This window comes from Armigeres subalbatus, chromosome 3 (genome assembly GCF_024139115.2).
Source record: "Armigeres subalbatus isolate Guangzhou_Male chromosome 3, GZ_Asu_2, whole genome shotgun sequence".
Taxonomy (NCBI): Eukaryota; Metazoa; Arthropoda; class Insecta; order Diptera; family Culicidae; genus Armigeres; species Armigeres subalbatus.
The window spans coordinates 135,543,771-135,687,949 of record NC_085141.1 but is presented as its reverse complement, the minus strand read 5'-3'; the positions used below and the strand labels follow the sequence as shown (position 1 = coordinate 135,687,949).

The window sequence follows — 144,179 nt, the reverse complement described above, 5'->3', positions numbered from 1 at the left end:
CAAACCTTAATAATCGAAACTCCAGATCGTGACCACCATCTCAAACCACATTCAACGATAGATAATGTGACAATATCCTGTGTCGACTACAACATGTCGCATCGAAATTTGCTGAAATTAAGTATTCGATCAACGATAAACACGTTTGCGTAACGCGACACCATTTGCAGAACACTGTTTGTCGATCAGCGTAGCGCGGCGGTATTGATATCAATTCAGTAATTTTCCTTATAATCTCCGTTTTTTTTTTCAGCGATTTCAATTCACAGCCTCATTTTTGTTGATGTATACGAGAAATTCTTAGAATAAATTGAGACTCCAAACCGTATACCGGCTCCTCACGGTATCGCGCTACGCTGAAATGTGTCATATGCGAATTTGTCGACTCAGAATGGGGTTATGTAGTAAGCGTTCATAGGAATATTGTATAACCTAAAGTTTTGAAAACAACTTTACGATTTTGTTCAGCGGCGCAGCCAAAATTTTTGATGATATAAAGTATGGTTTAAGTTTAAATTTGTTTCGAAATTCCGCGGAATTCCGTTAAATTTCGTTAGAAGCTAGTTTTTTCTAGCGAAATTTTTGTAATTTTACGAAACGAAACGAAATCAAGAAATCAGATTTCGTAATGCTCAAATTCCGCGAAATTCCGCGGAATTTCGTTTCGAACCACCTGAAACGAAATTTTTCGAAATACCGCATATGCCTAGGTTTTACACTAATTTGAACATGAACTATTGATTTTTCCTTTTCCACTTCCCGTGGTGTACTTTATCCCACCGAATCCGTTCATTCTTATATTCGAGTTAGGGAAAGATGTTTCTTACAATATGTTTTTGCTACTCATCGTTAGTGTAAATACAGGGGAACTGCTCCTTGGATTCATACTATGTACCCAAATCAATACCATTCGAAAACAAAGAATTGGTGCGCTAATTGTTTTATTTTTTTTTTGTGATTTTTTTTCAGCACGACACAAATTTAGTCTAAATTGACTGTTTTGCGAATGTTATTGATATAGAAGCATGTTATTAATAATGGAACAGATACCCTAGATGAGAAATGAACAGAGCCGTAGCGTGGCTTGAAAATCTATGTAAATTGCCGAAAATTCTGCTTAGATTTTTGATAGTTTGACTATCTACATAATACTTTATGTTAGGAATCTCGCAGAGGAAAAATCAAAACCAAAAATGTTCCTTACCGTTTTTTAAAAAGAACATCACGTAGTACGGAAGGAGAATATTTGAGAAGCGTATAGATTTATAAAAAAGCGTACAAATTATATAATAAAATGAGATGTTCAAAAGAGGAAGCATGACGAGGAAGGAGATTGAATTTAACATTTTTGGTAGGATGTACTGAATGAATATTTATTTTATTATTTCGAATATTTACTAAGTAGTAAAAATTGCTGGATATCCATAAAATTCTTAGAAAGTTTTGAAAACGTTTCATTTTTTTGGAAAATTCTATTAAAATCGAAAAATGGAGCGATTCAATAGTTTGGTGAATTGTGACACTTCTGGATATGAGAGTTGATCAAAAAATTCCAACCTTGAAGTGGACCGATCGCTGGTTGGAGTTGTCATCGGAAGCAGGGTGTCAAGAATAAAATAAAATTTTGGACCAATTCGGATTTGATTATTATTTTATGAAATACTTTAATAATACTTTCCGTGATGAACACTGACAGTCATTATAGATATTCCATTTGGACAGTCATTATGGATTGTTGTAATGCCCTACAACAAATTTTAACATAACAAATGTTTAGTTGCTTAAATCTTTCAATGCAGATGTTCTTATAAGATATATATTCATCTTATTTATGGTAACCATCATTTTTAATATGACCCTTTGTTTTAGGCTTAAGAGTTAAACTTCGTAACCAGTTTTAGAGACCCATGAAAAACCGGCCACTGGACTGCGAGATTTCTAAGCCAAGCTTGCATTCGTATATTATGAGGGAAGTCGAGAAAATATCCAACCCGAAAATTTCCTGGAGCGGACCCGGAATCAAACCCAGCCACAGCAAGTTGGCATGATTGATGTTCTCCGGGGGAGAGGAAGCGGCAACTTAGAATACTTTTCAATTCAGCATACCCATAGAGGTATCTATTTCGTGCCGATCGGTCGGTCGTTGTCTCAGTTTCAACGATCACATCAGGAATGATTAGACGCTTCATGATCCCGTCCACTTGCTTTCTTGCTATGGAATGCATTGATTTCTCACCCAATAATCAAGAAACATGAGAATAATTATGCTCGGCTCATGTATTTTTTAATTGAAAACAATTGGGTAACTTCAAAAATGAAATTTTCATCACATTATAGAAGTATTTAGCTAAAAAACATCATCACCGCCATGCACCTATTTCAATAACATTCAAAAACAGTTAATCCTATGCCTAATACTGTTTCCAACATAAAATACGCACGCTATTACTTGTGTGTATATGTAACGATATGATTGCAGTGATGCCGAATTGTTTTGTATTTGAGTTTAAATATAATTACAAAATTGCAGTTTTTGTTGCAGTTTTCTATCTTATCAGCTCAATTTTGTGTTTGTCATAATTTATCTTTTGGATATAATTTATTTTACAAACATAAGAGTTGAATTTCACAGTGAAAGTTCATTCAAGAGCTTTGAAATAAAAATCTAGGTCGGCAACCCTTGAGAGTACTGCAAGCCATGTAAACAGTTTGGAATACGGACAAGGATAATTTAAACGTTGTTTGAAATAAACCTATTTCAAACTATAGGAAATCGCGTTGGTTTTTTAAACATAATTATATTCGTAGTGAAAATGTGATGTTCTTTATGTGCTGTGAAGTGAATTTTGAAGGGATAGAATTGTTTTAGCTTGAAATTGTGTGGAAAACAACGGCGTGAAAACAGATGAATCTGCTAGTAGCAATCGAGCAGTGCATCAAACCATCAGTTCAGAGGTAGGAAAATGAAATTAAAAGTGCTTTATAATTTTATCTTTTAATAATTTGATTCTTGTGAATTGAAACATTACTTAAACGAAATCTTGAATAATATTCCAAACATTCAAGAATGTGTTCCATCCATTATTGTGTACATACGATGTGAGAAATTGTAAATAAATTGATTTTTATTTGGTTTATCGACGGTTGAGATTAATATACGGGCTGTTATTAATATGGGAACAGATACCTGGTGATTGTAAAACTGCGCCCAAGGGCGTACCCAGAGGGGGGCAGGGGGGCCGTCGCGACGCGTCGCCCCCTTTTTTTTCGGGCTCAAGAATTCTCCTAGAAATCCTTCTAGAAGCTCCCCTGTGAACTTCTAAATTCCTCCGGAAAGTTATCCACAAATTCCTCTGAAAATCGTTTGAAAATCCTTCTCCTGTTATTGTAATTTCTCCTTATCTAGAAACGCCCAACTATTTTTTTTAGGAAATTTATGTGGAAGTTTCTTGAAGATTTCTTTTCTCGGAAAAAATCTTGGAGAATTCATCTTATAGACAAATCTCATCTAGCTGAAACCTTTGTAGGGGTATGTAGCAGGACCACCATCATCATCAGAGGACCTCCCGGAGAATTCCTTGAAGAGCTCCCAGAGAAATTCTCGGAGGAGCTTCTGGAGGAATTTCTGTATAATTCCCGGAGGAAATTTTGGAGAAATTTCTGGAAGAATTTTCAGAGAGCCCCCGTAGGAACAGCCGATAGAACTACTGGAATAATTCTCGGAGGAAATCCTGGAGGAATTCTTGGAGGATCTGCCGGTTGAACTCCTGGAAGAATTCCTAGAGGAACTCCCGGAGGAATTTTCAAAGAAACACCTGCAGGATGTGCAGTGGAAATCTTGAAGTTTCCACCGGAATTCTTTCTGGATTTCTTTGGGAATTAATCTAGGAACTCCTCCAAAAATTCCATTGTTGATTTTCGGTATAGTTTCTGTATAAATTTTCGGTGGAATTCCTGGAGAAATTCTTTGAAATTTTCAAAAGAAATTATTCGAAACATTCACGGAAAAAAATATGGAATTTACACAGGAAGTTCGAAGATTTTTCGCGAAATTCTCAGGAATGTTTATTGGCAATTCTGCGGAATTTCCACGGAATATTCTTAGGAATTCCACGGTGCAATTTTTCAGATTTTTTTTATGAGAAACAGCACGAAAGAATTATCTGAAGAATTCCCTGCAGAACTTATAAAAGAATTCGTGGAGGATTTCTTGGAGTAAATAATGGTGGAATTTTCGGTCAATTCCCGGCGAAATTGATGGTGGAATTCCTGAAGACATTGCCGAAGAAATTGCTGGAGGCATTCCTGAAGAATCCGGGCGTGAATGCGTCACGTTTATTGGCATTACGTTTTAGTACAAAACGCTGACTTCAACGCTGACGCGCAACGCGCTGTTGAGATTCAGCCTTTACTGTTGGTTGTGGATTTGGTTTCAAAGTGTTTGGAGCTTAGAAGGAAAAAGTACCAAGCACTAATATTCATGTGTTTTTATAAAACTACTATAAAACTACGATTCAGAAGACCTAAAAAATTTGCCCCCCCTCTAATCGAAATCCTGGCTACGCCCATGACTGCGCCCAAAAACTATCCATCATCAAGAATGTTCGGTACCGACGGCTGTCGCGGTACGGCCTTGAGCGACTGAAGCAACCTAATGTCGCATGGGTGAAGCTTCTCGAGGCAACGTTGCCGGAAGAGGGCGAGCTCGATGGGGCCCCTCTTGAGGACTGCAGGAGTACAGTCAAAGCAGCCATTAACGACGCAGTGAAGAAAAACGTCCGGTATGTGGGACGAAGTCGACGGATTAGTTCGACGTAGAGTGCAGACAGATTCTGGAAGAGAAGGACGGCAGAACGGGGAACGCTATTGACAGAATCGGATACAGCAGACCCACCTTGAAGGAAATTGAAGATGCCATTCAACAGCTGAAGATCGACATAGCAGCTGATAAGGATGGTATCGGAACGAAGCTCATCAAGATGGGCTCGGAAAAACTGGCCACTTGCCGCACATTTGCAAAGATGGCAGAACCCTACACCCGCCTGAAGCGTGAAGTAACAAAAGTTGGACTGGTGGTGAGTGTATCGAAGACAAAGTACATGCTTGTGGGCGGAACCGAGCGCGACAGGGCTCGCCTGGGAAGCAGTGTTACGATAGACGAGGATACTTTCGAGGTGGTCGATGAATTCATCTACCTTGTATCCTTACTAATGGATTATAATAATGTTAGTCGTGAACTACGATAGCGCATCATATGTGGAAGTCGGGTCTACTACGGGCTCCAGGAGAAACTGCAATCAAAAAAGATTCACAGCCGCATCAAATGTGTCGTGTACAAAACGCTCATAAGACCGGTAGTCCTCTTACTTGATACTTGATACTTGATGGGCTACAGCTCTTCGATGAACCTACGCCGAATGGAGTATCCTTCTCCACTGGACTCGATCTTGGGCCAATCGCTTCCAGTCGCCCTGAACATTGAGCGCCCTCAGGTCCTCCCCAACAAACAACGACAAGCTACAAATAAGCATCTAGGTTGAATTATTGTTTATTTGTGATCTTTGTAGCTGAATAAAATGAATGCTGAATAATTCGCTAGACAGATTTCATTTCAGCATTTAATCTAACTAATATTCGACATGGTCTATTTATTTGTTTACTACTTTTATTTGAAGTCGAACTTACGTTTTCGTTCTTTCACATTTCAGCACATTGGGGAAGTTTAACAATGTGCTGAACTAATGATTTTTAAAGTTCTCTGTTCGACTATGATGCGATGCTCTGAAAGGGTGGTCGAATTGAGTTTGAATAGTAAGTTAATAAGCAAGCATTAGACATCCTTCTTAACCTTTGTCCTTCTTAACCATTGGATTTCAGATTTATCTGAAGTATCGCACAATGGGAAAAAAAACATTATGCTTTTTCAGTTTGAGAGAAAATCTGGATTTTTGATCTGAAAAATTTGATTTATAGGAAAATAATTATTTGTTTTCAAGACATGCTTTTTATATTCGTGATTTATTAAGCTGTCGGAGATTATAACGAACAAAACTTCTGGAGCAATGAAAAAAAAATCATGCATTCATGCGGAACTGAATTTACTAAAAGCCGGCTTAACGCCGTTGAATAACATCGGAAAATTATTGAATTTTTGGTGTGTGGAATCCCAATATTATCGCATGGATGATGATCTTTATTGCGGCGAAATTGGAATAATCTTAGCATTTGACAATCATATCGCAACCGTTTATCAAGAGATTCTGAGGAAGGTCGAATAAACATTGATTTTATTTTCGTACATTCATAAATATCATTAAGGACGCATTTTATTTTATCGTTTATCGACATTATTTTTACGTATTTTTCCTAGTGTGCGATGGTTATGACTGGCTGAACAATGATTGAAATAAAAATCTTGTACAATTATTAACAAACTGTAGTTTGACATAAGGATATGCGATAACACACTTTTTCTTAACGAAACGAAACGAAACGAAATTTAAAATGTCTATGTTGATTCGGATCGAAACGAAATATAGATTTCTTTCGATACTTCGAAACGATACGAAATCAAGGTTCATTTAATTCAAAATTTTTCGAAACGAAACGAAATTTTGTTTTTTTTCCGCGGAATTTTTATTACATTATGTACGCAATTCTGATTTCACTTTTTCGAAGTCGAATAACTGTTTTGCGACCAAAAGAGTTATAATAACTGAAGAGGCAATCTATGATAAATCGTCACATTCTCGCCGCATATACCATTGGCGATAAGGCAATACCCCAGCATTTGTGCCGCTTTCAAAGGAATTAATCGTGGACCGTGTGCTCCCGAATCTTATTGATCAATTTTATATCAGTTTTATATCAGTAAGTATATAAAAATAAATAAATTGTGCGATTTTTCATATAGGTACGGATTCAAATTTCGTTTAAAACCTTAGTTCACCTAAGAATTATGTAATTATGCTGAAGCATACTTCATATTGTCTTGTCAGCGTGGTTTTACAGTATTGACTTAGTCAACATTTGAAAAAGAATGCTTAGTTTTTTTATTTAGTGGGATACCTAATTATGTATCCACATATGCCAGGCGTATACGCAGATATAGAATTGATATTACTAGATCAACATTTGGAAATGGCGTATATGCCAAAATTTGTTCCTTCTTATTCTTCGTCTACATATACAGGGGTTAGGCAAAATGATTGAGATAGGCTAAATTTGGCCCAAATTCAAATCCTTATAACTTTCGAAAAATTGTTAAAATTGGACAAAACCGGAAGCATTCGACGGCAAGTTTAGTCAAGATTTAGGAACATGCACGGTCACGAATACTGGCCACCGGACACCGAAGATGTTCTGGATTTTCGAGGCCATGTAAAAACACATTTTTCTGCCGCTCGTACTTTTGTGTGGTTTGAAGTTACATCGATAAACACTTTTTCCTAGAAACTAGATCTTATTGAAAATTGAATGCGGGCTGTTGCGCTAAGATCCGTTGAAAAATATCCGAGATATGGCCATTTCAGTGAACCTGGTTCCGGATACTATGGTCAATTATGTATATCCTTCCAATCACGTATATATTATCCGGTACCATATCAATATTGATATCAAACTTCAAGATTTTTCATGGAGATGCTTCAGGAAGCATATGCAGGACGATCAGTTGCCCTGACCACTCTGTGGTAGGTTCCAGGTGCCCCGGGGGAAGTGGCCAATTTGAAAAACGTTCAGAACCCTATCAATATGGGTATCAAACTTCAAGATTTTTTATGGAGATGCTTTAGGAAGCATATTCAGGATGGTCAGTTGCTCTGACCACTCTGTAGTAGGTTCCAGGTGCCCCGGGGGAAGTGGCCAATTTGAAAAACGTTCAGAACCCTATCAATATGGGTGTCAAACTTCAAGATTTTTCATGGAGATGCTTCAGGAAGCATATTCAGGACGATCAGTTGCCCTGACCACTCTGTGATAGGTTCCAGGTGCCCTGGGAAGTGGCCAATTTGAAAACGTTCAGAACCCTAACAATATGGGTATCAAATTTCAAGATTTTTCATGAAAATGCTTCAGGAAGCATATTCAGGACGATCAGTTGCCCTGACCACTCTGTAGTAGGTTCCAGGTGACCCGGGGGAAGTGGCCAATTTGAAAAACGTTCAGCACCCTATCAATATGGGTATCAAACTTCAAGATTTTTCATGGAGATGCTTCAGGAAGCATATTCAGGACGATCAGTTGCTCTGACCACTCTGTAGTAGGTTCCAGGTGCCCCGGGGGAAGTGGCCAATTTGAAAAACGTTCAGAACCCTATCAATATGGGTATCGAACTTCAAGATTTTTCATGGAGATGCTTCAGGAAGCATATTCAGGACGATCAGTTGCCCTGACGGCTCAATTATGTATATCTCGGATATTTTTCAACGGATCTTAGCGCAACAGCCCGCATTCAATTTTCAATAAGATCTAGTTTCTAGGAAAATAGTGTTTATCGATGTAACTTCAAACCACACAAAAATACGAGCGGCAAAAAAAATGTGTTTTTGACATGGCCTCCGAAAATCCGGAACATCTCCGGTGTCCGGTGGCCAGTATTCGTGACCGCACATGTTCCTAAATCTTGACTAAATTTGCCGTCGAATGCTTCCGGTTTTGTCTAATTTCATCAATTTTTCAAAAAGTTATAAGGATTTGAATTTGGGCCAAATTTTGCCTATCTCAATCATTTTGCCTAACCCCTGTATAGCATACATTTGCTCACAAGAAGAATCCTGTGCACCTTTCTAAAATGCACAAAGATATGTATTTCAGATTGAATTTCACAGACCCATACTGGGTAGGAGCGACCTACACAGCTCTGGTCCTCACAAGTTCCAATCTCACGCTTCCACGGGTCTTTCGATGACAATCGACCGCCAGCTAAGGGTTTTGTACTTAGCTTTTGTACTTAATAGTGCAGCCTGGGCACTGTTGTCCTTCTGACATCAGCTAGAGTGAGGGGGTGCGACCAAAGGGACCATCGTCCCTAACCCGAATTTCGAATCCCAAGGTGTTAAGCGACCCTTGCCGAGGGGATGCATGGCCAGGGGGGTGAAATAATGAGCTAGGCCTCTAACGGAGCCTATGGGGTACCTGGGCACCCTCCACAGTAATTGTCCCTTACCGCGTCATGCTGGGCTCTGGCGTGGTGGACCTCTTTTCCCGAGCAACTCGTGGGACCAAAATGGAAAACCAAGTCAATTCTTCAATTAGTGGAAGTAGTGTATGCGACAACCCCTTCGCGAAAGGTGGGTTGTTCAGGTCTCCGCCTAGGAGGCCAGAGGCAATAGTCGGCAGCTCAGTGCGCAGCGCCAGCGTGGGTCACTCAACCTTCCTCTCGGCTAGAAAAACGCCGGTAGGTGTTATCGACGGCCCATGGCTTGTGGAGGCGATGAACCGCAAACGCGATGGGCTTTCGGCCTTCGAGGTGGCGACGGAACAGCTGGACGCCATCATCGAAGCATAATATCAGTAAGAACCTCAAGAGGAGCTTGCTGAAGTTGGAGTTGGAGTTCAGCGGCGCAGCCAAAATTTTTTATAATGTAAAGTATGGATTCGTTTAAATTTTTTTCGAAATCCCGCGGAATTCCGTTAAATTTCGTTAGAAGCAAGCTTTTTCTAGCGAAATTTTTGTAATTTTACGAAACGAAACGAAATCAAGAAATCAGATTTCGCCATGCTCAAATTCCGCGAAATTCCGCGGAATTTCGTTTCGAACCACCTGAAACGAAATTTTTCGAAATACCGCATATGCTTAGTTTGACAGATCGACTTTATTGAATAAGAGTCCAATTATGATTCATATTCAGTAATAAGATTATTTATGTTATGCATTGAGTGGGAGAACATACCGTTCTCCTGTTTACCGCCGAGTATTGTCCGCAGCACCCTACGCTCAAACACTCCGAGGGCTCTCCGATCAGCCTCCTTTAACGGACGTCTCATGGCCGTATAAAGCCACCGAAAGAATCAGAGTAGTATACAGCGCGAGTTTTGTTTTCGTTTGCAGACTACGGGACTTAAGCTAATTACGAAGTCCGTAATAAGCCCTATTTTCAGCTGCAATACGCCTTTTCACCTCGAGGGTAACATCATTATCGCACGTAACTAATGTTCCAAGATACACAAATTCTTCTACCACTTCAAATTTTTCACCATCCAGCACCATTTCGCTACCACCACCACTAATGAACCCACGTTGATTGCCAGCGACCATGTACTTCGTTTTGCTGGTATTGATTGTGAGTCCAATCCTCGCTCTCTCCCTCTTAAAAGGCACAAAAGCCTCTTCCACGGCACCGCGATCAATTCCGATAATATCGATATCGTCCGCAAATCCCAGGAGCATATGCGATTTTGTGATAATGGTACCGCTTCTTTGCACACCAGCTCTCCTAATCGCTCCCTCGAGCGCTATATTGAACAGTAGATTCGAGAGTGCATTGTCTCAGGGTAAACTTTTGATACGTCGTTGATCGGCCCTCACAAAAACCTGCTTGGTATTCGCCGACAAAGGACTCTTCAAGCGGTCTCAATCTGTTGAACAGAATACGGGACTTAATTTTGTACGCCGAATTAAGGAGGAATTATTCCTCGGTAATTGGCGCACTCCAGTCTGTGCCCTTTCTTAAAGAGAGGGCAAATGAGGCCGTCCAACCAGCTATCAGGCATTTCCTCGTCTTCCCATATTTTCGACATATGGTGCAGAACTTCATAAAGCTGCTCACTGCCATGTTTGAGAAGCTCAGCCGGGAGCTGGCCCTTCCCCGCAGCCTTATTGTTTTTCAGCTCTTTAACAGCTTTTTTTACCTCATCTAGTGTATGTGACTCCACAGCTTGTCCATCGTCGCTAATATTTATTCTGTTCACCGATGCACCGTCACTTCCTCCATTCAACAAAGTCTCGAAGTGTTGCTTCCACCTGGCAGCCACTTCAGTTTTATCTGTCAGCAAACTCCCTTGTTGGTCGTTGCACATGACGGGAGATGGCGCTGTATTTCTCCGCACGCCATTGACAGACTCATAAAACCTCCGCATATTGTTCTGCTCCATTTTTCCTGCGCCTCACTAATAACTTGTTCTTCGTACTCTTTTTATCTTCCTGCGGTGGGTTCGTTTTTCGGCTGCTCTTGCTTCCTTGTACCGATCTCTATTCGATCGGGTACCCGACATCAACATCCGGCTTCTGGCAACGTTCTTCTCGTCTGTCACTCTCTGACACTCCACATCGAACGAACCTGTCCTGGGTCGCCTCTGTGCAGTGCCTACCACTTCTCGTGCTGTTGTGCTCACCGCTTCATGGATCGACTCCCATAGATCGTTGATGTTGTCGCTAACGTTGATTGCACTTATCCGTTCGTCGAGCTTCTGGCGGTACTCAGCCGATACTCCTTCCGCCGACAATCGCTGGATATTGTAACGCATCGTTCGCTGTGATCTTTCGTTCGATACAGTTGACAACCGTGATCGAATTCTACTGACAACGAGGTAGTGATCAGAGTTAATGTTCGGACCTCTGAATGTCCGCACAATGATAACATCCGAGAAATGGCGCCCATCCACCAGAACATGGTCTATCTGGTTGCAAGTTTCACCATTTAGGTATCTCCAGGTGTACTTTCGGATGTTCTTTCGTGCAAAGTAGGTGCTACTGATGGCCATCCATCTTGCAGCAGCAAAATTTACTAGCCGTAGGCCGTTGTCATTGGTAGCGGAGTGAAGGCTCTCCCTACCGATTATGGGACGGAAAAAGTCCTCTCTACCGACCTGAGCGTTAGCGTCTCCGATAACAATTTCACGTCATGCTTTGGGCACTCTCCATAGGCTTTATCAAGACATTCATAAAACGTGTCCTTCACGTCGTCGGATTTATCGTTTGTCGGTGCGTAAACGTTGATTAGGCTGTAATTGAAGAATTTGAACTCAACACACAGATTCGTCCGCTAATGGGTTTCCACCGCATCACTCGCTTCATCTGCTTGCCCATCACTACGAAACCAACTCCATGCTCTGCTTTTTCACCGCCGCTGTGATAGATGTTATACTTGAATGCAGTATTGGTCGTGGGGTCCACGGCTCGGAATTCACGTTCTCCGGATCTAGGCCATCGGACTTCTTGAATAGTAGCCACGTTCACTCCAACCTTCTGCAGTTCACGAGCCAGAAGGCTCACTCGTCCAGGTTCATTTAGGGTCCTGACATTCCAGGTACCGAGTTTCCAATCATAGTCCTTATTTCGTTGCCGGGTCGGTTGCCAAAAATAACGTTCTCTTTTTCTTCTATCTCCATTTTTCATGGTATTTGAGAGGCTTAAGTAAGCTACCTTACCGGGGTCGCGTTACCTACATCGCGATGATGGGGCTACCACCTTAGATATAGCTAACGCGATACAGCATTTCATTTTCCAGCCACTGGGTACCAGGCAGACGCTGTTTGAGCCGCACGTCCTGGTGAACAGACGCTCGAGGCGCACCTTCTCACTCTAGCTGATGTCAGAAGGACAACAGTGCCCAGGCTGCACTACCAGCTGAGTACACAACCCTTAGCTGGCGGTCTTTTGTCATCGGACGACCCGTGGAAGCGTGAGATATGGACTTGTAGGGACCAGAGCTATGTTGGGCGCTCCTTCCTTGAGGTCAACCCACCATTTTGCAGCCCACCGGTAGTCCTCTACGGACATGAAACTTGAACCATACGGCGAACTCAGCATCCAAAAGGTAGCTAAAGGTAGTTGAGAGGGTACGATGGGCAAGGCATGTTGCAAGAATGCCGGACAGCAACCCTGAAAGATGGTTTTCGCTTCCGATCCGGCTAGTGTAAGACAGCGTGGAGCGCAGCGAGCGAGGGGGGCTGACCAGGTACAGAACGACTTGGCGAGCGTGAGCCGCATTCTAGTATGGATAGATGCGGCATCGAACCGTGTATTGCGGCGTCAAATTGTTGATTCAGTAATATTTGTTCAGATGTAAGCTAAATAAATAAAAAATAGGTGGGGAAGGAGTCTAAGATATTTTGAGAAAAAATGAGACGGGGTGGTCTACAAATCTAAAAAGTAATGGAAGACATATTTGAATCGCCCCTTAGCAAAGTCACTCCATACGATTCAACAACCATCACCTAATAATGTAAACAGAGTGATTGGCACAAGATGTCTCCGTTCTATGGCTTAATTGTGAAATAAAGGGATGGATTCTCACAGGTATTTTTAACAACGCTGCACAGTAGGCCTGGCCGATTTTATGTTTGAATAACATTTATGTTGTGCTTCAAACATAAATATTTACTTGAAAAGTGATAGATGTACTTGAGTCTATCCATTTCCAGGATTCACGAACTGGCTGTATAGTGTAGACTAGTCTAAACTAGAAATGAAGAAACTCTACTTTGAACTTCATCTCACCCCTTTCCACTTATACCGAAATGAAAGTTTGTAGTCCTATACAAAGACTATGCAGCGCCTAAGGACAATGCATGATTCATTAGCAAACAGAAAGTTGCAATTCTACTTTGACATTGAAGTTTTTGTCAAGATCACGAATGTAGCCTAAATCAGTGCAACCACCTGAAGGGAACAGGTTTCTTTTAAACAAACCCTTACTTTTAGCTATTGAAGTTCGGAAGCGTATGTTCTTCCATTTGCCAATCCATTTTAACTAAACCATAAAAAACTGTCCTCTTTCTCAATCACGCATACACACAATCCCATGAGCCAATCTCCATAATCACATCAATATTGCGCCCCTGAATTTGAGAACCAGACAGATCAATGCAGAACCCGAACTGCATACAAGCGTGGCCAATTGCATTCGCTCGCGATCTATCGAGACTAGTTCAACAACATTGGCGGACACCTAGCGACATGTACCGGACCAGTTCAATATTGAAGCCGGCCCTCCGCGGCATGGAACGGGCAGACACTCTCTTTGGATGTCGATCGCGTGTTGTTGAACTAATTTATATTTATCTTGTCGCGCACGACGAGGACGACGACGACGGACGGGCGGCATGACCACGCCATAACGAAGTACTTTTGTGCGATGCCGAATTGCGGTCTATAGGAAATCAAATCCCATTTATGTAGGTGAAATGATAATGAATCATATGTTATGTGAAGTAAGGGTACGTCCGAATTAATATAAGCAACATTGTGGTTGTAAAATACCATATTAGAATTCCAAAAACGCACAACCGTTTCCTTCGAGGTATGTACACAAACACGTTTTGCTGTGGTAATATATAATTCAAAATTCACAAATTGAATGAACCACCACACTTTGAGTTCAGTATTGGCCCAGTAATAGCACCAGTTACTAGTTGCAATCAAATCACTTGACGCAGCAAAATCCGGTTTAAAATTAGCAGCATTTTAGCTAGGTAAAGAGACTCATTATAAGTTTCTACTGGGTTGATTCCTGTCATTCAATAACGATTCGTTGTCAGCTGTTATACGCTCGTTCTGTTCTGAAAGTAGACGTTCATGCACATTTTGATTAATTACAGTGTGTTGAAGAAAAATTACATAATATAGATATTTTACGGTATCCCATCTCTAAGATAAAAGCTTAACGGAACATCCGTTTTTATTCAAAAACAACAATAAAAGGACTTTTCCAACCAAATAACGCAATGTTGCCCTGTTGTCGTGGCTCCAGCATCAGCACTGTTCAAACATTATCTGCTTGGTCTTCAGTAAAAAGTCGGGGGTTAAAATTTCTAGCCCTTAGATGATATTTGGCAGAATAGAAATAGAAGTCATATTCTCATGTAGAGTGCACCAAAGATTGGGGAAGATCCATAAAGTACGTCACGCAAAAATCGGAGATTTTTGACCCCCCCTCCCCCCTTTGTCACACTTTTTGTATTAAACCTCTAAAATTTTTGCATGAGTCGTCACGCTGCTCGGAACCCCCCCCCCCCTAGGAGCGTGACGTACTTTGTGGATGGCCTCTTGTATATTTACTATGTAATTACTTACTTACTTATGGGTTCTGTACACCTCCGGTGGTGCAAAGGGCCGGCTTGAAAGATCTCCATCCTGACCGATGTCCATCTATCGCTTAAACCTGATGCCAGGTTGGATTTTGGTCAACTCCTTTTATTTCTTTCTTGAGGCTTCGCCGCCATGAGCCTCTGGGTCTGCCTCTGCTGCGATGTCCCGCTGGGTTCCAGTCTGATGCTTGTTTACAGATTTCGTTCCCGCCCCTATGTAAGATGTGGCCGACCCAGCCCCTCTTCAGACCAACAATTTCAGTTGCTTTCGGCCTCTGTCGACACTGATGACGGAGCTCATTGTTTTAGATCCAGTTGTGAGGCCACGAGGCCCGAATTATGTACCGCAGGCATCTGTTGATGAACACTTGCAGCCGTTGAGTGTTCTCCACTGATACACATCATGTTTTGCTTGCGTATAACAGCACAGATGCTGTTCCGGTTTCCGGTTTACTCATTAGTGGTTCGTAATAGCCGATTAAATTCGGCGATTATGAAAGTAGCCTTACACCCGGGATCTTGTTCATAGATTTTTCTTCGTGTATCAAAGCGGTGAAAATCACTGAACTTCGTCACGAAAAGTAGGAAGAATCCCGCCCATTTCGAAATACACATTGACCAAAATCCTTTGGGAAATTTTCCCGAGGTATGAGGGTCATTTGGCCGAATGCCGTTAGGCCGAATGTCGTTTGACCAAATGCCATTTGGTCGAAAAGGTCATTTGGCCGAATGCCGTTTGGCCGAATAGTTGAAATACGTTTCCTTATGAAGGGAGAAAGAAGAAAGACGAAAGAAGAAGAAAGAAGGACGAAGGAGGAAGGAACAAGGGTGAAGGAAGAAGGAAGAAAGAGAAGGGATAAGGAAGAAGAAAGTAGGAAGAAATAAGAAGGAAGAAGGCATAAGGAAGAAGGCAGAAGGAAGAAAGAACAAGGAAGAAGGAAAAAGGAAGAAAGGAGAAGGACGAATGAAGAAGGAAGAAAGAGAAGGGATAAGGAAGAAAAAAGAAGGAAGAGGGAATAAGGAAGAAGGAAGAATGAAGAATGAAGAAGAAAGAAGGAAGAAGGAAGAAGGAACAAGGAAGAAAGAAGAAGGAAGAATGAAGAAGGAAGAATGAAGAGGGAAGAAGGAAGATGGGTGAAGAAAGAAGGTGAAAAGAAGAAGGAAGAAGAAAGAAAGAGAAGGGACCAGGAAGAAGAAAGAAGGAAGAAGGAAGAGGGAAGAAGGAAGTAGGAAGAAGGAAGGAGGAAGAAGGAAGAAGGAAGGAGGAAAAAGGAAGAAGGAAGAATAAAGTATGAAGAATGAAGAATGAAGAATGAAGAATGAAGAATGAAGAAGGAAGAAGAAAGAATGAAGAAGGAAGCGGGAGGAAGAAGGAAGAAAGAAGATAGAGGATGGAAAAAAAGATAGAGGATGGAAAAAAGAAGATAGAGGATGGAAAAAAGAAGAAAGAAAAAAGAAGGAAAGAGGAGAAAGGAAAAAAGAGGAAGGAAGAAGGAAGAAAGAAGAAGAAAGAAAAAGGAAGTAAAGAAGGACTAATCGTAAACTGAGGTCAATTTTTTTTAACTATTCGGCCAAACGGCATTCGGCCAAACGACTCGTTCGGCCAAATGGCGTTCGGCCAAACGGAATTCGGCCAAATGGCGTTCGGCAAAACGGCATTCGGCCAAATGGCCTAACACCGTATGCGGCTACCTTAACACTCGAGCACACACGCTGTCGTATTTTGCATGACACTAACGATAAAAATCACCCGCGATACAAAGCAAAAACGGGTCTGCATAGCGTTCCAGGACCCCGCGCATGATGAGCATCGCGCTTTGAAAGATAATTCTATTATCTTGCCAGACGTTAAGATAGACCGTAGGCGGTTACCTCGTGGGAGGGGTTTTTGTAAAAACAGGCTACAAAAAACAGTGATTTTTCATGCTTCTTCTTCTTCTTCTTATTGGCATTACATCCCCCACTGGAACATTGCCGCCTCGCTGCTTACTGTTTCGCAAGAAAAAATATATATATATAGCTCTTTTAGTGGAATGTATTCAACCGTCTAAGACGAATTAAGTACTGTCCATTTAATTCCACCAGTTAATTTTCGTTATCTTTGCAGATACGTATTTCGACCTGGCTGTTATTAAAACTGTGTGGTCGTCTTCAGCGAAATCGAGTCAAGCAATTTAAGACGCAGAGGCGACCACACAGTTGTGATCAAATACGTATCTTCAAAGATAACGAAAATTAACTGGTGGAATTAAATGGACAGTACTTAATTCGTCTTAGACGGTTGTTTCGCGAGGTTTCTGTGGCAAGCTACTATTTTTGCATTCGTATATCATGAGGCTAACACGATGATACTTTTATGCCCAGGGAAGTCGAGATAGTTTCTAAACCGAAAATTGCATAGACTGGCACCGGAAATCGAACCCAGCCACCCTCAGCATGGTCTTGCTTTATAGCCGCACATCTTACCGCTAGGCTAAGGAGGGATTTTTCATGCTTATGTTACTTATATCCTGTTCGGGAACGAGCTAAGAACGCACGATACTCGTTAGCGTAGTGCTTTAAGCTGCAATATATTTAGGATATATGTAGTAGGGCAGTTCAAATTTCAATTTTTTTCGAAAATTCCAACTCCCATATGTCTATTAGCATCATTTTGATAATATAGGAGTCCTGGCAAAATTTCAGGCAATTTGGTGGCCATTTAGGGGTGGCGCGAAGTCAATTTATGTTTATATGGAAATTTGTATGGGAAAAACTTAAAATTTATTCAAGTCTCCCTACTACTGTCAAATCGTGATAAATTAAAATAAATATTCCCAACCTTCCTTTTTGGAATCTATATAAATGAGACCTCCGGATAACATATTAGTAATGAGTGGATTGAACGGTTCTATTGACAGTGTGAGTATGGGATAAATGTCTAAAGTGGTGTAATAAGCCTCAACGTAGCAGTGGAAATATAAATCAAAATTAATGAGTTACCCACTGGTTGAGCTCAAATAGATTCCAAAAATGGAGGTTGGGGATGTGTATTTGAATTCATCACGATTTAAGAGTTGTAGGGGGATTTGAATAAGTTTTAAGTTTTTCCCATACAAATTTCCATATAAACATAAATTGACTTCGCGCCACCCCTAAATGGCCACCGAATTGCCTGAAATTTTGCCAGGACTCCTATATTATCAAAATGATGCTAATAGACATATGGGAGTTGAAATTTTTGAACATTTTTAAAATATGAACTGCCCTAAATGTAGTAATAAGTTTGCTTAGATTTTAATTTAGAGATTGCTTACAAATTCAGTGGCTTAGTAGTTTTTTGATTCCACGAACAATTAGGTTATAAATTTACCATTTTTGTGCTATAAGATAATTCTCAATAATGTTGAGCCTTTTATAAATAAGTTGTTATTTCTCACCTCTAACGCATTTTTGAATTTAATTCAATGTAGGACTGTAGAAATTAATAAAATAAACTAAATTATTGAAATAGACAATCGCTTTGTGCATGAATAACAAACGCATGTGATGTTTTGACATTAATGCTATCTGATGAGATGACAGGGCTGTGCTATCGCAGCAGACTTCAGTTCGTTGACTACGGAATGGTTGCCAGCCTGAACATCCCCCTCCTCGTAAAGATGGGTATCTGCCTCAGCTATATCACTGCTTTACCTCAAGAATGGCCAGTTTGGACACTGGTCTTCGAAACACTCCATCAGAAGTCTGGACTACAGCCTGTCTCACTCTACCATCTTTTCCAGGATTCACCTCCAATATCTTCCCTCGCATCCATCCATTTCGCTTGACATCATCAATAACTACAACCAAATCACCAACCTGTATCGTTTTTGTTTCACCAAACCACTTGGTTCTCTTTGTTAATGGGGGCAAATATTCTTTGACCCAGCGTCTTCAGAAATGGTCGAGTTTGTACTGTATCAGGTGCCACGTACTACGAATGACATTCCTGGAATCATCCATTTCGATTGCTGGCTGCTTCACACCACTAGATGATCCCAACAAAAAATGGTTTGGGGTCAAGGCTTCCTGTTCTGCTGAATCTAGAGGCAAATAAGTCAGCGGTCGCGTGTTGACGATTGCCTCTGCCTCTACCGCTGTGGTATATAATGCGTCGTCGTCCAATTTGCGCTCCTGTGGTAAACTTGTCATAGCAATTTTGATGGATCGAACTAAACGCTCCCATGAGCCTCCCATGTGCGGAGCATAAGGTGCTATAAATACCCATTTGGTACGAGCGTTTGTAAAAGTTACTGCTGCGTCCTCATAGATACGTGTAACTTGCTCCTTTAAAGCGCGTTCAGCACCAACAAAATTTCTCCCGTTATCGGAATGTATTTCGATTGGGGATCCCCTTCGAGCGACGAACCTTCGAATACAAGCAATGCAACTGTGCGTAGACAAATCGAAGGCTACTTCTATGTGCACAGCGCGAATCGTTAGGCACGTAAATAGTGCAATCCATCGTTTAGCATTTGAGCGGCCAACCTTTACAATTATCGGACCAAAATAGTCTAATCCAACATAGCTGAAGGGCCTAATCGCTGCAGGCAAAGGTCCCATTCTTGGGAGAGCCGGCCTAGCTCTCTTAACTTTACATTTTTGACAACGATTGGCAACCATTTTAACAAGCACACGTAACCGTGGCACGTAAAATCGTTGTCGCACTTCATTAACTATTGTCTCCGAGTTGGCACGGAGATACTTGCGGTGGTAGTTGTCGATAACTAAAAAGGTCACACGATGGTTCCTATGAAGAATAATAGGGTACTGTTGCTACTACTTCAAGAGAACCGATACGGCCATCAACACGAAGAACACCTTGATCGTCCAACATCGGTGTAAGTTTGTACAGAACACTGTTTTTGTCCAGCGTAATTTGTTGCTCGATATGCAACCTTCCGTTCTTTCTTATGATAGCCAGCTCTTCTGAATATCCGTCCGACTGTACGATTCTCCATAACACAGTCTCAGCATCTTCTAATTCTGCTTGCGTTAGGATATCTCCAACAAGGTGTCTCTGCAAATTTCGCCTGCATGCGTTTACAAAACGTTTCACGTAAACTACGGTCCGCAGCAACCGATTCCAATTGAAGAAACGATCTATCTGTAGTAGCGGTGCAGTGCATATACCATGAATATAGCATTGACGTAGTTCCTCTTCAGTAGTAGTAATTCGCTCAACAGGTTGTGGCCAACATTGATCAGGCTCATACAAAAACTCTGGCCCTTTATACCAGCGACTGGAAGCGTCAAAGCAGGGGCCTTTGCCCCATTTTGTGGCTTCATCTGCTACGTTGAGTTTACTTGGCACCCAACTCCACTCGCTTGCATCCGTCGATGACAGTATTTCACCAATTCTGCATGCCACAAACTGCCTATAGCGTCGGTGTTCAGACCCAATCCACGCCAACGCAGTTTTTGAGTCAGACCAGAACACCTTTCGTTTGATTGGGAATGAATGGCCGTCGCCTACGAATGTTGCCAGTCGTACTCCTAATACACAAGCCATCAACTCTAATCTGGGGATAGTAACGTGCTGAATAGGCGCCACTTTTGATTTCGCTGACACTAATGCGCAATGAACAATTCCATTATCGTCCTCTACTCGAAAATAAGCCACGGCAGAGTATGCGTCCTCGCTTGCGTCAACAAAGATGTGCAGCTGAAGTGTCGAGTACAATCTAGTGCTTGCGTTGTGAAAATAGCAACGGGGTACTTGAAGTTCTCCAATGGTGTCGAATAAAGCAATCCATTTCTTCCAGCGTCCGAAGACATAATCGTTCACGCGTTCATCCCACTGAATTTTTGTCCTCCAGACCTCCTGCATCATGATCTTGCCGTGTACCAAAAACGAAGCTAGCAAGCCAAGCGGGTCAAATAAACTCATGACACATTTTAGGATCTGTCTTTTAGTTGCCCTGGTTCCTTTTATCGATCAGTTGAACGATTTCGTTGCGAAACGTTGTTGAAAAGTGCAATTCGTCTGATTCTGACTGCCAAAGCATTCCTAGCACCGCTCTGCGTTGTCGTTTCCTTTCGAAATCAACTCTTTAACTCCTTCCGCCTGTGTTCCACCCAGATGGTCTAAAACAGCAGCACTGTTTGATCCCCAGTTTCGTATCTCAAATCCCCCTTTCGAATGTATAAACTTCACACTTTCAGAAACCTCCTTAGCCTCTTCGACGCTTTCGTAACTACCAAGGTAATCGTCCACATAATGGCACATTACTATGTCATTCGCTGCCTTAGGGTACTGTGTGGCGAATTCTGCAGTCTGCTGCATTTTTATTTTTCACAAATTGCGCAGACGACGGTGAACAAGTTGCGCCGAAAATTGCGACGTCCATCGCAAAGATTTGAGGAGCTTGTTCGGGATTACTGCGCCACAGAAACCGTTGAGAATGACGATCAGCTTCCATGATTTTTATCTGATGAAACATCTCCTTAATGTCGCCGGAGATGGCCACCGGGAATTGTCGAAAGCGAAAAAGGACATGGGGCAAAGGGGTCAGCAAATCAGGCCCAGGCAGTAGCAGATTGTTCAGCGAAATTCCGGATACTTTTGCTGCAGCATCCCATACGAGACGCACTTTACCTGGTTTTTTGGGGTTTGTCACAGCACTTATAGGTAAATACCAGACTCGTTTTGATTCGTTCGATAGTATTTCAGCTTCAGTTAGACGATGAGCGTATCCTTTTTTCTGGTATTCATCAATCTGATTATGTAGGTTTTCCTTCAGGCATTCATCCCGTAGCATTCGCCGTTCCAAGCATTTTAAACGCTGTAGAGCCATCGGAAAACTATCTGGTAGTTCTATTTCGTCGTAGCGCCATATCAAACCAGTCTGGAAGCGATCTCCAACTCTAATCGTTGTTTCTTCTAATATTTTTTGAGCTCGTTTGTTCGTTGTTTCTTCTAATATTTTTTGAGCTCGTTTGTTCTAGTTCTAGTAGACTGCACACATATCCAAGATGTTCATCTGCTACTACACAACTACGCAAAAGGAAATTGAAAATTGAAGATGTTTTTGAATTGCTACTGAAATTTTGATTAAGTACAGCTATGCAGCTGTACCTTTGGTTTAGCATTAGCATTAGGGAACTGTTCCGTTTTCAATCTCACTGAACATATATTCATCTCATCGTGAAACAAAGAAATACGGCACCAATTTCGTCGCTTCTTTTTGCTAACATGCGTGCTCACTGCAGAAAAAAATCACAAAATAATAAACAAATCAAATACCTTTTCATTGCTTTGTTTTTCGTAGGACGAATATCGGAGCTATGAGATGAAGTCCAGGAGCAGTAACCCTATTTGAATATTGCCACATGCGCGGATTGGGTACTAGTTAGTAAACAAATTAATCTAAATTTTGTATTACGGAGTTAGGTGCACACATTAGTGTAAAACAGGAAGCTGCATGATCACGATCACGACGGTGTTTGTAATCGTCGTTTTGCCCAATCCGGAAACTTGCAGTTACACCTGCGAGTACACAACAATGAGGTTGGAGGTTCCAGTGCGAGATCTGCAGTAAGCTCTTTAGGACTTCCAGTAACCTTCATGCGCATAGAAAAACTCACTCAGAGGAACGAAACTTTCTCTGCACGCTGTGTGACCGAGCCTTCCGAACATCTCAGGAACTCAAAAATCACTCGGAGACGCACAACGTCGTCAAAAGTTACATGTGTCAACTTTGCGATGACCATAAAGCCTTCCAAAAGTAGGGGAATTGTGGGTAAAACCGACACTGCGGGTAAAACCGACACCACCTCAAATCTCTGACTTCAAGTGATTATCCGACAGAATTTCAACACACTTTGAATAAACGTTTGATTTCTTGTATTTCTAGTCATTTTGTAACTGGCGGAGACGTGTAAGAGTCATAATAAACAGAAAATTAGCATTGATCACCATTTAAGAGATGAGTCATGTGAAATTTTGTCATCGATGTTTAAGCTTTTTCGACAATAATTTGTTGATTTTCAGTATTTAATCCATCTCTGATCCATAATTGAACATCATTTTGTGTATGTTGTAGAAAAATAGTTTACTTGTCTAATTATAAACATCCACATGTATCTCATCATTATTATGTTATCAGTTGGGGTGAATTCGACACCTGCCATCGAATCACGAAATACCTCTGTTTTATTAGACTCATCATTCGCATACTATAATTCAAGTATAGGAAAACAAGGCGCCGGGAAATATAACTTAATCAAAGACTGATTACATACCATATCATCATTGGGCGTGACAATAGGTCTAGGGGGTAATAATGAGTCGTCAAGGAAAACCTCCAGGTCGGATAATAATAGCACTCAAAGAAGAACCGTATTTTTAGGCTTATTTTGCTGTTAGATATATTCAATCCGTTCTCTAGTGTTGTTCTTTTGAGATCCATTTCACCCCTGTAAACATGTAGCTTGTCAACTACGGAACTAGTTATTTTCATTTATTGTCATAACTGCTCCATACGCATTTATTTTAAATCGCCGTTATAAACAACTTTTTCAAATAAGTGTAATTTAAATGTAGGTCAATATTTGCAGTAGTTGGTAAATTTGTTACTAACATTCTTATACTCTATATATTTTGCCCACTACAGAAACTAAATAAAATATGATATGTGGTGATGATTTTAAACATATAAAATTTTGTTCAACCATTGTTTATGAGTGACCCCTAAACATGAATTCCACACACACATATCAAAATGAATGTTGTTAAACATTTCCAATTATGTTGTAACATCATTTAGAATTGTTCTGATGTTCGATTCCATAACGACTTGATGTGTCGGTTTTACCCTCATGTGGTGTCGATCTTACCCGCACCCCAGCTGGTTGGGCTGGAAGATGGACTATTCGCGTTTTCATCATAAATCAAATTCTATCAAGAAATATTGTCCTGAGACCACATGGACTGATGCATTTAGAGCCAAAGTATGCTTGTATGAAATTTTTAGACCGGAAAATTGCTTCATACATTGGGGAACTGTAAAGTTGCTTAAGGTGTCGGTTTTACCCACTTTTCCCCTAGTCTTATCTGAACAACCATGTTAAAACCGGTCATATTGGGATTAAGCGACATAGTTGTCAGGATTGTGGGAAGGTTTTCTCAAACAGCAATACATACAGCTGCGTGGCGTGTCAAAGACCGGATTCTGTCGACAACTTAGTTGCTTGTGACAAATGTTCTATCTGGTGGCATTATTCTTGTGCCGGCGTCACAGACTCCGTTAAGACAACTAGTTCCATCGCCTCGTCATCTGCATCTCGGAAAGCGCGTTTAGAATTAAACATGCAGCGGCTTGAGGCTCAACGAGATCTTGACAAGAAATTGATGGAGCTAGAGTTGGAAAAAAAGTACGTGAATGAAAAGTATCAGCTTTTGGAGGAATCGCTACAGGAGGAGTTCGAAACTGAAGTGTAAGAAGCCGGATTGACGAGATTGAGTCTCGCGAACAGCAAGTAACACATTGGGTAGAGGCACAAGCTGTGAACACGGTGCCAGCAGGCCATTCTACGGTCCCCGTCCTAGCGAGTATGGTTGCAAAACAGTTTGAGAGCAGTGAAAATCTACTGTTCTGCAGTTCTTAGATATTTTTAGTAATGAATTCGTTAGAGCAGTCGTAACCCGGGAAAAAGACTTAAATTCTTGAAGTTTGTTAGGATGTAAATGTGGCGGGAGAAATGAAGACCTGCTCATACAGAAGCTGCTATTGAGAGGTCTTCATTTCTCCCGACACATTTACACCCTAACATATCCATTGGCGTAACTAAGGAAAAATTCTAGGGAGGCTACTTTTTATAATTTTTCTCGAGTCGACACACAGTGAAGCTACTATTTTTGCTTTGTTGGGCTACCAGATAGCTCTCTCAACCAGTGTATGGAAATGTACATTAATACACTTTGATTATGCGAATATTTACAATTTTATCCAATCAAATTTCATACACGAAACAAGCCGAAACAGTTTTCCAAAAAAAAATTGTTTTGCCGATGAGACAAACTGTTTATTTGCTGCTACGTTAGAGTCGTGCCGGCGTGCGGTCAGCATTTGCATGAGATTTTTTGTTTCGGCTCGTGCGCAGCGCAAACAGTACAGAATCGAGTTTAATTACATGTGGCGCAAAGCCTAGAAGGTGTGACCCGTAGGTACTTATTTATTCGTTCTTACCTCTAAAGTAATGAGCAAGGAGTAATGAAATGAATATTTCCCGCCATAAACGGTTATACGTTGTGAAATTATTTTACGATAACATGAATTGTGGGGAGAGAAAATAGAAAAAACCATGATCTGACTGTCGTCTGCTTAGCGTGGCTCTGGCTGCTGCTGCCGTGGTTTTGTTCTTCTGTTATTGCATGGAAGACAGGGATGCCAGATACAATTTTTAGAAGTCTGTATTAATCTCAGCAAAATGTCTGTATTTGTCTGTATGGAGTTCATAAGGTACAGGAATTAAAAAAATATTTAAAAATCATGCACTTTTGACAACGTAGAATATCGAGGTTTCAAGAATCAAAATGTCGGTGTAGGACTTAGTCGCGTCAAGTATGATACACTAAAGACAAGTAAGGTTGCTGTTGAGGTCGAAATACAGTGAACGTTCGCTAATTGGGTTTTTTCTAGTTGGGGCGCTTTTTAGTTGGGGGTTCGCTAATTGGGGCGAAACCCAATTAAAAAGCAGCTAAACGTCAGAATGTGATGTCAAAAACGCGTTGACGTTTCGTTTCCGTGTTTGGCGGGATCGATATTTTCTGGCGCGTAAAATTTTCCTTTGTTCAATGCAAAAAGTAAACAACATTGACGCTCGTCAAAACGCCCCAATTAGCGAACGGCATTTGCTAGTTGGGGTGAGGTCGTGCCCCAATTAGCGAACGATCACTGTACGTATTTTTGGAAATTACTCTAAAGTTACCATCAAGTGGTGGAATTAAAAGGGATAATACTTTCTTGTCTTATGCTAAGTGAAGATATTCCACTACAAAGCTCTGAATAATGTTCTTATCAATATGTATGCGAATGTAACAAATCGATAATATATACGCAACCTTCTAACTGATAATCCGTTGGGAAATTCAAAAGAGTTCAGCTCGGAGGAGAGGCACAGAAAAAAAAACCGGTTAGAAACCCAAAAAACGGATCTTTTGGGTTTGCAAACAGAGTAAACCTTTGGTCTTTTTGGGCTTCCGAACAGAACTCTTTTTGCGCTTTTGAACAAAATCGTTTTGGCTTCCGAACGTTATCTTTTAAGGCTTCGGAATCCCAAAAGGATATCCCTTTTACTGAAACAGAAAAAATGCATTCAGAAGCCCAAATGGCTCCACTTGGAATTCCAAAAGTATTCTTTTCGAAAGTCCGAGTCCGTTTGAAAGTAAAGTCCAAAATAATTTCGTTGAGAAGCCCAACAAGGTTTCGTTCGGAAATCCAAAAGAATTCTTTTTAGGAAGCCCAAAAGAATTTTGTGTGGCAGCGAAATAGCACTTGCCATTTACTATACAAAACAAATACTAAATTACTTTGAAACCATCGAAGTAGGCTCAATGCGAACCATACCTGACAGTCACATTATTAGCAATCAAAGCAATCGGACAATGTGTCGATAGCCACATGCAGTGAACCATCAAATGGCATAGAGTGTTGGAAGTACACGTGGCTCCCGCTTGCCTACAGTCAGATTACACTGCACAAATTTCTTCCAGAATCCCAAATAATTTCGCTCTGAAACTCAGAGAAACGCCTTGTTTTTGTTTTACAAACCGTGATTTTTTGGTTTTCTGAACGGAGTTCTTTTCGGCTTTTGAAGAGATCTCTTCTAGGTTTTCGAATCGATTCCTTTCGCGCATCCTATCCAAATTATGTTAGAGCTTCGGTAGGAAATCTATAAGTATTCTAATCAGAATCTCTTGCCCAGAAGCAGAAAAAGATTCCGTTCAGAAGCCCAGAACTCTCCCATCGAAAGTCCAAAAGACTCCGTTCGGAAGACCAAAAGTACAGTATACCCCCACTGATCCGACAAATGTATGGCCGGACTATCGGGGTTTCTCTCGTTAATCCGACTGTCAAATCCATACAAATGAACCAAAACAAAATCACAGCACAAATTTGAAAACTGACAGTATAATGTGTTTAAATGGGTGTTGATACTTTTTAATCCGGAAATTTCCGAATTAGCGAGATCCGGACTAACGAGTCGTCGGACTACCGAGGTCCGGATAAGCGGGGGGATACTGTATTCTGTCCAAAAGATTCCGTTCGGAAGACCAAAAGTATTCCGTTCTTAATTCTAGAACGATTTTGTACAGAATCCCATCAATTCCGTTTGGAAGTCCAAAAGGATTTCTTTGGGAAGCCCAGAGTGATTACTTTTAAAAGCCCAAAAGAATTTCGTTCAGAAAATCTAATAGATTCCGTAAGTGAACTCTGAAGGATTACGTTCGGAAGTTCAAATAATTCTGATTGAAAATCCGTACGATCTGATATCTTTAGCGCAACCTAATGGGTTTTTGTGCTTTTGAATGGATTAATTTTGGACTTCTGAATGCAATCTTTTTACGTTCCCGAAAGGAATCGAACAATCTTTCCGTTTGAAATTCTAAAAGGATTCTGTTTGGCACCCAAAATGGATGCCGTTCAAAAGCCTGAAAGGATCCGCTTGGAATTCCAAAATGATACCGTTTGGAAACTGTGTGGCATTGGACAGGCCTATTATCATGAACAGGCCTAGCATGCATGTGTCAAATGACAGATCCTATCAGTCATCGTTAGTATACACATTCGCGGGCAGTTGATCCCACATTCCTCGCGAGTGCAGCAGTGCAAACATGATGGGTGACAAATATGCGCGATGTCGAATTGCACATTTGGCGATCCTGCCAGGAGTGCATAAACATATTTCGCATAAAGTCACCCATCATGTTTATAGAAAAGTGTGAAAAAAAAACAATTTCGGACGCAGCCGAAAAAAGTAAAGGCAGCGGAGCTTTTTGCATTGGTAAGAAGAGTGACGATTATGTTTTAGTTTTTTGTAAACACTCCAATGTCAAACCGAGTTATTTCTGCGGAAAGGGGAACGCAAAAAGATATGCTTGTTTGCCAGTCTCTTTCAATTTGTTAAGAGAAGTAGTTTCTTAGATACGATCTCGCCGATTTGATTTGATTCTTAATGGACTAATCAAGTGTGTGATTGGCGATAAACTTAAATACACCAATAAGAACTTCAGAGTTTTATTTTCAAACCAAGTTCATTTTGAAACTAAATGTTATAATGTTTAAATGTTTTTTTTATTACAATAGTTTGAATTATCAAGAACACGTATTCGTACAGTTCTTTGGATGTGCAATGGATTGGAAAGTGCTACAGAAATTTTCTAATTTGTTGATGGCTAGTGTATGCTACGAGGTTGGCAAAGTTTTGAAAGATCGGGGTACTCTTTGAATGTTTTTCAACTATCCTTTGGGAAAATTTAAGGTGCAATTTGTGATGGGACTTGAAGAGAAAATGTAATGTCATCTGCATTCAGCCAAACGCTACCACGAACTATCAGATGTATCTAGCATCTTGAATACAATATTCTGAATTACTTTTGATTTTCGAAGATTTCTCCCTTTTGAAGAGTATTCAAATATAACAGTGATGCCTGATATTATATAGTTATGAATGTGTTTTACTCCGATATGAAAACCATTGTGAAACATAAAAAAACACTTTCGCGAATTGGAAACACTTATAGCGCTATGAAAAGTCGGTCAACTGTAATAAGAAGAAGAATAAAAGATAAAACTATGAAAAGGAAGAATCGATTTCGCATGCGTTGTCTAGGGGAGCGACAGAGTTCAATAAAGAGAGCTTGATTGGTATAGCTGAAGATGAATCACAGTGTTGCGCGGTGAATGTTTGCATTCAAGTGTTTCTTCCTCTGCGTTGGTGGGACGCCCGCAAGAAGAACGGTGTTATTGTGGATCGGAATGATCACAATTCTGCGTGATGGCACCCCCTTATTCAAGTGTTTCTTCCTCTGCGTTGGTGGGACGCCCGCAAGAAGAACGGTGTTATTGTGGATCGGAATGGTCACAATTCTGCGTGGTGGGACGCCCGCATTCAAAAGTTTCTTCCTCTGCGTTGGTGGGACGCCCGCAAGAAGTACGGTGTTATTGTTGATCGGAGTGATCACAGTTCAGCCAAGCAAGAGTCTCTTGCTTAGCGATGGTCGATGACCTACAAGTAGTTTTGTGTTGTGGATCCGAAATGTCACAGGTACACAAGAGGATTGATTTAACTGATATTAGATATTCTGCCATGATTTGGAGCTGTTCATCGACCTTTTTTTTAGTTACGGTATCTGGTTTTTGTTGCTGGTTGTTTCACAAATGTGAATGCACAGTGCATTGGACGTGTGTTCGAAAAAAGCAGAAGTAGTGGTAGTGATTTGAAGTACACGTGAAATGTTACTTCACGAGTTGTGAGTACAATTGCGAGTCGAGACGCCCACTGCATGGGAGTTCCTTGAGAGTGGTTTCCCATATTTATGTGAGCCATCATTTAAGTGTGTTCCTCGATTATGAAATGAGATGCACGCAATACAATGGAGTGCCGGGAATGATTGTCTGCTGCAAGATGCTTTTGTATCATGATGAGAGCGTAACCGGATGATACATAATATGTCGTAGGTGTTATTTTTTTTTTATGCAGAAGAAAAGGGTTAATGCACTTTTTTTTTTGAAAAGAGGGAAGATGTGTGGCATTGGACAGGCCTATTATCATGAACAGGCCTAGCATGCATGTGTCAAATGACAGATCCTATCAGTCATCGTTAGTATACACATTCGCGGGCAGTTGATCCCACATTCCTCGCGAGTGCAGCAGTGCAAACATGATGGGTGACAAATATGCGCGATGTCGAATTGCACAGAAACCTTATAGAATTTCGTACGAAATCCCTATAACGATTTTATTTGAAAGCCCAAAATAGCCCTTCTTAGCCGTGCGGTAAGACGCGCGGCTACAAAGCAAGACCATGCTGAGGGTGGCTGGGTTCGATTCCCGGTGCCGGTCTAGACAATTTTCGGATTGGAAATTGTTTCGACTTCCCTGGGCATAAAAGTATCATCATGTTAGCTTCATGATATACGAATGCAAAATGGAAACTTGCCTTAGAAACCTCGCGGTTAATAACTGTGGAAGTGCTTAACTAAGCTGCGAGGCGCCTCTGTCCCAGTGTGGGATGTAATGCCAAGAAGAAGAAGAAGAAGTTTTATTGGAAAGCTCAACAGGATTCTGTTTCCAGCCCAAAGTTTTTTTTAAAAACTGAATGTCTGTAAAAGTCTGTAACTTTAATCAAAAGTCTGTATAATGTCTGTAATCTGTATGAAGTCTGTATGCAAGACCAAATGTCTGTATAAATACAGACATGTCTGTATGTCTGGCATCCCTGATGGAAGAATGAATGGTAAAAAGAAATCTCGCTTAACTTTTCAAAAGGACCTAAGTAACATTTTTGCCTTTCTCGTACAACAAAGTTGTACCAGAAGGCTATAATTTCACTCCAAAAGTGTGTATGTGTGTAGCCCATAAATATTTTTTTTTTGTTAAACGCGTTTCATATAGAAGGGCTTGACAGATTCGAGTGCAACTGGTTTCATTCGACGGAGCAAATTTCCTAGTTGGACACTATTGTTTTTGTTTTTTAATAAATCAAGCAGTTTGGATTATATTTTTATTTTTTAATCAACAAAAACACAAATGCACATTGAATCATCAATCATTTTAGCCGTGGCGCAACCCACGGTAACCCACGGTAAGTAATTTTTAAGCAACGTACTAGAATTGCACCAAATCTTTTTACCGCCGAAATGTAGGCAATAAGCACTGTTTTTACAATATTAATTTGAATTCAACATATTGAATCGAGAAAGGCATCATCACCACCGGTGGATAAATTTGGGTTTTCCATGAATTAATTTGAATACTGCAATCAATAGCTTTCATGTTGTTCTGTTGATTGCGCTATTAAAATTAATTCATGAAAAAAAAAATGTTACTTAGGTCCTTTTGAAAAGTTAAGCGAGAAATGTCAACCATTCCCGTCCCTGCTTTCAACACATCTACACTCAAAATATTCCAAACGTCAATGTTACGTGAAAACATAAGTGGCTTTTTTCCATCATACTTTTCACGTAGCAGCTACGTGAATCGTAGGTGACAAATGAACTCGTGAACTCTTATCATGTTACTGGAGTATCACATAATAGCTACGTGACTTTTCCGGTGGCATCAAAGTTATGTTCTGATAAAAAGTAAATGGTGTTTTGGTGATCATTATGGATATTTAATTTGTATTTCAAGGTATTTTTCTTTAGCTATTATTATTCAATTAAAATAAGTCAAGAACTTTGAGGCATAAAATATATTTAATAGACATCAAAAAACGAAACAAATGTGTAGCTTCTCCGTCACTGCCATTTCATCGGTGTTGCTTTTATACATTTTATGGTGTGCTATTTGCCACAAACGGTAGTAATTTTGGATTTCTACAAAAGTATGAGAAAAAATATTTCATTTATGTACATCTGCATTAGTTATGTTGTACATACCTTTGTTCAATTTCTGCAGATTTAAGAAGTTAAGTAGACATGGCTTGTTCTACTAACAATCGATATCGTTGGTTTGCTGTACGAAAACCACTTGTTTTCTATGAATTGTAACAAATTTCTAAGTTAATTTTCGACTTCTTTATTAGAAGTCAATCAGAAATGGCAGCGAACAACAGCACCTAGTGAACTAAAATAGTGAATGAATACTGAGAACATCCACGTGATTTCCACGTAACATACACAGTGCCCCACGATAACAATTACTGGTCTTCAATTTGTTTTCTATCTAAGGTCCAATGATTTTTACCTTCGACAGATGAAGTCAGGAGAAAGTTCATTCTGTCTGATCTACGTGATTTTCCAGGTGGCATTGAAGTGTAGATTATTTTGAGTGATAGACGACTTAAATATTGTGCCGCCCATAAAAAAAATCTACTCCGCTCATTTTTAGTCGCAACGAAAAATACACGCCAGATAGTCGCCTAAGAAAAATATATCTCCAGAAAAAAAATTTAGCCACCACGTGGTGGATTCTGGCGGTGAATGCTTGGATAGCACGTGCTATTTGTACTGCGGATAAATTTTACACATCTATGAGAGCCATGGAAAATGCTAACGAAAGTTGTCATTTTGTTGCAAGGTACAGTATTACAAACTAGGATATTACAATGGTTGTTCAACGACGCTCAGTCCTCTTGACATGAAAAATCTAGAAATGTCGTAAGATTCCCAAAAATAACAGAGCAAAAAAAGTCTGTTGCGTTTTAGAAGTTCTTCCGAAAGAATTCTAAGTTCTCTGTATAATGGTAAGTTATTTCTCCTTGAAATCTCAGTGTTTGCTGAGTTTTTCTCGGATATCAAGAAGCCCAGCGTGTTTACTGGCAATAGGGCACTGCACGGACTGTTTTGTCTCTTTCTCGTTGCAAAGAAATTAGAAAACAACAAGGTCAGTAAACGTCAAAATTTATGAGGAACGAAAGAGAAAGAGATGTTTCCGTGCAGTGCCCTATTCAAAATTTTCGGTAAATAATAGCAAAACCCCTCGACCACTTCCCCAGACAAATCTGCAGAGAAAAAAGCTTTCAATATCTATAAACATACTTTGGAAAAACTTAAAAATCTTGAAGGATTGATCACTTGCTGAGAAAATCAATTGGTGGTCAAATGTGAAAAGTAAATGAGTAAATTTAACATACGATGACTTATTGAAAAGAGTCCTCTAGTCTACAATGCCTCAGGCAACGTCTTGACGAAGAAGTTATGCAAATAAAAGTAATAAAAAATGAACATTAACACTAAACGCCATCGTAACCATTTGCACTGCCGTAGACTTTAACTACCGCCCATCCTAATAAAAAAATTATCTAATCGTTCAAATCGTACAATTACAACACGAGAAAAAGACTCATCTCCGCATCATATCGTTGCAGTGAATGGAAGCTGGTATAGTCACGATAGAATGGTTGGATGTGATATCATGCATGATAATACTCATCGCTATTCTTTAGTGGGCCATACATACATCTCAATAACATACAAAAACCAAGTAAAAAAGGCATATGTGCGGAAACCGATTCGGTGAAAGTGAACGTAAGATTTGAGACCCTGTAGATTTTTTTTCGCGCCATATTCTCCTAGCATGAGCGTTTTCACAGTCACGGCACAGTCCTTGATGAGATTCTGTCCGGTTAGCGTTCTTTTTGAGAATGTTTTAGCTCGGGCCGAAATCTGGTGCAACTTTTACCATGCCTATGCGTTTAAAAAAGTATCTCGTGTGGGACAGTCTTGGGTCTCTGTGCGGTTGGATTAATTTTCTAGTCTTCACAGCGCGCTATGCGCGAATGATTCTTGCTTTGGCACAGACATCTGAACAGACTTCTTAGTTGTGCAAAAAGAAATCTTTTGTATAAATTTGAATTATAAAAATTCAATTCAATACATGAAATATATAAGAAAGTACGTTAAGGGGTCCTTCTTCAGCCGCGCGGTAAGATGTGCGACTACAAAACAAAACCAAACTGTAGGTGGTTGAATACACTGCGCAACACTGGTTCGCGCTTTAAGATGAAACAAAAAATTAACTGAGGTTTAGGGTCTCTATAGTGACCTCTGGTGAAAGAATTCATGAAAAATTAGAGCGTGACTTCAAAATCCAAGACGCAAGTTTGTATGGAAAATTAAGGATGTTCAAGCCAAGAGGAATATCTAACGTTGCTGGTGGCATTGATTGCCTAACTTAAGAGTGTTATCAACCCGGCACTGGCATTCATGTTTCTTCAGTATTTTCTTTGTTTTTCAATTGATTTTTGATTCTGTTTTTACGAGAATTAGACAATTTTAGAAATGTTAACATGCGTGCTACAATAAATATTTCTACAAATGTTCTAGGTTCTTTAAATTATCCTGGAGTTTAGACCATCTGGTCTTCCAGGTAAACTACACCTGATATGGAATAGAAGTTAACTGTTTTTTTTTTTTCATACAGGCTCACAGAGTCCGTGGGTATTATTTACAATTCAGTTTTGGAGTAGTTCAGTTCATTGCGCAGGGAATTGTTCCAAGCACTCCAAATTGTTCTGGAGCTCATACCGTTGGTAGTCATCTACATCTGGTTAAACCGTTAGCATCCCATCATGGCTATGCTGTTCAAATGATATGAATTAAAATACAGATATGCTTGAAAATTATGTTCTAGATCAGTTGCTCCCAGCATGCATACTATCATGGAATACACAGCTACTTTGCACTGTTGAAGCATGCCGCAAAATATTTTGCAGTATTTGGTTCTTATTCTATATTGAATCACTTGTCATAAGTGAGCTAGTGAAGTAATTAAATATAAATTTTCGGTACTTATCATCTTCTTCCAGGCTGATAGTTCCCAGAATTTCATACAAGTTTTGGTTTTTAATTGAAAAGCCGCGCTGGACTAGAGCTTTGCAATCCAAAACCAAAATTTGTATGGAGTCCTGGACTTGTTTAGTCCAGAAGAAATTGAACAATTTAGAAAATCTCATTTTTTTCTTTCCCGGACTGCGCTTCAAGATGTAACCAAAAAATTAACTGAAGTTTGTGGGCCTTTATGGTCGAAGAAGAAGAAATTTTTGGAAAAAATTGGAACACGGCTTTGCAATAGAAAGCACACTTTGTTTGGACTTCTGGAGATGATTAGTCCAGAAGGAAATGGTCGGTTTTGAAAAATCTCTCTCTGGAAGACCAACTGTTTTTCATCCAGTCGAATTCCTTCGACAATTGATTTGGTATTAACGGATTCAAGTCAGCTGTGTGGCCAATTGGTAACTCATGCTGACTTTGACTCTGATCACCTTCCTATAACATTTTAAATCTCGCAAGAAGCCATTTATAATCCAATCAGCTCTACTTTCAATTATCATAGAGCTGATTGGGATTTATATCAAACGTATATCTATAGGAATTTTGATGTTGGTATTCCTCCCGATACTAAAAGTAAAATTGATAATGCTCTCGTATCTTTGACACATTTAATTGTTGAAGCCAGAGGCATTGCAATTCTTAAATGTAAAATAAAACTGACCTCCATTATTAGTGACGACGATCTTCAGCTTAAAAATGTGAGGAGAAGGAAATACCAAAGAACTCGCGATCCCGCTTTGAAAGTTATTTGGCGTTATTGCAAAATGAAATTTAAACGTTTCGCTATTCTGAGAAATACCAACTTTGGGAATAATGTCTCAAAGTTGGATCCCAGTTCGAAACTTGAAGGGGGGAAATAAAATTTTATAAACAAATGGCGAAAAGGCTCAAAAGCTTACTCAGCAGTTTCAGAGTGCTCATAATTTTAGTCTAGGTCTCACTAGTCCAATTGAGGATCAGATCACGCGGAGGCTCGAAGACATCCTCAATCAAGAACTTTCTGAGAGCTTTTTATCCTTTTTGGTTAAATTTGGTTAACAAATGTTTTCAATTGGCATACTTTCCAGATAAATGGAAAAATGCCAAAGTTGTTCCAATTTTGAAGCCGGACAAAAATCCATCTGAAGCTTCTAGTTATCTTCCAATCAGTTTGTTTTCTTCAACAAGCTGATGAACAATTTGGGCATTCAATCTGTTGTTAAGAGTTACGAATTTAATTCGACTCAACAAATCTGAAGGATATTCGACTGGAGTTGCTCTTCTTGATATAGAGGAAGCATTTGACAGTTGTTGACATGAAGGTTTGATTGTAAAATTGATGAATTTCATGTTTCCTCAGTACATTATTAAACCAATAAGGTAAACTTAGGTAAACTATCAGAAACTATCTGCAGGTAAACTATCAGAATTCGAAATCGGATAGATCACTTGTAAGAGCTGGTGTTCTTCAAGGCAACATACTGGGGCCCATATTGCATAACATTTTTACTTCTGACGTACCTGATTTACCACCTGGGTGTCAAAAATCTTTGTTTGCCAATGACACGGGCCTTTCCGCCAAAGGGCGAAGCCTTCGTGGCATTTGTAGTAGATTGCAAAAAGGGTATACCCCGTTAGGCATAAGGACGTTAGGCATAAGTACGTTAGGTATAATATGCGTTAGGCATAACGGACATCAGTTATAAAATGAATCAAAGAACAGCCCATTACATATAGATGGCAAAATTATGCCTAACGTCGATTATGCTTAACACGCTAACTTTCACCTACTCTGCGACTGAGTAAAATTGTATTGCCCTCTTTTTTTCCCTCGGAAATTTTATTCAATTTCCGTCAAAAGCGGGACTACTCAAACATATAAGTATTCCTGCTTTTGATGGAAATTGAGTAAAATTTCCGAGGGAAGAAAAAAAAACGGCAATACAATCTTACTCAGTCACTGAGTAGATGAAAATTAGGGTGAACTTACATTATGTCTAACGTCCGTTATGGTTCATTATGCCTAAAGTACTTATGCCTGACGTAAATAACATTAATGTATCTGTCTAATTCAATCAAGGTAGAGAATGGACTGAGACAACTCCAATCAGATGAGTCGTATTTATTGAAGTCTCCACAACATCAGAAGTGGGATATTCCTGCGAAGTCAGAAGACATAAAATGAGCTGGTTCATTCCGGAGATCATTGTAGTGCTTCCTCTTCCTCCAACCAGAATACTGCCAGTTGAAGTTCGATAGGAATCTGTAGGAATCCTTGCTCAAAGTACTATGAATGCTATAGTTCCGTCGTTACAATCCAGTCAGGCCTATGCACGTGGTAGGTAGGGAACGATAAGGTTAATGAAAAATAGTTAAACCTGGAAAACTGTTACCTCCAAACACGACAGGCACAGTGACGGATTCTTAACAAATTCGTTTCCGGATCGCAATTTATCAATGTAAAATGTACAAAGAAGGTACCGAATGTATCAACATTGGACTAGTACCTTCAATCAATGGTTATCGTCTTGAGGAAGTTGCAGCTTTTTTACCGTTATTTTGGGGATGTGGGAATGAAGATATCAACCTTTTCATTGCGATCGCCGACAATACGAAGCATGCACTTTGGCTGGATAGCCAAACTATGAAGTTAGTAGTCATTAAGCAACTGAAAGGTTCCGCTAGAACTTGGTTACACACTCGAACAGACTTCATGTCGAAATCTTATGAGGAAACTCTGGAAGATCTTCGCCAGACGTTTGGAGTCCCGGTTAATGGGTTTGAATTGCGGAACTTGATCGTTAGTCTTTTGCTGATTATTGTCAATCGAAGGAGCTTACAGCACAAAAGGTCAACATAGAAGAAACAGGACTTGTTGAATACATTGTGGAAGAAATTGGAGACGTAACTTTGGAAAATCAAGCAAGAATTCAAAAGTTTAAGACTGTTACAGACATAATGCAAGCATTCCGGATGGTCAGACTAGGCAATGGGGTACTTCCGAAGAAACCAAACCTGTAGTATGCCTGTAATCAGTCACGTCATTTTGCTGCTATTGGCGGCATTTTTCGGATCAGAAATCTTTATCAACATCAACCTTTCAAGCTACGAAATCAGAAGAAAACCTGCAGCAAACAGGCCCTTTATCAACGCAGTTATGAAAGATGGGCGCTCCTGAGCGATTTTACTGAAGAAGGACATAATGAACTGGTAGGATTTAAATGTGACAACTCTGGCCCCTCCACCAAACCCTTGTCAGTCGCCAGAAGCGCAGTCCGTACTGTGGCGTTTTGGGGAACACGCCTCACCGACACGGCTGCCTGATGACGACTAGCAAAACTGTTCTTCTCGGAGGCATTCCTCCAACGTTCTTCGACTAATGACAATCGAACAAAGCAACAATCACTGGATTTACCACATGGACAAATTAACACAATGGACTATGGACTGGCAACGACAACAATAACGAGTTATGGACATCTAAAAATAGATTCTGTGTGGACTCTGTTCAGCAGAGTACCACAGTAGATCACGGCACAGTAGCGGTGAAGAACACAGAGTGTCTACCAAATAAATATACGAATAAAAAAAATGAACAACGAATGAACAAAGTAGTATCAAACTTTTAAAGCTTTATTTGACACTGGGAGCCCTATTTCACCTATAAGTCGTTGTTCACTAGATAAAGAATGTATTTTTAAAATCATTTAAACGAACGATACCAGGGCATATCTGGGAGAAAACTCAAGACATTGGGCGAATGAATTAAAATTGTAAACATTCAAATAATTTTGTGTGTCATTCTTTGAATTAAGCGTTTTGTATCAAATCTCGCATGCAAACCGATCAAAAAATGCCATACTTGTTATGATAGCTCATTGCATTAGGGTCACTCCTCACAGAATCCAAGTTTCAAAGTGCTCGCGTTTTCGGGGGCACACCACTCGATACGGCGGCGGCGCACAACTGTCATGCGTTAAGGTCACTCCTGACGGAATCCAAGCTTAAAAGTGCTCGCGTTTTCGGGGGCACACCACTCGATACGGAAGCAACGCACAATTGTCATTTTTATCATTTCACGCATGCTGCGACGCAGCAAAGCTAAATCAACAGAAATGACAGTTGTGCGCCGCCTCTCAATCGAGTGGTGTGCCCCCGAAAACGCGAGCACGTTGGAACTTGGATTCCGTCAGGAGTAACCTTAAACAATAAAAATGACAGTTGTGCGTTGCTTCCGTATCGGTCACTCCTAAGTCAATTTACTTATTTTGTTCGGGATGAACCATTGCGTCCATAATATTGAGCTTTTGTAGTATTCTCGTGTCATTTGTTTAGTGCCTGTCTTTCTGCTCCATTTCTGTTCAGAAGAAATGAAGTAGTCGTTTTTTATTCAGACATTTTCTCAATCTTAATGTAAGGCCTCTTTAGATTAAGGTACCGCTATTTATACCCTTCCAGAAACGGCTTATACCAACTCTCAAAGGCGCCCCCCTCAATCAGTTTCGGCTCAACAATAAGTGGGATAATACTGATTTTGGTCATGCATCGGTACTGAAGTTCAAACATATTTTTGCGTCGTCTTATGAGTTCCGGATTCGTTTTTGTACAGAGATCTGATTTCATTGCGTTTGGCATTTCTGAATCTCACTTTTACACAGAGCTCTAATCAGTCAGAGGGTTCAGCAGATCCACCAAATTCGTATCCGCTTCTTTCCTAATTAATCAGCGCGCTGGAGCTTTGATATTCATGTCATCGGCTTTAAAACCAGCCTAAGATTGAGTTGCGTTTTTATAATTTACTCCATTGACTCCATCCAAAAGATGGGTGGCAAAAGATGGGTCATCTAAAAGCAAATTATAGTCGTTCCATTCTCTTCCGACCATCACTCATAAGTGTTAACAAGAATAGTAAGAGCTGGAGCACAGTGTGGTAGATCTTACTCCGTAATGCACTACTAAACAGATGCCTACCCAGCATTACAGGCTCCGTTAAATGACTGACTAATTGTTTCACCCCCCGGTCATTCATCCCTTTGGCCCGGGTCGACTGATACCTTGGGATTCTGGGTTAGAAACCTAATATTGTCTGTCAGGATAAGTGTTGTGCCGATCCTGGCGATATGACCGGATTTACCCCGTTACGCACTACTTCAGAGTATCAAGATCCCAGCGTAACGGGATCCTACCATCTGCAGATAGGGCGCTTGGTCATGTCGATACTATCATTGAACCAGATATCATAATGCATTCAGAAATTCGGACAGTTATTCATCGAAATATTAAAATTAATCAAATCGGCAATTTTAACTCTTAATCCTGAAACCAAACTTAATGACAAGGTAAACATGCAATTAATAAGTAATGTCAACTCAGATGTCCTTGATGTTGTTAAACGAAGTAATTCGGGAAATCACAAAAGATCAGACATCTTTTGTGAAAGTTATTTATATTTTAATAAACTATTAATTCCTGAAACTAAGTAGGTATGAAATGGAGATTATATAAAAAAAGAGATCCCTTTCGTTATAAGCCGTGTAAATTATCTTTCGATCAGAAAAAGAAAGTTGACATTAAAATAAAAGAACTTTTTAGTAACTGAATAATGAAGGGAAGTAATTCACCTTTTGCAAGTCCTATTGTATTAATTCGCAAGACCTATAAAAATGACATTAGAATGTGTGTAGATTATAGCAAACTGAATAAGGATACGGTTTGTGATAATTTTCATCTACCTATTATTCATGATAAATTTGATAGTTTGAGGAACAAAACATACAAATTTTCAATTTTGGATCTTAAATAAGGATTTCATTAAATATAATAATCAGAACAATCAACAAAATTAACATCATTTGTAACTACAAGGCATCTAATTGATAGTGGGAAAATTTAAAGAACACAAGAAAAGAACACAAGCAAATTTTGCAAGAAATATTTGAAATTTTGATTTTTTTTTAGAAACCAATTTCGAAAAATGCAAATTCGTGGTAACACAAATTGAATAATTGGGCAATACGTTAAATAAAACGGCAGAAAGCCAAATAAAGTACATATTGAAAGTATTTCTGAATTTTCAGTGCCAAAAAATGGCAAAGATAGGCTAACGATGGTATTTTGGACATCTGAATATATTTTGGACTATTGCCTATATTTTTTTTACATAAATATGATTGGAAATGTTGATATGAAAGTGACTAAACAGATACATGATTTCAATTTATTTGAATAAAGCTAAGTAAAACACGCAATATATAGCTTAAAGTCTAAAATATATTCAGATGTCCAAAATACATCATTTGCCCTATTCAGCGATTTTTGGGACTTTTAAGTTATTTACGAAAATGTGTACAAAACTTTGCTACAGTCGCACGACAACTTCATAATCTTCTGTAGAATCATTTAAAATGTATATTAAAAGGCATTTAAAGGCATTTTAAACAAAGGTCGATTTCATCTCCAATATTAGTAATCTATAATCCTAATGCAGAGACACAATTACATTGTGATGCGAGTTCTAATGGATTTGGTGCAATATTACTTCAGAAGCAGGGTGATGATAATTTTCATTCAGTCAGATAGTATGATAGGAAGATATGATCAGTATGAGTCTAAACTAAAATGCACAGTTTTTTAGTTTACTAAACATACAAAACATTGTGAAGAAATATCTCCAAAATTGCCTCACATGTATCTTTAATAGCCCGAATAAAAAGAAGGAGGGAGTTTTCAAAATTATCGAAAAAGGTAATCAACTTTTTCTTATAATAATCCAATTCAATTATCCGCATCAAATCCTCATAAATATGTTTTGGTTGTAGTTGATGCTTTTACAAAGTTTACAAAACAATTAATGTTGATGAAGTGATGAAACATGTTAGTAATTATATGAAATATTATAGCAGACCCACAGGAATTATTACTGACAGAGGATCATGTTTTTTCAAGTAGTAAATATGAAACTTTCGTTCAAGCACATTGCATAAATCATATTGAAATAGCTGTTCGAACACCTGAATCCAACGGTCAAGTAGAGTGAATAAAACTATGCCCCTATGCTTACTAAACTATCTCTTTAAACTAGACAAAAATGGGATGAAATCCTAAAAGAGAGTGAAAACTTTGATGTTAAATGTTTTGTTAAAAGTAAGCAATTTAATTTAGAAGAAGAAAACGTATAAGAAATATGACGCAATGCACAACTAAGAAATCGAGAAATACAAGAACATAATAAAAAAAATGGTAGATTAGAAAAGATTAAAATGCCCAGATTACAAGAAAGGGGATTTCATTGTTCTGAAAACTATCGATTCACATGAGTTGTCTGCTAAATTTAAAAGGTCCGCATAAAATAAAACAAGTTTTACCAAATGATCGATTTGTTTTATCTGATATTATAGATGGATTTAAAGTTTCAAGTACTCCTGTCAATGCTATTTGCTCTCCTATTAATATGAGAAAATGGTTGCATAATGCATAATGATTAACCTGTAACCAGTTGAAGATAATATCGATGAGGACATAGGATATGTAAGATTGGCCGAAGTAGTAGTAAATAAGATTAATGTATCTGTCTAATTCAATCAAAGTAGGCAATGGACTGAGAAATTGGACATTGACAATATAAAGACTAATAAAGACAACTTGAATCAGATGAGTCGTATTTATTGAAGTCTAAACAATGCCTAACACCCTTATGCCTAACGTCGCTAACCTTTGCAAACAAGTTTGTATTTTTTTTCCACTTAGGGTAAGAAGGTATAATATGCCACCCCCCCCTAAGGCAACTCCTTGATAACTTTCTACTTTTCAGCACAATGGATTTCATAAAGTACCTGGGCAATACGCCCCACCTTAACCAAAGACGTTTCATAGCCCTTCATTACTATTTTATCAATCCCATAATAAAAAGGTTACAAATCCTTATGTGCTTGACATTAAAAAACCAACATAAGTCCATTTAAGCAGGTTGGAATTACATTTCAATAGTTTCCATATAATTTGGTGGCAACTGCTGCAAGCTCGCAGCGCTTGTGTCCAGTTGGTAAGGGCATATCGTCCTGCATACACTGGGGCGATTTGACCAGTGAAACATATTTTTGAAGATGGAAGCAATTTTATACCATAGTAACATTACATGTGTTACGTTACATTAAGTTCAACACGGGAGAGCCACTGAGAAAAGTTATTTGGTTGCCCAACTGAGTGTTCCAGTGCAAGTTTTGCGGAGAGTATGCAAGCGTTGCTCCAGAATATTGAGCAAACAAACATTGAAAGTTACATCAAAACTGTAACTTTTTGTATTTTTCTATTATTTTTATTACGTAATACAAAAATACTCCCATATTCACATAAGATGATGGTTTCTCAAATATTTATAGGTAGCGAATGACCTTACCCTTAGTTAGTTATAGTTTTCTAGAAATCAAAGTGGAGCGTTTTGACCAGGTGGGGCGCATTATACTGTCTTACCCTACTTGCTAAAATGGAAAATTTCCCCGCGTGCTTCCAAAACTCAGCCTATCATTTTTCCACAGAAGCCGAGAGCTTCTTATTTGTAACCATCTACCTTCTTCTTCTTCAATGGCTCTTCATTCCAACTGGAACTTGGCCTGCTTTTCAAATTAGTATTCTATTCGCATTATTTCCTCAGTTATTAATTCAAAGCTTTTCCTATGCCCACCATGCCCATCATTGAGTATGTATCTTGTGTGGCAAGTACAATGAATAAACTATGCCCAGGGTGCCGAAAAAGTTTCCAACCCGAAAACATCCTAGACCAGACCGAGAATCAAACTCGCCATCTGGTGCGTTCTGGTCTGGTGCTGAAACTAAAACTGATTTATTTCTCTAATCCTAATTACCTCATAACCTACGGTCCCTAGCTAGGTGATGATAGTCTCGCGATCCCACGGTGGTAGCGCACACTCAGCGAAACGTTGGGCCCACGGTTCGATGTTTACCTTGGCGGCACGTCTCCTGGTTCCCTGGTTCCCATAACTCTCGCAAGGCTACTGGAGACCCCCTGAAACCTTCTATATAGCAGACATATTGCCACTATGAATGGGGTTCCAATGAATTAGTCTAGCGGACTCAAATATTGTGGACTTATACTAGCTCAAAAAATTACCTTTCAAAAATCTCATTGAAGGCATTCAAGCCAAAGGTAACAATTTATCTATGTCCACTTAAAAACAGAAAATCAAAAAATTGTCAGAAAAACATTTTTTTTGTATACTAACGAATTTTTAGACCAGCTATGTTGAATGCTAATATCGACTAGTTGCTGCAACAGCAGAAAGAGGATTCAAAATAAAATTTTGAAATTGATTCTGAAGTTGCCTCCCTGGTATAGTACCAAAGAACTTCATAGCATTTCTTATATTGAGACACTGCAACAAATGTCCAATAAAATAATTTCCAATTTTGGACAAAAATCTTTACAATCTTCTATTGCAACGATCAGCTCCTTATATCCTTAGGTTCAATTAAGTCAAGTTTAGTTTAAGTTGTGAATAACATTGAAATTCATACATGGTTCAATTCAACCAGAGAGAAAATATTAACTGCCAGAAGCAATTGATATGTATTAATAATAACTAAAAAATGTATCATAGCAAATAAGGATGATAGTGCTAATCAAACAAGGAACACCTGTATAAGAGATGGATGCATGTAATAGATCATTGGCCATTAAAAACAGTTTAAAAAATGATGACACGAACAAGACTTGCGGAATTCGAGTTGTATACCATTACGTTCTTTCTATAACAATAGAATAAAAACAATCCACTTTATTTAAAGTCCTACAAATATTTACAAATTAATATAATTACACTGACCTAAATTCTCCATCCACTATAAAAGAGAATTATCAAGTCCAGTTCTGTTCCAATCAAGAAAAAAATCAATTTTATCGTTTCTCAGCAATTAGTCTGTGAGTTATCTCTGTGACCCACCCGTACGCCCATAGGTTCAAGCAGGGTGCACACTTAGTGACTCGGTTAATGATGTATTAAAGTCTGTCTCCTCAGAGCCGAACCATCATACATCGAGCAAGTAAATGCGAAAAAGAGTTGAGAAAAACCGGGTTGGATGAAAAAAAAAATGCAATGAAACATAAGCAAAAAAATCAACGCAGTGTAACGACAGTAGACGAAAAAATGATACACTGCTTGACCGTTCTCTCTATTCTAATAAGCAACGGTCACCTGAACTCGTTTAATCAGTTCACTTTTGAACGTGATCCGAGCAAGGCGTATCCGGTGGTTCTTGGGCAACGGTTTTTGTCGATTGGTTTCATACATGTAAACGATCCTTCCGAAGATCACAATGAAGATCGGTGCAGTGGTCTGGTGTGTCGCAATCGTGCTACTAACATTAGCATTAGTTCCGGTGCAATCCGCAAACAAAGGTCGTGAAGTGACTCGTGAAAAAAGAACCATACAATATCTGGTGAACCATTTTGCGCAATTCTTCCGATTGAGTAATGTTGCTAAATCTAACGAAAAACAAGATATTGCCGTTAATCCGTTGAAACATTTGCTGATGTCCTCATCTGCACAGTTTTCTGGAGGCAGTGGATCGAAGAAGCCACCCACAACTCCGAAACCTTTCAGTGGGCAGTTTGAAATTCCTAACCCACCTGAACGACTAGTGCAAGCAGCAAGCACGGCTCCTGGTCCTGATCGATTATCCCTTGAGCAGCCTTCATCTACTGAGGCGTCTACCGAAGCACCTTCTGAACCAGCTACTACCGAAACAACCAGCACCACTTCTGAGGCTCCTCCATCCGAGGAACCTTCATCTGAAGCGCCAGCCACCACTTCATCGCCAGCTGATGATGAGCCCACCAATCAACCAGAACAAACCACCATCGATCCCACAGCCGTGAATGATCTCGCCAACAATGACGCCGAGAAGCGAGATGATAATTCCACCCAAATCGAAGATAATTCCATCCAACCAAAAACGAACGTCGTCAACCAGCAGCAGCATCTCTTTCGTCGACCAGCATGGAATCCTTTCGCGCACGCCGCATACACGCAGCTCCCATATACCACCTACTTCGGTAATAACGTGTTCCTGCCAGCTCCTTTCATCCCCCAGCCTTTCAGTCACTTCGGGGGCTACCAACAGTATCAGGCGGCTAGTCCGGTCGCGGCCGCCTCTACCATATCCCATAGTCGCGTGAAAATGCACGATCAACCGTACGATCTCGTGACCTACCACGGTGACTCGGCCAGCTCGCCGTCCAGTTATCACAATCAAGTGTTTGGAAACCGACTACCGTCAACGTACTGAGGCCCGTGCGCTGTTTGCAAGTTGTGTGTAACAAGTTTTAGTTAAAATTACCTGTTGTAAATACTCGAATTTATTTTCCTCCGTGTAAAGTGCCTGTTTCTGTTACGTAGTTCCTAGGAAAAATTGTAGCAAAATTTTTATTGAAAGTGAATCTCAAAACGTATTGAATGAAGAAATAAATGATGAAATATTGATAAGTAAAGTACTTTTATTTTGGTGTGGACAATTAATGGATCAAACGTTGTAGGATTACTGCTTCTGGATTTCAAATGATGTATCCATATTAACCATCCTTTGCATAAAAAATGTAACACAGATGGTTTGATTTCTTATTTATGTGTTTTTTTCCTGTAGTGACTGAACGCGACTAGTTAATATAATTCAAAAGGAAAAGCATATTGGACAACGATTCTCAAATGATTGCTCTAAATATGCCTATAAATCATTTTTTTTGCTAGAGCTGGAGCAACGATAAAAAAAACTGTGGACAATTAAAATAATTAAAAAATTATAGAAAATTCATAACGTTCAACAGCTGCTACGAAATATGTTTGAGTAACCACTGCAGTGTACTGCTTGATACAAGATCTATTTAAGTGGAACACTGGGGTCACTTATTACGCGATGAGTTTTTGATTTTTACCTGTATTTTGGATTAAGCTTAAGGTCTTAATTAAGTAGACACGACAGAAAAAAAACCACACAAAAAATCAATGAAAAATTTGGTGATATTTTAAAAGTTTTGTAAGTTAAAATCCGCATAAAAAGTGACCACAGTGTACTCTCGTTCTCGTCGGCAATGTTTATTACTCAGCTACAATCCTATCGAAGTATTTGCTTTTTAGTAAAACCGATAAAACCCATGTGGGTTAGTGTCTTTAGATGTATAGTAATATACAATAGAGCCGTACACATTTAAAAAATGTTAGAAAATCTTTTTGACGATCTATCAGTTCTACCAAAAATTCAGGAAATTTGGTGGCGATTTAGGATTGTAATAACGTTACAATTTATGACAAGTAATCATAATTTATTTAAACCCTCATACATCTTCCAAGTTGGGATAAATTCAGTTGTACAGCCCCAACCATATAAACTGAACACAAATCTCATGGTTCTTACAAACGAAAAAGGATTTTTCAAAATTTTCGGTCGGCAACGATTTCTTAGTATAGAAAGTACAATCTATAGGTGAGCGAAGATAAATCCTCTGCATCCAAACAAACTCTCAAACTTGTCTCCAGACGAGCATGCCGTCACGATTTCTATGAATATATTAAAGAGTGTCACCATGCTTTCGCTCATCTATAGATTCTACTATCTATAGTTTCGGCTAACTCAAAAAGCCTCATGATATACGAATGCAAAAATAGTAACTTGGCTTAGAAACCTCGCAGTTAATAACTGTGGAAGTGCTTAGAGAACACTAAGCTGCGTGGGGGATGTAATGCCAATAAGAAGAAGAAGATATCGTAATAACTTAGTATTTTAACTTATATAAACATGCAAACATGCAAGTGAATTCAACGCCGTTAAAGTGATCTATCTTTTCCAACTTTGTGACCAAATTATCTCGGAATTTTTTCAATCAAACAAAAAACACCAGTAACCAGTCGATTTTAGAAGTCGACAACTACAAATGCAACACATGAGCATCGTGAATACATTTTTTTTTTCTGATTTTGTCGTCCAGTGTAATTGATACATTTCAAACCGAAAACATCATCAAAAACCGACAAATTTCCTAAATGCGCGGCAGGTGATCATTGTCCTCTATGCTGCTGTTGCTTTAAACAAACGCTTGTTGCGAGTTGAGTTTGTCCCAACATTTAACATTTACAAGAGAGGACAAAGTTGTTATCATTGGCAAAGTGGTAGTTTTACATTCGCTGAGCACACACAACCTCTACTTGGTCACGCAACCGAGTTTCGGTCACATAACAGAGTAAATACATGGTGAATTACAGAGATGCCACTCATTTCATTTTCATTTATTTAGTCTACATCTAAACAGACGCCACAAAACATGGTTCGAGTCCGCATCTCTCCATCCTCGAATACATCCCACCCTCGCCAAGTCGTTTTGCACCTGATCTGCCCATCTCGCTCGCTGCGCTCCACGCCGTCTCGTACCTGCCGGATCCGAAGCGAACACCATCTTTGCAGGGTTGTTGTCCGGCATTCTTGCAACATACCCTACCCATCGTACCCTACCGGCTTTAGCTACCTTCTGGATACTGGGTTCGCCGTAGAGTTGGGCGAGCTCGTGGTTCATTCTTCGCCACGACACGTCGTCTTCTTGCCACGATACGTCGTCTTATTAGCGTCTTATACATGACACATTTGGTGCGGTGGCGAATCTATTTTACAGCAGTTTCTTCTGGAGCCCGTAGTAGGCCCAACTTCCACAGATGATGCCCCTTCGTATTTCACGACTAACATTGTTATCAGCCGTTAGCAAGAATCCGAGGTAGACAAATTCCTCGACAACCTCGAAGGTATCCCCGTCTATCGTAACACTGCTTCCCAGGCGGGCCCTGTCGCGCTCGGTTCCGCCCACAAGCATGTACTTTGTCTTTGACGCATTCACCACTAGTCCAACCTCTGTTGCTTCACGTTTCAGGCGGGTGTACAGTTCTGCCACCTTTGCAAATGTTCGACCGACAATATCCATGTCATCCGCGAAACAAATAGATTGACTGGATCTGTTGAAAATCGTACCCCGGCTGTTACATCCAGCTCTCCGCATGACACCTTCTAGCGCAATGTTGAACAATAGGCACGAAAGTCTAATATCTTGTCTTAGTCCCCGGCGCGATTCGAACGAACTGGAGTGTTCGCCCGAAATCTTCACACAGTTTTGCACTCCATCCACCGTTGATTTGATCATGCTGGTGAGCTTCCAAGGGAAGCTGTTCTCGTCCATAATTTTCCATAGCTCACGCGGTCTATACTGTCGTATGCCGCCTTGAAATCAATGAACAGATGGTGCGTTGGGAACTCGTAATCACGGCATTTTTTAAGGATTTGCCGTACAGTAAAGATCTGGTCCGTTGTCGAGCGGCCGTCAACGAAGCCGGCTTGATAACTTCCCACGAACTCAATCACTAATGGTGACAGACGACGGAAGATGATCTGGGATATCACTTTGTAGGCGGCATTAAGGATGGAGATCGCTCGAAAGTTATCACACTCCAGCTTGTCGCCTTTCTTGTAGATGAGGCATATAACCCCTTCCTTCCACTCCTCCGGTAGCTGCTCAGTTTCCCAGATTCTGACTATCAGTTTGTGCAGGCAAGTGGCTAGCTTTTCCGGGCCCATCTTCATGAGCTCAGCTCCGATACCATCCTTACCAGCTGCTTTATTGGTCTTTAGCTGTTGGATGGCATCCTTAACTTTCCTCAAGGTGGGGGCTGGTTGGCTTCCATCGTCCGCTGAACTGACGTAGTCATCTCCTCCGCTGCCTTGACTTTCACTGTCTGTACTCTCAGCGCTATTCAAATGTTCCTCGTAGTGCTGCTTCCAACTTTCGATCACCACACGTTAGTCCGTCAAGATACTCCCATCCTTATCCCGGCACATTTCGGCTCGCGGCACGAAGCCTTTGCGGGATACGTTGAGCTTCTGGTAGAACTTGCATGTTTCTTGAGAACGGCACAGCTGTTCCATCTCCTCGCACTCCGCTTCTTCCAGGCGGCGTTTCTTCTCATGGAAAAGGCGGGTCTGCTGTCTCCGCTTCCGTCTATAACGTTCCACGTTCTGCCGGGTACCTTGCTGCAGCGCGACCGCCCGCGCTGCGTCCTTCTCCTCCAGAATCTGTCTGCACTCTTCGTCCGTCGAATCAATCATTCCGTCGACTTCGTCCCACGTTGTTTTCCGCTGCGTCGTCAATTGCTGCTTTGACTGTATTCCAGCAGTCCTCAAGAGGGGCCCCATCGAGCTCACCCTATTCCGGCAAAGCTGCCTCAAGATACTGCGCGCATGCAGTGACGACATCAGGTTGCTTCAGTCGCTCTAGGTCGTACCGCGGCGGTCGTCGATACCAAACATTGTTTATGACGGATAGTTTTGGGCGCAGTTTCACCATTACCAGATAGTGGTCAGAGTCGATATTAGCGCCACGGTATGTCCTGACGTCGATAATGTCGGAGAAGTGCCGAACGTGGTCGATTTGTGATTCTGTCTGCAGTGGTGATATCCAGGTGTACCGATACGGGAGGCTGTGTTGGAAGTAGGTGCTGCGAATGGCCATATTCTTGGAGGCGGCAAAACCAATTAGTCGTAGGCCGTTTTCGCTCGTCAGCCGGTGAGCGCTGAACTTCCCAATAGTCGGTCTAAACTCCTCCTTTTGGCCAACCTGAGCGTTCAAATCTCCTATGATGGTTTTGACGTTGTGGCTTGGGCAGCTGTCGTACTCACGTTCCAGCTGCGCGTAAAATGCGTCCTTATCATCATCAGTGTTTCCGGAGTCTAGACTATGGACGTTGGTTATGCTGAAGTTGAAGAACCGGCCTTTGATCCTCAACCTGCACATTGATCGGACACCACCCGATCACGCGCCTTTGCATATCGCCCACACACTTAGCTCATTTTACAGTATTCGGTAAATTTTACCGAAATCTCAACCGCTGAACTGTTCGGTAAATTAATTTACAGATTTTTTGTATTTTTTCCATTGCTCAACTGTCAAAATCACCGAAAATCAGTAAAATAATTTACCGAACAGTTCAGCGTTTGAGATTTCGGTAAAATTTTACCGAAGTCGGCGATTTATTTCAAGTGTTCCCAGCTCGTGTGTGTTGCCGCAGCTCTGGTAGATAGTATGATTACCTCTAAATGTTCGCACCATTGATCCCTTCCAACAAACCTCCTGCAGCGCTACGATGCCGAATCCACGGTCCTTGAGCACATCGGCGAGTATGCGTGTGCTCCCGATGAAGTTGAGAGATTTGCAGTTCCACGAACCGAGTTTCCAATCGCTAGTCCCTTTTCGTCGCGGTGGTCTTCGTCGATGGTTCCGGCCCGTACTCTCTTGTTGATTGTTCGTTGCGTATGTTTTTTTAGAGGCTGGCTTGCAGGGCCTGACACCAAACTCCCTAAATTTCCGGAGGACCATTCCTCCTTATTCCCGGTGGACCATGGTGCACAGTTTCACTTAGAGTCCCTCGCCGGCACTCGGACGATGATCAGCCGCCCCTAATATGGAGAACAGACGCTGTTGTGAGCCGATCCTGACATGGAGAACAGACGCACAGTAAGATTTGCACCTCCGGAGAAGATCAAACCCCCCTCCCCTCCCTGTCAGCATACGACCATAGTTCCCACCGGGGCTGGTTACCCGATCTTCTTTAAGGTTGCTCGTATCCCGGCCAGCACCACGGGGATGTAGGGATAGGAGTAGCTGGGTAAGAGGCTAATGTCGTGACCCGGACGAGGTTTTCAAGCTCGACAATACTTAGCAAACTGAACTCTGTTATCGATTCGTTCCAACACGAACGAAAAACCGAAAACACCTTTGCGTTACCATGGAGCACAAGATAGCACTATACACGCTGATCAAAATTAATCAATAAATGAGTTCATATCGTTACAAGGAAATAATCTCAGTGGTATTTTGCAATAACTCCTCATTCTAATCTTATTCACTACAGCTAAGGACCGGGGTGTAGTGAATATAAGGAATACAAAATATAAATCAAGTTTACAAACAAATGTTTGTGAAATAATAATAATTTAATATGAACAGTTATCAAATTACTGGTTTATTAAAAAAAGAATAAACGCCCAATTCTGTTGAACCGATAAAGACTATCAATGATGAATATATCCAAACTGATGCGTACGATGACGTGCAGCAGAAATTGCAACGAAAAAATCTACGTGTGCCAGAGAAGAAAAGATGCTTAAGTTACAGTTATGAGAGAGAAGGGATGACATAGCCGAAGACGGTCCCTCGCAAAAGACTGATTTTTTTCATTGGGAATTAGATTGACTACCCGGGTAGAAGAAAACAGCAAAATAATATCAAATTTTACTATTAATATATGAATAACTGAATAGCAAAATCTATTGTTAGTTTGTTTGATATAGTTGCTAAAATAGCAAAAATAATAACAGACATTACTCTAGCAAATAACTCATAAATAACTCATTTTGCTATTATAAGAACAAACCAATAGCAAAATATTTGTAGAAAAGAAAATATCAAAATCAGTTATTATTGATATGTTGAAAATGCAAATGATAAATGAATAACAAACTCTGCTATGATTGTAAAATGTGTTCTTCATTTGATGTTCTGCTCCTTTTTACAATAGCATATATATAACTAATTTTACTATTATAACAAAATTTGTTGTTGGGATGCTATTTTATGTTATTTATAAATAACATAGGAATAACTAAATCTGATATCATAGCAAAATTTGTTATTATTATGTTATTTGTTTGTTATTAACCTCTACCCGGGTATAGACGATAAACCGAATTGGATTGAAAAATGATTTGATTTTGATTTGGATTGAGTTTAGATTAAATTTAAATAAGGCTTGAATTGGGTTAGGATTGGATTGATTAGAATTGAATTCAGATTGTTTTGATTAGATTTGAATCAAATTGAAGTTTGATTCAGATAGAATTATCGGATTTGAATTGTTTTAGATTCCACTTCAATTGGATTTAGATTGGGTTTGAATTTTATTTATATAAAATTTGGATTGGATTTGAATCGATTTTGGATTGTATTTGATTTTAATTCATGTCGGGTTTCAATTAAATTTGAATTTGATTTGAATTAGACTAGGATTAGATTGTGTTTGAACTTGATTGGATTTATATTTAGATTTGATTGGATTTGGACTGTATTGGATTATATTTGGATTGTATTCAGATTGAATTCAATTTGGATAAGTTTTTAATTTGATTCGGATTGAATTTGAATTTGATTTAGATAAGATTTGAATTGTATTTGGTTTTGGTTTAATTTTAAATTGGATTTGAAGTTGATTGAGATGGAATTTTGATCGGAATTGGATTCGATACGATTTAGGACACTACTTGAATTGGTTTAAATTAAGTTTGAATTAGATTTGGATTGGATTGTCATCAGATTCAATTTGGATTGGATTTGTTTTGGATTGGATTTCCATTAGATTGGATTTGGATCAATCAAAAACTGATAAGATTTGCTTGGACTGGATTTGGATTAGACCAGAATGGATTTAAATTTAAGTTAGATTCGAATTAGATTTTTGATAGTATTTGCATTGGATTTAGATTGTGTTTTGATTTTATATGGATGTGTATTTAGATTGAATTTTGATTCAATTTGGTTATGATCAAAATTTTAAAGGTTTCGGATGGTATTTCGTTTGGAATTTGATTGTATTTGATTAGATTTGTATTGAATTTGATTAAGTTTTCTTAAGGTTTGTATTTGATTTGAATTGGATTTAGATTTGATTCGAATAACATTTAGATAAGATTTGAATGGGATTTAGATTCGATTTAAATTGGATTTTGATTTGATTGAGATAGAATTTTGATTGGGATTAAATTTGATTTGAATCTATTTTGGATTATATTTGAATTGGATTTTATATTAGGTTTGAAAGTTTCCAGTAAACCTTACGAGCAAAGCATTGGATTGCCAATCCGCAGATGGCGAGTTCGACTCTCGTTCCGGTCTGGGATGTTTTCGGGTGGGAAACATTCTCAACTCCCTGGGCATAGTGAATCCATTGTACTTGTCACACAAAATTCATACTCCTGCAATGGTGGGCAAATAATAACTGAGGAAACGCTTGAAAGGACAAGAAAATAGGCCAAGGACCAGTTGGAGTGTAGAGCTATAGAAGCAAAAGAAGATGGATATGAATTGAAAAAGCCGCAAGAACGAATAGAAAATAATAAATCTAAATTTGGTGCATGCAGGACGGGTGCGTACCTGCATGCCAAAATACCAAAAGTAAAAATCGTGCGGACGTGTGGATACCAGCACAATTTATTGAACATAAACAAAGTAAGAATCAATTAGTCATTTTGTGAGGTGTTTAAAAACATGATAACATAACTTATTCTTGACATATTTATTATGCAAAACTGACCATTTTGCACGGTGACTCGAAAATTAGTTCAAACAAAGAAGTATTGGACGGTGATTTCAATATGGTTTATATATAGATTGGATTCGAAAAAGATTTGAATTTAGATAGAAAATGGTGAAATTCCAATACCAGAAATGTTCAATTCATAACTATTTCTTGAACTTTTATACAAAACTGGCAATTTTGTATGATTTGAGAGTTAAAACAAATATGGAGTGGATATGGATTGAATTTGTTGTGGATGGAATTTGTATTGGATTTCAATTAAAATTGAAATGGATTTAGATTGGAATCGGCTTCAATTTTTTTCAGTATTTGATTAGATTTGAGATTGAATATAGTTTGAAAAAAAAACTTGGATGGAGTTTGTATCGAATTAGAATATAATTTTAATGAAAATTATCTTGGACACAGATTGAATTTTATTGATAACTAGATTTAACTGGTCTTGAAATTAGAAGGGGCTCAAATTGAATTTAAATTGTATTTGGAGCGATATTAGATTGATGGGTTTTGATGATGAATAGAAAAAAAAAGATTCTGATTTTTTTTGTATGGGAATTGGATTGGTTATAAGGATGAGAATTCAAATTGGATTTGAAAATGATTTAATTTTGATTTGGAATGAGTTAAATTTATAAAAGGTTTGAATTGGATTAGGATTGGATTGATTAGTATTGAATTGAATTCAGATTGTTTTTGATTAGATTTGAATCGGATGGAAATTTGATTCAGATAGAATTATCGGATTTGAATTGTTTAAAATTGTACTTGAATTGGATTTAGATTGGGTTTGAATTTTATTTAGATTAAATTTGGATTGGATTTGAATCGATTTTGGATTGTATTTGAATTTAGCTCAAGTTGGGTTTCAATTAAATTTGAATTGGATTTGAGTTAGACTAGGATTAGATTTAGTTTGAACTTGATTAGATTTATATTTATATTCGAAAGGATTGATTATATTTGGATTGTATTTATATTCATTTTGATTTGGATTGGTTGAATTTGATTTGGATTGGATTTGAATTTGATTTAGATAAGATTTAAATTGTATTTGGCTTTGGTTTTGATTGGATTTAGTTTAATTAAACTGGATCTGAAGTTGATTGAGATGGAATTTTGATTTGAATTGGATTCGATACGATTTAGGATACTACTTGAAATGGTTTAAATTAAGTTTGAATTAGATTCGGATTTGGATTGGATATGGTCTGGATTTGGATTGGATATGGTCTGGATTTGGATTGAAATTATATTCAATTTGGAATGGATTCATTTTGGATTGGATTTGAATGGAATTTCAATTGGATTTGAATTTGATTTGGATTGGATTTGGGTTTAATTTTTATAATATTTTAATTGGATTTGGATTGTATTTGGATGCACTTTGGATTGGATTTCGATTAGATTGGATTTGGATCAATCAAAATTGATAACGTATTTTTGGACTGGATTTGGATTGGACTCAGAGTAGATTTAAATTTAAGTTAGATTCGAATTAGTATTTTGATAGTATTTGCATCGGATTTAGATTGGGTTTTGATTTTATATGGATGTGTATTAAAATTGAATTTTGATTGAATTGGATTTGGATCAAATTCTTAAAGGCTTCGGATGGGATTTCGTTGGAAATTTTATATGATTTGGATTGGATGTGATTAGATTAGTATTGGATTTTGTTTATTGGATTGGATTTGATTGGATTTGATTGTATTGGATTTCGATTATTGGATTTGATTTGGATAGAATTTAGAAAAGGTTTGAATGGGATTTAGATTCGATTTGAATCGGATTTGGATTTGATTGAGATAGAAGTTTGATTGGAAATATATTTGATTTGAATCTATTTTGGATTGTATTTAAATTGGGTTTTATATTAGGTTTGAAAGTCTCCAGTTAGGCTTACGAGCAAAGTATTGGATTGCCAATCCGGAGATGGTGAGTTCGACTTTCGTCCGGTCTGAGATTATTTTAGGTAGGACACATTCTTGACTTCCTGGGCATAGTGTATCCATTGTACTTGCCACACAAGATACATACTCATGTAATGATGGGCATAGAAAAGCTTTCAATTAATAACTGAGGAAATGCTTGTAAGGCCAAGAAAATAGGCCAAGGTCCAGTTGGAGTGTAGTGGCCAAGATCAAGGTCCAGTTGGCGTGTAGAAGATAAAGAAGATAGATAAGAATTGGAATCCATTAAAATTAGATTGGATTAAAATATTGATTAGATTTGATTTGTACTTACTGTAAATTGAATTTGAATTCTGATAATGAATGAATGAATGATAGGCTTGGATAGGGTTGGATTTGCATTCTTATAGGAATATTTAAATTAGATGAAATTGTTATGCATTTGATAATTTATATATTCGACAATAAGAGGCTGTGGAAATGTTCGGTGGTGTGGTGGTGTGTTTGTATACCTTTCGCGTATAAAAAATAAAGCGTGATTTTATCGGTACTGGACGACTCAAGCGGTTACCCTTTCGGCCACGCAACCTTAATTCAATTTGGATTTGATTTGAATCATGCTACATCCTGTTTGGCTTGAATCTTCTGGAATTGAATAAGATTTTATTTGAATTGGATCACCGCGTACCATGTACCAGAAATATAGTGCTAGTGATACGAAACATAAGCCCTATTGGATATATAAAACTCAAAAGAGTAGAGAAGAGGACGAATGTAGTGAATATAAGGAATACAAAATATAAATCAAGTTTACAAACAAATGTTTGTGAAATAATAATAATTTAATATGAACAGTTATCAAATTACTGGTTTATTAAAAAAAGAATAAACGCCCAATTCTGTTGAACCGATAAAGACTATCAATGATGAATATATCCAAACTGATGCGTACGATGACCCGCAGCAGAAATTGCAACGAAAAAATCTACGTGTGCCAGAGAAGAAAAGATGCTTAAGTTACAGTTATGAGAGAGAAGGGATGACATAGCCGAAGACGGTCCCTCGCATTGCACGAGCGTTGCGAAAGTTTGAAGTAGGAAATAGCGAGAGAGAAAACTAGCGAATGCCTTGAAATGGGTCGTTTGTGTGAGAAAAGAACTGATTTGATGCTGAAGAATATCCATCTAGATTCTCTCGTCTTTCTGTGAACGATTGTTGGTGCGAATAGTCGCGGTTTCGGTTTAAATTTAAGTTCGGATGTTCTGAACTTGCGGTTACGACACGGGGGTCTATTTTATTCCTTTAGGTACGCAAAGTACCAATTTCGCACTATCAACAGCTTTGAGACGATGATGAAAACAAACTATATATTTTTATTGTTGACCATCGAATTTGCTGACTGTCGGATGCAAGGCCAATCAAAATAAGGTATTTCAAAATAAATATTGTATGGAAAAATTAGATATTCTTACTATGCAGTAACCTTGACGCACTGCGAAATCGAGTGCGAGATTCGACTGTGATAATCATTTCTTCAGGGTAAGTCTAAATAGGAGTAAATGTCGCAATATACACTAGACGCTTAAAGGTTGGTATCGTGTTCAAAAGAAATTTCTTTTTCTATCTCAATCACATGTTATTCCGTTCACTGAATCGGAAAAGTAAAGAATCGCAACAAAATTCTTACAACAGTATCCACATGGAAAGAACAGAAAACAAAATTGGCTTTTGAAAGGTTCCCACGCAAAGTAATGAGAGCTGTCACTTTACTTTCGGAAAAATATTCTGCTCGATTATTCCGTAAGTAAAAGTGACAATTTGCTCCATGCAGATCAGTTGTCAAAATTCCTCTTGGTAATATTGAATTTTCAAGTCGATACTGGCCTTAACAGCTGAAAGTTATTTAACTGCAATGTTTTCTAACTGCAATTTGGTAGTTGCAACAGTTTTGCAGTTATCAGACAGGGGACCACCAAAAGTATGTGAAACTCAATAACAGCTACATTGCGCTGCACATTCAACGCCTGAAGAAAGCTTTGACTTCTAAAATGAGTAATCGTTTATCCACAAACAGACATAATGTCGTCAAATTTCCATCGTTCACTGATTTGCTGGTCAATTCAAATAATCATTAGTTGGCCAATCGATCACTCGTGGCGCGCGCCGCCATCTGATTCATGATTTGCTCAACTAACTGAAATCAACAGATGTCGTTAGTGTTTGAATGACGATGAGTTTAATAAGTAAATGTGAGTAAATGTTCAATGTATTATGTCTGTTTGTCTGTGGTTTATCGAACAGTTACATATATGTAAAACAAAATGTGCATATTTTAGCTTTCAGAAATTTGGACTCGGGATAATGTGGGGGAGAAGATATTTTTGTTAACAGATAAAGATTGTCGCTGTCGTCGCTGTCCGGAACATCTTTTGCTGGCGAGGATAGGGGAGCTAAATGTCAAAGAAGGAAAATCCATACGATTTGACAGCTTGGTACCCAACATGTTCCGGACAGCAGAACAAAGGGAACCGAAGCGACAATCTTTATCTAGTAACTAAAATATCTTTTTGTGGGGGACACAAGGAGAATGATTGTCATGAAAAGTTTTATTACCCGCATAATAACCGTTATATGGTCAGAATCATTATTACGATGTAAGATATAGCTTCACAGTTTACGTTGCGGTTATCAAATACTTTTCGGCGATTCAACCATAACTGCTCGACATTATAGATAGTAGAATCTATAGATGAGCGAAAGCATGGCTTAGTCGATTTTTTTGCCCGTGCACACGTGCATATGACGTCACAGCCCTTAACGTTTCCATTGAAAACGCGATGTCATGCTCGTTTGGAGACACGTTTGACAGTTCGTTTGGAGACAGAGGATTTATCTTCGCTCATCTATATATTCCACTATCTATACTCGACATCAACGCTAAATGTCAATGTATGACATGCTGTCCCGAAAATGTTTTATATTTCCTGCATTATATGTCAACATTTTATCATACTGTCGAGCGAAAATTTTGCAGGCGAAAACGGCCGATTTTTTATGGTGACATAACTTAACAACCCATTCAACATATTGTTATTTGTCAAATAACCGTACCACAAACTGTTGAAACTTTATATAAGATTGTTCATATACAGTTGTCAACAGTAAAGGATACTGTTGTCGACCGCACGGGAAAATGTCCATGTACAGTTTGTAATTATGCGGGTAATTCTCGCTTAACTTTTTAAAAGGACCTAAGTAACATTTTTTTTCATGAATTAATTTGAATATCGCAATCAAAAGAAAAACATGAAAGCTTTCGATTGCACACCCAACCAGGGGATGGCAGATTTTAATACAGTTCTGCATAAGAACCTTACAGAAACTGTATAATAATTGGGCATATACAATTCTGTAAGCTTTTTATACAAATATTGTATTAAAATAATACAGATTTGTATTATTTTAATACAATATTTGTATAAAAAGCTTACAGAATTGTATATGCCCAGATTTTATACAATAATTGTCAGATTTGTTTTTTGGGTGCAGTACTCAAATTAGTTCATGAAAAACATGTTACTTAGGTCCTTTTGAAAAGTTAAACAAGAATTGCTTCCACTTCGTTTCCATAAAAATCCTAGTTGAGGTTTTCTTCGATTTTCATAATTTTACTCGTATTTTCCACGAGAAAACATTTCATAAGCCCGTCGTAGATTATAATGAACAGAATTGCTGAACCCGAAAATCCATCCAACCGTTTTCAAGTTTCACCAGAAACAAAAACATGGCATGGTCTCTCCGTTCCTTCGCTTTACAATTATAAAGCATATAACCCAGTTGATTCCATTGCTGAATAAACAAATAGCGCAAAATAGGTGAGGTGCCATCCACAAAGTACGTCACGCCTCTAGGGGGAGGGGGGTTCAGAGCAGCGTGACGATCCTTACAAAAAAAAAATGAGGTTTGTTACAAAAAGCGTGACGAAGGGGAAAGGGTGGATTGAAAGTAGCCATTTCTGCGTGACGTACTTTACGGATCTTATCTGATTAAAACCTAAAAATAATTTCAATTCAATAATGTAGGCAATTAAAATGAAAATCAGTACGATGAGCACATGCGCGTTTTAAGGCTCCCCCAGACCTAAGCGATTTCATCGCCGCGACGGCGACAACTAGTCGCCGCGATTCTGTCGTTGGGTCGCTGCAAGCAATTTGGTATTTACGCTTCCATATTGCCGACGACAAAATCGCTGTCGCCAAGCGATAGAATCGCGTCGCGACTGTCGCATCCCGTGTGTTTGGGGGAACCTTTAACCGATCCGGTGACAAGCGCGGTGTCATCATCATCAATAGACATAGACCGCTATCATCATTGAAACGCAGTATGAAAAAAAAAATATAGCCCAGGACATCCTGGCTACGATCTGGGGATGGGCTAAACAATATTTTTTTTTGCGGGTGCTTTCTAAAAAACAAATTTCTATAAAATGCTAAATTAGATAACTGTCATTGGCAGTCAGTAGCAGATAAGCTGTTCTTCAGTTTGCGCTGTGAAAACAGGCTTAACTGGTGGTTTTCATTGATAAAAACGGCATTTTTCTTAACGTGGGCGTCCTACTCCCAGTTCCCCTACTACTAATTTCTTGTAGTCTGCTCAAGACGTTGTTATTCATGTTTCAAATGCAGATTATTCATCAGAATCGAAGCGAATCATCTTTGTTCTTGAAAATAGAAGTCCAATTTAGGAAAAACAAACAAAACAGACATGTCTTTTGTTGATTAGCCGCAAAAAAAAGATGAAATCATCATCGTCATCATGGGGTCTATTTTGTTTTGACGTTGAGTGGTTCTGCCGTCGACTACAAAAAATATTTTTTAAATATTTCATAGTTAAAATAAATAGTTTTTGGTGGTTGTTTTTAAATCTAAATTATTTATTTTTTCAATATCTTATTTTATGTACAAACAATTTTATTCAACTGGATTACCTTTTCTCCGCGGGTTAAGGGGACAACATCAAGTAATGAAACCCAGTATGGAAGCTTTCATTATAAAATTATTTTAAAATTGTCATAAACCTTGAACTTTTTTAGTTGGGTTAGATACAAAGGATGTGATTTATCTTTTAGAATAATAGAACATATTTGTTTAAATTTTTAATTAAATGCTCAACAATTTGAATATTTATAACACTTTACAACAATATATTTTTTTCTTATTGATTTAACATGCTACAATGCTAAGGTTAATATGCGTTCTCTCATGTAAGTGTAAAATATTGAATTTCATCTGGACAACATATTTAAAAAAATCCACTTTGAATAAACTCTATTACACATAAATGCTTATAGTACGAATAAAACTGACATAAATTAAATGTTTCGCAAAAATGCTTGGTGGCGATAATTGGAATTGATGTGATTGTCAACAGTCGTTTTAAATAACGTTAAATATACAAATAACACTTCAAAAAGGAACACCCTGAGGTTGACTTGAAAGTCGTTGGCTATAGTTTAACTGCAGTAACTTCCGGTCATTGTTTAAAGTAGTTATCAAGAAAAGCGTACACGTAATCGTACACTACCAACATGATTGCTCCACCTGGTCCCAAACGCATCACTTTCGGCGTCAAACCCTTGTATAGTGCTGCGAAGCCCTCCTCGCGATACACAATGGCAATCGAACCTAAAGTGGATTTGTACTTCACCTGACCAGGCACTGGTTGAGGACCCTGAAGAATTGATCGTAGGCATTAGTTTTACTATATGCTTATCCTAGGATTGTTTGAAATTTATTTGTGTACCTGAATTCTTGATTTGGCCACATCGAACGGAATATTTACAATCGATCCAAGTGTGCCGGAAACGAAACCGATTCCAACCTTCCGTAGGAACTCTTTTACGGGATCCTGGAATAAACAATCGCAGCATCATAACATTTTCCTATGCATCATCGGCGTGGCGTTTCCTTTATGAGTGGCTAAATTTTAAATATGAGAAAAAACTATGGGGGTATGCGACTACAACATGATGACAGCCATCCTATAATAACTATTCACGCTTCAATTAGATTAGATCAATTGAAATACAAAATAAAAGACAATACATGTTCAATCAAATGGAAATATAAATAGAAAGTTAGTTGTAGAACTTGTTCAAAGAAATGTCTTCATATTAGTATTTTTTTGGAAAAATTCCTTTATCAAATTATTGGATTATTTTTACTTTCTGGATTCTATAATGCATGCAGAATAATTTATTTTATTATTGGCAGTAATATTTTGTAGGTATTATCATCAGTTTTTTTGCAATCCATTGATATTTTTTAAATAATTTTAGACCAGCAAACCCCTTTTTGATAAGATTATTCGAAGCTGATCAAACCATTAATTACCTAAGTGAATTTTCTCCGTCGAAGTAAGTCAAGCACAACATTGACACATGCTAGCCTAACATGCGCGATCTAGGAGGAATGGCAAACAAACGCAGGGAGTTCGAACTTACCCTTTTCCATCCAAAAGCACTAGTCATTCTTTAGAGTAAGCATGAATGTAATGCAAAAAGTTATAATAGAAATGCACATCAATGAATCATCTTCCCAATCGAAAACTATGGTTCAACTTACTTCGTACTCCGGCAGGATGCCCTTCACACTATGGTAGAACCCAAAGTAGATCATGTTGAAAACGCCATTCCGACCGATCGTTGCCGTCAGTCCTCGGTTCAAGCCGTTCAGCCCAAAACCGGATTCGTTGATGATCTGCCGCGTTACGGCCCATGTGCTCGGAACCTGGCCAACTCTGCGGAAGAAATGCAAATGGACACTGTCACTGGCCGATCATGTAAAAATCGAGTGGCTCAAGCGCCACTCTTTTCGTAGCCCGCACGATGCGTCTATTTTGTTCCAGGGTTAGTTTACTTCAAAGGCACCGTAGAGGAAGTCGAGCAAATCCTCTTACGAACTACGCAGAAAATCGGGAAACAACCCTAATTATATAATAACTCAAATCTGTCAAATCAAAACCCTTCCTCCAAAGTGCAGTATGAGATCGATCGACCGTCGGTTTTGCACTTAGCTGGCAGCCTGGGCACTGTTATCCTTCTGACATCAGCTAGAGTGAGGAAGTGCTTCCTTTTGGGCCTGCCTAAGATGTGGTGCTGTTCAACAGTGGGCTCTGTTAAATTTCTATAAAAAGCTGCATGTATCCGCAAGCAGGCCCGACCAAAGCCATAGTGAGCAGTGTTGGAAAAAACTCAAGTTCTCAAATCTCATCCACGATTCAAATCAAGCGCAAGGCAAACCTCACCCGAGTCATTGCCCAGAGGATCGTCCATGATTCGACTCGCGATTTGCATCATTGCGTGATTTATGTGTGTTCTTCTTAATTAAATTTATCGGAATAACTTTCTTTACTTAAAACAATGGATAGTGAATCCATACGCAAACATAAAATACGTTTCGATTAGGTTTTGACACTTTTTGGAGCGAAATCATTTTTCCGCGAATGAGCGTAAACGATGCGATTCTGCGTGAAAAACTCATGCACGATGCTTTCCCTGCAGAATCGCAAGCGAATCAGCTCGCGCATGCGGTGAGTGGGATTTGAGCATTATGCTACCAACACTGATCGTGTACTCAAAACGCATTTGTCCAAGTCCTGGTACTCTAAATATAATAAACATCCTCGGATTGTGTGGTAGTCAAAACGCAGGGATGTGAAAGCTGAGGATAAACAGCGTCATCAACGTGCACTGCCCACAAGAAATGCGACCCAACGATAATAAAGACCGGTCATCGGATCGAATAGTCTGCATACCGCATCGAATGACAACGACCAATTATACATAAATAAACTTTGTAGCCTCCCGCACTTCTTGCCCCCACAAGAATATCCAAAAATCCACATGGAGATTAACTAAACAAGAAACGAAAAACCAAATCGACTACGACTCGATTAGAACCAACGGTAAATTCTTCTACGACATCACGAACGTCCGCACATCCGACCACTACCTCGTAGCAAAATGCCTTCTGTCAAAAGTTTAAGACTCTAGTTGAAATATACCTACCTACTTCAATATTCAAATAAAAAAATAGCGTTCTTGCACCAAGTCTTTTCCCATAAGCAATCCAACGAGGCACCGCATGAAAAGCCACGCGCCTCCTTTAGTTTGTTCACGCTATCCGATGCCTTCTAGCCGCTTGTCGTTGTCTTGTCGTGCACTCTCTCCGGTGATGGCCCGTTTACATATTCGCTAGTTCTAGCAGACAATGCACTATATCCGACAATAGAATTGCATTAATTATATACTTTTAGGAGAGGAAGAATAATTCTTTACCATCAGCGTATAATAACAAAATACACAAAACCTCTCCTTTGAAATCCAATAGACTTTTTTTTGTAGTAGGATATTGCGCAAAACATCCTTCAGAAATCGTGTAGAAGTACGAAAACGGACATTGGAAACCGAAATTTATTTCTATGTTTTTGCTAATTCAACGTTTATTTGTTAACGTTTCAACGTTTTAATAATCCAATTCCAACGTTCAATTCCAATTAATAGTCTGTACGAAAATTATGCGAAACTCTTTAAGAGCTTGTTATGATTTGCAAATAATACATTGAAGCGTGGATGAAGTTAGATTTAATAGGCACATCATTATATAAAGAGCTTGATGATAGTTCGAAAACTTCTTAAACATGGAACAAATTATATTGGTGCACAGGTGACCATTTTCTTCACGCGACGCCTCTGGTCAAACGCAACGCAAACGTATCCTATGTGAGGGCATCTTAGTCTTAACGCAAACTGCTAGTGCATTCTACTTACTTGTTTTTATTGGCTTGTAAGGTTACTTTAACCATTTCGAAAGGATTCACCAAAATTGCTTCGGTAACCCCGGCACCAAGGCCCGCTAAGGAGAATGTCTACAATAAAAAAAAATTGATGTATAAAATATTGCAGATAGATCAGTTCTATACCAATGGCGTAGGCTTATCTGCACCAAACAAGAAGAATCGCTTGTACTGCTCAAAGGTTAAAAACTTTACGGCTCGTTTCGGAGTCTCTACCAATACTGGAGGAAGAATTCCTTTGTACAAGGAAAATACACCTTCTGTACTGGCCATTTTCCGAATACAATCGAAGACTCCATTGTAATAGGTCTGAAAAAAAATACATAATTTTATCTTAATAAACATAATAAAATGACATAAAATCTATCTTACGCCAGATTGAGCTGCTACAGTTCCAGGCTTCGCTTGCAGTTGGAGCCGGGTCTTGACCAGATCCAATGGATGCATGATGCAAACTTCCACAAACCCTGCTGAGCCGCCTGCACCAACTTGCATTGCTGCTTGGCGTAGAAATTCCTTCAAATCACCGCCCATTATGCCGATGATGTTTTAGCTCTTCTGATAGATTTCTGAAATGGGATAGAAAATATTTAAAATGATTGGAAAAAATCCTATCCTATAACTATCTTAGAACATGAAACTAGTATTCAGGAACTGATCTCGACTCCTGGAGAATATTAATTGTACTTGAGCATTCACTTAGAGAAAGCTACTTTCTCCTAATTATGAGTTCAAGTTCATGAATATTTTGCGTTTAACGTTTATTAGATAAGGATGCATAAGGAATACGTAATATTTTTATAGTCAAACCTAGGTGTGTTGGTGTTAATCTCTAATTTCGCTTCTTGATTTGTAGAGCTGGTTTTAAATTAAGCTAAATCAGCTGATAACAAAATAAAACAAACTGGTGCCATTGCCTTTGTTGTAAGCGCAGCGAAGATACAGCAAAGATCAGAATTGTTAGAGCAATAAAAAATGATTATAAATTTGTTAGGAAATACGCTTTTGAATTAAAATTGAACTCATAACATGTTCCAGTTATTACCCCATCATGGGCATTTCTTTAACTGATTATAAAAAATAAACATTATAATTATAAATATTATATTACAGAATAAAATGTTACAAACCCTTAAACTGAACATTCTGGGCATTTTGTTTTTTCATTATTTTACTCCACTCTGAATTATATATTCTAGTATTTTATTAAGGTCATAAAGACTCGTTTTTATATTCAGTAAAATCTAATAGTGATCTCGTATTTTGCATTCATGTTACATTGTTTTGGTACAAAAACGCATGCCACATATCCTTAATAAGAATTAAATCAAGGATTATTTTAATTTCGTATTCAGTGGAACAAACCGATTGTCTTCTCATTGGAATGGTCACATTTCGACGGTACAAGACAAAGAAGGTCAGGCATGCGCTCTACGCACTTAATTGCCTCCAAATGATAAAGTGTAGGTTGATTTGATGACATTGAGTTTAACAGGTTTATTAATTACCGTACAAAGAAGAAGAATCGTTATCATAAGGTTGCGAAAATCTCGGCAGTGCTGGATACAACTTTTCCAGGCCTCTAGATACAACCACATATTACGAGACATTCATATAGTAATAACTCTTTTGAATAACTTTGAATGAAATCGTGGTGAAAAGAAATACGGGTCCAAATATGTATTACCTTCGACTGAAATTTAGCACCACACGGGACAACGCGATATCATCAATGAACGATTTCATAAAACAAACTGATCTCCTCACAGTTCTGCTTCAGCTTCTGGACTGAAGGGTGGTATGTTTACTTTGCGCGATTCATTGATGATTGTTACACACACTAACAATATTGTACACTACGCACAGTTACGAACATGCAACAGCTACTCGAGCGGTGCGGTGGACATTGTTCATTGTCAACGTCCGTGCGGTTTCCATTCATGCGAGCGCTGTTGCAGTTATACCCCTTTCAGATTACAAATGTTATCACTTGGTAAACAGTGTCTTGATGTCAAGTTCACACATTTTATTTTCATTTAATATGAATATACTCTTTATCAAGTGATAAAGCTCGTAATCTTAACCATGGGTGCAATGACATGCGATGTTTATAAGCGAATAAACAAAGAAGTACGAAGAAGAACTGCTGTCAAAAACAGCTGATGGTCGAAAAACGCAAACTCGGTTCGAAATACACATCTGTGCACGGTTAGATCAAACAACACAATTTTGAGGTGTTTTTGATCTGGGCAAAGTTTCTGATACACGCAGGAAAATCGACACATACTTTATGGCAAAAATCCATGTATTTTTAAATATGTATATCATGTGTCGGCACATACTTAATTGCATACAAATTCACACATGGATACTATGTCCCACATAGATAGTATGTGTGAACACTCATGCAATGCATGTGGGCGCATGGAATATATGTGTCGAAACTATGGAATCCATTTCGCTACCCCCATTGCAAAAATCCATGTGTAAACTCATGAAAATAATGCGGAGTTTTTTGTGAGTGGACATAGCCGCCTCGCAGCTTACACGCTTACTTCAGTTCACCCAAATATGGGTGAAGAGTACCTATAATCGCCAAAAAGTGCACATACCTAGATATGGGTGAAGTGGCATTTACCTATATATGAGTAAACCAACTTTACCCATATTTAGGTAGCTGAGCGATAGCCTATTATAGGTAATTTTCACCCATATTTGAGTGAATTATCATTGTTTTCGTTTGTCGATTAATTGCTGTTTGTTGATTATTATATGATAAAAACAAAAGTAATTTAAACAACAATACGCAAATCATTGGAATTTATTGAAATACATATTAAATTCTTTTATCTAAAATAATATGCTGTAATGGTGCAGCGGTAATGCTTCCACCCATCTGGTTCGGATTTGTAGTACCATATTTGATAGAGAAGGAGCTGACGGGGACACCTGTAGAAAATCGTCGTGTCCGATTCGGAAATTCCTGCTTGATACGACGAATCCGTTTGCTGAGGTAAAAATATCTTTGGGTGATGTGGGCGTAGGTTGTAGGTATCTGTTTATACGGATGATTGGAAGAGAAAAAATATGTCATTGCGAGTTTGTGTATATCTATAGATTATAATTTAACATACCTGTTGATGTGAAGGGTAGGGTACGTTGCACACCGACACGGTGGTTTCCTTCTGCACTTATTATTTTAGCTCACAGGAAGTCCGGAAGTTTCAGCTCACAAGAGATTAGATTGTTTTTTGTTTAGGATAATAATTGGATTTCATACTTTGTGGTAGTCGCAGAAGCCGATCCTGTGATCTCTCTCCCACTTGAGGCTGGTAGAAAAATGAAAAGTCATTATGTGTACATACAAGGATCATAATTCAACTCACCATTTGCTGTAACGGAGCGGACTTCGATGGCTGTCCATACCGTTCGGGTCGATCTGTATCCCGGCAACTATTTAAATCCTTCAATGTTCCAGGACCAGTTAAACGAGCTTTTGCCTTATCGTGTCCCATGCTAGAGGCATACAGCGGTTTCTGACTAGGCGATTGGCTTATGCACTCCATCGTTGATTTGGTGCCCCGGGGCTCCGGAAGATGCGGCTGTGTTCGTGGTTTTGATTATCTATTAATAAATTAGATGCAAAGAATACCGACATTATATTTATTATTATTTATATTAATTTTTATTTACTCACTTTTAATGTTGGGCCAGTCGACCGATACTTGTTTCTTTGGAACCACAAATGGCTTTCAACTTTCAGTCAAATAGAGGCTGAGTCGAACAATAACGCTTACATTTTTTCACCCATATATGGGTAACCTAATTTACCCATATATTGGTAAAGCAACTTTTCTTGTAATATGAGTGAAATTCACTGATTTTCGCGGTACATTTTACCCATAATATAGGTAAATTACGCATTACTCAAATATGGGTGAAACGAGTACCTATAAATAGGTAAATTGATCTAAGCGTGTAAGCCAGGTTACCATTTTTGCATTTGTATATCATGAGGCTAGCACAATGATACTTTTATGCCCAGGGAAGTCGAGACAATTTCCAATCCGAAAATTGCCTAGACCGGCACCGGGAATCGAACCCAACCACCCTCAGCATGGTCTTGCTTTGTAGCCGCGCGTCTTACCGCACGGCTAAGGAGGGCCCCATGAAATGATCATGAATTATACCCCTCGAATCAGTTCATTATCGTCATAGAAATTATCAAACTCAATCCCTGGCATAGAAAATTTGAAAAAATAAGAAAGATCATCAATATTACCTGGTTCAGATTCGCAAGCCGAATTCACAGTCTGTATGGAGGACATCTTTGCTAAGCATTCATCTGAAGCAGGGACATCTGAATCAATCTCATCTACAGTTCTATACTTTTGGAAATACTCATATATAGATAGATCGTTCAAGGCTGTAACTTCGTCTTCGCTTTCATCTGTTAAATTGTCTGAATCATTCTCAAATTTCCAATCCGGATCTTCATCGTCGCTGCTGAACAATTCTTTTTCGGAAACATATTTCTCATCGAACATCCCTTCCTTTAGTTTCATTGGGTTGTGTACCGTCTTTCCTGTGGCAATATTTTTTACGCAGAACGCCGGTAATTGAGTTTGTCGTGATCTTATCTTATGACAAGGAAGAGGTGTGGATGTTATAATATCGTGGAAAGACGGTTGCATAGTGGTATCAATGAATGACTCATGTATTTGAACACTACCAATCTTTGCATAACCGGGATATTTTAATGACATAGCGCTGTGCGAAACTGAAGCATGACCTGTAATGAAACAAAACAAAAATTTAAAAATAATAAATTTAAAAATAAAAAAAAACATGTGGAAGATTTAATTCGAAAAAGGTATGGGAGGTAATCACTTTCCTTCTATAGGATGTCACGTCGAATGTTTTCAAATTGAACCTTTTACATGTTGCCCAAGTAACACCAAGCATTACAATATTGCACATATATCAATCACAAATCGGCATGCTAAATGCTAATTGCATTAGATCTGTTTTAATGATGTGTTGTTGCATTTATTTATCAACTGTCAGACGATACTCTAAATCAGCAGTACGAATGCAGCGATACATTACTGGTGCTTTATTTCAACATGCCAAAGCAATGAACCATTAATTCGGTCTTATAATTGCCCTTTTCCACTTTAAGTCAACTTTTGGGGCTGTGTTTTTTACAAGCATATATAGCTTCATGGTTACTTGGGTGTGCATATGCAGCTTGAGTTTTCATATCAATGTCATTGCCGGATAGTAAACCGGGAAAACAGGCTTGACGATTTGGAACAACTGTGACAAACACGACACTGTACAATTTGGACAACCTTTTTAGGCTTAAAAAGCCCTGATTAATCCACCTAACGGTAATAGCGTCTTTCTCGTGCATCACAAAAAAAAATGTTTGGGCATAACTTTTGAGGCTATAATGCTGTCCAATTTTTAGTAGGAAACTATGGGACAGGTCTCCCCGTCCCAACTTGTTGCAAACAAACCGGTTGAGGGTACGTGTCTAAAAAATTAGTGAATATTTGCTCACAGACATCTTCTCTAATCATCAACCTCAGTTGATTATTAGGTATATAAAAGTCCACAACATAATATATTATAACCTTTTCGTAACACTTTGGTGTACAAACTCGTGAACTTCGTTGGTAAAAGAAAGTGATGTTATATGATCTCACTTACCATGATGGTTCGAACGCAACTCTAGCGTACTATTCTGTTTCCTTGATAGATAAGATAACCCTTCTTCGTCTATTGCTTCGTTCGATTGAATCTGCTTCATTTCTTCTTTTTCTACTGCACTTGTTTCTACGGAGAACGCAGGCAATCGTCGTAAATTCCTTTCCTGACATGGAAGCGGTGTGGATGTCACTATATTGATGAAAGACGGATGCATAGTAGTTTCAATGTTCGACTCGTTTGTTCGACTACCACATATTTTATCTCCGGGAAATTCCATACTGTACTGTGCGAAGCTGCAGCATGTCCTATTGAAGAAAAATATATGTTTAACTTATTGACAAACGAAATTAGTTTTCAGTCGTTTAGACAAACAGACATAGCACTCTGAGATGTTTCATAGTTTATCTATTTAAGGTTCGCGAGAAATTTGGTGCTAAATCCATTCCGTTACAAATAACTATCAATCTGCCAAAACTCAAATTGGTCGGCTTCTGAGTAAAATTTTGACCACTATGGGAAAATAACCATAAATTTTAAGTAAAAGTTAAAGGAATTGGTGATATGGTTCGCCGCCTTAGGTGGTTAAACGGCCACTGAATTTTGGTTGCTTTCGACGTTTGCTTTCATCCACTACAGATGCCGATAGTGATTTTTGTCGGATAGATAATCTTTTATGTATCAAACAAAAAAAAATCGCTGGTAAAAAGTAAAAGTATACTTGAAATTTTCAAAGATATTTCCTCGGGTATATCTGTTTGTCTGAGTTTGTGATCGAAAGGTCCCACTTACCTTCAAAGTTCGGAGGTGCTGTCGAAAGTAGCTTTAACGCCTTCTTCTGAGTCTCCGCTAGATGTGTCGGTTTTCCTTCTGAATTATAACTCCTTTCCAAGTTGCTGGCGAACTTGAACGTTTTGCTATTTTCTCTTTCATGCTGATTAAGAGGTGTTGATCGTTTCAACCAAGATTTTCTCATGTTCAACTGTAGCGCACTATTTCCTTCTGAAAGGCAGCTTGTTGCGAAAATGCTGCCAGAGTGATTGAAACGTCTGGAATTTTCTTTGTCATGATAAAGAGGTGTAGAACGATTTAGCCAAGGGTTTGTTCGATTTGAACATGTTTTCCATCCTGAACGAATTGATTCCATAGGCGTCGATCGATTCATTGAGTACAGTGTTGGAGTCAATAATGGATTAATTGTCTCACAGGCTGGTTCAGTTCTGCTATTAGCTTTGTCTTTATTAACTTCCAAGACTTCAAACGGAGGATCTATCACAATGAAATTAAAAGACTGTATTAGATACAGCTTAGAACGATTGAGAAATTCAATATTTCTGTAAATAAAAGTTAAAGCTACATAAAGCTCCAATTTCGGGAAAACCGGGGCTCAAGATGTATTTTGGTTTGACTGAGAGGTTCATGCCTCATATTCATCATAGTTTATTAATCGAGAACGCTTTCACACCAAAATTCAATTTCGCGATTCAGCCAAACAGAATGCTATGGAAACGTTTCTCCTTCTCGGTTCTTCCTGGAGTTTCAGTAAAGGAATTTTGAACAGTACTTTGAAGCTTTGCCGGGCTTTCTTTTCTTAATACAATTTTCGCGCAAGTCTTAATGTTGGTTTTGCAAAAAGTTTTCGTAATTCATTCGCATAAAAATAAAATAAATACGATTTAATAAGTACATATTCAAAATTTAGTTCGATGGTTGCCTGCATTTTTTGCATCGAAGTTTGTCCTCAATTTCTCATAAATCCTCGAATAATAACAAAATTGTTCAAATTAAATTCAAAAACATTTACATCAAACAGCACTTAGGGGTCGTACATTAATTACGTAAGCACTTATTGGAGAAGGGGGGTCTGCCTATTTCTTACGCTCCATGATGATTTGCATGGGAAAAATCTTACAAGGGGGAGGGGGATTGAAAACCCCAGAAAAAATGCTTACGTAATTAGTGTACCGGACCCTTACGACTCTTCTTCATTGCGATGCCATCAGTTCGTTGGCGAATATTTTTTTAAGTATTTTTGTTTCTAGATTTCGGGGCCAAAATACCCTGCTATTGCAAAATCACTGGAAAATCATTAAAATTAAGCTGTCAGAATGATAATAATCATCTTCTTCATTGAAATTACATCCCACACTGGGACAGAGCCGCCTAGCAGCTTGGTGTTCATTCAGCACTTCCATAGTTATGAACTGAGGGGGTTTCTAAGCCAAGTTACCATTTTTGCATTCGTACTAACACGATGATACTTTTATGCCCAGGGAAGTCGAGACAATTTCCAAGCCAAAAATTGCCTAGACCGGCACTGGGAATCGAACCCAGCCACCCTCAGCATGGTCTTGCTTTGTAGCCGCGCATCTTGAACACAAAAAATCAAATAAAATTCGGGTGGTATTCAAAAAGTTGTGAAAGTTCAGGTTAGCCGAGAAATTAACGAATTCCAACTGGGTGTAATTGATTTCTGGTTATTCAGTACAAAATATTTTACTGGATAAGTTGCTGATTTACAGCACAGTATTACAGGAATTACAATCACGTGTATTGCTTACCACTTCTTCTATGGAATGACGAAGACAAAGTTGCATAGCAATGTTCTTCCAGAACATCGAGAGCTTTACTTGACATGCATCCAGCCATTGTACTGCACATAAATGAATACATTTAATAAAATAGGTTTCTCTATTTAAATAAAAGAAAGACTCACCTAGCTATATCTTGTTCCCACGAAACAAACTTGAAAGTTTATGTTTAAGATTGATATCTGATATTATTAAATTTAGAAGTTTTCTTTCAAAAATTCAACAACAAAATTCGACAACAAATGGTCTTATGAACACATTTTGTTATTTTGGCAGATTTCGTTCATGCGACTTTTTTTTGACATAAGGTCGAATACACGATATCTAAAATTCATTCATTTTTCTCAGTACAGTGATCGTTCGCTAATTGGGGCACGACCTCACCCCAACTAGCGAATGCCGTTCGCTAATTGGGGCGATTTGACAAGCGTCAATGTTGTTTACTTTTTGCATTGAACAAAAGAAAATTTTACGCGCCAGAAAATATCGATCCCGCCAAACACGGAAACAAAATGTCAACGAGTTTTTGACATCACATTCTGACGTTTAGCTGCTTTTTAATTGGGTTTCGCCCCAATTAGCGAACCCCCAACTAAAAAACGCCCCAACTAGAAAAACCCCAATTAGCGAACGTTCACTTCTTCTTCTTATTGGCATTACATCCCCACACTGGGACAGAGCCGCCTCGCAGCTTAGTGTTCATTAAGCACTTCCACAGTTATTAACTGCGAGGTTTCTAAGCCAGGTTACCATTTTTGCATTCGTATATCATGAGGCTAGCACGATGATACTTTTATGCCCAGGGAAGTCGAGACAATTTCCAATCCGAAAATTGCCTAGACCGGCACCGGGAATCGAACCCAGCCACCCTCAGCATGGTCTTGCTTTGTAGCCACGCGTCTTACCACACGGCTAAGGAGGGCGAACGTTCACTGTAATGACCTTTTTCCGCAAAAGGTCGAAATAATCATTTTTTTAGTTCAGGAGGGATTGTCACTTAGGTCGAAATTCTTTCGAATTATTATAAAATAAAGAAATTGAAGAAAAGCTCAATATTTTTTTCAATAATGGAACTATGTATGCTCTATCTATTGTTGCAATTAGCTCGAATTTTCCATTTTTGTTACTTACGACCTATTCAAAAAGTACTCTAGAAAAGATCTTGCATACAGTGTTGCTGGCTATTTTATCTTTTAAGAAGATTATGTTATAATTGAAGTCGTTATGATTTGTCATTCTATTTAAGCAAAATATAATGAGCTCTTACTCCACATTTAAGATATTGTGATAGAAAGTTAATTTTTTACAGGAAAGTATCATAAAACTGAATAAAGTGCCAATTGACATACTTCTCCTGAAAAGTAAGTAAAATATGATAGCACCACTGCTCTGATGTATACATCAAGCTAAAACTAACGTGAATCCAATGAATAACACGCCTAAAACAGACGAATCAGCATGAATTTTGACAGCTCGTTCCTGTGCAAGTTGCTTGCAGGTTGTCTGCAATGCTAATTTTATTTGCAAATCGCAATATATAGGTAAACCCAAAAGATATTTTAGTTACCAGCTGGGTGCTGCGGATAGAGCCGCTTTAGTGCTCTCAAGCGAGTAGCGGGATATTTTGATATCAATCCAATAAGCAAAATTATTTTGCAGTTACTTGGCTGTCAAACATTTCCCGCTCTTCGGATTTCTCTTTCCATGCTGCATGAAGGCGCACAAATGCGAAAGACACTACATGACTTTACGATGGTTTACATACATTCCTACTCCAATCAGCTGCTGAATCTCATGAAATCTCGTAACGAGTGCATTTTAGTTGCATTCATACTCATTTTCCACTCGAAATATAATGTGTACGCTAATAAAAATGCAAAAATTGCCCAATAGTAGACCCCCTAGTAGCGGAATTTTGCTCCTCCTGCCATAAAAAGTAGAAATTTTCAACATATTAATTCTGCTTGACATCCCGCATAATTACAAACTGTACATGGATATTTTCCCGTGCGGTCGACAACAGTATCCTTTAAGGTAGCCTCACACCTCGGGAATTTGGTCCACGGATTTTTTCCCCATGCATTTTTGCATATGCGATGTTTTTGGAATTCGGACACGGAAAATCAAAATCCCGGCCCCATTTAAAATGCACGGGGTTCAAAATCCGGCGGAAAATTTTCCCGAGGTGTAAGGTAGCCTTTACTGTTGACAACTGTAAATGAACAATCTCATATAAAGTTTTAACAGTTTGTGGTACGGTTATTTGACAAATAACAAGTTGAATGGGTTGTTAAGTTATGTCACCATAAAAAATCGTCTGTTTTCGCGTGCAAAATTTTCGCTCAACAGTATGATAAAATGTTGACATATAATGCAGGGAATAAAGAACGTTTCAAGACAAAATTTTCAAAACGACTTATCTGCTTTTGTAAACAAAGATTCAAACGACGATTTGACGAATCTGATAGCTCTCCCACGCAAACTAACACCATCAATAGGTAGGTGAAGGCTTCCGCTACCTGTTAATGGTGTTGGTTTGCGTGGGAAAGCTATCAGATTCCTCAAATCGTCGTTTGAATCTTTGTTTACAAAAGCAGATAAGTCGTTTTGAAAATTTTGTCTTGATTTTAGAGACAGCATGTTATATGTTGACATTTAGTGATGATGTCGAGCAGTTATGGTTGAATCGATCGAAAAGTATTCGATAGCCGCAACGTAAACTGTGAAGCTATATCTTACATCGTAATAATGATTCTGACCATATAACATGTTGTTTTTTTTATTATGCGGGATCTAATACCAAGTTCTGCATCTCTTCTTCACGATACATACATAAAACTCTCAAATACACGACGTTATTCGTTTAAATTAACATTTTAAAGTCTGCCTGAATTCGCCCTATAGTAGACCTCCTGGGGGTCCATAACAGTAATTTGCTTCCCTATAGTCGACACTTCATTTGATTTTTATGTTCCGTTTCGGGACGTTCTTCTTCCCTATTATGAACCCCCAAAATATTCCTATAATGGACACTCTCGTGTTTATTTTTTATCGAATTGTAAAAAATCCTCTGATTTTACTTTCCATAGCATTTCCAATGCATGTAATCAAACCATAGGACTGTAAGGTAGGTTCTCCCGATGGAATTCCATAGCAAAATGGTTACATTATGTTGTAATAATGTAAAAATGGCTATGGGGTCCACTATTGGTTGGGGGTCTACTATTGGGCACTTTACCCTAATTTATTTACTTAACACACATACGATTCATTAGGTTTTCAAAATATCATTTGTATGTGTGCAAACATAAACTTCATAACACACCCTTCATCTGTTATGAAGTTATTTATAACGCATATATGCGTTACGCATTTTATTTATGTTAGTGTGGATATAAGAAACATGTTTACCATCCAAGGGGTGGGACGCTGAGTGCACTGTTCCAAGCACACATTTCCAGGATTCGATTCACAATTGTGGCCCTCGATGTGGCACACTGCGGCACCCTTTTGGCCTTTGAATGATCAGTTCATAGAGGCACGTAAATTTTATACTTTTTTTGTCAAAAAAAAAAATTATATAAGTTTTCATGACTACCATTATTGGAAGTGACCATGGGCCACTGTTTCAACAACTTCGAATATCTGAATAATAAAAAACTTTTTTTGAAGCGCTGAATTTCAATAATTTAGTTATTACAGTAGACGTTCGATAACTGCAGGTCATTTAACTGCAATGCTTTTCAACTGCAATTCGATAATTGCAACTGTTTTGCAGTTATCGGACCGCTAAACTTCAAACTGATGTCAAACTCAATGACAGCTGCATTGCGCTGTACATTTAGATGCATTTTTATTGCATCCTGACGTCGATTGACAACCGTTTGACGTCTAAAATGCGTTGCAGTTATCGAACGGCATTCGTTAACTGAAAAGTAAACATTTTGCAGTTATCGAACGGCTACTGTATAGACGAATCCAAGTGAAAATAAGAAGAAGACACACGACGGTGTTAACTTTGACAGATCCTACAGCTCAGCATAGGGAGATCATTTTAAAATGCTTATAATAAATTCTAGACAAAATGTAATTAAAATCTGATTGATGTATGATACGGAAAAAGTTCCGAACTGTATGATAGATACATTTTTGGAAAATATTCAAAAAATTGAGATAAGTTTTCAGATATGTTTGAAGCTGAAGCGCGAGTGGAACGAGACTGGTAAAAACTACTTTTCAATGACGACGTCCGGATTTGCAAGTCGCGACCACGAACCCGACTATTCCGAGCTAATTATTTTATCGGTATCCATTGAACTCGCGTATGAACATACTTTTTCGACACAACTCGCGACTTTTTGAATAATATTTTGTTCTAGAGAACTTTATTTTAAAAAGATAACAATTTCACCGACGCGACGACATGTTTTTTCTTGCAAGTACTAACGTCTGGTGCATCGGTGGAGAAATAATAAAAACAATATCAACAAGGTTCAAACGCTTCGATCAAACGTTTGTTTTTTTTTTTCAATTTTCAGCCACTCACTAGTGCCTAACGAATGGCTTACGACTCACATTTTGTTTGCTGGGATTGTAGAGGCAGTCGTACACTGCCAAAAATATCTACACGGACAGATAAATCAACCCAAACTTTGAGTTCAATATACGCACTATTGAGAATATCGCAGAAAAAATTTACCCAAATTTGGGTAGTTTTCCCTTTCTTTCCCATGATTGCTATCAAAACTAGAGCAAGATGCAAACACCTCACCGAGGTTGCTCAGCCCAATAACCCAAATTTGAGTAAATTCAATATTCTCTATTTTGGGTTGATCAAGGTCCGCTTTGGATAAATTAAACTCAGCTTTGGGTAAATTGTTTACATGGGATTAAAGGCAAACTACCTAGTGCCAGAAAAGTCATTTTACTCAAATTTGGGTTATTGGCCCAAACCACGGTTTTGAGTGCAAACAACCCACTTTTGGGTAGTTTTGGTTTTCAGTGTATATAAGATATATCTATCGCCGTTATAAATTTCCTAAAATAAATCGATATAGGGCACTGCACGGAAACATCTCTCTCTTTCGTTCCTCATGAATTTTGACGTTTACTGGCCTTGTTGTTTCCTAATTTCTTTGCAGCGAGAAAGAGACAAAGCAGTCCGTGCAGTGCTTCATAACCACACAGAACACACCCTAATATAATCAAAATAGAACCACACATAAATTAAATAATTGCTAATTTGAGACCACACATAAAGTTTATTTGGATATATATTTTATTAGTAGTTCGCGTGGAGAATGGTTATGTGTGCGTTGATGTACATCACAAGTTAAATCTATGGATTTTTGCCAATAAATATGTGTGGATTTTTAGTAGTGTAAAAATTATTCAATTGAAAAACGGAATTTTAATATCTTTTCGCGAAGTCGAAGCAAAATTCTTTACACAAACAATGACAGTTCTTTATGGGTTTTTACAGTAGAGCAACAGAGAGGAGGAGATGGCGGCCATGTTTCACTCAAACTCTGACAGATAGCAATGGGGTTTCCCATAGGAGGGAAGAGCATCAGTTTGTTTCGACTTCGCGAATGGATCAATCAATAAGCAAAAACTGCCGCTATGAAACGAACAGATCGAGCCACCGTAGACATGTTCTGTCAAAACAACACGAATAGAAATATGCGTATACAGTGCCGCTGTTGTTTTGATGCGGTGAGTGCAAAATGAGTTATTGTAGGGTGCTATCAATACGATACACTGCGCGACTGTTGTAATGTTTCCAAAAGCGCATTTGCACAAGATTCCACGCGGCGTTCCACATTCTAAAGAAACAACCGCACCCTAGGAAACGCCGCAATGTTATCTCCCCATAAGAATCGAGTACACGGTTAGAAAAAAGTACTTAATATTAGGTACTTTTCACTCAAATCGGGGGTTCAGTGTGGGAACCCAAAATTAAGTAATTTTTTCTTGAAATTAAATAAAATTCACTTAATATTCAGTAAAATATACTTAATTTTAAATAGAAACTAACCAAAAGTTAGGTAAATTTCACTCAACTTTTGTAAACATGAGATTACTCAACGTTGGGTTCCCATACTTTAATGCCCTTGTTGAGTGGTTTTGCTCTTCATTTTATGACAACAAAAGGAAGAGGGAGGGAGATGCAAGAGAAAAAAAGTACCTAAAATTAGGTACTTTTTTCTAACCGTGTATACGGGCAGCAAAAAACGCGGTGCGTCGTTTCCTTTGGGGAGCGCCGCGTGTACTTTTGGGCAAATGCGTCAATACCTTGATTGATCCATTGGAGCTGTAATGTACTGTAATGTACGAGCTGTAACCAAAATGATGTTCAGCACTGTGCGGCGATGTGCTGAACGCAAACCTTTGCGTTTTTACTGTCAAAACAGCCTTCAAGGCGAAAAAGAAGAGGAAAAAATCTTAGAAAATCATAAAGTGGATAGAAGTAGTTTCGTTTGTAGGACGTAAAAATCGTGCAAATTTGATTAAAATATTCCGCTGTATGAGATTAATGTTACGCGAAATCTTTACGCAACGGTCGTGGCTCGCATTTGATGCGGAAAAAGTGACGAAGTTCGTGGAATCTAGTGCGAAATAGTGTGATTCAAATCGGATCGAAGAAGTGAAGGAAAGTTTTCGCTGACTCCTCCACTTGTAAAAGTAGCACCAGTGCGGAGCCCCCCAGAAAAGAAGGAAGGCGACGAGAAAAAAATGGGTTTGAAAGTAGTTTCTAGCTTATTTTGAAAAGTGGCTGCTTGGCTCGAGTAATATAGTTTCCGGGTCGTGATTGGTCGGAGAGGGGGGATTTGTGTGATAAACTGTGTTTTGATAAGTCCCACAGCCGTGGTGGTGCGATTTCCTGTCCTGGATTAGTGCTCAAAGGCATTGCGTAGGAAGAAGTTTGGCAGTTTCGCAACGCGGGGTACGAGGGGCTATTATGAAATGAACCTTCGGCAATGGGGTCGCAAACCTTGGAAATACTGCGACAAGGAGTACTGGCCAGCTTGACCGGCGGGTGGTTCTATGACGTCCACCAGAATGTGTTCTGCAATGCTGTCCATCTGTACATCTGGCTGTTCCTGTTGTTTCTTCCCTTCATCATTTATATGGTAAGTGTTTTTGTTACGGCTTTCTCGTTTAATTTCCTTGCGCTACTCAGTTTCATGTCGATCGCTCTGGTCGCTGATGCACGTCATCAACACTCCCATTAGCAAGTGGCTGCCGAGACGGTGGCTCAAGCAGTCCCGGAGAAGAGGCAACTTGTCGCGCACAAATTTGCGTGAACCAGTCGAGAGATGCTGCTAGTCCCGTTATTTTAATGTCGGATTTCACTTTTTTGTTGTAATCTTCCGCGGAGGAGAGGGGGGTCGGCGAGTTCTCCGTTCTCTGAGCTGTTGTTTTGACCTCAGGGTGCAATTCTTAATAACTAGATTACTCATTTAAGTAATTTCCAAGTTTTCCTCTCATTGCAAAATTCCTAATCTAGACAATTTGATTTCATTTGGATCGATTTCATTTATAATTTACAATAAATTAATATCCACGGACATCTTATTTGGTTCAGCTGAGTCAGATTATCTTGAGGAATTATGAATGCATTGAAGCAGAAAGTTGTCTTTATTCGTTGTTAGCTCATTGTCGAGACGCGACGAGCTCACGACTGTGGTCGCGCCGACCTGTCCGCCATCTAGCGAATGTACACGTAAAGCATAGAGTAAAAGTGTGTGATTGCAGCATCGTGGCGTTGCAATAGTTGGCGGTAGCTGTTGACGAGACTTGTTTGTAAATTTCAATATTAATTGGTATTGCATTACAAGTGTTGGTTGATGGGTGCTTTCTAAGCTATTTTGCAAGTCAGCGGATTATGTTTCCTAGAAAGCAGTATGGAAATGTTTGCTCTAGTGTTAAATATTGAAAATAAAAGAAGAGATTTTTGATGATATCCAAACGATTGTTTTCGTCATGCCAAAAATGAACACCTAATTGCTTAGTTGTTCTCTAACGTCTACAGTTAAAATAATATTTTTTCATAAATCATTATTAGGGGAGGACGGGGCAAGATCGCCACCCGGGGCAAAAAGAGCACCCCTTATTATGCTATTATGCTTTTTTTCGCTTTTGACACTAAAAAATGTTATAAAAATAAAATGAATCTGAAATACACATGAATTTAAACATTTTTGCCTTTCTCGTACAACTAAGTTGTACCGAAAGGCTATCATTTCACTCCAAATTCGAACTTTTGATAGAAGTCCCGGAGACCCATAGTGTTATATACCATTCGACTCAGCTCGAAGAGCTGAACAAATGTCTGTCTGTCCGTGTGTGCGTGTGTGTGTGTGTATGTGTGTGCGTGTGTGTGTGCACAAAATGCCATAAAAGCCTTTCTCGTACAACTAAGTTGTACCGAAAGGCTATCATTTCACTCCAAATTCGCACTTTGGTTAGAAGTCCCGGAGACCCATAGTGTTATATACCATTCGACTCAGCTCGATGAGCTGAACAAATGTCTGTCTGTACGTGTGTGCGTGTGTGTGTGTGTATGTGTGTGCGTGTGTGTGTGCACAAAATGCCATAAAAACATTAGCCAAATTTTCACATAGAAACTCTTAACCGATTTTCTTGCAACAAGTTGCATCCGACAGAGACTAAAACGCTGTTGATCACTATTGAATTTCATAATAATTGCAAATTGCAAAAAATAGATAATATTAAAATAGTGATGAGACATAGTCACATAGAACAATAATGTGTTATGAAAAATGCCTTGCATCTATGAATATTCTTAAAGTTTATCCGTGACTTGCTCGCATTAAGAGTTTCATCGTACTATAAAGATGCTCGTGTTGTACGCATTTAGGCGTAAGTATGCTCTTCGTTCAGTTTCATAGTACTATGAAATTGTCCGAAAGTCAAAATTCGAACATAGGAAATTCGAGAAACTTTTGGCAGCGCCATCTGTCGTCTACTAGTGTAAATTTTCTATCATAACATTAGACGGTGTAACTGTTTTGCTTTTCTTGTACATCATCGAGGTGTAAGCGTAAAGGCTACATTTATTACCTTTTTGCGCGAGAAAGGCGCCATCACCACTAGGTGGATTAAACTGGGTTTTAATGAAAATCTTGACCAACTACACATTTTATATGACTTCAAAGAATATTTTAGGACCATTTTAAATATTCACAGTGAAATTAATTAGCTACATTTAATTTCTTTTCTTAGAGCGGAAACACGTGAATTTGGTTTCTGCGTCCTACGCGAGTGGATTCCGCTGATAGTTTTGTTCGGCTACGACACTTGCTTCGGAATTATCTTGAAGACCACAACATCTTTGATAAGCATTAAATCATATTTTGCATCTAGTATTTTGCGCTCGATAATGGCGGCCTATTGAGTGCCTTTTTGACATTCAAAAGGTAGAAAATATTTACACTTTAAAACAATGTAGGCAAAAACTAAGTGATGAACTTTATACTTTACTTAAAAATCACTCAAATAAAGAAAAAAAAATGTAGGCAAAAACATTGGCTCTCATGCGGTATCAAACAAACCAGTTTTAAAGATTTTCTGATTTGTTATTCTCCATGTATTTGTATTTTTCTCCATGTATTTTCGACAAATAATCAATTAATTTTCTTTTCTAGGAATGTGAGAGCCACTTGTGAGTTAGTGAAAGAACGTCTGGTCTGGTGTAAGCTTGAAGTTGGAATGAAAATTTATTGGAACTGCTTATACATAGTAAACAACCAAGTTGCTAGGGCTAGCTATATACATTAGTAAACTACAAAGGTTACTCAGTTATCTCAACACTCCTCCTTAGTTTACTATCCCCAAATACGTCCGGAAAATCTCATACTTCTGCTTGGAAAGAATCTTGGTGAAACCATCTGCTGGTTGTTGATGTGATGGGATGTAGTCTAGCTCAACATTTCCGTTTTCCAAACTGTCCTTGACAAAATGATACCGTATTGAAATATGCTTGGTCTTGGGGTTGAATCCTTCGTTTTCAGCAATACACATCGCGGATTGGTTATCACAGAAAATTGGAATTGACCGCTGGCTTTTTATCTCCTGTAATAACTGTTTCTACCATAGAGCTTCTTGTATCGTGCGAGAAAGCGCTACGTACTCTGCCTCGCATGATGATAACGCAACTGACGTCTGCCTTTTAACATTCCAGGAAACTGCTCCTCCCATCATTTTGAAAATATAACCTGTAGTCGACTTTCTGCTGGATGGATCTCCTCCCCAATCCGCGTCTGTATATCCAGTAAACAACTGATTACCTTCTTTATTGTATTCCAGGCTGTAATGCGAAGTTCGTATCGCATGATTCGTTTCACAGCTTCCCAGTGACGATGACCTGGATTACTATTGAACTGACTGATCTTGTTTACTGCCAACAAAATATCTGGTCGCGTGCCATGAGCCAAATAAGTTAAACATCCTACTGCCTCTTTATATGGAACATTCTTCATTTGTTGAATCTCATCCGCCGTTTTTGCAACCATGGAATCATCCAATTTACTTCCTGGATCAGCTGGAGTTGCCACAGGTCTACAGTTATCCAAATTGAATCGTTTCAACACATCCTCAATATAATGTTTTTGGTTGAGCCGTAATATTCCTTTCGTCCTATCACGAACGATTTGCAGGCCTAGACACAATTCAGCTTCCCCGAGATCCTTCATCTGAAAGCGATTGTTCAGGAATTCTTTAAGTTGCTTCTTCAGTTTCAAGTTGTTAGTAATTATCAGCAAATCATCAACGTAAATTGTAACAAAAATCATCTCTTGCTTGTGAACTTTGTAGTATAGACACGGGTCGACTTTGGAGCGAGAAAGTCCAAACTGTTGCATTGCTTCATCTAGCTGTCGGTTCCATGCCCTACTTGATTGTTTTAGGCCATACAAAGCTTTCTTCAACTTGCAAACTTTAGTAGGATCCTTCACATAACCTTCTGGTTGTTCCATGAAAATACTTTCTTCCTTCAGGTCTGTTTGAAGAAACGCTGTAACAGCATCCATTTGTTCTATTTCAAGATCGTGCTGCACTGCGAGAGCCATCAGGTAACGAATAGTTGAGTATCTCACAACCGGGGAATACACCTCTGCATAATCTATGCCAGGACGTTGTGAGCAGCCCTTCACCACAAGCCTGGCCTCATAACGAATAACGTCACCATCTGTATTTCGTTTGGTCTTGTATATCCATTTGTTGCGTATAGCCTTCCTTCCTTCTGGCAAGTTACCCGAGCAAAGTCTGAAAACATAAAGACAGCATACCCGAGCAAAGTCTGAAAACACAATGAGAGCATATAGAAAACATATTTCGATATTGATATCAAATCGAAATCATAATTTGTTTTCAAATATGAATCATCATGACTGATCACATATTTTGATCTCATTTTGCTGTTGATTTCTAAATTGTATGATCTGACATCAAACTGTGTACTTATTTTGTTATCGGAACCAATATCAAAAATAGTTTTCGATTTGCTCTCATCGATAGCAGGAATAGTTTTCGATTTGATGTCACAGTAATATTTTTCTGCTGTAGATTTTGATCTTTTAACCGTTAAAACGACCAAAAGGATATCAACCTGAGTTATCAAAATTAGGCGATTTCACAACAGCAAAATTAGTTATCGATTTGCTCTCAAGCTTTGCTCGGGTAGTCAGCTCCCACGTGTTATTGCCATTCAGTGCCTTAATTTCTTCATTCATTGCCCCAATCCAACTGTCATGATCCGATCGATTGACTGCTTCTCTATAGTTCGATGGATCACTCATAATATTTGCGGAATCGTTCTGTGGGAAATCATCAGAGCCAGCAATAGAACTAAAACAAACATAATCGCTGTACTTGCCTGGGAATCGGCGCTCCCGACCGCTGTGCTTCGACAATTGCTGATCATCAGCCAGTCTTGTTGTTTGCGGTGGGAGCGCAACATTCTGATCTGCATCAACGAGCTCATCTTCGCTAGAATCGGCATTCTGATGTAAGGAATATATTTCAACATCTTCAGTAGGAGGATTCAGATTAATGTTGCTTTGCACACTGGAAACCATTTCGTTTTGTTCAGCAATTTCAATCCACGAATTAAGCTCCATGAAATCGACTTCTTTGCTTTGCAGTTCGCTACACGCCAAGGATTTCCCTTCATTGATAAACCTTACGTCACGACTTGTTATGATAGTATCATCACAGACAAACAGACGTAACACTAGAGAAATTTCCACCGACCATGACTTCAACGACCAATTTGAATTTGATCGATTGCGCGTTTCACAACTAGAGGCGCTAGCGTCGTAATCCTTCGAGTTTGACATTTCACTCCAGCGCCTTCTGGTGACAATGTCATACGAAACCTTGTTTCGTGCAACATGCTCGCAAGATGGTGGTAGAGGAGTTGGACGATGGATTTTTCTGAAAAATGTTCAAACTGTTACGTCTGTTTGTCTGTGGTATCATCATCTAGTTTGAATATTCGGTAGCCCTTTGATTTTTCCGCATATCCGACAAAAATTCCTTCAGTAGCTTTCAGATCAAACTTCTGTCTTTTCTGTTTGGGAATATGAACCATTGCCTTGGAATTAAAAATCTTGAGATGTTGAAGCATTGGTTTTCTGCCACTCCACGCTTCTTCTGGCGTCAATGATTCCAATGACCGTGTGGGATTCCTATTTACAAGATACGCTTCGGTTGACACTGCCTCTGCCCAGAACTTTTTCGGAAGCTTCGAATCATTCAGCATGCATCTTGCTTTTTCTACGAGCGTTCGACTCAAGCGTTCAGCCACCCTATTTTGTTGTGGAGTATATGGACAAGTGGTTTGATGAATTATGCCGTCTTTTCTCATGCTTGCTTCCATCTTCTTCTTCTTCTTCTTCTTATTGGCATTACATCCCCACACTGGGACAGAGCCGCCTCGCAGCTTAGTGTTCGCTAAGCACTTCCACAGTTATTAACTGCGAGGTTTCTAAGCCAGGTTACCATTTTTGCATTCGTATATCATGAGGCTAGCACGATGATACTTTTATGCCCAGGGAAGTCGAGACAATTTCCAATCCGAAAATTGCCTAGACTGGCACCGGGAATCGAACCCAGCCACCCTCAGCATGGTCTTGCTTTGTAGCCGCGCGTCTTACCGCACGGCTAAGGAGGGCTTGCTTCCATCATTGAGTTTATATACTCTGAACCATTGTCCGACCTTAGAACTTTCAAATTTCTTCCTGTCTGCCGTTCAACCATGTTCTTGAAGCTCGAGAATACATATTTGACGCTGCTCTTTGACTTCAAGAAATACACAAAAACCTTGCGACTGGCATCGTCCACGAATGTAAGAAAGTAACGGCTTCCACCAAGCGATGGTTCTTCGATTGGCCCACAGAGATCCGTATGTACCAAATCCAACAATCCTTCAGCTCGACTTGTGCTGGAATAAAACGGATCACGAGCTTGCTTACCTGTGGCACAAGTCACACAGTCAATAACAACGGTTTAACGCAGTTGAGTCTATATAGACCATCTACCTCGGTCCCGGAAGCAATCACCTCTCCATATTCATCAAAAACTTTACAAGAATCGGCAGTGAATGTTACCGTTGATCCCTTTCGACAAATCTTACTGACCGATAGTAGGTTTGTTGCCAAATCCGGAACATGTAGAACCTCCTTCACTTCGATGGGTCCTTCTTGTAGCTCAAGGTTCACAATTCCTTTTGCTGAAGTCATCATACATTGTGTAAATTCTTAAATTGTCACAATGCCGGGAGGTCAATATCAAAACGCGAACCCGGGGAATCGGACCGAGAACTCGGGAAAGCGAGTCAAGAAAATACAACTCGTTTCATTGGCCTTCAAACAAGAACTGACTTTTTATTTCCTCTTCCGTTCTACATCTCTTTTTTAAAAGGGTTACAAATATAGGGTAGGCAAATTCTCTTTTTCTGTGACGTAGCTCCTTACATTTTCTCCCCCTCATTTTGTCCAGGGGCAACTAACTAATCTAAACCCTCAATAACTGCTAGCTTAGTTACTGGTCGACGCAGTGTTGAATTCTGAGTACGAACATCAGCATAGCGAACAAGTTCATCCTCTCCAGTGTACACCTTTACAACACGTCCTAATGGCCATTCTCCTCGAGAAACCTTCGGTTCAGTTATCTTCACCAAGTCTCCAACTTTCACGTTGTCGACTGCTGCTTTCCACTTAGTTCGAGACTGCAGCGTTGACAAATATTCCCGGACCCAGCGACTCCAAAAACGATCAACCAGCAGTTGCGCGTACCGCCATTGCTTCCTCAAAATTTCGTCACTATCGTAAAACACACCTGGAGCACCATTTGTTGATTGATGAATTCCCAATAGTAGGTCATTTGGTGTAATACTTCGGAAGTCCTCAGGATCAGTCGAAACATAAGTCAATGGACGGTTGTTGATTAAATGCTCCACTTCCACCAACAAAGTATACAGCGTCTCCTCCTTGGGAAATTTTTCTTTGAGCACTGCATTTAATGCTGTTTTTACACTTCTTACAACACGCTCCCACGCTCCTCCATAGTGTGGACTCGCTGGAGGGATAAACTTCCAGTCAATAGAGTGAGCCGATAAGCAATTTGCAATATTTTCTGAATCCAAATCTGCCAAGCTTTGCTTCAACTCAACAGCCGCTCCGCGTAGGTTGGTACCGTTGTCGCTGATAATCATCCTTGGTTTTGGTCGCCGTGAAATGAACCTCCTTACAGCCATGATTGCAGCGTCAGTAGTAAGACTTCCTGCAACTTCGATGTGTACAGCACGAGAGTTTAGGCACGTGAAAATGACTCCGTATCGTTTTTCGTGATGCCGGTTTACCGTGACCGTGATGGGACCGAAATAGTCCATGCCTGTGAACGCGAAAACTGGTAGACCCGCTTCTAGACGATATTCAGGAAGGTTTCCCATTTTCTGTTCCTTTGGTAGTGCCCTATTGACTCGGCACACTTGACATTTGCGAAAGACATCCTTTACAGTAGCTCTCATTTTGGAAAAGTAGTATTTTTCCTTGATTTGATTTAGCACTAGCTCCATACCATAATGATTAGCTCGTTTATGGTAGTCTTCTACCAACAGTCTGACGAACCGATGATGACGATCAAGAATGATGGGATGTTTAGCATTTTCATCCAAGCACTTAGCGTTCTGCAATCTGCCGCCGACTCTCATAACATTATCCGAAACGAGTGGATCCAGTTTCATCAGGTGTTTATGTTGCACCGGTTTGTTTGACAGAAGAAGTTTCAATTCGTCGCCGAAAGCATCTTGCTGAACTGAACGGATCCATAATGTTCTAGCACGCTCGATTTCGTCCGTAGTTAAAGCCCCAGCAAGACGTTCGTGCCTTTTCGAAGAGTTCCAAAAGAAACGCAATATCCACGCAGTAGATCGGAGGAGTCGATTCATGTTCGAAAATCGTTCAGGCTCGGGCAGCGCTTTAGAAAATGTGTATTTACTGTCTTCGATTATCGTAGATACGAATCCAGTAGTTGACGTGATATTGTAGCACTTTAGTTCCGGTGGCCAGTCATCATTGCTTTGCAAAAGAAAAGTAGGCCCCGCCACCCAAGCTCGCAGCTTGTCAGTCGTTATCGGATTATCACGCGTTGCAAAATCTGACGGATTTGACGAAGATGGAATATATTTCCAATCTGTCACATTTGTCTTAGAAATAATTTCATTCACTCGAGTAGCCACAAAAGGGACCAATCGTTTTTTAGAATTCAACCAGCATAATACCGTCGTAGAGTCCGTCCAAAAATATAAAGATGCATCACTCAAACGATACTCTTTAACAACAGTCTCGCAAAGTCTTGCACCGAGTACAGCCGCCGTCAACTCTAACTTGGGGGTGGTTGAAGTGTTAGCTTTGAGCGGTGTGACGCGTGCTTTGGACGCCAAAAACGAAGAGCAATACTGGTCATGATACTTCACTCTTAGGTACACCACAGCAGCGTATGCCAAATGACTAGAATCACAAAAGGTGTGAATCTCGAGTGCAACCATTTTTTCAGCGTGCATTAGTAAGCAACGTGGAATTTTAACAGTTTTCACTTTTTGCAGGTCATTCAGCCACTCATGCCATTTTGCGATAAGATCACATCTCAATTCATCGTCCCATGAGACCTTTTCTTCCCATATGTGTCGCATCAAGATACGGATTTTAATACTTACTGGATTGATGAATCCCAAAGGATCATAAAGAGACATAGCCACCTTCAAAATATCCCTCTTGGTTGGATTTTCCATTCTAGTCATGGCGATATTGTGAAACTCAGGAACAAATTCAAATTCATCCGTCACCGCATTCCAGCGTACACCTAGGACGCGATGCACCGCTGCTTCTTCAATGTTCATTGATGACACCGATATTACACGTTCCTCCGGTAAAGCGTCAAGCAACTCTTGACTGTTGCTGATGAACCCACGAAGATGAAAACCTCCTGCTTGCTGAATACGGATGACTTCGTTGCATATGTGGCTTGCATCTTGTACGTTGACGAACGATTGATAATAATCATCAACATAATGTTGTTCTATTATATCAGATGCTGCTTCAGGACACTCATGTTTGTGCAGTTCAGCGTTGTGGTTTTTTACGAAGTGTGCCAAAAATGGCGAACAATTTGCTCCGAAAATCATAGCGTTCATACGATAAACTTGAGGTCGTTCAGATGGATCGTTGCGATGTAGAAAGCACTGCGACCAACTATCCTGCTCTCGTACAAAAACTTGGTGGAACATTTCGGACACATCGGCTCCAACAGCCACTGGGTATTTCCGAAACCTACCAAGTATACCGAAAATCATTATTCCACTCGGAGGTCCAGGAAGAAGATAATCGTTCAAACATTTTCCGTTGCTTTTGGCGGCTGAATTGAAAACCATCCGTATTTTTCCCGGTTTGTGGACATTTAAAACAGGGAAATGTGGCAAAAACCATAGTTTGCGATTGTTCCAGTCTACTTGATGCCAAGGAATTTGTGTGACGTAACCTTTTTCTTGATACGATCTAATGATTTCGTTGTACTGCTCCGTTAGATTTTGTCGCTGTAGCCGCTTTTCGACGCATTCCAGATTACGCAATGCAGTACCAAGACTGCGCTCCATCACCGTGTCATCATAAACATACGGTAGTCCGATTTCGTATCGTTCTCCAACTTTTTTAATACTGTTTTTTGCAATGTCTATAGCACGGTTATCATCAACACTCTTCTGATTGTTTACATTATCCATACACACTCCGAAATTGTCCAAAGCCATATTACTCCGTACCAGTTCGGTCAGTTCGGCTAATTGTTCTTCAACACAAACATTCACAGCTTCTTCTTCCGTTCCACAGAGTTTGAATCCCAAACCTACTACAGGACCGTGTACCACCCAGCCAAGGCGAGTTTTGCTGATTATCGGTGAATTTCCATCTGGTGCGTAGTGTTCCCGTGGCACAATTAGCCTCCCGTTGTTTTGTCCAATTAAAATAGTTGGCTGACTACCGGTGATTGTTCGTCGGTCAATAGATGAGAGATACGGATATTTCTGTAGCAGTCTATCAGCATCCCACTGTTGGTATGGAATACAGAGATTCTCCAACGTTTGTACGTAATCTAGTTCATACTCAGGCCAACCCGGAATGTCAGCACTGATTTTTAGCTGAACAATTTCAGAATTTTCTTCTTCTCTCCGTATGTTACCAGTCCAAGTGAATGATACTGGACTTTTTCGACCGGTTACTCCGATGGCAGCTGCTACGTCAGCTTCTATCAAAGTCAAACTGCTACCGTCGTCGATGAAGGCAGTAGTTGATAACACGCCATTCGGGCCCCGCACTTGAACGGGAACGTACTTCAAAATAGCAGACCGGGTACGATCTTCAACGACTACTCCTAAGGGGTTGGAAGACTCCATACGGTGCAATAGTTTGTGATGACGTCTCGAACAATCGCTCAATCCACAAACCGCAGTATTGGTACACTTTGCGTTATGCTTCGTCAGGCATAGGAAACATAGACTGTACTTCCGTGCTGCGTCCCAGCGTCGATTTAAGTCCATTTTCACGAAAATAGGACACTTTTCAATCTGATGCTCACCAGTTTTACACACCAGGCAGGTCCTCATGTTGTTCTGTACTGGTGTTGGTCTGATGTTCTCCTGCGCCGAAACTTGTTGCCCGATGTGAGCATTCTTTACAACCGCTACCTGTCTACGGACCCACGCCGAGAAGCCATCCAAGTTGTGAACAGGTACATGATAATCCTGCTGGAATGAACCCCACTGCATACGCAAATAATCCGGCAGTTTTTGGAGCAATTTCCCGAGAACTGCTTCCACATCATGATTCTTGGCTTGAAATGATCCGATGATAACTGCAACATTCTCCACTAGATTACTGAACTCAAGGAAGCCTCTCGAGTCATGTACAAACTTGAAATTCGATACCTTGTCTAGCACTTTCTGGAGTATAACTTTGCTGTCTCCATAATTTCTCTCCAAGACGTCCAAAGTACGGAGAACGTCATTGGTGAGAAGCAACATTTCGACGCTTTCCTTAGCTGGTCCATCCAAACACTTACGTAATCGCATCATATTTTCGGCATCACTGAATTCTCCGTCTTCGGTCGACCGCCGGAACACTGTTATAAAGCTTGGCCATTCCTCCGGATTTCCTGAGAAACGAGGCAAATCAAATCCTAATAATTGGCGAGTTAACAACTTCTCAAGTCGATTTGAAGCAGGATTGTTTACGGGAGGATGCAATAGACGTTCATTTCGCATACGAAACACTTTTACTGTCTTGAACTCATTTTTCAACGTATTCTTCACACTGTACAAGGAGCTCGCTTCGGATTGCAGGTCCTGATCATCTAACCTTGCTTGGAGAATTTTGTTCTCAATTTCTTTTAATTTGAGGTTATGCTCCGCTTCCATCTTGGCTCTTTCTAGCTCCAGTATTTTCTTCGTTAGTTCCAGTTCCTTTTCTGCCTCTTCAACGGCCGAACTAAACGTCGATCGAACACTATGCATAGAAACCGATCCCGACGCACTGATAGCACCTTTAGCTTCCAGCTCTGAAGCCTGCCGATTTCTTTCCATTTTCTTTATAGGTTCGTCGTTCATGGTGGAGCCCAGGTTCGCCACTAGGTCATACAAATCCTTTTTCTCGTAACTGTCGTCGTGTCACCGTTCAACAACTCGGCGATAATAACTACATCTTCCTGAGGTAACTTCTGCAACCGAAGGCGGAATTCCTCAAGTTCTTCCTTAGTTTGGAAACCACGAAAATTTATCACATTGGCACGATATCTGTTCAAATGACCTTCAACACCGTACAATAACACGTTTAACTTCTGAACAACTTGCTTTGTTGCAAATTTGAAGCGAATACTGTGCACGTAAGCACCGAGAGTTTTTGTCGTCACACTCTCCGCCATTTTGTCAATTCGGAATGTCTAATTTTCAAACTGTTTTTTCCGGTTTTTCCACGCACTGTTTTTTTTTTCTTTCGTTTCGACCACTAATGTAAATTCTTAAATTGTCACAATGCCGGGAGGTCAATATCAAAACGCGAACCCGGGGAATCGGACCGAGAACTCGGGAAAGCGAGTCAAGAAAAATACAACTCGTTTCATTGGCCTTCAAACAAGAACTGACTTTTTATTTCCTCTTCCGTTCTACATCTCTTTTTTAAAAGGGTTACAAATATAGGGTAGGCAAATTCTCTTTTTCTGTGACGTAGCTCCTTACACATTGATTGTTTGCAGTATCGACTGGATGAGAAAATACTTCTTGCTTCGTGAAATTATTTTCGGATCTTGTCATGTGTGAACTAGCAGCTGAATCGAAGTACCAATCTTCTGCGCTTCCTTTTTTAACAGCCAATATCGCACACAAAGCATTATTCTTCGGTTTTGAATAAACATTTTGCTTTTGTTTCTGATTACAGTCGGCCGCGAAATGTCCAAGTTTATTGCAAATGAAACACGTTTTGTCCTTCTTCTTATTCGTGCCCTTGAAATGTTTGGACTTGAATTTCGTATATAATGCGCCTTCACACCCCGAACTCGAAATTGGCCATTTAACATCTTGCAGAATCTTCGTTTTTACCACATCAGCAGTCAATTGTAAACCAGACGCTTGCAATCCCATTACCATGGGATGATAGTATTCTGGAAGCCCCTTCATCAGTAATGACGCCAGCCACTGGTCAGATCGTCTTCAGATCCGGCCGCATTACCGCTAACAGTCGCATTCGTCCTACTACTGCCTGAATTGCTTCCGCCTGAACTCTGTTGGTCACAATCCCTCGGAATCATGGCTTCTTTAAAAATGCATATATTTGTGTTGAGAATAACAGGGACAAGCTTTACTTCAAGTCACGACCACGTCCTGGGCCCATAACCACTTGCTAGTGAAAGAACGTCTGGTCTGGTGTAAGCTTGAAGTTGGAATGAAAATTTATTGGAACTGCTTAAACAACCAAGTTGCTAGGGCTAGCTATGTATATACATTAGTAAACTACAAAGGTTACTCAGTTATCTCAACAGAGCCACAAGAAATCGAAGAATCTACAATAATATGATCAGTGATTTTAGGAAAGGAATCCTTGATAAGGCGATACCCTGGTAGTATGATTGGATTCACTAACCTCGACTCATTTGATTTTTTTTAAAATCAACTTCCTTTGTACTAGCCAGTTTTTTCTCCGGCTATACTGCAAGTAGTGGCTGTTTTGGGATTGCGCTTACTGCTCTGCGTGCCCAACGTGCTAATCGACGACTCTTGTATTTGCCATCCCGACTCCACCAGCACTTCTTTTGCCTTATCTAGAGGACCACTCATACTGTTTGAGATTTACATACCTTTAGGCTTCTTAGAATTGCGGGCCGGAGTGGATTTTTTTTTAACGATGGTAATGGAAATCTGCAACCAGACACCTGGGGAGGCGAACCCAGGTAGTGTGGGGATGGGATCACCACTCCCGACCCACTAAAACCAACTCCTTCCTCTCCAGTCATTCCCCCGGCCCGCAATTAAGCAATACTTCGGGGGATGACTATTGGGCATTGCGCCCCCTCCATGACGTATACAAGTGCACGTATGCGCCTCAACTCTTCGACACTCCCCATGCAACACATTTGCACAAGACACACTGGCACCACATGTGCCCCAACACTCACCTGCCAATGCCGCTTGAATGACTGCAAGAGGACCAATAGGTACCCTGCAGTGGGTACCCCATGCCGCCATCTCACAACATAGACAGTCCTCACTCAGTATGGTGTTACCCCGGCCTGCAACAGGGTGGCACCACTTGTCTACCAAGCCGGAGGCGACCCTAGGTTGGTGGCTCCTATGCCGCTCCTACCTCAGCTACGAGGCAGACCCTTTCATGTCTCCTATTTCTGAGGTGCCGCAGAAGCAACGCCCAGACACTCCTGCCAGTCATAGCGAGATTTTCGTGTCCCCTACTTCTGAGGTGCCGCAAAGGTATCTGCTCCCCGACACTCCTGCCAGGCCTAACGAGACTTCACTCAATCCGTCCCTGGCAGCCGGATCACACTACTGCCTAAGCAGCCACTCTGACCATACGTACCATGCGAGTCTGACTTGTGTGCTCGCTCATACATTCAGTCCCAATCGCTTGCATCACTTGTGCACCACTCTCCTGACATTCAGTCACTCACTCAGTGGGGGTTATAATACCCCCATCTCCCATTTTTATCCCATCTGTGCACCTCCTGTGCATCGTTTCGGCGTGGAACACCCGGCACTTCACGCGTGCCTAACACTCACCTACCCGGGCTTTGATACTGCCAATCCCCGTTAGGTACTTTGCAGGCAGCACCCACCTATTGATATTTTGAAGCCCAGATAGTCCTCAGTCAGTGTGGTGGTCTCCCCATCCTGCAACGGGGTGGCACCACTTACCTTACATGTCTCCAATTTCTGAGATGCCGCAGAAGCATCAACCCCCCGACACTCCTGCCAGTCGCAGCGAGACTTTCGTGTCCCCTACTTCTGAGGTGCCGCAGAGGTATCTGCCCCCCGACACTCCTGCCAGGCCTCACCAGACTTCAGTCATTCTAACACTACCGACCATGCGTACCATGCGAGTCGTACTTGTGTGCTCACCCATACACTCGGTCCCTCACTCTGTGGGGGTATTACGAGTAATACCCCCAACTCCCAATCGCTTGCACCACATGTGCACCACTTGGGGGTGTGTGGGTACCACCCACTGCCACCCGCTTGCCGCCGAAGCAGCTCTCACTCTGTGGGACCTCCACAGGCTCCGTTACCGACCTGGCTAATTGTTTCACCCCCCAGGTCATTCATCCCTTCGGCACGGGTCGCCTGACACCTTGGGATTCGGGGTTAGGGGCTTGTATGCTTTAAGCGGTACACGGTCGCTTGATAGGGTTTGCTTGCGGATATGTGGTTTTTGGGAGGGAATTAACAGAGCCCCCTGTTAACCCCACCACCTCCTAGGCAGAACCCCCTGACTCGCAGACAGCTGGGGAGGGGTCGTCAAGCCCTTGGACATGGTCCCTGCTGCCCCCGGGCCGGAGGGGATTGACTAGTGCAAAGTGAGTTGGTTTTAGTTAGCAGTGAATTCAGCTTTACACTATCTGGGTATCGCTTCACCTAGGTTGCAGATTTCCTCTCCTCTTATGACATTCATTATATTCATTGTTGATTCGTCGATATATTGTGTGTCACATTCCAGGGTTTTAATTATCTATTTGATGCATCATTACTATTAATGCTTTCTGTATTCTTTTTAACGGACTAATTAGATGAATTCTGGGTTCGACTAAAGAGTCTGTGAATGATGATGATGATGATACTACCATCTATTGTAGCAAGGCACCTGCCGATAGCACTGGCCATATCTAACAAACGATTTGATCATGTTTATATTATTGTTTGCCTTTCATCAAACTCTTGTATGAAGGGCAGACACTTTTGCGAAATTCACGGGATGAATAGAGAATGAATCTCCTTCCAAAAGGAAGTTCGTACAAATAATAATAAAAACACGCCCTCGTTTCCCAGATTGACCCAATAGATGGGGAGAAGAACCCGCTCTTTATCCACGAAATGTTAACAATAGGAAGTTGGCTAAAGAGTCTGTGAATGCTGCCCAAAATTATTCTCTAACATTTTCGAAAACTGGATAATGTGAGAACTTATGTCTAAGAAGTTGTATTTGTAGCAGTTTTGAATTATAAGTACCGTCGTCGGGGGTGACAGTGGGTCGGATGGGCGTGGGAGTGGGTCACTGTTGCAACTACTTGGAATTCTTGTGGAATGGATTTGATGCATTTGAGGGCAGGAGGACTAAAATATAAGAGACCTTTTTGAACGATTTTTCCCTACGGCCTCCAGAATGCCGGTGAGAGCGATGACCCATTCTCACCCCACAGACCCATTGTCATCCCCGATGGCGGTACTTGTTTTCGGAAGGCACGGAAAATTTTCGCGAAACATTCCATGCAGTTTTGCTATGTTTTGGCCCATGCGGTCGTTAAGAAAACAAAATAATTAATGCGCGTTCAATCGTATTTTCATGAGGTGCGTAGAATGTTCGCGAAGTCCGAATCATTCTGTGTATCTTCATATAGTCGGTCGGAAAACAAAGTAATAGGTGCGCGTTTGATAGTGTTCCAGCTCAGTTTCGAATTACACGATACACCCGGCATATCGTGTACTAAAGCGAACCCTGCTACACTCCCAACCCCATATATCCATCATTTTAATGATTTCTAGTGAAAGAAGTACGCATCCGATCATGTTTCTTGTTTTCTCGGTCTCAAACACGCAGAACGATCGCACGATATTCGAAATATTTTGCTCTGCGTAGTGCAAGTTAGTAAAATAATTAGCGATTAAAACAGTAGTGCGCGTCCAATCGGGTTTCTTCTAACACGCTCGTGCGATCACCGAAATATTTTGTTATGCGTTGTGCGGTCGGTAACTCAATTAACTAATGCGCGTTCGAATGGGTTTTTGTTAAATTGCGATCAAACTACACGTAACACCCCGCATATCGTTTACCAAAACGAACCCTGCTACACTCCCTACCGCATATATCCAACATCCCAGTGATTTCTCGTGGAAGTGCAGATGACTCGTCGGCTTCCATCAAAGCGAGTATCACGTCAACATTTCCTACCCATTCCCTAATTGACCTGCATTCGGACACGGCCGACGCTGGTATTGCTTAATTTTGGGTCAGCAGTTCTTACACATTGAGGATGATGTTAGTCCCAAATATCATCTGTTGGTTCTCTGTGTCATTACAGATGACCTGGCAATAACAGAGTAGCAACCGTGGGAAGTCAATCATGCTCATGCTCATGCTCAAATGTAATTATTTGTATTATATTTTAGGCATGTCATTTACGGATGGGTTAATTAATGATCCTGGGTAACTATGCAATTAAGTGGAGTGGATATTGGATAATTTATTATTTTGTTAAACAGCCCAGTGACTTTTGCATAGCTTCAAAAATATGTTTAACTGTATTCAATTTTGAGCAGCTTTATCGTGAATCTTTGAGTACACATCAAGAGTTTCCTATCGGAAATACGCTAATGTGTGTATCAAATACTTAATAGTTTTTAGCTTAGTTTTTGACAATCTCAAGAACTCTATTCGACAATCTACGATTGTCATCAATACTAGGTGTTGTAAAGTCCCTGTTTACATATAGACTAGACTTCAAGCCCACTCCCACGCCCATCCAACCCACTGTCACCCCCGACGACGGTACTTATATTTCAAAACTACAATATGAAATAAGGGATCCATCACAACTTTAGGAAAGACACTAATCTATATGTATGTTATGGTATAAAGTATTGTTCAATCCTTATAATTTTATTCGTAATAGAGCGTAATAAATTACATTGGGGCCCTCCTTAGCCGTGCTACAAAGCAAAACCATGCTGAGGGTGGCTGGGTTCGATTCCCGGTGCCGGTCTAGGCAATTTTCGGATTGGAAATTGTCTCGACTTCCCTGGGCATAAAAGTATCATCGTGCTAGCCTCATGATATACGAATGCAAAAATGGTAACCTGGCTTAGAAACCTCGCAGTTAATAACTGTGGAAGTGCTTAGCGAACACTAAGCTGCGAGGCGGCTCTGTCCCAGTGTGGGGATGTAATGCCAATAAGAAGAAGAAGATTACATATAAAGAAATGTTCAATAGCAAATCGCGTGGGACAAAAACTGTGTGAAAAAATGCGTACGTTCAATGTATTAACGTGATATAAGGGCAGTCTAGTGAGGGATTTGACGTAACTGCGAGATGTAGAGCTTGTAAATAAGTGAGTGCGACAGTGAGCATTGCTGAATTTTTTTTTTATTTTGAAAAAAAAAAATGCTTGATACCAATAGACCAATGCAAACTCTAACGTAACCTCACTTATTTTGACAGTTCATAGAGCTTGTTTACAAGGTGTTAGAAGAAAAATCGATGAGAGGAAAATTTAAATTCATATTTTTAGTTTAAAATTGCTGTGATCCGAGTATTTCAGTGATATTCTTTGCATTCAGCATAAAATCAATCGCAAAGGACATCTACATGCGAATAAAATGATCAAACAATTTTATCGGAAGCTTCGCCAGAGACTAAGTCCTGGTGAAATAGCTCTGTGAACTGTCAACCTACGTCATCATGCACTGGTCTATACCAAGGTGGTAATCAGCTGAGGAAATGCAAAGATACACAAACTTTAAATGAAAGAGTGTGCTACAACAATTATTCGGGCCTACAACTAAGCATATCCTACAGCATATGTGTGGAGTTAATCATCAAGCAGTTTGGTGCGTTTTGACAGAGCCCCGACCAATAATCTAATATAAATATTTTTGTTGACAATGAGGGAGTCTAAAAAAAAGTGCCGAAACTTTGAAACTGTCCAAAAATATTAACTACCGTTTTGACTGAAATCCCGAACATGACTCACACTCCGAACACTGGCATTTTAGAGTGTACTGCCATTAAAGCGAGTTTTCGGAATATAACCCACGCTCTGAATCGGAGTCAAAACGGCATTAGCTTTCAATTTTCATTAGTCATTGTTAAAAATTGAGAACATTATTATGGCACTATTCGTCTCGGTTAAAAATGTGATTGAACGACAAATTCTTGTTAATTTAGATTTACTAAATGCAGAATTGAAATGCATGCGACAGGACATACAATAGGAACACCTTAGGGGCCGTACACTTATTACGTAAGCAATTTTTCTGGGTTTTTCGACCCCCCTCCCTCCATGTAAGATTTTTTCCATACAAAAGATTTTTTATTTATATGGCGCGTAAGATATCAACAGACCCCCCTTCCCCCCATAAGTGCTTACGTAATATGTGTACGACCCCTTACCTCAATATGTTGCATAATACTTTCTTATACTTTCTTACATAAATAAATAACTTATTATTAGACTAACCCAAATAGCTGCTTCCAAGACAAAAGAAGAAGACATTGCATTTTAAACATTGCTTTTAAAAACTAGAAAAAACCTTTAATCATTGACTAGTTTGCATTCACATACATTTTGCATTAGTGTCGGGTCGATTCCAAATCCGAACCTCACTTCAACCCATCCTTATCCTACCCCACGGTGTTCAAGTGGTCTGCAAGGACTCTTCTGCCATTACCCTCTCTATTATCGGCCTTGGATTGACTTGCGCTCTCATTGCCCCACCAAACGTTGCAAAATGAAAATGAAAATAAAATCTTATTAAGCATTTCACTGTGAATATTTTAAATGGCCCTAAAATATTTTTTGAAGTCATATAAAATGTGTAGTTGGTCAAGATTTCCATTAAAAAATGTTTGTTTTAAAAAACTTTATTTTCTAATGCAGATTTCTTATAAAAAAACCCAAGTTTTCACCAACTTTTGCTATTCATCTGTATTTTAAACAGTAGCGTCTCGTCCTCATGTGCACTGCGTGCACTACACAACTAGCAAGTTGATTTTTTTGAAGAAATAGTATGCTAAATTTACTGCAATAATGTAAATATATTCAATACCTCATTGCAATGAGCTCACGCACTCCTGTGCACGTGCACCTTGCTATGTGAACGAAATCAACCTTTCATAGCGTTCTTGCGGCAAGTATTTTCCCATGAGCAATCCAACGAGGCATCGCATGAAAAGCCAGGCTCCTCCTTTACACTGCTAAAAAAGTTTACACACAAAAGACTATGAAATATGCTCTTTTGACTATAAAGTATTCAATTATGACTTCAAAGTACGCTCTTTCGTGGGAGAATGGGAGAACGCTCTACACACAAAAAGGAATAAATATTATGCACAATTATGACTATCTTTTATTCACAAATGAATAACATTTATCCATAAAAACAGGAAAAGTGTGTAAAACTTATTCTTTTTATGCGTCAAATTTTACTCCTTTTGTGGGTAGTTCCATTCTCCCGGAAAAGAGTGTATTTCTGCCCAAAAGAGCATACTTTCAGCTGTGCGTGTAGTTTGCTCAGGTATATTACGGGTGGAAAGATGTGTAGTTGTGTTAGTAATCCGACCTCGGTGAATTTTGCACTCACACAGTGAATTTTTGATGATTTGTTTTTTCCGTTGTCAACGGCAAAACACTCACCAACACTTGCAAAGCTTGGCCGTTTGGGCCACTCAAGATGAATACACCACTAGGTGTTCCAATCTGCCAAATTCACGATTCAGCCATCTTGGATTTTAGTATGGGAGAGCCAGCCGGTTTGTTGTCGTTTTGCACTGAAAATGAATTTTTCACCCCCGCCTTCTTCTCTTCCATAAACTGAGCACATTGCAACACCTAGCTGTGTATTCATCTTGGGGCCACTCGTTATATACCATCCTGCCCGCTGCGCACCTCGCCTTCTTGTGACAGTTTGGTACGGCGGTGAACTCTATTCGATCGAAGCGTCTTGCGGAGTCCAAAGTACGTACGATTTCCAGCCACTATGCGTCTCCGAATTTCTCTGCTGGTATCATTTTCGGCAGTCACCAGTGAGCCCACAAATTCACACCAACTCGACATAAATTCCTCTACCAACTCGATTTCGTCACCACCGATGCAAACTCGCGGTGGGTGGCTCACATTATTTTCTCTTAAACCTCTTCCTATCATGTAAGTACTTCGTCTTCAACGTGTTGATGACTAGTCCGATCCGCTTAGATTCCCTCTTCAGTCTGATATCTAGAGTGCTTTGAGAATAGGTCGTATGTGCAAAAGAGAGTCTCTCTTTGCCTCCATTCTCTTTCGATTATTACAGATCTTTATTAAAGTTTACTTCAGATTTCTTGGCAGATAGCTAAAGATTATAGTCTAGCGTTCTGAAGTGAAAATGTGGCAAAATATGCAAAATTAGCTTATGTACAAGCGAAAGAGAGCGTGAACAAAGAGAGCCTCTCTTTTGCACATACGACCTATTCTCAAAGCAATCTAGATATAGGCTTTCTCCATCTTCTCAAAGTTACGTACCATAATATCTATGTCGTCGGCGAAGCCAAATAGCTGGACGGACTTGTTGAAAATTGTACCACTCGTGTTAATCCCTGCTCTTCGTATTACCCCTTCCAAAGCGATGTTGAATAGCAGACACGAAAGACCATCACCATCACCCTCTGCGAGTTTCGAAGGGACTCGAGAATGCCCCTGAAACTTGAACTACGCACATCACCTGATCCATCGTCGCTTTGATCAACGGTGTCAGTTTATACGGAAATCCGTGTTCGTGCATTAGCTGCCATAGATGGTCCTGATCGATTGTATCATATGCGGCTTTGAAGTCGATGAATAGATGATGTGTGGCCCGTTGTATTCGCGGCATTTCCGCAGTACTTGGCGAATGGCGAACACCTGGTCCGTGGTGGAGCGTTCGCCCATAATACCCGCCTGGTACTGCCCCACGAACTCCCTTGCAATTGGTGCTAGTCGACGGCATACAATTTGGGAGAGTACCATGTAGGCGGCGTTCAGCAATGTGATTGCGCGGTAGTTGCTACAATCCAACTTATCGCCCTTTTTGTAGACGGGACACACGACACCTTCCACCCACTCCTGCGGCAAAAGTTTCTCCTTCCAAATCTTGGCAATAACCAAGTGTTGCGCTCTAGCCAGTGCCTCACCACCGTCTTTAAATAGCTCTCCTGGTAGTTGGTCAACCCCAGGGGCTTTGCCGTTCTTCAGCCGGCCAATATCCTCCTGGATTTCCTGGAGATCTGGAGCCATTAAAATGATGTCCTTCTCCCAGATCCATCACCATACCGTCATCTTCGTCTGCCACATCGCCATCCAGGTGTTCTTCGTAGTGCTGCCGTCACCTTTGGATCACCTCTCGCTCGTCCGTAAGAAGGTTCCCGTTTATGTTCTTACACATATCAGGCTGTGGTACGTGGCCCTTACGTGAACGGTTTAACTTCTCATAGAACTTTCGTGTGTTATTAGCGCGGTACAGTTGCTCTGTCTCTTCACGGTGTCGATCTTTCCTTGGAGCTCCTCCGGAGAATCGAGTTATGTCTATTCTGCGCCCGTTTGTATCGCGCCTCGTTTGCCCTCGTGCGGCGTTGCAGCAATCTCGCCCATGCTGCATTCTTCTCTTTTACTAACTGCTCACATTCGCCGTCATACCAGTCGTTTCTCTGATCCGGGGGCACCGTGCAGCGGTTGCGGTGCTACCAATGGCGGATCGAATATCAAGAGAATATCATCCAGAGACGCTGCGCCTAGCTGTTCTTCCGTTGGGAGTGCCACTTCCAGCTGCTGCGCGTATTCTTGGGCTAGTCTACCGTCTTGTAGCCGCCCAATGTTAAGCCGCGGCGTCGGACTTCGACAGGCATACTGCAACGAGGTAGTGGTCGGATTCAATATTCGCACTGCGGTAAGTGCGGACGTTCGTGATGTCGGAGAAAAAAATACCGTCGATGAGAACGTGGTCGATTTGGTTTTCAGTTTCTTGGATACAGGGTGGCGAGGGAGTCGGGAAATCGGGAAATGCGGGAAATATGCGGGAATTGAAAGTCCATGCGGGAAATGCGGGAAAAAGTCGGAAATTTCTTGAAATTATACAAAAAATCGGGAAAAAAATCATCAGGTGTTCATTTCATTGGTTCATGTATAATTATTCTTGTCTAAAGCATGGAGAACATCGTTTACTATTTTAAACGCATAGGCTTTTCCACGTACCATTTGAGGAACTATCTGGCTTTGTCAGAATTATATTGAAACCAGATTTCTTTAATGCCGAGTCTAGAGCTCTTTTCGGTAGTGATAATGGAAAGCAAAATGCCACCTACGTTTTGGAAGGTTTCTGAAACCTAGAATATCTCCGAGAGTCCTAAAAGAAGCTAATTAGCATTTCGTTGCAGCTTGTGGATTCCTGAAGAAGATGCTTGGTCCATATTTTCTTGAAATCGACTCGAGTTTTGTCTGGAGACTTCGATTTCAGACGCACATTTCAACAAGCTCTGGTCATTCGTTGTTAACATCTTGATTTTATCACATGGTAACGCTGTACAGGAAAAGTGCTTTAGATTAATGAACACTATTTGGTCGTAAACCAGCATAAAAATGAAGGAAAGACTGGCATAAATAATAAAATATGATGCCATAAAAAGATCAGGATTCTTGGTAATAGTAGAAAGAATCAAATCAATAATAATTCGCTGCTCAAGGTAAAATAAGTCTCAAGAACTGAAAGTAGATTGAGGAAAATCCTTCCCCTCGGATATGTTACCTTGCCGCGGTGGGCAACCAAAGACATATCCTGTCGTGGTGGTATCACATGTTGACTATTTTTATTTGGTGCCGCGTTACATATCTGGTATTGACGCACTAATTTACGGCATTTGCATGTGATTCAACGGACATCTTGAAGCCTTGAATGGTAGTGCAGTCAGGCAGAGGCCTTTTTCATCAGTGATAATGATGTGAGTTCTCTTCGTGGTGCCAGTTTTATTTTGTTATTCCTCACTTCGAAGAGCAATAATAAAAAATACCACACATTATAATGATGGTATATGAAATGACAGCTTCATTCACGATTTTTACTACTTACTTACTTTGCCACCGAAAAGTGAATCCAATAGCTGACTCATAAATGATCATTAGTACATGATAGATAATGACAGTTAGTTTGGAAACGATCAAGCTACTTATTATAACATAACTAGTTTATTTGTGGACGCAGTAGCGCCCGTGACATTTTTTTTCAATATAAACGGTTCCTTAATCCATACATTAAAAAAAAATCAACGTCTGTTGTCTGTGATTTTTTTTCATCAATTGCGTGTCTGGTTGTCTAAGGTTGTCACTGGTTCTGCATCTGATAGTAAAAAAGAATTGAAGTGTCAAATATTTTATTTTTTGGAAATTTTCCCGCGTGCTGCGTCTGGTTGGCTAGTCACCGGACAGACAAACAGGGCTATTATATATAGTATATATATAATATAATAATAGTAATACCTTGACAAAGGAATAACAATAAAATAGACTAAATGCTCGAACAGTTTCCACTTTCTACAAGACATAACTTACATTGTGTTTGATAGTATTGACATAGGATGAATTAATAACTTAGGCAAACAAAGTGATTCAAGGAACGCATACTTCATACCTTCTGACAATAAAGACAAGAATGACGTACAGATCAGCTATATGATTCGGCAATTAAGCCTCCAAAATAAACGAAAGATTAAAAAAAATCTATATGAGATAATGGGAGAGAGTATCTATTAGAGTTAGTCTTTTGAGCCAGTTCAACAGTGTCTTAATGGACGACATGATCCTTGTACGGCTGGAAACTTGCTTCAAAAGTTATTAACTTGTCATTTTTTATTTAAAAAAAAAACTTTCGACTCAGTTTCTTCGATAAAGCATTGGGCAACACGTTCCATGTTAGTTGAAAAAACTGCTTCGGTCGATTTCGAGCGCGTACAATGACAATAGACGTCTACATAGCATAAAAACTGACAAAATAATTTGACAAGAAAATGACAAAAATGACTTTAAACTATAAAGATGTTAGTTAGCATAAGACCTGTCTGACTATTTATGAACGTAATTCGCTCTGATTCAGTTGCAACAGCGTCTTCTTGGATGACATGTTTCGTGTACGGCTGGCAAACTGCTTCGAATGGAATTATGCTACGGTATCATCAAAGGCCTGGTGCAGAGGTTTCTACTCTATTCAGTGTCCCGCCAGTAAACACTCTTGAAAAACAAGAACTGAAAATAGATTGAGGAAAAAATGAGATAGGAAACAAGCAATGAAAAACATAAAGGTTATTGTTATTATTATCTTAATTAAAGAGATTTGCAGCCCTAGGCTGGCTCAGCTCTGAAAAAGATGGATGCCAAAATATTGGCAGAAGCAAAAATGTTTATTCACTCGACGGATTATTATTTGTACACTCAGAAATAAATTTATACTTAATAGGTTAAAAGTCATACTAATTGCCTATTCGCCTGGTTGACCCCAAGCTCGTATTTGATTCGACTATACCGGCATAGTATAACTTTTAAAAAATCGAGGATTAGTATAAATGGACTTTATTACTCTTTAGGTTTAATTGTGCCGTCTAAATAATGATCCATATTTTTAGGTTATGTTACTTTTTTTCTTTTTATTTGTAAAATGATTTATGTATACAAATCTAAACAAATATATTATTATTTTTATTTATTCTTCGTGATGTAATGCACAACCAATATTTTCTATCATTCATATGGAACACTATCGTAGCGATGAGGAAAACATGCAGCAGTCCATCTTCCGTGGTACGCATTGACCTGCACACACGCATTGACCTGCATCACATCGTCAAGCACTATATGCAAGGTTCTTAATTTCTATTCTTGTATGGACACTAATTCGCTGCTTCTTGTGAGGCTTCTTGATGGAGCAAAGCTTCCCATGGTCAGAATCAGCAGCTTCGTAAACGAAACGGAGGAGTTTGTCAGCATCAGGCTGGAAGGACGAATTTCCGCCACGGTAGAAATTTTCCCATCTTGAGGGGTCGGCGTTTTCGTATGCAACGTAGACCAGGGTTGACTTCATGGAGACTCTGGCGCTGAGCTAAAATGAATTTTGATTTACCATTAGGCGTCTGTTTTTGTTTATGGACAATAGTTCGATACTTACGTTCATCATGCACCACATTTGTCTTCATCGCTTCCAATTCGTAACGACCACATCCTCGGCATCATCTGACTCCTAACTCCATCTAACTGTTAGTTCACTTCGTTGCCAATCTTTAGTTCGCAAACTGGAAAAGTAGCGGCATGGCATACCCGTTGAACTTATTTACAGTCAACCCCCATCCTAACCGCAGTTATTTGGCAGTTCACCATTGATATAACGTTACCGATTCTGTGATCGCCGTAAAAGCATCGTCGTCCTGCGTCCGCTTGTGACTGCTATCTAGGTTTTTATCGGTGTCACGCCGGAGTTGGACGGACATTTCACAATCTGCATTCCGATTGGTATTTTGCGACGAGTTTGTACTTCCAATGTCTAAACGGCCGATTTGTTTGAGGGCTATACGGCACTCGTGGAAGCGGATGAACGATACGATGAAGATGGCTATTTTGTTCCGTGTCAATCGTCGTGGAATTTCCTCCGGAAAGGCGTGCTCGAATGCTTTACCATCTTCCACATACAATTTCCGAATTTCACACAGTGCAGTATGATTTTCTCTTCTGCATGTTATTGAATCTAGAAGAAAAAAAAACAATTAAAATGAATATATTCACATCTTTTACAATATGCTAAATTTCTCACATTTTTGTCGCTGTTGGTTTCAATGGTTAATGACACGTAATGACACGAAACAAATAAAATTCACTACGCGTGCGAAGATCATAACAATATCCAAAAAAGAATGCGAAGAAGCATATATTCTTACATTAATCACACTTAGTTTAAATTAAAATAATATATAGTATATATTTTAAACCAAAGCTTGTATATCTCTCAGAAATGACAAATAAGTTTAACTTCAAACCTTTCTTAGATTACTTTTATTTCTGAGTGTAGGTTAACTCTAGACCAATAATTGAAAATGGGGTAATAGTCGAAGTCTATTTTTCTCGGTTCTACGTTGACATACATAGACAAAGAACTAATTTTTTTGGATGGATGCGTCATTTGATTGACGGATCAATCCACTTTGCAGTTTCGGCGCTTATTTAGCAGCAATATAATTATTTCATGTAATAAAGTATTTGCTAAACATGAATAGAACACTGCTGGGGAAACCAGCGAGTTTGTTCTATTTTACACAAAATTCAAACTAGAATACAATGAAACTGAATAATTGCTGATTTTACCCTTAAAAGTCTTAAAAAATGACCTTAAATTAGTCAAAGAATTGACTGAGACAATAAAACTAGTTTTTTGACAGCAAACGTCAATTAAAAGCACTTTTAGAATACAATATTGGTGTGAGATAAACCGTATGGTAACTTAATGTGGACAAATGTTCAGTGATCTCATTCTCGCGCAAACGCTCCTCGATTGACTACTGTTACAAAATTGGAATAACGAATCTTAAAAAAAAAGAATGCGTTGTTAAGGATCTAGACGTACTATTAGATTCAAAACTATCTTTCAACGATCATGTCGCATTCGCCAAAGCTTCTAAGATGCTTGGTTCCATTTTCCGCATATCTAAAGACTTCAAAAATATCCATTGTTTGAAAGCACTGTATTGTTCCTTGGTAAGATCGATTCTAGAATTCTCTTCTGTTGTTTGGGCACCGTTTTACCAAAACAGTATATTGCGTATCGAGGCAATCCAACGCAAATTTGTTCGTTTCGCGTTACGGCATCTTAACTGGCATGATCCAAACAACCTACCAAGTTACCATAACCGCTGCAAGCTCATTGGATTAGATAGAGATGGCCGGGTTTCGGGTTTTCAAACCCGAAACCCGACCCGAACCCGAACCCGACGGGTACGGGTCGGGTTCGGGTTTGGAAAACTAGAACAATGTCGGGTTCGGGTCGGGTACGGGTTTGTGAGATGATAAAATGTACAATCTGGGTCGGGTACGAGTTTGAGAAATCAAATATTGAATTTTTTCGTTTCGTTTTTCTTCGTTTCTGGTAATTTTAAGGCTTGTTCGTTGTTTGGGCCTATACCCTTTTGGGTGTAAAGAGGAATATGAAATATCTAGTTTGAGTTTTCCGCCAAAAAATAGTTCGGGTCCAGCTCGGGTTTAAGACTGCAAAAAATGTCGGGTACGGGTCGGGTTCGGGTTTGATAAGATTTTTCATTCCGGGTTCGGGTCGGGTCCGGGTTTGAAAGGAATTTCTAAATCGGGTTCAGGTCGGGTTCGGGTTTACAAAATGTGAAACCCGACCATCTCTAGATTAGAGTTGTTGAGCGAGCGTCGGGATATATCCAGGGCTTTATTTATTTCCGACCTTCTACAATCAAGAATTGATTCCTCCTATTTGCTCTCTCTTTTGAACCTAAATGCGCCCGTCGTCAGCTTAGGTCCAGTTCTTTTTTGTTTCTCCAGGGTGGTCGTACAAATTATGGACATAACGAGCCATTCACTAGTATGAGCCGTATCTTCAATCGATGTGCTACTGAATTTGACTTTCACCTCTCTCTCCCCAATATTCGGAGAAAGTTTTGCCGAATATTTCCCGCTTCTAACAAAAACACCCTTTGATAGATAGTTAGCCAGGATAGACATTAAGTATTCTTTAATTGTAAAATTGTAATAGTCTTAGGAAATATTGTATCTGTTGGAAATTGTAATTTCTGTTGATATAAAAAAGAGGAGGTTTTGCGCCCGTTTGAGAAAGGGATTTTGCTCTACTCAAGTGGGCTTTTCCCTGCTCAAAGTGAAGAATAAAGAATAAAAAAAAATATGATCATTGACATTCGTTTTAAGTGGTCACCCTGCACTGGTTAGGTGATTTCCATGTGGCCTTGTGGATATTCTTGCGGGAGAAGAAAGTGCTTCGGACTACCATTCCGCGGGAGACTGCAAAATGTATGCATCGTTTGCCGTTGTTTTTTGATGCGGTATGCAGACAATCTGGTCCGATGAATTTTTTTTGGGTAAAAACGTGCCGCAGGAACATGAACAAACGCATATCAATTGATTTACCAAACATCCAATAGATATTTTATTATTTGACTGGGGATTCCCATCATAAAAAAAATACAGACATAGCCCTACGTCAAAAAATACAATTAATGGTCGAGACGAGACAGCAAAAGAATAATAAAAAATCACTGGTGTAATAAATAAATTTAAATTTAAAAAAAAAAAAATCACGATGTCAATTAATCTTCAAATTTCTCTCCATTCTGTATCATTGCAGTACTTTCCCACAACCGTACTAGTATGGAGCCTCTACTGCGTACTGATTGCCATCATTATAAGTGTGTTCAAGTTCATCAATGTGGCGCTGCATCGAATGTACGACAAGGCGCGGACTATGTCCGACACAAACCTAAAGAAACCGACAAAGGCTCCAAGGGAGACATCAGGGTGAGTGCAGTTTATTGCCGTTAGATTACGATAACGGGTAATTATTGGTCTGGTTTTTTTTTTCGTTTCAGGGAGGATGAATCCGGCATAGAAATGCAGGAGATGGGCGCGGTGGAAGTCGTGGAAACACCTCCCGTGGATATGTCCTCCAGGACGTCGGTCGAACGGCACAGTGATGAGATCAGCTGCGCAAACAGTGCCATATCGATCGACTATCAAGAGCAGGTCACTAGTACAATCGATTTGAAGGTGGACGTGCATCGAAAAAACAGTTCCGAGTCTAGCGATAGCAATGGTGCAGACGGAGGGCACAGTTGTACGGGAGCCGGAGTCGGTGCGAAATCGGTAGCGCATTCGTCTTCGGTTCAAACTCATCCGATGGAAGCGTGTAGCACAAGTGTAAATTCTCATAAACGATCGCTCAGCACCCCAAACCAGGGTAAATCCTTAGATTTGGGAGGGAACGATCAAGGGAATGGGCATGTGAAAGATGTGACGGACGGAGAGGAAGGGGCTGTCGGTGTTGATCCATCAAAAGATGGAGAAAAGAATAGTGCCACATTGCGGAGACATCAGTATAAGTCGAAACGGAAACAACGTTTCATGAACAGCCAATTGCAGCGACAAATATCGTTGGATTCGGAAAAAATCGGCATGGGAATTGTGTTTGCTGATGAAGTGGCCAGCGGTGGGGCTCATCTTCAGAGGCATTTGAGCTCGGAGGACCAGAACAATAAGTCTAATACGTCACTGTTTCATCATCATCATCATCACCATCACATGTTGGCGTTGCAGAATCTCGATCCAGATTTGTATATGGATCATAGTTATACAAAATCAGCCGTTCAGTTAGCCGTAGAAAATATTCCTGGAGAAACAACGAGTAAGATATATCTGCTTCAGCAGTCGACGCCAATCAGGAGGGACTCCAACAGCACAATGTCGGCTTTACAGCTTCCGACAATGGCGGGGAGCTCTTCCGCGAAGAATCGACGCCATTCCAATGCCAATTCAAATGCAGGGGCTGGAGCGCGACCGCTTCCAAGATCACTAACATCTGTGCGTCGGATCAAAAGTGCGGCATTGGAAATATGCAGCCCCTCCTCTATATCTAATCTGGCACCAACTCACCCGAACAGTGTCGAGGTTATCGGCGGGCAAACGCTTCGGAATCCCCAGCATACAGTTCTTCCACCACCTAGTAAGAGCCTTTCGCGAAACCCACATTTGAACCTGTTTCCGAAATCCAACGGAGATAGTTCTTCTGGCTTGGTAGGTTTGGGAGTGGCTTTGAATGGAAATGCAACCAACAATGAGCCGGTATACCCGATTGCCGAACAGGCCGATGAAAGCACGCCGGTGAAAAATCTACCGGAGAAGATTGAGAAATTCGAACCAAGTGACTCGGACAATGCACAAGGAGATGATGACGATGACAACGAAGATGATGAAGATGAGGAGGAAGATGACGATGATGACGATGACGAAGAAGAAGATGAAGACGATGAAGCGACCATTGATCGACTTCGGGGTGGAGTGAGCGAAGATGAAAGCGCCCACTCGTCCAAGCGAATGCGCATTGAAAGTGCAATCCATACGCATATCCATCGGCATCATCATCATCATCACCAGTTTCCTGGAAACGTCAGTAGTGGCATAAGTAGGCAGCATTCCCAACAATCGAATCCTGCCTCCCTTTCGCAAGCGTCATCTCAAGCTACCGGAGTGGCCACGGTGACGCCTGCTTCCGCGGAACCAGAGCAAGATACGGACTCGGACCCTGATCATCCGGCACTGTTGCATTCTACTGATTCTGACACGGAAAACAATGCCGGTTCGAGGTCACCACTGTTGGAACCACGGAGCCGGGCTCCGCTGGTGATTGTAGAGGCCAAGAATCCATCATGTATTATTCCTTCATTATCCAGTGCCGTTGACGGTGAGTTAAAGCTCTCCAAGTCGAGCGACAAGATGAAAAAGTCATCAACTCTCACAATAGAAGACTCACCGACGAAACAAACCTTTGAAGAGAACGGTGGGCCGTCGTCCAGTGATTGGGAACAGGCAAGTGCAAGTTCAAAAGATTTGCTAATAACAAAAGAAAAAGCAGAAAAGTTGGGGAAAAGTGAAATTCCAAGATCCAGTTCGGGAAATACGAGTGAAGCCGTTGCAGCAAGTGGGAGTCAGATCAAAAGTCAGGAGAAGTGGTTCGAGTACAGCTATGATACTGCACCCGATGAGGGATGTTCAATCCACGATAGTGACCATCAGAAAAAGGATGGTAGCAAGAAGGAGTTGGACAGGGAAAAAAGTGGGTCAATATCATCGGAAGGCACAGTGGCAGTCACTCGTAATTTGGGAGCGATTCCTAAGACATGCTCGAGTAGAATCACCAGTCGGAGATTGAGTGCAGAGGAGAACTATCCGAGTACCAGCAGCAAAATCTACAATCGTACACTTTCACAGCGTTTATCGGCCGAGCGGATACCGGAGAATGCAACAGCTGCTCCTTTGATAACATTTCTCAACTATCGCTCGGAAGTTCCCATCCCACCCATTTATCTGCCGGGCAATAGTTCCTTATCAGAGCAGCAAACTTCTAGCTTTACGTCGTTTCGGAGAAGATTCGACGGGTCAGATAGAAGCTATAGGCAAATACAATGTCGGCTGAGAATGGCCCGGAGTAAACATCCGGTCGTGTCGATGGAACCGAATAGTGGCGCCGGTTCTAGTGGTACAAACAACAACGGCGGCTCGTTTCGCGATGACGATAACAATAATTGTAATTACTGCTTAGACTCGATCGATAATCCAACGACGTCTAGCCGGAGCGTGGGAGGTTCAAGTTCCACCTTTCATGATCCAACTGAGGTGCCTTTAAGTTTATTTGTAGATGAATCAGAACGATGGGTTCAGTTGATTGAGCGAGCAACGATAGAGAATGTTTTGAAGGAGCGTATGGCGATGAACCGCACCGGAGTTGGGTCGTCAGGGGACAATAACAATACGTCGATCAATTCGTCCGGAATCGACAAAGCGATGGCACCAACGGAGTACAGTTTGTCCAGTGCACAAAGTGCGATCGATGTTGTACCAAGATCAATATTCGGCGAAGCTCAAATACGGCCTAAGAGATATTATAAATTTCCGATTAATTTTTTATGTTTCAAAGAACTGAGTATTTCAATGAACCGATTGCAGCTTTTGGCATTATTTGATCGGGACACAAATTGCTTTCAGGTGGCGCTGGCCATTATACTCTGCACTTTTGTTTCGTTGCTCGGCTCGACGGTGTTGTACCTGAAGTTCTACGAAGATCTGTACGCATTCATATTCTGCTTCGTGATTGCCGGAAGTCAGTATTCGCTTCTGAAGAGTGTTCAACCGGATGCTGCATCACCGATCCATGGCTTCAACAAGACTGTAACCTACTCGAGACCTATTTATTTTTGCCTGTGTTCTTCGCTTCTTTTGGGCGCCCACCATATGCTACGAGAGTATCAACTGAATCCGGAATCCGTGATGGACAGAGTGACTCTTTTCGGCTTTCACATATCGATAATCGAATCATTGCAGTGCATACAAAGCATTCTCTCCGTTGTAATATTATTGTTTCCGTTCCTGTTCAGCTTGGGATTGTTCCCGCAGGTTAACACGTTTGCCATGTATTTCCTGGAACAAATTGATATGCACATATTCGGTTGCAATGCGTCGTGTAGTCTTCTGTCTTCGTTTCTCTCAGTGATACGCTCAATTCTGGCCTGCACCCTGCTGTTTGGACCAGCGTTCGGTGGGCTTTCCGAGACGGGAACCCAGCACGTACTATTTTCCATGTTTTGCGCATTTCTCATCACCGTCTCGTACCACCTCTCGCGCTGTTCCAGCGATTTCACCTACATCTGGGCCGTAATTAAATCCAGCCTTATCATTCATCCCGAGTACGATGATAATAGTAAGGAGGATTCCAAGATGTCAAATGACTCAGAAGAAAACAAGATGGACAATGATCATCTGAGATCGAGCGACGAGATAAACAAGGACCTCGATGAGGAAGCGAATCGGGAATCGACTAAGGAGCTGGACGATCCTCTACCGAAAAAGCTGCAGGCCACTGTTACTGCTAGGCTGAAGAACGATGCAGTTGTCTGCGTTGCACTATCGCTCATCATCTTCAGTCTGCATTGCAGTACGGTATTTACGGTTCTGCAACCGGACATCAACTATGTTCTCCATACCGGCGCATGCATACTCGGTTTTATGATTCATTACATCGTTCCCCAGTTGAGAAAACATCTACCGTGGCTGTGCATTGCGAAGCCGATCTTGAAGGCAAAAGAGTTTGGTCAGTTTGAGGTACAGAATCTTTCGAAAATCATGTGGTTCGAAACGATGTATGTGGCTCTGTGCTTCTTCGAGCGAAACATTCTGTATCCATTGATTTTCCTGAGTGCACTAACGGCCGATTCCGGTGCGATAGCAGACAAATTTGGCCTCACCATGGGAACAACGCTGGTTGTCGTTTGTGGATTGAAATGTAAGTTACTGATCGGAAACAATTTACCGCAATTCGATGCATTAACATCTATTTTTCCATTTTTACCTACATTTTTTTTCTTGATAGGTGTTCGAAACGCGTACTCCGATATCGGCAGCCAGTACATCATTCTGATTTTCACCGTACTATTTTTCCGGATAGACTATAAGCTATCCAGTGAGACTTTCCTCGTCGATTACTTCTTCGTGTCGATACTGTATCGTAAGATTAGTGAATTTCTACTCAAGGTAAAATGTGGTGTCTGATCTTTCTGAATGAATTGTAAAAGTTTTTTCTTCCTTTGGTTTGCTATAGTTACAATTCGTAGTGACCTACATCGCACCCTGGCAAATCACCTGGGGTTCAGCATTCCACGCCTTTGCGCAACCGTTCAGCGTGCCACACTCGGCAATGCTTTTTCTTCAAACTGCCATCAGTGCACTGCTGTCTACTCCGCTCAATCCTTTCCTGGGTAGGTGTTTATAACGTTATTGAACAGGCTGTTCATGTTATATGCTCCCCTTTTATCATTCACAGGAAGTGCCATATTCCTGACGTCGTATGTGCGGCCGATCAAGTTTTGGGAACGGGACTACAACACTCGCCGGATCGATCATTCCAATACTAGGTTAAGTTCACAGCTGGAGCGGGATCTCGGGGCGGACGACAATAACCTGAACAGCATATTCTATGAACATCTAACGCGATCGCTGCAGCATTCGCTGTGTGGCGATTTGTTAATGGGGCGGTGGGGCAACGTCAGCCAAGGCGATTGTTTCGGTATGTATTCGGGTGATGAGATTTCTATCAGCATGATTCTACAGTTTTGGAATTCACTCCTTCAGTGTTGGCATCGGATTATCTTAATTGTTTAGTCCATATTATTGAGCTTGGAAATGGATTGTGTACCTTCCAAATGCGTGGACTCGAGTTCCGTGGAACATATTGCCAGCAGCGAGAAGTGGAGGCCATTTCGGAAGAAGTGGAGGAGAATATCGGTGAGTAAAATTCAGACATAAAAGCTTAGTTTTTGTGGTGCATATAAACATAGCAGATAAACTACTAAAGTATAAACATATCAGTCCCCTTTGTTGGATTTTCTATCTTTATGGAGCTCCTGCGATTATTCTTAGTAAATTACGATTGTTCCTTCTACCCACAGGCTGCTGTTGCTGTACGGTTGGACACCTTCCACGGATGTTGAGCGCCAACGCCATGTTCACAACACGCTGGCTCGCGTGGCAGGTAATGGCCTCCAAGTACGTCCTGGAAGGATACTCAATTTCGGACAATTCGGCAACGGCAACGCTGCAAGTTTTCGAGTTCCGAAAGGTTCTCATATCGTACTATGTTAAGGTATACTATCCGGATTTTATCTATGCAGTCGATTTGTCCCTCCACATATTCAATTTTTTTTTCAGAGTATTATTTACTACGCCATTCGTTCGCCAAAACTGATAAACTGGTTACAATCCCAAGCAATCGAGGAGGCACTTGAGCACACCTTGGATAGGCAGTTCGTTGATTTGGATCCCGTGTTCAATCACAATCTTGACGATGATTATGACTTTCGTGCTGCAGGAGTGACTCGAGCCAGCTTTTGGAATATTTACGGCGAGTGGATTCAGTTTTGCTGCGAAAAGAAACGTCAACAGATGCAGGCTGCCCTTAACGAGAAAAATACTCCTAAAAAGAATGCGGCTCCTACGGGTGGAGGAGGTCCTGCCACGGTAGCAGTCGCCGCCACTACGGTTACGACTTCATCAGCATTTGATGCGAACGCAAAAGGAGCAGCTGAAGAAACGACGAAGGACCAGGGCGAACAGCAAAGCAATGGTACTAAGGCAAATCCTACGGAGCGAAGCGAATCAAATACGAATGGGGCAGCGACTTCTAGTTCAGGGAACAATGGAAGCTCTATTGCCGGAACTTCCAGTCAGCCGTTTTTCAGCTCGGTAAGTTGATTCTAGGCCTCTGTACTGATAACTGCATTGATGTTTTTATTTTCGGCAATGGATAAATCATAGGTACTTCATTTGGCGGTACTTTCCACCTATTCATTATCCGCCACGATGAGCACACTCCGACATTTGTTAATCGGGGGCAACCCCAAATGGCATAATTCCATTTGGCATAACGAGTTGAATACCCAGGGGCTATTTGGCATGAAGACCATTTGGCATAACAAAGAAAAATAGTCTTAATGATTTTAGGGCCATTTGGCATAACGACCATTTGGCATAAAAAGTAAAAGAATTATAAAACTCTAGGAAGAAGCTCAATTTACATCTGTATTATTGCCTTATTCTGGGCATATGCGTATTTTAAGGAGTGATTTACTTTTTCTTCTAACGAGTGGCAACCAAAAGATGGGATTAAAAAAAATGGCTCGGGATAAAAAATACAAAGAAGTACAGTTCAATCTGATATATGTTATACAAAGAGTTGTCCATAGTCTTCAAACTTAGACTAATGAATATTGGCATATGTTCCGTGGTTCGCTGTGCTGCTTCTGATCCTGCTTATGAGTTGCTTCGTGGCTTTGGCCTTACAATCCCCTTTGTATACAATAGAGCTGAGTAGACCAAATAATGCTTTGGCAGTTTTCATAACATTTTCACGTTTAAAATGTTCGACCGTGTACTTTTCCCATGATCTTTGTTCGCTTGAAAAATTTACAAAGCGCGCCGCAGTATTTTTTGTTTCTACGACATGTTGTGAGCAATGTTGGAGTGAAAGTGTGTGTGTGATTCTTAAAGTCATATTTCTTTTGCCTTATTCCGGGTAAATGCGTACTTTCAAAGGAGTCATCTACTCTTTTGCTTCATCCCGGGCAAATGCGTACTTTGAAAGAAGGAGTCATCTACTCTTTTGGCTTCATTCCGGGAAAATGCGAACTTTTAAGCAAGGATGTTATCGATCATTTAGTAATCTGCATTCGATCATTTAGTAGTTTGTCAATAACTCATTCCAGAGGCCTAATTATAAAATGTATTGTATGGTGAAATTTTAGTGCGAAGGTTTTTCTACAACTCTTCTTAACAGGTCGATGTTCGAATTCCACTATTAAAGGAGTTACGGTGCTAGTTACTATACTCATACTAAATGATAAAAAATATGCAATCATTTAGTCTAAGCTACTGCTACTAGCGATATATCTCCGTTATTAGTGAAATTCAAACAACGAACTGTTAGGCAGAGTTGTAGATACACTTTTGCACTAGAAGTCCACCATACAACACATTTTGAAATTTAGCCTTTAGAATGAGTTATTGACAAACTACTACATGATCGAAGGCAGATTACTAAATGATCGATAACATCCTTGCTTTTAAGGAAGGAGTTATCTACTCTTTTGCCTTATTCCGGGCAAATGCGTACTTTTAAAGAAGGAGTCATCTACTCTTTTGCATTATTCTGGGCAAATGCGTACTTTTAAAAAATGAGTCATCTACTCGTTTGCCCTATTCCGGGAAAATGCGTACTTTTAAAGAAGTCATCTTCTCTTTTGCTTCATCCCGAGCAAATGCATACTTTTAAAGAAGGAGTCATCTACTCTTTTGCTTCATCCCGGACAAATGCATACTCGCAAACGTAAACAATGCTTTTTCCTGCAAATTTCTCAACAACTAGGACCGCTCCCAGCTAACAACCACTTGGAACTGATGGCACTCCTATCAAACGGAAGTGGAAAATATCGCCAGAAGTCTTTAATCTTCCTGAAATTAGCAGAAGAAGTCAATGTTCACGTTTGCGATTTTCGCCCTTATGAAACAACAATGTCGATATATTCCTACGATTAACACCGGCCACCTTCGACGAGGCTGATTGATGACTGTCTAGCCCGACGGAATTGGGTGAACGCACTCGCTGGTAGAGAAAATCGACAGTTCATCATATTTCACATCGTCCTTGTGGCTAGTCTTCTCCTCCCAGGCGCGATCACACGATTTGCTCCTTCCAGTCGGGGTGTAAAAACCCTTCGCGACGTTTAAAGTCCTACGGAAGTGGATCATTTTATAATCGAATCCAGGCCTGGGAATTGTCGCGTTTGTCAGTGACACCTGACAAAATACATAAAAACATGGTCAGTCAAAAAATACTTGTCAACTTTCAGTTTTCCGTCGCACGACTGGATCCCCACGACCAGCTGACAACTTTTTCCTATCGCGACAATTTGCTTTTGTTGTATGTCGTGTACTGCACACATCTGTGACAAAAGTGTGACAAGGCGTACACTTTCGGCTCTGTGCACGACACAACATTGGTCCCGAAAGTAAGTTATGTCGCATCTTCTGGTTGTCTTCTCGTGGAGCAGCAATAGCAGCGGACAGATTTAAAATATCATACCGAAAAGAGCACTTTATAATTAATCATTTCTTTGTTCTCTTGACAGATTTTCTGTTGAGAAATAAGAAATAAGAGAAATAAGAAATTTATTGAGCTGAGCCACTTAACGCGACGCAAGTTTGCTCGCTTTTTACGCGGGTTATGGAATTTTCGCGCTTTCCAAGTTGGTTTTGGATTTATATTTGCTCACGCGGTTTTTGAAAATATTGGAGGATACGTGTAAACGAATTTGTCGTTTTTACGCATTTTTTGTTATTATTTGCAGTTTTGACTTACGCAGTACAATCGTTCGGGTAAATATCGACTTCAGTGGATTTTGACTGGTACACCGTTTGTAGCAATTGCCTGGTGGACTTTTTTTAACTGCAATACTTTATTTATAAGAGAAATACGGAATTTTCTTCAGGCGTATAACCTATATTGGGGGCAATCAGGGAACATTTTTCGATAAATTTATGATTGATTGGAATTACTGCACGTTATTTTGGGTGGAGTATTAAATTTTCTGCACGGGCACTGTTGTGGGGGCCGTACACTAATTACGTAAGCATTTTTTCTGTGTTTTTCAAAGCCCCTCCCTCCATGTGAGATTTTTTTCACACATTCTTTTTTATTTATATGGATCGTAAGAAAATAATAGTACTGCATAAGTGCCTACGTCATAAGTGTATGACTATGAAACGTTCATGCGGGCTTGTTCATGCTATGTATAGCGAGCTATGTTTTTTGGTTCATGTTGTTCAAAATACAACAGCTTGTGTGCTCGAGTGTTAATGTCCCACCTAGAAGATTTCCTGTTATAGATCATTACAAACCATTCGTGAATTTTTAATCATGAATTTAAGATATGGTCATTTATTCAGTTACCAAAAAAAAAGCAATTATCTTCAAAATAAATTAATTCTTTGCCTTTACAGATTGATGGTCGCATTTTTTATATATTCGTAGACTGAACTACGAGGTTTGAGATAATGTTTATTTATTTCAAATATAACAAACTAAATGTTCAAGAGCATTTAATAACGAGTAAAGAGCTGGACTACACTCTGAAAAATCTTCACGTCATATTTACCTGAAAACAAATGTGGTTCTCATCCACCATACTTTTCACGTAAGAGTGACCTGAATGACAAGTAACCTGAACAAATTTTAGTTTCCTTGAGTTACGTGATTTATCCGGTGACTCTGACTGGATCTTCCAGTACTAATGACGTGAAGATTGAAAGTAGTTGCGTGTTTGATCAGGTGAACCTGACGTGATTTGTACGTACTGGTTACGTGAAATTTTAATGAAAGCTACAAGACAGCAGGTAACCACTACATGTTTTGAAATGTATTACAATATAGTGATTTTGGAATGAATGCAAAAACGAACAGGGACTGCCCATAAAAGGGAATCTTTTTCGCGTTGTTGATGCATTGATACATTGAAATGCCGTCATTTGGTTATTGCGCTTTGGAGTTACCGCAGAAACACTGTTGAAGAAAAAAAAAGTTGTCGGCGGATGTTGAATGGAATTTATCAGATTTGTTGAGAAATGATGTCAATGAGAATCGCTGAGAATTTTAAAACCAGTTACTTGCTCGAAAATTGCTAATATTGCCACTGTAATTAACCAAAAAGTAGTTGAACAAAGACTACAAATTTTATACTAACGCAACCGGAAAACTGTAGCTCTAGACTTCCATGCAGCTTCCTTTTCTTCCACATCATTTTTCAACGAATCTAATAAATTTTATCCAACCTCAGTTGATTTTTTTTTCAAGGAGAAAAAATGCAGGCACGGAAAATATCCTCCTAGATGCACCTGAAATATCACTTACCTCCGCGAAGCCTCATTATGTTTATGTTATGTATCAATCATTCTTGTTTACAATGCAGGTCTTACGCAAAGCTGCAATCACACTAACACAATCTCACTTAAATTGTTTACGTGGGTATACAGTCATATTCGCCAAAATTTTTAGTAAAAGTTACGTGAATTTCAGGTGAGCATTACTAACGTCACGTAACAATCGTCGTTTGTTCAAGACAAACGAGTTACGTGATTTTTCACGTGAATATCACGTGATGATTTTTTAGAGTGTAGGTAAAATCACCAAAATTCGAAACATTATTTTTATGCCGTACATATTAGTCGTTTTTATAATGAGCTAGGCTTCAACTGCTGTAACATCCAGAAACCACACCGTTTTAGCGGTTTCCCAGCAGATTGTCGTCAATTCATAATGACAACATTTTGCTGACAACGACAACAATTTTTGTCGCGACAGAATTCGAAGGTGACATGACGAACTTTTTTGTCAATAACCATGACAACTAGTTTTGTCCGTATGGTATGTGCAAATCTTTTGTCGTGGTGCAAAGCGTCACGCGACAAATATATCGTAACAAAATAAGTATGGGACAAGTTTAAAAATGTCTTGTCGGAGAGGGAGACCAGTAGTGTGCTGTATTGGCGATTAAAGGTTGCATGAAGAAGAAGAAGTCGAAGGATGATATTAGAAAAATATTGCACGGGGAAGCATACGGAAATTTTTTTAAAACTCTTCTAAAAAATTCTAGAAACGATTTAATTAAAAACGGAAAGCAGTACGGGGTTGGACTTTCCTTATACTGTGTATCAAGTATGATATCATAAAATAAAATTTGAAATCGAAAAATTGCGTTTATTATGCAGTAGAAGGAAAGTCCAACCCCGTACTGCTAACCGTTTTTAATTAAATTGCTCCTAGAATTTTTGAGAAGAGTTTTAAAAAACTTCCCGTATGCTTCCCCGTGCAATATTTTTCAAATATCATCCTTCGACTTCTTCTTCTTCATGCAACCTTTAATCGTCAATCGGGTGTCGTTGCTTAGGTTGTGTTGTCAAGTTTGAGGTGACTGTTTTTTCTTTGGTTTTGTCGCATGGTTTTTCTGTGTGAAGGTGACAAATCCCAGGCCTGATCGAATCAATCTCTCCTTCCCGTCGCGAACGAATCTACTTCTACGCGGTATCGCAAATTGAGGGCGCGAACGGGTTTTCACTCGATTCGCGGCAGTCTTCACAATAGCCACAATAGCAAATAGATAATAGCTACCCATTTTCTTACGTACTATAATCACGGCTACTGCTGGTAGGGGAAGAGAATAGTAGGCGGTAACTAGAACAAGAGTCAGTTAGTGAGGAAGAGTAATGAATGGTGATAGTGTACCGTGCGTTACTGTATGCAAATAAATAAAAAAATGGAAAATATGAATGGGAAAAAAATCGAAAATGTATTAACCGTTATGATTACTATTATGCTAATGTTGTGAATGAGAAGAATTATCTGTAGGACATTGATTACCAAACCTCAACACGCTATTGAAAATGTTAGTATTGCATTGTTGCAATTTAATTTATGCAAGTCCATTTAATTGGAGACTGAGATTTGATAATACAATGTTGGGTAATTGCGTAAACATATTTGTTGAACTAGAGGCGTTCGTTTCAGAGTGGAAAGCCGTGGGTTAGGAGAAAAAAAAAATTGAACCAGAAGCGTTCAGAGTACTTTGAAATTGTTTTGTATGTCGTATGTAATTGAACCAGAAAAGTTCAAATGATGGTGGAAACGAACCAGGAGCGTTCGAGCGACATATTTCAGGAACCAGGAGCGTTCAAAGTAGGGTGGTCTAACCGGTAGTACCGAAACCGGTAATACCGGTATTACCGGCCAATTTTGAGTACCGAAAATACCGGTATTAGTGACGGAAAATACCGGTATTTTCGGTATTAAAAATTTGTCAATATAAAAAATCTTGAATAGTTAGAACCCAAAATGTATCAGCTAAAAACTGCAACAAACACTTACAACAATTGAATGTGCACATGAATGAAGCTTTGCACAAGTAAGCATCATTGAAGACGTTCACGCTACAGCAAAATTCGGTCATCATCGTACTCTTCATTCTCTTAGGCATCTGTCAAATTGCCAATGACTTTTTTCTTCAACGAACACTGTTTACATTGTCGAGAATAGCCGAAATTGTGAAAAAATCGGTTGGAAGATGGCTGAGTTATTGGCCCATACTTCCTGACCACTTTTCGTAACAGTCTCAAATTTAATTCTGCAGAATGACCCCCCCCCCTATGTTTTCCCGAAGGACGTATTCTACGTCAAAAGGTAGGTGTTGTAACAGTTGTCTAACGTAGAACACTTGTGAAAAAGACTTGCTGCAAAAATATGTGCCTTCTGAATTCGCTGATACCAAAACAGGACAGTTCAAACAGTTCTATGTGTTGAGAGGTTTCTTGAAAACTCTGAACGATTTGAAACTTCATTCCAAATTCAACTTCACTGATGACGATGTTTTGGAGATAGCTGAAGCAATTCAAGCCCTCGAACTTGTTCAAGCTGCTGTGAAACTGTTCTGCCGTGAGTTCTGCGCTCTACCATGAAGCCATCGTGAAGCTCCAATTTATGTTGGAGCAATTTTCAAACCAAGCCACAGAAATTGCCGTCAACTGATTCTATGTTCACAAAGAACTAATCCAAGGAAGACGATGAGAATACGTCGATATTTTTGCTTTTTTGAATAATGCTGCCGTAAAGCAATTGATCAGAAACAATTTGGGCATTTTTTTTTCAAGGCATCCAGAGCTACTTTGATTAAGCAAGCAGACAAGATCTTGAAGCAACTAATTATTTCTGATGCAACGTTGGAACTGAGATAACGACCATACCTGACGATAGGTACGAATAAGATATCTCTATGATTGATTTTACTGGTTTATCAGTTTAAGAACAACTAGTGATAAGACAGCAGAGCAAAACACTTGCGCTGCCGGTGGCTACTACGTTGACGCCAGGATTCTTGCGAGCAATCCGTGAGAATTCTCCTGCTATGATCAGTGTTGGTAAAAACTCAAATTTACAAATCTCATCCACTATTCAAATCAAGTGCGAGGCAAACCTCACCCGAATCATGGCCTAGAGAATCGTCCATGATTCGACTCGCGATTTGCATCATTGCGTGATTTTTGCGTGTTCTCTTCGTTAAATTCATCAGAATAACTTTCTTTGCTTAAAACAATGGATAACAAATCCATACGTAAACATAAAATACGTTTCGATTGGGTGCGATGCGATACTGCTTGAAAAACTCATGCGCGATGCTTTCCATGCAGAATCGCAAGCGAGTCAGCTCGGGCATGAGGCTTCGGTGAGTAAGATTTAAGCATGATTCTACCAACACTGGCTATGATTGAGGACAAGACTCTCGGAATTCAAAACTAAATACACTCGCGTTTTCAAGGGTACCCCATTTTCAAGGGCAAACCATTCAAACTTATTATTACAGCTTTGCTTGACAGTTTTGTTTGGCTTCCGTCTTGAATGGGGTTCTTTTGAAAACGCGAGTGTATTTAGTTTTGGATTCCGGGAGGCTTGTCCTTAAGGGTGCTTGACAACTTCGATTAATGCGGATTGGGAAATGAATCACACAGTATGTTATATCTTCTTGAATTTTCTTTTTACAAACACAACAAGCAATTACTTTGACATTTTAAAGTTTGTTTTCACACAAAAGTCAAAATAAAAAGTTTTTTTAACATTTCTGAAATTTTTGCAAAAACCGGTATTTTACCGGTATTACCGGTATTGACTCCACCAAATACAGAAAACCGGTATTTGTCAAAAATGGCCAATACCGACCACCCTAGTTCAAAGTGGAATGCTTCTTGATAAGGAGTGTTCAGAGTACTGCGAGCTAGAACCAGAAGCGTTTAGGTAAGGATGTTGAAAAGAACCAGGAGCATTCCGTGGAAGAAGTTGCAAAGAACCAGGAGCGTTCTGTGGAGGTTGATGAAAAGAACCAGGAGCGTTCAAAGGATGTTCGAAATGAACCAGCAGCGTTCTAGTGAAATACGTGAACCAGGAGCGTTCAAAGTGGTGTGGTCTTAACCAAGGTGCATTTGAAATATTTCAAGTAAAACTATAAGCCATTCCACCGTTTCGGTGTGATGTCATTGAAAAGGGAAAAATTTCCAGAAAATGGGAAACCTGGAAATGGTCTCTCGAATGCTACTTCGAAGCGTTCAATAGAACAGAACAGAAGATGAAGCGTGCGAAGCTGCTGCACCTTGGTGGAGTTGAGCTCCAACGAATTTTTCGTAGTTTACCGGATCATGATAAAATACCTCTGGTTACGACTGATCCGAAAGTCTATGACTTGGTTATCGAGTTGCTTGATTCATATTTTCAAGCAGGCAGGCAAGATGTTATAGAACGCAGAAAGCTCCGTAAGCTGAAACAAGAGCTGAACGAAAAAATTTCTCATTTTCTTATTCGGCTTCCCCAACAATGTATGAACTGCGGTTTCGAGAAGTATCCAGGCAAAGTGAATGAAATACTCAAGGAAATCTATCTCATTGATGTTATCGTTGAAAATTGTCGATCAGATGAAATACGTAAGGCTATTTTGAAACGGGACCGCACACTTAAGGAAATTGAAGAAATTGCGGCGGCAATCGAAGACACCGACCAACAAATGAGAGAACTAAAGGAGAACAACAATGCAATACGCGAAGCATCCGTTTGCGAAATCAGAAGAAGTGAGAAGACCACTGCGGCGGTCTGACGAACGGAAAAGCCAAACATCTAGTGCAGTAGGACGTCGATACAATCAACAGCAACTGGCAAGAAGCAGCAAAATAGCTAAATGTTTTTCATGTGGACAGCTGGGACATTTCTCAACTTCGCCGGAATGTCCAGCTCATGGTCGTACTTGTCGTCGTTGTCAGCAGTTGGGACATTTTGAAATTGTGTGCAGAAAACGTAACGCGAACATCACGAAGAAAGGAAATCCAAAGAAAGTGTATAAAATAGATAAACTACCTGGACATACCGATCAACTGGATGATGAGGAAAATATTTCAACCGAAGAGAAAGTGTATTATGCGTTTTATGGCGGGAATGAAAGCAACGTTCTGGATGCCACAATAGGAGGAATTTTGGTGAAAGTGTTAATTGATTCAGGTGCAGATGCCAACTTGATGCGGTTTGAAACATGGAAGGAATTGAAAGAGAAAAAGATTAAGATTATGAAGTCAGCTAAAGGATCGTCTCGTATTCTGAAAGGATACGGAAGCAATAAACCTCTTGACGTTGCTGGAACGGTTGCAGAATTTTTCGTTGTCAATGGTGGCCAAAAAAAAATTATCGGGGATTCAACAGCTAAAAAATTGGGCGTGCTAAAAGAAGGCGTAGGAGTGAATAACGTCAACGTAGAGCTCAAGCCATTTTCTAAGATCAGTGGTGTGGAAGCGACAATAGAAATGGATCCGAATATCAGGCCTGTGTTTCAACCATTACGCCGAGTACCGATTCCGATAGAAACTGCAGTAAATATCAAGCTTGAGCAGTTGCTGGTTCGTGATATTATAGAAGTCAAGAAAGGATCAGCTTCCTGGGTGTCACCACTAGTAGTTGTCGGAAAAGCTTCAGGAGAACCAAGAATTTGTTTGGATTTACGACGAGTGAATCAAGCAGTCGTTCGGGAACACTTTCCGATGCCTGTTGTCGATGAATACCTTGCGCGGCTGGGAAAAGGAAAGATCTGGAGTAAATTGGACATACGCGAAGCATTCCATCAAGTCGAGTTAATCGTAGAATCAAGAGTTGCTACAACGTTTATCATTAACCGAGGACTGTTTCGGTTCAAGCGATTACCGTTTGGCCTAGTGACAGCACCTGAGATTTTCCAGCGGATCATGGAGGAAATGCTAACGGGATGCGAAGGAACATTGTGGTATCTCGATGATGTCATCATTGAAGGAGAAACTAAAGAAATCCACGACATAAATCTTAGAAAGGTAGTGCTTTAGCTTGATAAAACTTTGAAATTGTTAAAATAAACACATTGGATTGTTCATTTTTTTCTTAGGTGCTTGATAAGCTGAAAGAAAGAGGTGTTGAGTTAAACTGGGAAAAATGTGCTTTTGAGGTTTGCAAACTTAAGTTCTTAGGACATTGCATCTCTGAATCTGGTATAAGCCCATCGTATATAAAAGTGAATGCTGTTTCTTCATTTCGTTCGCCTGTTAATGAATCGGAAGAACGCAGTTTTTTGGGCCTTGCGAACTATTTGAATAAGTTCATCGATCGCTGAACCTATTCGGGATCTCACAATAAAGGAGAATAGATTCATTTGGACAAACGTTCATTAATCGGCGTTCAAAACCATCAAACGGCAGCTCGTTTCAGCAAAAACATTAGGATTTTATCATCCAGAAGACAAAACGATAGTTGTAGCTGATGCTAGTCCCTCTGGGTTGGGAGCTGTGTTGTTGCAAGAAAACTCAGAAGGTAATCGCAGAGTTATTTCTTTCGCATCGAAATCATTTACCGACACGGAGCGTCGGTACCGCCAAACCGAAAAAAAACATTGGCATTAGTGTGGAGTGGAGCGTCGAACGATTCCAATTGTATTTGTATGGAAAGCAGTTCACTCTTATGACCGATTGTAAAGCGTTAGAGTTCTTATTCACTCCTCGTTCGAAGCCGTGTGCTAGGATCGAACGGTGGATATTGCGACTGCAAGCATTCGATTATCATGTCGTACATATTCCTGGAAATCAGAATATTGCTGATTGTCTTTCTCGATTAGGAACTGTATCATCTGCTGCATTTGATCCTGAAGAAGAAATTGTCATCCACGAAATAGCAGCTCAAGCCGGAACAACATATGCCCTGAAGTGGAACGAGATAAAAGAGGAAAGTGGAAAGGATTCCGAAATCGCCCAGGTCGTTCTACTTCTTGAAACTGGAAATCAGCTAGATTTGCCATTAGCATACCGAGTCATAGCAAATGAACTGTGCTGCATTGATACTGTATTGCTGAGGGTTGATCGAATTGTCATTCCCAGGACTCTTCGAGAAAAAGTACTACAGATTGCACATGAAGAACACCCAGGGGTGAATATGATGAAAAGTCATTTGAGGACCAATGTTTGGTGGCCTAAATTGGATCATGACGTGGAGACATTTGTTAACCTTTGCAAAGGATGTACATTGGTGTCAGCTCCAAATCCTCCAGAACCAATAACGCGGCGCGAACTCCCAGACCAGCCATGGGTAGACATAGTTGTAGATTTCCTAGGGCCATTACCGGAAGGTCAATACTTGTTAGTAATTATTGATTATTACAGTCGATACATGGAAGTTTGTGAAATGAAAGAGATAACAGCTGCAGATACCATCGCGGAATTGGCTATTGTGTTCAGTCGTTATGGGCTGCCGGATACACTACGCGCGGATAACGGACCACAGTTCAATGTAAAATGTGTTGAGTTTAATGATTTTTGTGAAAGCAATGCCATCAAGATCATAAATACGATTCCGTATTGGCCGGCAATGAATGGTGAGGTCGAACGACGAAACAGATCTATACTGAAAAGGCTAAGAATTGCACAAGAGCTAAGAAAGGATTGGAGATTAGAACTACGACAATATTTGCTAACATACCATTCAACGAATCATAGTGTTACAGGAAAATCACCTGCAGAACTCATGTTGGGAAGGAAGATACGTAACAAACTACCTAGCGTACCACTCATAGAATTAATGGACGAAGAAATTCGTGATCGCGATAAATTACAAAAGGAAAAGAGGAATTTGTATGCTGACAAGAAAAGATCTGCCAAGGAGAGTGGCATTGATGTTGGAGATCGTGTGGTGGTGAAAAGAATGAAAAAAATCCATAAGTTGCAGTGTTCACCGGAAGAATTTGAAGTCATTCGTAAAACTGGAGGGGATACTACAGTACGGTCATACGATACAGGAAAAGAATACAGGAGAAATGTAGCACATTTGAAGAAGATTCAATTACCAAATGTGACAACAATAGAAGAATGTGAAGAGCGAAGAGCCACAAAATCAAATGATCAGAATTGTGAACCCGAATCATCTACAGCTGCAGATTTGAGTACCAGAGGATCGAAGAACCGTTGTTCAGTGGAAGAGAAACTCGGAACAAGAAACAAGCAAGCAGAAGAATGCGCTGAAGAAGTTGACAGTAATTAACAGGATACGGAACTAAGTGACAAACGGAGTGATTTCGAACAACTGGAAGAACAAAGACCTACAAAAAGAGTGAGATCTGAACCTAAGAAATATAAGGACTATATTCAAAATTAATTCAATTAAAGTAAGGGAGGATTGTAGGGGAAGAGAATAGTACGCGGCAAGGATGTTATCGATCATTTAGTAATCTGCCTTCGATCATTTAGTAGTTTGACAATAACTCATTCCAGAGGCTAAATTTCAAATGGTATTGGACTTCTAGTGCAAGGTTTATCTACAACTCTACTCTAACAGTTCGTTGTTTGAATTTCACTAATAACGGAGTTATAGCGCCTAGTAGCAGTAACTTAGACTAAATGATTGCATATTTTGTTATCATTTAGTTTAAGTACAGCAACTAGCACCGTAACTCCTTTAATAGTGGAATTCGAACATCGACCTGTTAAGGAGAGTTGTAGAAAAACCTTCGCACTAAAAGTCCACCATACAACATATTATGAAATTTAGCCTCTGGAATGAATTATTGACAAACTACTAAATGATCGAAGGCAGATTACTAAATGATCGATAACATCCTTGGTACGCGGTAACTAGAACAAGAGTCAGTTAGTGAGGAAGAGCAAAACTAGTAGGACGCATGTAATGCAGTCTGGTGGAATAAAACGTTAAATTGTAAATCCGGTTATTTCTGTGTTTGTGTAAAGAATATCCTGGCTTGGCCTATTCCTGATCCCGTTTCTCTACACTGCTAGCCACATGCAATACTAACGTGGAACAGACTCACCGGGGGCTATCCTGGGGACTGGATGCCTTCCAAAAGGACGAAATTGTGCCAAACGGATCAAATGGCGCCGAGTCTTGCTTCAATCCACGCTAGCAAGCGGTGAAGATGGCGAAAGATGAATAGGGCAAATCACCTTCCCACAATGGCCACAGAAAGTTCACTAGAGTAACACTCCCCTTAGTGCACTCTCATGCGCAAAGTTGTTCACGCAAATAACGTACGAAAAGAGTTTGCTGACGGCAGAATGTGTTCTAAAAGTTTGCTTCTCACCTGCGATTGAAACACTTGAACGGATAGTCACTAGTCCGTACACCAAAATACCGTCGCAATGATTGATATGCGTAATTTATTACTCCCACATGTCTACCCACCTTGGTAAAGCTTCCCAGCGCACTCGCACTATTAGTTCGCACAAAGCAATCGAAAATGCCAACAATTGAATGGCAGCCACCACTGATGACCAGCGCGTGCGTTTGGTCAGATTGCTTTTTATTGCACTACAATCACGGCGGTAATCACTTTCCGGTATGAAATGCCTTCGATCCGACTCAAAAGACCAAATATTCGCGATACTCGCGATGCCGTCACTCAAGGAATTGCTTCGCTAATTGATTATTAGCCCCGAAAAGTGCACCGCGATTCAAAGCACTCCACTCCCTGTTTTCATGAGAAGTATGTGAACTGATTCCTGCTGTCCGGTATTTATTTAGCCAAAGTAGACTGATTCATCCGGTAAAATCACTTATTAAGTAAAATCATTCCAAATTTATTTATTTAAATGTTCTTTCCTCATTTTTTTCAGAGTCGAGAATCGTTGGTTACGTCCCTTTGCATGGCGTTGGCTTTGTTGGCTCGACGAACCTTGGCAACTGCCAGCCACAGCTCATCCTGTGGGGTAGAATTTTTCCTCCATGGCCTCCATGCACTGTTCAAGGGCGATTTCCGTATAACTTCAACCCGCGATGAGTGGGTTTTCGCGGATATGGAGTTGCTGCATGGAGTCGTGGCTCCGGCAGTTCGGATGTCGCTGAAGCTTCATCAGGACCATTTTCTTTGTCCGGACGAGTACGACGACTACGAAGCCTTGTTCAACGCTATCGATTATCATACCAAAGAGCTGGTCATTTCGCACGAAGCCGATCCATTGTGGCGAAACGCCGTGTTGAGGGGCACTCCAAATCTACTTGCCCTGCGGCACGTGATGGACGATGGATCGGATGAGTATAGAGTTATAAGACTGAGTAAGCGATTTTTAAGCTTTCGCGTTATTAAGCTGAATCGTGAATGCGTTCGGGGTTTATGGGCAGGCCAGCAGCAGGAGCTGATCTACCTCCGGAATCGCAACCCAGAACGAGGGAGCATCCAAAATGCGAAACAAGCTCTTCGCAACATTATCAATTCGTCCTGTGATCAACCGATTGGATATCCAATCTATGTGTCTCCCCTGACGACGTCCTACGCGGAAACGAATCCACAGCTGTGTAGAATCATCGGTGGTGAGATCACCTTGGAAAAGATTGTGATTATGGTAAATGGGTTCTTCAATCGTGTGAGACAGCGTTGCCGCGAGGGATGCAGCAGTGGTAGTGCAATAATAGACAACGAAATGGGTGAAATACAGGGAGTTTACTGTAATACACCTACTCCAAATAATACTCTATCGGGTACGGCGGGAACATTGTCGTATGGTAGCCAAAATATTTCGCTTTCCGGGGCTGCAAACCGAGGAAGTTTGGCCAGTATTAACAAACCGACTAGTTCGACATTGTTGGCGGGGCTGCTCATTCGGGAACGCGATGCAGAACGTGATGTTCTGCGTGATAGGGCTGGAGTAACAAAGCGTAATTTAAGTAGCAACAGTAAGGATCGGATAGATCGAGCATTGGCAGCCTCCAAGAGGGAATCCTTCAAGGAAGCCTTGGCGGGTGGAAGTGGGTTGGCAGCAGCAGGGGTCGGGAGTAGCAATAATTCTAGTCTAAAGCAACAGGAAAGTGTGGAATCTACTTCGGGGAATGCAAAAAGCAACGCGTCATCGTCGATGAATCTGAACATGCCAAACACAAGTGCCACGACAGCCCCCGCCAGTAGTTCCGTCATGTTGACCCTGTCACCACCGTGTGAGAACTCATACACAATATTTTCCATGACAGAAGTCGCGAGCGCTGAAAGGTTGGACGGTGGGATGGCTGCAGGGAAGGACAGATCGAACCGGGGAACCGATACAGATGAACAGCAACAATCATCGCAGACACAGTGGATAAACGCTCCGCCTGCAATCGGGCTTAACAGAAAAGTCATTATTGTGGACGCTGCGCAGGTGAGTCAATATTTTTTTATATGATAAAGAATTCTCGCTTAACTTTTCAAAAGGACCTAAGTAACATTTTTTTCATGAATTAATTTGAGTACTGCAATCAAAAGCTTACATGTTTTTCTGTTGATTGCGCTATAGTAATTATTACTTATACTTTATAGCGTTATTATTTGGGCGAATATTAACGGAAAAGTGAAGTTCTAGCTCAATTCTTATAAAACATTTTCATAAGTTTGACCTTAAAAAAATCAAAATACCAGTCTTAGTCTCAGTGAATAGAACTGAACTTTCAATAAGCTTTTGTATATCATCCCTTTTTAATGTAATTAACTCTTTGTCCACATTTAATAGATCTATGACTGTCTGGATCTTGGGCGTCGAATCGATGTCACCTGGCCCAATGAGCAGTTCCGCAGCTACGGTGGTCGATCGTCTTGGAAAGACTGGCAACCCCAGGAAGGAATGGTAGGAAATATTGTCCATTACTGGCAACCGAATCACCCGGACCATCACTTCCGGTCCAACGTGAATCGCACCATCATGTTGATGAAAATCGGTGAACGCTATGTGCCAATCGGCGAGAAGGGACTCAAAGAGTACAACACCATTGGATTGATGGTATCCGCATCCGGCTCGGGGTCGTCTTCGTCCGCTTCCGCCATTGCCGGTTCGATGAGCAAGCAACCGTCAACGGAGGTGCCCCTGACAGTCGGGAGTACTACAACGGTAAGTGATTCTTTTGTAACCGCTATCAGCCCCCAGGCTACCCTCGATCTAACAGAGCAACCAGAGTGCGTGTGCGACGATCCCAGTGTTACAACGACCAAACCGGATCCTTCAAACGTGCCCTCCGATCCGACCTTAGTTTAGGTATCTTTCCGTACAGATAGACGCAAAACCGAAATCAAACATTCGTACTGGTGATAGACCCTTATTCCTCTTGTTCCAAGTCTTGTTGTTAACGTTCAGGAAGCGTAGCGTGAACGACATTAAGAAAAAAATGTTTGTATAGCAGAAGCAGCCAAACCTCTTCTTAGTATACAGTTTGTAAATTGCCATGATAAATCCAAGACATGTTTTCAAAAAATTGTCGCCTTACGGTAAATGCTAATCGATTGGTGTGGCGAGAAAACAATAGAGAAAGACTAATCATCGAAACCGTTCAAAAGACTATTTCGATGGGATGGTAACGTGTATACCAACTTTAGTTCCGCGTAAAACAGTTCGGTTAAATGTTGACATTTTAGGTTTATTAACAATTTTTGATTGTATAGTTATTTGCTTGTTCTTGTTTTGCTAGGATAAATCAAATCCAAATAGTAGCAAAATACTATGATTTGCATCATTGCATCTCTCGAGTAATTATGAAGAAAAGTGTTCTTTTATTTGTGCTATTCGATCTTCAGAACGAGAAAAAAGTCTTATGGTAGATAGCATAAAATATCTGATCACGTGTCTGAACGTTCAGTAAAAGCCAATAAAGATTACAAACATGTGTAAATTTTGAATAGCGTTTAGTAGGAAGACAGTTCGAAATGTTAATAAAACTAATAAAATACAAAGTTTTATTTTTGTAAAAAAAAGATAGCTGATATTGTTTTTTGAGACTCGCAGGAAGAGAACGATGTAGGAAGAATTTTAAATAAAAAAAAGTATAAATTTTATCGCATAAGTGCTGGAGAGTTATTGTTTATCTCCTCATTGTGGGTCTGTTTGAGCGTTGCTGGGCGAAAGAAGGGGCGAATGGGACCTTTGTTGGTGGAGGGTACTATGCGATAAAAATACTGCAAAAGATGAAAATGTGATAACTAAAAGTAAGCAACTTTATCTATACTGAATTTATTATTAAAGCAAATGATCAACAATGTAGTAGAGAGATCGTTAAATTATTAAAAACAGATATGTTGATATGAAGAATTACAGAAAATTTAAAATATCACAAATATATTGTAGAACGAACTGGTTTAACGACAGCGCAGAAAGCTATTAAACAAATCACTTGTAGTTAGAAATATTCAATATTATGAGGAAAAAAGTTAGACAGAGTCGTTATTTAAACTGATAATAAACAAAATAAACTTCGATTCTCGCTTTTATTTAACAGAGAACTAATAGAACAAACTTTTTTGGTCAATAAATAGTGACAGGTTAAGCTTTTTTTAATTGCGAATAAAATATGAAAAATCAAAATTGTTTTACAAACCATTGTTTCAGTCTTGTATCCGAATTAATCCAGAAAGCACATCCGCTAAAAGAATTCCTAAAAATCCTGAAATCATTCAAGAAGATCTTTTTTACCAGTATATACAGAGGCGACCCATTATGTTGGTCGGTTCGATGGGAAGTGTAGGAGATTGACAAACGAGAACAACGTTGCCAGAAGCCGGATATTGGTGTCGGGTACCCGGTTGAATAGAGATTGGTACAAGGAGCAGCCGAAAAACGAAGCCACCGCAGGAAGAAGAAACAGTATAAAGAAAGAATGGAGCAGAACGTTGTGCGGAGGTTTTTAAAACTGTCAACGGCGTACGGAGGAAGACGGCATCTATCTTCGCCCGAATTCCGATTACGAGCTTTATGCTACCCACTGTACGGCAGTGCAAAGCGTAATTGATTAATCATCCGTTAATGACGTTTTCCTGCTGCTTGGGGATTGTAATCTCCCTCATCTTCAATGAATCTTCGATGACGACATCAACGGCTATCTGGCAACTAACGCAACAAGCGAGCAAGAAATTTCCCTTAGCGAAGCCATCTCGACATGTGGTTTGGTGCAAATCACCCCCTTCGTTAACCGTAACAATAGGCTGCTCGACTTGGTTTTCACAAATGCTTCTGACAACATGGACATTTCTCAGCCCGTTCTGCTTCTCATACCAATCGACGAGCACCATCCACCGGTAGTGTTACATATCGACACCTGCTGCCTCATACCACGTTATTCTGACCAGGAACCGGATCCCATGGATTTCGACTTTCGGCGGTGCGATTTTACTTCACTTAATACAGAGCTTTCTGCGGTTGACTGGAGTCATCATTTCCATGGGCACTCAGTAGATGCTAACGTACTGCTGTTTTACGACAAGCTGTGTGGAATATTGTACTTAATAGCTCCTCGCCGTCGTCGCATTAATCGAGATGTTAATAACAAGCCTTGGTGGAATGCTCAACTCAGAAACATCTTCTTCTTCTTCTTATTGGCATTACATCCCCACACTGGGACAGAGCCGCCTCGCAGCTTAGTGTTCATCAAGCACTTCCACAGTTATTAACTGCGAGGTTTCTAAGCCAGTTTACCATTTTTGCATTCGTATATCATGAGGCTAACACGATGATACTTTTATGCCCAGGGAAGTCGAGACAATTTCCAAACAGAAAATTGCCTAGACCGGCACCGGGAATCGAACCCAGCCACCCTCAGCATGGTATTGCTTTGTAGCTGCGCGTCTTACCGCACGGCTAAGGAGGGCCTCAGAAACATGCGCAACAGATTGAGGAAGCCACGCAAACAGTACATCGCCAACAAAACTGACGGGAATAGAGTTTCCCTCCATCATGTAGAAACCTCTTATAACGATCTCCTCAATGTCAGTTACCGAAGATATATGAACGACCTCCAATCAAATCTTAAAAATAATCCGCCCAGGTTTAGGAGATTTATCAAATCGCAAAAGACGGCTAATCAAGTTCCGAACAATGTTGTTTATGGCGACACTACAGCTACCACATCTGATAAAGCTGCGAACCTCTTCGCCGACTATTTTCAGAGTGTGTTCAATGTGAACCCTCCGCAAACTCACCCAGATATTTTTTCGAATGTTCTACCGCACGATATTGACCTCGCGCCCTTTCTGTTCTCCGACCTAGAAGTGTTGAAAGCTCTTCGCAATTTAGATGCTTCAAAAGGTGCCGGAGTGGATGGCCTAACACCTTTCCTGCTGAAAGCCTGTGCTGAATCACTAGCGGCTCCACTAACACTACTTTTCAACAGATCGTTAAGTGAAAAAAACGTTCCCTGGACTATGGAAAACAGCAACGATGATTCCAATTCACAAATCTGGTTGTTAATAACTACCGTGGAGTTTCCATTCTTTGTTGTGTTGGAAAACTTCTTGAATCATTAGTTCATAAAGTTTTGTTATCTGCTGTTAAATCATTCATTTCAATTCATCAGCACGGTTTTCTTCCTCAACGCTCTAGTATAACGAATCTGCTATGCTATTCTAATGCGCTCTTCCGTGAAGTCGAGAAGCGCAATCAGGTGGACTCCGTATACGTAGATTTTTCTAAAGCTTTCGACACCGTACCTCACCAACATGCTGCTGCAAAGCTACGCCACTTGGGTTTCCCTGAATGAATAGCAGATTGGATAATGTCATACCTGAATGGCAGAAAGGCTTTCGTTCGTGTTGATGCCTCACGGTCTAGGACTTTCAGCATTACCTCGGGTGTGCCCCAGGGCAGCGTTCTGGGACCTTTACTGTTTATCCTGTATTCCTGTATATCAATTACTTGACCAACTGCCTTACCTCTGCAAAGCTTCTGTACGCTGACGACCTAAAAATTTTCAGAGTAATTCACTCTTTGCTGGATTGTGTTGCTCTACAAACTGATATTGACGTACTCCGCCGTTGGTGCGATGAGAACGGAATGAGCGTGAATGTGGCGAAATGTAAAGTAATCACCTTCTGCCGAATCATATCACCAATAATGTACACAGCTATACTTTTGCCGATACTGCACTAGAGCGTGTTTCGTCGATTCGTGACTTGGGCGTTACAATGGACTCTAAATTGTGGTTCAACGAACATATTTCTGCAATAACGGCGAAGGCATCGCAGTTTTTGGATTTCTTCGTAGGAATGCAGTTCATTTTACCGATGTTTACACCTTGAAAGCTCTGTACCCGGGCAGAAGCCATGAATAGAATAACAAAACATGATATGGACTTGACTGATATAATAGATAAAAGAACAGGCAACAATATCAAAAATTTACACCGAAATATCATTTAAATGTCAAGATATGCTATAGATAAGAACAAACTAATGGCACTTGATATCGATCACTTATTACAAATAACATATCTTGATATCCTGATGATATTTTAGTGCAAAATATTGATATTGTCGTCTGATCTTTTATCTCTTATATCAATCATGTCCATATATCATTTTGCTATCATATCTTCCTCTTCTTATTGGCATTACATCCCCTTACTGGGACAGAGCCGCCTCGCAGCTTAGTGTTCATTAAGCACTTCCACAGTTATTAACTGCGAGGTTTCTAAGCCAAGTTACCATTTTTGCATTCGTATATCATGAGGCTAACACGATGATACTTTTATGCCCAGGGAAGTCGAGACAATTTCCAATCCCGAACATTGTCTAGACTGGCACCGGGAATCGAACCCAGCCACCCTCAGCATGTTCTTGCTTTGTAGACGCGCGTCTTACCGCACGGCTAAGGAGGCCCCCCTGGCCTTCTTCACATACACGCGCTTTCTCGATACACGACAAAAATTGGGTTCTGCGTTCTTTAACCGATTCAATACAGATGGGTCATATATGACCCAAGACGAAAATCAGCTGTCAAAAATCAGTTTTAAGAGATAGAGCCTTGCTTTCTTCAGCAAAAATGTTCAAATTTAACTGCTCCATCCAGGAAAAATATTGCACAGGTCAGGTTACGGGGACTACGACGATCTAGAGCATCCAAACTATCCTTTCTAATTTCGATGTTCTTAAGAATCAACACCATACTTCACCATATTCTTGTTAAATAATTGAAATTGAAATGCTCAATGATAAACTTCTGCGCCTGTCCAGCGGTATAACAGATCTTTTTCAATATCTACGATACTCCAAATCGTCCTTGAATTCAGATCTTAATATTCAAATCGATCAACAAGAAGATCTACGATGTCTCAACTTTTTTTATGAGTTGGAATAGCTCCAAGGTACCTCGTAATAATAATAATTACACCATTACAGACAAACTACAGAATTCGTTCGACATCCACGACACTCCAAACTATCCTTGAGTACAGATCTTATTATTCAAATCGATCAACATGAAGATCTTTGATGTCCTTACTAGTTTTATGAGTTGGAATAGCTCCAAGGTACCTCGTAACACCATTACAGACACACCGCCAATTCGATCAATATCTACGACACTCCAAACCATCCTTGAGTACAGATCTTAATGTTCAAATCGATCAACATGAAGATCTTCGATGTCCTTACTAGTTTTATGAGTTGGAATAGCTCCAAAGTACCTCGTAACACCATTACAGACACACCACAGAATTCGATCAATATCTACGACACTCCAAATTAACCTTGAGTACTGATCTTAATATTCCAATCGATTAACATGAAGATCTTTGATGTCCTTACTAGTTTTATGAGTTGGAATAACTCCAAGATACCTCGCTCAAAATCTACGACACTTCAAATCATCATTGAGTACAGATCTTAATGTTCAAATCGATCAACATGAAGATCTTCGATGTCCTTACTAGTTTTATGAGTTGGAATAGCTCCAAAGTACCTCGTAACACCATTACAGACACACCACAGAATTCGATGAATATCTACTACACTCCAAACTATCCTTGAGTACAGATCTTAATATTCAAATCGATCAAAAAGAAGATCTTCGATGTCCCCACTATTTTTATAAATTGAAATAGACCAACGGTATCTCGTAACACCATTACAGACACACTACAGAATTAGATCAATATCTACAACACTCCAAACTATTCTTGAGTACAAATCTTAACATTCAAAACGATCAACACGAAGATCTTTGATGTCTCAACTATTTTCATGGGCTGGAATAGCTGTTACTTAGGTCCTTTTGAAAAGTTAAGCGAGAATTCGTTGAGTTTCTACGACACTACAAACTGTCTTTGAGCTAAGATCCTAATATTCAAATAGATTAACAAGAAGATCTTGGATGTCTCCACTATTTTTATGAGTTGGAATAGCTCATTTATGGTATCATAGATATTCTGGGAATGTTATGATTTGTATATACTAGTGTAATGATGTCCCGTAGGGCTTCACCAATTAACACACAAGCTCGGAAACCTATTAATCACTCTGTTGGTCCTGTAGACCTCCAATATCTGAACTCAAGAATGATTTGCAGTACCGCAGGAACGCTGAGAATGTTGTGATTTGTGTATACCGGTATAATGATGTCCCATGAGGCTTCACCAAGTAACACACAAACTCGGAATCCTATGAATCACTCTGTTGGTCTTAAAGATCTCCAATATCTGAACTCAAGAATGATTTGGAGTACCGCAGGCAGGGGCAGCAGGGACTTTGTCCAAGGGCTTGACGATCCCTCCCCAGGCCATCTGCGAGTTGTGGCGCCTGCCTAGGATGTGGTGGGGTTTGACAGTGGGCCCTGTTAAACCTCTATAAAAAGCTGCATGTATCCGCAAGTAGGCTCCGCCAAAGCGACCGTGTGCCGCTCAAAGCGCACAAGCCCAAGTCCTGGTGTTAGGTGGGACGCTAAACAGCCCTGACACGACGGCCCTCCGGCGAGAAAGGAGGTTTGCGCAGGCCCAATAAGCCGCCTGGAAAACCAATAATTACGAACAATATAAGAGATAATGCGACTCGATATAATCGGCAAAGACCTAGGCGACGAATAAAGGATCACGATTGGAAGCTTGGAACATGGAACTGCAAGTCGCTAGGTTTCGCAGGTTGCGACAGGATGATCTACGATGAATTACACCCCCGCAACTTCGACGTCGTGGCGCTGCAGGAGATTTGCTGGACAGGACAGAAAGTGTGGAAAAGCGGGCATCGGGCGGCTACCTTCTACCAAAGCTGTGGCACCACCAACGAGCTGGGAACCGGCTTCATAGTGCTGGGAAAGATGCGCCAACGCGTGATTGGGTGGCAGCCAATCAACGCAAGGATGTGCAAGCTGAGGATTAAAGGCCGTTTCTTCAACTATAGCATCATCAACGTGCACTGCCCACACGAAGGGAGACCCGACGACGAGAAAGAAGCGTTCTACGCACAGCTGGAGCAGACATACGATGGATGCCCACTGCGGGACGTCAAAATCGTCATCGGTGACATGAACGCGCAGGTAGGAAGGGAGGAAATGTATAGACCGGTCATCGAACCGGATAGTCTGCACACCGTATCGAATGACAACGGCCAACGATGCATAAACTTCGCAGCCTCCCGCGGAATGGTAGTCCGAAGCACCTTCTTTCCCCGCAAAAATATCCACAAGGCCACATGGAGATCACCTAACCAAGAAACGGAAAACCAAATCGACCACGTTCTAATCGACGGTAAATTCTTCTCCGACATCACGAACGTCCGCACTTACCGCAGTGCAAATATTGAATCCGACCACTACCTCGTTGCAGTTTGCCTGCGCTCAAAACTCTCGACGGTGTACAACACGCGTCGAAGTCGGACGCCGCGGCTTAATATTGGGCGGCTACAAGACGGTAGGCTAGCCCAAGAATACGCGCAGCAGCTGGAAGTGGCACTCCCAACGGAAGAGCAGCTAGGCGCAGCGTCTCTTGAAGATGGCTGGAGAGATATTCGATCCGCCATTGGTAGCACCGCAACCGCTGCACTTGGCACGGTGCCCCCGGATCGGAGAAACGACTGGTATGACGGCGAATGTGAGCAGTTATTTGAGGAGAAGAATGCAGCATGGGCGAGATTGCTGCAACACCGCACGAGGGCGAATGAGGCACGATATAAACAGGCGCGGAACAGACAAAACTCGATTTTCCGGAGGAAAAAGCGTCAGCAGGAAGATCGAGACCGTGAAGAGACGGAGCAACTGTACCGCACTAATAACACACGAAAGTTCTATGAGAAGTTGAACCGTTCACGTAAGGGCCACGTGCCACAGCCTGATATGTGCAAGGACATAAACGGGAACCTTCTTACGAACGAGCGTGAGGTGATCCAAAGGTGGCAGCAGCACTACGAAGAGCACCTGAATGGCGATGTGGCAGACGAAGATGGCGGTATGGTGATGGACCTAGGGGAACGCGCGCAGGACATAATTCTACTGGCCCCGGATCTCCAGGAAATCCAGGAGGAGATTGGCCAGCTGAAGAACAACAGAGCCCCTGGGGTTGATCAACTACCAAGAGAGCTATTTAAACACGGTGGAGAGGCACTGGCTAGAGCGCTGCACTGGGTCATTACCAAGATTTGGGAGGAGGAAGTTTTGCCGCAGGAGTGGATGGAAGGTGTCGTGTGTCCCATCTACAAAAAGGGCGATAAGCTGGATTGTAGCAACTACCGCGCAATCACATTGCTGAACGCCGCCTACAAGGTATTCTCCCAAATTTTATGCCGTCGACTAGCACCAATTGCAAGGGAGTTCGTGGGCAGTACCAGGCGGGTTTTATGGGCGAACGCTCCACCACGGACCAGGTGTTCGCCATTCGCCAAGTACTGCAGAAATGCCGCGAATACAACGTGCCCACACATCATCTATTCATCGACTTCAAAGCCGCATATGATACAATCGATCGGGACCAGCTATGGCAGCTAATGCACGAAAACGGATTTCCGGATAAACTGACACGGTTGATCAAAGCGACGATGGATCGGGTGATGTGCGTAGTTCGAGTTTCAGGGGCATTCTCGAGGCCCTTCGAAACCCGCAGAGGATTACGGCAAGGTGATGGTCTTTCGTGTCTGCTATTCAACATCGCTTTGGAAGGGGTAATACGAAGAGCAGGGATTAACACGAGTGGCACAATTTTCAATAAGTCCGTCCAGCTATTTGGCTTCGCCGACGACATAGATATTATGGCACGTAACTTTGAGAAGATGGAGGAAGCCTACATCAGACTGAAGAGGGAAGCCAAGCGGATCGGACTAGTCATCAACACGTCGAAGACGAAGTACATGATAGGAAGAGGTTCAAGAGAAGACAATGTGAGCCACCCACCGCGAGTTGGCATCGGTGGTGATGAAATCGAGGTGGTAGAAGAATTTGTGTACTTGGGCTCACTGGTGACTGCCGAAAATGATACCAGCAGAGAAATTCGGAGGCGTATAGTGGCTGGAAATCGTGCATACTTTGGACTCCGCAAGACGCTTCGATCGAATAGAGTTCGCCGCCGTACCAAACTGACCATCTACAAAACGCTCATTAGACTGGTAGTCCTCTACGGACACGATACCTGAACGATGCTCGTGGAGGACCAACGCGCACTCAGGTTTTCGAAAGGAAAGTGCTGCGTACCATCTATGGTGGGGTGCAGATGGCGGACGGTACATGGAGGAGGCGAATGAACCACGAGTTGCATCAGCTGTTGGGTGAACCATCCATCGTTCACACCGCGAAAATCGGACGACTGCGGTGGGCCGGGCACGTAGCCAGAATGTCGGACAATAACCCGGTGAAAATGGTTCTCGACAACGATCCGACGGGCACAAGAAGGCGAGGTGCGCAGCGGGCAAGGTGGATCGATCAGGTGGAAGATGACTTGCGGATCCTCCGTAGACTGCGTGGCTGGCGACATGTTGCCATGGACCGAGCCGAATGGAGAAGACTCTTACATACCGCACAGGCCACTTCGGCCTTAGTCTGAAATAATAATAATAATAAGGAACTCTGAGCATGTTGTGATTTGTGTATGCTGGTGTAATGATGTCCCGTGGGTTGCTCCAACTATCACACAAGCTCAGGATCCTATGAATCACTCTGTTGGTTTTGTAAGACCTCCAATATCTGAACTCAAGAATGGTTTGGAGTACCGTAGCTATTCTGGGAATGTTGAATTTCTTATATACTGACGCAATGATGTCCTGTGGAGCTTCTCCAACTAACACATAAGCTCGGGAACCTATGAATCACTCTGTTGATCTTGTAGACCTCCAATATCTGTACTCAAGAATGATTTGGAGTACCGCAGGAACTTTGAGAATGTTGTGATTTATGTATACTGGTGTAATGATGTCCCGTGGTGTTGCTCCAACTATCACACAAGCTCAGGACCCTATGAATCACTCTCTTGGTGTTGTAGACCTCCGATATCTGAACTCAAGAATGGTTTGTAGTACCGTGGCTATTCTGGGAAGGTTGATTTTTTTGTATATTGATGTTATGTTGTCCCATGGGGATCCTACAACTAACATACAAGCTCAGGAACCTATCAATCACTATGTTAGTCTTGTAGACCTCTAAGATCTGAACTCAAGAATAGTTTGGAGTACCGTTGATGTTCTGGTAACACTGAGATTTGATAAAAATAGTTTAATTATGTCTCAAGTACCATTTCCAACTTCATTTTAGGATTTAGGCCCCGTAGAACGCTTTGTTGTTTATGTAGATCATCAAGTTCTGTACTCAAGAAGGGTTTAGAAGCCCAAAAAGATCTAAAAAAAATTTCCCCCCATATTTCTACTTTTTTATGGTTTGCGTCCGTTTTTGAAACAGTATGTCCAAAATTTATGTTGAAATACGACGAAAAACAAATCCATATTGAATCGGTTAATGCACGCATATGCCCGGGGGCCGTTTGGCATGAAATAATTTGTCATAATAGTCGTTTGCCGTCGGAGACCATTCCTCAGAACGTATTATTCCCCAAACAGTGAAAGTAAAAGCAGAAAAGTAATTCTATTCTATTGATTCTTTGTTCGTATCATTTTTTTTTTAAATCAAACGGTAGCTCGAGATAAGGCGAAACACGTGATGTGGCCTTTCTTTTAAATCGCGGTGCAATGCGAAAGGGGAGATCATTGCTTCTTTTATATTACGCAATAGCTCGAGGTAATTGCAAAAGATCTCAACTCGAGTTGATGATGCCTTCTTTTTAAGCACACGTTTGTTCGGAGGAATGCAAAAGGGGAGATCATTCCACGATTGTTCGTGATAATTCAAAAGAGTTGATGGTGTCTTCTTTTGAAGCACGCATTTGCTCGGTGCAATGCAAAAGGGGAGACTATTCCTTCTTTTAAATTACGCAATAGCTCGGGATAATGTAGATAATAAAAGAATTTATTATGCCTTTCAAAGGCTTCCCTTTTCAAAGGAAAAGGGTTTCCGCAATGTGGGACTCTGCGAAATGGAATTCCGCGGAATGACATTCCGCAATGTGTCGTACAATCGAGAATATGTGTACTATAGATAGTAGAATCTATAGATGAGCGAAAGCATGGCTTATGACGTCACAGTCACAGTCACATTTTCATTAAAATAGTGACGTCATGCTCGTTTGGAGACACGTTTGACAGTTCGTTTGGAGACAGAGGTGATGGTCTTTCGTGTCTGCTATTCAACATCGCTTGGAATGTGAGCCACCAACCGCGAGTCAGCATCGGTAGTGACGAAATCGAGGTGGTAGTAGAATTTGTGTACTTGGGCTCACCTCGAGTAGTAGAATTTGTGACTGCCGAAAATGATACCAGCAGAGAAACTCGGAGCCGCATAGTGGCTGGAAATTGTACATACTTTGGACTCCGCAAGACGCTCCGATCGAATAGAGTTCGCCGCCGTACCAAACTGACAATCTA

General features: G+C 40.3%; 2 protein-coding genes and 1 long non-coding RNA gene across 4 annotated transcripts; 1 reads left to right on the top strand and 2 right to left on the bottom strand.

Annotated features, from left to right (window-relative positions):
- Positions 1 to 60,996: 60,996 nt before the first annotated feature.
- Positions 60,997 to 66,784, bottom strand: LOC134225828 (mitochondrial 2-oxodicarboxylate carrier). 2 transcript variants are annotated; one of them, XM_062706200.1, is made up of 7 exons: positions 66,398 to 66,784; positions 65,083 to 65,279; positions 64,837 to 65,019; positions 64,685 to 64,782; positions 62,478 to 62,652; positions 61,657 to 61,761; positions 60,997 to 61,584 (listed from the first exon to the last, which is right to left on the bottom strand). In XM_062706200.1, the coding sequence occupies exons 2-7, from the start codon at positions 65,242 to 65,244 to the stop codon at positions 61,387 to 61,389; spliced, it is 921 nt and encodes a 306-aa protein (XP_062562184.1). In that variant the 5' UTR covers positions 65,245 to 65,279; positions 66,398 to 66,784; the 3' UTR covers positions 60,997 to 61,386. The 2 variants fall into 2 exon arrangements, with proteins under 2 accessions (XP_062562184.1, XP_062562185.1); XM_062706201.1 differs by lacking the exon at positions 66,398 to 66,784 and adding an exon at positions 66,219 to 66,302.
- Positions 66,785 to 67,501: 717 nt separating this feature from the next.
- Positions 67,502 to 68,549, bottom strand: LOC134220908 (uncharacterized). The gene is made up of 4 exons (XR_009982098.1): positions 68,408 to 68,549; positions 68,097 to 68,334; positions 67,845 to 68,039; positions 67,502 to 67,765 (listed from the first exon to the last, which is right to left on the bottom strand). It is a non-coding gene; the product is annotated as an uncharacterized LOC134220908 (long non-coding RNA).
- A 10,894-nt stretch (positions 68,550 to 79,443) lies between these two features.
- On the top strand, positions 79,444 to 133,721 carry LOC134220174 (pecanex-like protein 1). Its single transcript, XM_062699160.1, has 11 exons — positions 79,444 to 80,146; positions 109,442 to 109,611; positions 109,683 to 114,145; positions 114,233 to 114,393; positions 114,461 to 114,617; positions 114,683 to 114,925; positions 114,991 to 115,143; positions 115,308 to 115,501; positions 115,567 to 116,100; positions 130,126 to 131,640; positions 131,989 to 133,721. The coding sequence occupies exons 1-11, from the start codon at positions 79,994 to 79,996 to the stop codon at positions 132,505 to 132,507; spliced, it is 8,262 nt and encodes a 2,753-aa protein (XP_062555144.1). The 5' UTR covers positions 79,444 to 79,993; the 3' UTR covers positions 132,508 to 133,721.
- Positions 133,722 to 144,179: the final 10,458 nt, after the last annotated feature.

Coding starts and splice junctions, on each gene's coding strand:
- LOC134225828 (XM_062706200.1), bottom strand. CDS start 65,244: ATGGGCGGTGATTTGAAGGAATTTCTACGCCAAGCAGCAATGCAAGTT. Junction 61,762..62,477: donor GCATCCTGCCGGAGTACGAA/GTAAGTTGAACC, acceptor TGTTTATTCCAG/GATCCCGTAAAAGAGTTCCT. Junction 61,585..61,656: donor TGGCCAAATCAAGAATTCAG/GTACACAAATAA, acceptor TCAATTCTTCAG/GGTCCTCAACCAGTGCCTGG.
- LOC134220174 (XM_062699160.1), top strand. CDS start 79,994: ATGGGGTCGCAAACCTTGGAAATACTGCGACAAGGAGTACTGGCCAGC. Junction 114,146..114,232: donor TGTCGTTTGTGGATTGAAAT/GTAAGTTACTGA, acceptor TTTTCTTGATAG/GTGTTCGAAACGCGTACTCC. Junction 114,394..114,460: donor TTAGTGAATTTCTACTCAAG/GTAAAATGTGGT, acceptor GGTTTGCTATAG/TTACAATTCGTAGTGACCTA.